Source organism: Marmota monax, unplaced genomic scaffold (genome assembly GCF_021218885.2).
Source record: "Marmota monax isolate L192 unplaced genomic scaffold, Marmota_monax_Labrador192_F-V1.1 WCK01_AAM20220418_F8-fsc00012, whole genome shotgun sequence".
In the NCBI taxonomy this organism is placed as follows: Eukaryota; Metazoa; Chordata; class Mammalia; order Rodentia; family Sciuridae; genus Marmota; species Marmota monax.
In genome coordinates, this window is record NW_026695227.1 from 32707113 (window position 1) to 32839931 (window position 132819).

The following is a 132819-nucleotide window of genomic DNA, read 5'->3' on the forward strand; positions in this document are numbered from 1 at the left end:
GGCTTGGGCACCAGTCTCTCAGGGCTCAGAGGCACACACATCAGAAGGGTCAGTTGGACTGACTGTCAAGAAATTTCTTGATCTGTGACTTTGACAGGTACTTGGACTCTCCTCAGAAGGATAGAGACTGGTAGGATTAGAGGCAAAGACAATTCTTCTCACTTTAAAGCTTGAGCTGTTTGGTGACTTGTCCTTGGTCACAGAAGGTCAGGGCTAGAGTCCCTCTCAGCTCTCCCTCCTGCAGACCCCTAGTCTCAGGGCCTATTTGGTGCGCTCTCTTCCTGTGTACGTGGAAGTAGTCATTATATGCCAGGGCAAAGAGCCTGGGTCCTGGGAATCAAGAGGCCACCCAGCCAGGCTGCCCCACAGCAGCACACTACCCAGAATTCCCAGTCCCTGGCGTCCAGTCCCCCTGGACCTGCCTCATCCCTTCAGGCAGGCGTTTCCTGTTGATAAGAAGCTCAGTCACAAACACTGATAAAGAGATGAAAAAAGGAAATTGACAGGCTTGGTACAATGGGCATTTTGTCTGCCTTTTCTACCCTTCTTCCTTCTCTGGGTACCACCTCTCAAATGGCTTCCCAGAACTGAGCAGAAAACATGCCCCCCACCTCCACTCTGGGCCCTATTTTGGAGTTTCCAGGAATTTATCCTGAAGATTTACGTAGTCTTCAGAGGCAGAGCCTAGCTCCGCCTGAATAGGGATCGGAGTCCAGAGGCAGGAAGCACTGGGTGCCGAGGCCTCTAGGTCCAGGGAAGAGGGCAGTGGCGCAGGAAGGAAGGACTGCCCGGCACAGGTTGCATCTACGGCCTTCTCTCCTCCTTTCCTCTCCTTCCTCCCAAAGGTCTGGATCATCATGGTGAGGTGGTTGGATAGCCTTTAATTAGTGGATTTTCCATCATTTTAGTCTCAGGCTTACTAATGGAAAATCTCATTAATTTGGACGACTAATTTGGAATCTAGGATCCTTTGGGATAAGAAGCAGGATGAATGTTTAGGGAAATAGGCAAAGCAAACAAGTTTTCAAAACATGCCCTACCGCCCTTCTAGGGTTTGGATATTCAAGCTCAACTTGACAAAGGCAGTTTTCCTGAAGCGCTCAGTCTGCAGTTAAGATAACGGGCCACCAGGGGGGTGAGGAGCCTTTGCCTGCCACTGGTGCTTCAGGTTGTCATTACTCAGACCGAAGGTGCTAAAAGATTTTATATTTGATCATTCTTTTTCCCTCCTCTCCTGAGATGCAATCCCTTAATAAAACAGGCAAACATAAAGAAATGGAATAGACAGTTCTGAATGGCCAATGTTTAAAAGAAAACCAACAGCTTGGAGACTTTCTCCTGAGTTCTTAACTATTTCCATTCTCGACCAGGGCCTTATCCTAGCTTCAGGACTGCGTGCCTCTCATTGCATTTCCCCCCAGTACTGAGGATTGAGCCCAGGGACCCTCTACCACTGAGAAACAGTCCCAGACCTTTTTACTTTTTATTTTATTTAAAAAAAATTGTAGTTGTAGATGGGCACAATACCTTTATTTTATTTATTTATTTTTATGGGGTGCTGAGGATCAAACCCAGTGCCTCACATGTGCCAGGCAAGCGCTCTACCACTGAGCCATAATCCCAGCCCTCATTTTTTTTAAATTTTGAAATAGGATTTTACTAAATTATCCAAGCTGGCCTCAAACTTGCAATTACAGGTATGCACCACCATGCCTGGCTCTCTCATTGAATTAATTTTTGTGTGTGTGTGTGGTTGTAGATGGACAGAATGCCTTTATTTTATTTTTTTTAATGTGGTGCTAAGGATTGAACCCAGTGCCACACATGTGCTAAGCAAGCACTGTGTCACTGAGCTACAGCCCCGGTCCCCATTGCATTTTTGTCATGATGGAAGGAGCAGAGAAGTAAGGAGCAAAAGGTTTTATTCTAGTCAAAATTCCAGCTGGCATTTGCTTTGTTTTGTTTTTCAGTTGATTCAATAAATTTATTCCCAATTTTATATGAAAGAATATGTGCATGAAGTTTTCCTTTTTTAGTTTACTTTTCCCCCCTCGTGCTGGGGATAGAACTCCAGGGCTATGCAAGTGCTCTACCTCTGAGATACGTCCCTAGATCCCAGGCTACTTTTGAATAAATTATGGATTAACATGATTCAAAAGCAAATATGTGAAAAGGTAGATGGGTGAAATGTGCCCTTTCCATCCTTTTTGCTCATCTGCCCAGGTTCTCGGATCCCCAAAGAAACCCATAGTCTTAGTTGCTTCTGTTCTGTCTTTCCAAAGTGTTTTTATGTATATACAAGTGAACTTGGATACAGATTTTGTCCCCCTTACCTCTTATACAAAAGTAGTATCTCTTGCCTATAATCCCAGTGACTCAGGAGGCTGAGGCAGGAGGATAGCAAGTTCAAAACCAGCCTCAGCAATTTAGTGAGGTCCTGAGAAACTCAGCGAGACCCTGTCTCAAAATAAAATACAAAGAAAGGGTTGGGGGATGTGGTTCAGTGGTTAAATGCCCCTGGATTCAATCCCCAGGACTCCCCCAATAGTATATTCCACTTTTTTGGAGAACATTATTCTGTATTTTCCTTTTTTCACTAAATAATATTTATCTTGGAGCTCTTTTTTTTTTTTTTTTTGGTGCTGGAGATGGAACCCAGGGTTTTGTGCATATAAGGCAAGCATTCTACCAACTGAGCTATATCCCCAGCCCTGTCTTGGAGATCTTTACATATCAGTATAGAGAGCTTTTGCTTTCTCTATTTTAAACAAAAATTTTAGTTGTAGTTGGACACAATATCTTTATTTTATTTATTTATTTTTATATGGTGCTGAGGATCGAACCCAGTGCCTTCTCACATGTGCTAGGCAAGTACTCTACCGCTGAGGCACAATCCCAGCCTGTGCTTTCTCTATTTTTAACAACAATATAGTATTCCAATGTTTGGATGTACTATTATCAAACCAGTCCCTATTTTGGAAGTTTTAGTTATTTCTGACCTTGGCCATTACAAACCATGCTGCAATGAACAAACTTAAGTAGGCATCAATCTCTTTGATTCATTCAAGTATATCTGTATGATGGACTCTAAAAAGTGAAATTCCTGGATCAAAGGACACATGAATTTGGCCAAGTCAATTTTCAAGAAGTGCAAAGGAGGAGACTTCCCCTGGAAGATTATGAAAACACAAGTCACAGAGTAATAGAGTAATATCAGACAAGTGGATAAGTAGACAAGTGAAACATAATAAAGAACTCAGACACAGTCCACATACATCTGGAAACTGATACCTGCTAATGGTCACATCAAAAATTAGTAAAAATGATGGCTAAAAGTTATAGGATTTTTCAGAGGGTTATGAAAATGTTCTAAAATTGATTGTAATAATGATTGTACAATTCTGTGAATACACTGAAAGTCATTGAATTATGCAACTTAAATGAGTGAATTGTATGGGATGTGAATTCTATCTCAACACAATTGTGAAGATGTTAGTGAAGGGGCTGAGGCGTAACTTGGTGGTAGAGAACTTGCTTATTGCAAGTGGGTTTGACTCCTGGGTTTGATTCCTAGCAGTAGGGGGGGGGGGAAGAATATTAGTGAAGGAAGGCTAGATTGTTTAGATAGTTTTAGGAACCTTGGATCCATGCTTGGACATAAATGCAATTGAGTTAAATATAAAAATGGGCTCTAAATGGATTAAGGAACAAAATATAAAATGCAAGACTCTAAGGCTAACAAAAGAAAATGTGAGAGAGCATTCTCTTTTTAAAACAATTTTATTTTTTAGTTTTAGGTAGATACAATATCTTTATTTTATTTTTATGTGGTGCTGAGGATTGAACCCAGTGCCTCACACGTGCTAGGCAAGCACTCTACCACTTGAGCCACAACCACAGCCCAAGAGCATTCTTTTGTACTAGGGATAGAGAGACTTCAAGAAGACCCATGAAGTACAAATTGTAAAACAAAACTACACACACACACACACACACACATATATATATATGGATATGACTATGTAAGTTCATTCTTAAACTATACACCATGTATAAATTTAACATTAAAGCTAATAAAATTATTAGGTAGATGATGAACTGGAAGCCTTAGCATTAATATCTATATTACCACAAGACACTCCTGAAAATCAACAAGCCCCAATAGAAAAATAGGTAAAAGACATGAAGAGTTAATTCACAAAAGAAAAAGTTGGAATGACTAATATAAAAAAGAATGTTCTAATTCACTAGTAATCAGAGAAATGAACATTTAAATGACATACTAACATCCATCAAAATGGCAAAATTAGAAAAGTGAGTAATGCCTAGTGTTGACAAGGATGTAGAGAAGTAGAAACTCTTGTGCAGTTGTTGTAGAAGTATAAACTGGCAGAGCCTTGTTAGCATTACTTAAAGAATGTGGGTATGCCTTTTCCATTTGATCTTGTGATACCATTACTTGTATATATCTTGGAGAAATTCTCACACAAGTCCACTAGGAGACATGCATCAGGAGGAAGTTCAACACACTGTTGCTTGTGGTAGCTGAGAGTTGGAACAAACCTTGGTATCCACCCCTGGGGGAATAGATGAATAAAATGTGGATGAATCTTTCAGAATATGACATCATCCATTGGAAACAATGAGCCATATATAGAAAGTATTATGTATATTATATATATGTATATACATATATATATACACACACACATGCATACATACATACACCCACAGCAACATAGATCTTAAAAATATAGAACTGATTAGCAAAAAAAAATGAGTTTTATAACACAATGCCTTTTCATATTATTAAGTGCATACATATTCAAAGCAACATTATGTCCTTAACAGGGATATATGTATATAATTCAGGACATGGAAGAAGCTCTCATGGAGCACCTCATGGTGCCTGTGGGGTCAAGAGAGCAAGATAGATGGAGACTGAAAGGAGACTGGAGAAGGAGCTGGAAAGTAATCTCTAAGAGAGGCCTTGTGCCTTGCACAGGATATGGATGATAACATGCTTCTAAGTGGCATGGTTACCTTGAAACCTGCAGAGGGGAAAATAAAAAGAATCAAGACTACAGAGTTGAGTCCAGACTCAGCCCCTCTTGAGCTTGTAAATCTGTTCAGAAAACAGATCAGAAGCTCCAGGGACTCAGTGTCTCATCTCTCAATGGGGATTATACGTAGGTAGTTGTGAGAAATCATGATCGAGTGGGCAAAGGACCTCACCAGAACTGTTGTTCAATAAATAATAATATCAATGGTAGGACCTTGTCCTTGCTAATAGCATTCCCAGCTCCAGTTCTGCAGAGTTGCAGCCAGCCTGGTATCAATACCTTCTGCTTTGCTCCTTGGTTACTGGCTCTCTGATATCCCAGGCCTGCTCATTGGGGCAGCAACTAAGAGAGATTTGCAAGAAAAGGAGAAAACCTAGGATCACATGTATGTATTTATATGTTTCTCAATGTCTATTTATTTATTTGATTCCCAAACAGCTCCTCATCCTGCATTCACTGGCGGCTCCCTTTGGATCAATACTTTAGTTAGGTCTTTTGAGAATGAAATTTATATTCACGCCCCACCGTTCCCTTAGTAACAATCTCCCGCAATCAGATCTGCTCTCTGGTGGAAATGGCCTTTGGAAAGCGCTTGTGTGGTACACAGTTGCACGATCTTACCTTTGCCAGAAATGTTTTCTGATGTAGCCAGTATCTTTTCCAGAAAAAAAAAATTAACTACATTTAAGCAGACTTAACAAGGTCTTAAAATAGATATAAAGTGGTTTCACCCCACAAGGGGAATTCTTAAAATACTAAAGTACTGTTTTTAAGCATAGTCAAGTACTTCAGAAACACTCATTTACATTGCAAACAATTTCTATGCTAATTACAAATGATCCTTTCCCAACCACTAGGTAATATTTTGTGTTACTGTTTGTACCTGAAATGAATACAATTATTTTTCTTTCTTCTGTTTTTTTTTTTTTAACCGACATTCACTTATTCAAAATGGCCTTTTCACACTTCTCCCAGATTTGTACTTTTATTGTATTTCAGGTGTGAATTTGAGAATTTGATAAAAACATAAAAACAGATTTATCACAGTTGTTTTGATAAGAATGTCTCGACTCTTTGCTCTTCCAATAAATCTCTTTCAAACCTTCTATACTTCAACAACTGAAACCCCATATGCCGAGTTTGCTTCTTGTTTCTAGAGAAAGCAGAAGCCCAAGATGCCCTCAAGTGCAGGTGCCAAATCTCTAAAGTTGCCTGCATCTACATCTTTCCCTCCTGCCGCCCAGTTTCCTCACTCTTGATTTTTGATTTTTGTTTTGAGACTGGGACTTCTAGGTTGCCCAAGCTGACCTTGAGCTCCTGGGCTCAAGTGATCATCCTGCCTCAGCCTTCCATGAAGCCGGGACAATAGACCTGCACAACTGGAAGTTTCCTCACTCCCCATAACCCTTGGTCCTTCTGGGTGAATCCTCACCCTACCTTTCTCTAGAGAGTCCTTTCTATCAGCATGTTACTTGCGGAAAAAAGAAACCCTCAAGCCCACACCCCTCCAACCAACCTGTTCTCTCTTCCTTCTCCTGTCCCCTTTATGGCCACATCTATTGGAAAAATGTCTGCTTCCTCGCCTCCCACTCGCTCCTCAGCCCACTGCCTTCTGTCTTTGCCATGGAAACTGATCTCTTGGAGGTTAGACGGGCCTCCTTGTTGCTAAACCTGGTGGACTCTTCTCAGTCCTTCCTTATTTAGCTGACCTCTCAGCAGCACTGTTGACCATGCCTGCCTCTGGCTTTCCCACCACACACTGTGGGTCTCCTACCTCCCCTGGGGGCTCTTCTCTTCCTTCTTGTCTCTCCCCTAAATGCTGGCGCCTCTCATCCTCTGGCCTGGGTCCTCTTGTTTCTCTACTTACCTCCTGGGTGAGCTCATTGCACCTTTGCTTTAATGCTCACAAATGACTTCCAGATCTATGTCTGGGCCCATGCCCCCTCCTGACCTCTAGCCTTCAAGACTTCCTCCAGCCCTCAAGCTCCTTCTGGATGGTTCCTTGGATGGCTCCCAGGCATCTCAAACTCAACATGTCTGACAGAACTGCCCAAACCTGCTCCATCAGGGAATGGTATTAGTAGCCAAACACATGACCTTCATTTGTAACTTTCTACTCTCTAGTGGCTGCCCAGCCCCAAGAGTCAGTTGAACACAAAAGTCTTATCCATCCTGCCTCCTAAATCATCTCACAATTCCATCCATCTCTCTCTATCCCTAACCAGGTCCCAGCTTCCACTGTCCTAGAGCCAGGTTAGACCAACATCTTGGGCCACATCTCCATTCATAGTCCTCCTAAGGATGCTTTGCGGTTCAGTCCCATTGGATTTCTTTTTAGCTCCTTAGACCCACAGTTTCTTTTTGCCTCCAGGCCTTTGCACATATTGTCCTCTCTGTCTGGAATATGCTTAGCTGGGTTGATTTGCATGTATTAGTAAATGTGTGGGTGGTGTGATGGAGTGGACCTTGGAAAGAGGCGGGTGCAAATTTGAATTCCAGTTCTGTTTCCAAGCTGTAACACCCTAAACCTGTCAATCAATGTTGAGCCTTGGGGTTCTCATCTGTAGAAAGGGGCACAATAAAACCTACCATGGGGCTGGGATTGTGGCTCAGCGGTGGAGCGCTTGCCTGGCACAGGGGGACCTGGGTTCGATCCTCAGCACCACATAAAAATAAAGGCATTGTGTTGTGTCCATCTACACCTAAAAAATAAATATTAAAAAAAAAACCCTACCATGTCTAACATGTTGGTTTTACTTTTCAGCAATCTGACCCACCTCCACCCACCCACTCTCAAACAAATATTTTTCTGGGAGCTGCCGTGTTAGGAGCACTACATGACACAGACCACTAGCAACAGATAATTGGGCAAGAGGGTGGCACCTGACCCAAGCTGGACCATAAGTCCCTACCTCCCAAACTAGGAACTGGAATCCAGAGAGTCACACTGGACTCTTTTCCTGTGTGGCTAGACTGACTAGAGACCCAATGGCTGTCAGTAGCCATATGCTTCTTTGTGGCTGGGAAACAGAGAGAGCTGGTCTAAGAAGAAGTACATAGAGACAGATGCAGAAATGAAATAAAGATCCAGAGAGGAAGAGAGAGTGAAACAGAGAAAGGGTCTTGTACATTTGACATCCTGGTTCCAATGACTGATTGAAGCCAGCTGCATCAAGCCCATGAGAAACCCTGTATCCTAAGCCAAAAAAAAAAAAGCATTTCCCCTTAAATTGCTAGACTGGATTTCAATGATTCAAAGCCCTAAGTAAGTAAACAGTCTTGTGAAAAAGTTATTGTAAAAATTAGAAATGAGGTATGCATACCTATGGTAGATATTTAATAAATAAATAACAATTTTAGTGATATGAATTAATAATATGTATTAATATGCCTTTGCAGAGGCACTCATTTAAAACATATTAATTCTCTACAATGTTTTCAGATAAAGGGCCCAGTGCTTAGCACTATATCAACCCACAGGTATATATACACCTATACATATGTGGGCACATGTGCACACACACACATACACACACACATATGTATTATTTTTAATTTTTTTCCTGAGATAAAGTCTCTCTACATTGCCCAGGATGGCCTCAAACTTCTTGGCTCAAGTGATCTGCCTGCATCAGCCTCCTGAGCAGCTGGGACTACTGGCTATGTTTTGTTGTTGTTGTTGTCTTGTTTTTTTGTGGTGTTGGGGATTGAAGACATTCATGGCTTTGTGCATGCGAGGCAAGTATTCTACCATCTGAGCTATATCCCCAGCCCCTGGCTATGTATTTTTAATTGAAAAGGCAAAGTATCATATTTTGGTAATTTTTTAAAAAGGGGGGAATTACATGGAATATCATCACATCAAATTGAAGCAAGTTCTTTCATTGCATACATACTTCACATACTTATAATCAGGGTGCACATTCCATTTTGTCTGGTATTTTTCACTTAACATATCATAAACGTTTAAATATTTCTTCACAGACTTTGGAAGTTTTTGAATGATTTAATATAGTATATAATGTAATTTATAAAGCCATTTCCTATGTAGATGTGCTTTCTTCTTTTTTAAAAAAAATATTTTGTTTTAGTTGTAGTTGGACACAATACCTTTATTTTATTTTGATGTGGTGCTGAGGATTGAACCCAGTGCCCCACACATGCTAGGTGAGCGCTCTACTGCTGAGCCACAACCTCAGCCCCGCTCCCACCCCAGCTTTTTTCTTTTTTCTGTCATAAATCATACTTCAGTTATCTTTGTGGATAAGATCTAAGCTTATAAAATTCTTCAAGGCTCTTGCTATATTGCTGTTTTGCTCTTAAAAAGGTTGAGAGTGGAGATGTTGCTCAAAAACTATTTTAAATTAGCTTTTGCTGGTTTAATTATAAAACTAATATGCAATAATCTTTGAAAATGTTGATACCGATAATCAAAAAGAAAATATTTTAATTTCACCAAGCAGAGAAATCTTGTAAACATTTTGCTATACATCCTTCCAGTTGTCTTTCGTGCATAATTTTTTACAAATGTTACACTATACTGTACATGTTTTTTAAAATTTTTGTTTAGTTGTAGATGGACACAATATCTTTATTTTATTTTATTTATTTTTATGGGGTGCCCAGGATTGAACCCAGTGCCTCACGCATGCGAGGCAAGTACTCTACCACTGAGCTACAACCCCAGCCCTGTACTATGCACATTTTATAACCTGCTTTTACCTACTCTAACTGTATATAGTCAACATTTTTTCATGTCATTAAAAACTTCTTTTTCCTATTCTTTGGTGCTGGGGATTGAACTGAAGGCCTCGTGTATGCTAACCTCACCCTCTCCAGTAAGCTACACCCCAGTCCCCATTGAATACTTTTCTACAATCCTTAATATGTGCGTACTTTATGTGAGCAATTCTTTATTTTTGAACATTTGTTTCCAGCATTTAAGTGTTTCAGGTGACACTGTGATGATATTTTCAAGTCAAATCTTTATGCATGCATCTTTTTATAGTATGTTTTTGGAATAAATTCCTGCAAATGGTCAAGAAGTATATGGAGATCTTTGGGATAATTTTAAGAAGTGGAATTATGAGGTTCAACATTACAAAATTCTTCAAGGTCATGCTATATTGCTGTTTTGCTACAAAAAACAAAAGTGTGTGTGGTGGGGGAGATGGGAGTGGGGATACAGCTCAATGCAAGGCCCTGGGTTTGATACCTAGCATCACAATCTAAAAAAAAAAAATCAGCAGCTGGTCGTGGTAGGCCAGAGACTCAGGAAATTAAGGCAGGAGAATTGCAAGTTCAAGGCCAGCCTAGGCAACTTGGAGAGGTCTTTCCTCAAAATAAAATTAAAATGGCTGAGGATGTAGCTCAGTAGTAGAATACCCATGGATTCAATCCCCAAGGGCTGGGATAGGGGGAGATTGTCAATTTTCAGGAGTAGATTTTTGGTGGGAGGAGAATGAAGTGGCTTTTTGTCCTCTCAGAACCCCCTTCCAAGGTAGAATCAGATTGCATGCATGGGGGTTATGGGGACCAGTTCTTGGCCCCCTCTCTCCCTCTGTCTTCCACATTGCTTCCCTGTAGGCGTTTCAGAGTAATGGCAAAGATCAAAAGCCTTGGTTTCCAGGAGTTGGTTCTATATTTTTACTAGCTAAATGTCTTAGGAAGTCACTTCAGGCATTCTAAGTCTCAGTTTGCCAACCTGTTAAGTGAAGCTAATTGTACCTTGCTCTTGAGATGCCTCATTTGTCTCAAAGGCAAAGGAGTAGCAAATCGATTGTAAAGTCTTTATTCTAAGTCTTGAATCTATTCAGCCCCACAAGGAAACTGGGCCTTGTTTTTTTTTTTTTAAGACCCACAGAAAAATGGTGGCAGAGAGTATTGAATCAGGGGATTTGGTCCACCCTGCTCTTTGTTTAAGGGCCCTCCATAGACAGATTCCCCCAGGCCCACTGGCTGGCTTTATTCTGCAGGACTAGATTATAGGAGCCCACTGTTCTAGAGCTACAATAGCTGTGGTGGGATTCTTTGGCTTTAATCAACAACCCCTTTTCCCCCCAAACCGAGGCAGCCTCTCTAGGTTCCCATGACAACAGCACGCCTGGGAAGGACCAGCTCAGGGGAAAAACCAGATTTTACTGTAAGGAAAAACTGGCCAGAAGCCACAGGCAGGGTAAGCTGGGACAAAGGCTCTGCAGCCAGGCTGGGCCTTGGGGCAAGGACCACACAGGTGCCAGCTTGGTGCTACAACCAGATGCCATTAAATGTGCTGTGTATGTATTGATGATTTGATTTTCATCACAAATCCATAAAGTTGGTGCCATCACTATCCCTGTTTTATAGGTGGTGACATTAAAAACTGGCAGTCTGACTTCAGTTACCAGCATTATTGACCTCTCCTAAGTCATAAGTCTCATCTCTACTGCCTTTGGTAATTGATAAAGGACAGTTTCACTCTATTCGAACACATGTTTTGCAAGACTGAAAATCATTATTCCCATATCACAGCTGACGAATCCAAAGGTCAGAGGGGTTAAGTGATGGGCCCCAAATCACACAGCTAACAAGTAATAGAGTCGGGATTTGAACCCATATCTGTCTAAATCCAAAGGCCATGATCTTTACTAATGTATCTGGAAATAGACCTGGGCCTTCGTAACTTCCCACAGATACATTTTTTCCATAAACCTGGGAGGAGGGTCATGGTTCATTAGAATAGCTTTAGGGGCATGAGTGGGACATGTTTCTGAGCCTTTAGTGCTAAGTAAACCCTTTCCCAACATGTACATGCTCATGCTCATGCACACACAAATGGGTGCACACTCTCACATGGAATGAGTATAAGCCCTCAGAGGCTGACATGGCCCTCCTTCCAGGCAGGATTGTGCCCGCCTATTTACAGAAGGCTTCCAGGCAGGAGCCTGCCCACACCTGCATGTCTTCCTGGGTGAGGCTGCTAGAAGGCATAGCTCCCCACTCCGACTCATTCTGTGTAACTAAGCTGGGGCTTCCCAAAGAAGGGAAAAACTTCCAGGCTGTGAGACCACTTGGACTGTTTTAGTTATATATATATATATATATATATTTTTTTTTTTTTTTAACAAGTGAGGATTCTAAACATCAGAACCTAGAGCCTAGGATGCTCTGGGTAGGGAAGGTTCCGTCATCTCTACAGGATTCATCTCTACATTGTTCTTCCAATGTTCATTTTTTACTTAATGTATTTCATTACCTGTGCTCTGATTTGATTATTTTCTACATGGTGGTCTTTGATTTTTAAAAGCCCCTCATTCCCTGCATTTCAAAGTGCAACGAACCTGTCTAAACTGTCTAACACAACTTTTTTAAAAAAAAATTTTAGTTGTAGATGGACACAATACCTTTATTTTGTTTATTTAGTTTTTTATTGTGGATAGAACCCAGTGCCTAAGGCATGCTGGGCAAGCGCTCTGCCACTGAGCCACAACCCCAGCCCTGTCTAATACATCTCTGACAGACTATTCTATATTTTCAGCTGAGATCTTACCCTTAAAATTCTGGAGTAAAATCTTGACATTTGCATTAGATGGCTATTTAGATGGGGATGTAGCTTAGTGGGTTCCATCCCCAGCACCAAAAAAAAAAAAAGAAACAAACAAACAAACAAAAAGTCATTCTATGGGAATTGGTTGATCCTATGGCTTCATCCTCAAAGGCAGAGCTAAATACACATTTGGACTCACCCCTTTCCACCTCTGCAGTGTTAAGTGAAGCCTCAGAAGCCTCAAGTCCTGCCAGGTTACCTCTCAAATTGTTGGTTAGAGCGAGCCAGTGGCCCGAAGGCAGCAGACAGCTTCTGCACATTTGATTTCTGGAAACAGTCCTTTGATCCCTTTCCCGGGCTTCATCACTCTGACCATTCCCACCTAAGGTCCTAGGGGAGGACTGGAAATCATCATAAGAGGTTTGGACATCAAGCTTCCTCCAGCCGCTGGCAGACCCTACCATGCACGCCAAGGCATAACCTCACTGTGTTCTATGTCAAACTGCCAACATTGGAATAGTACATGGAGCACACTACAGCTCCCCGAATTCTCACTTGGGTAGAAACTAGCCATGAAGGCTTTCTTTGGAGGCCCTGCACATCCATCCACAAGGCAGCATGGACTTTAAGGTGGAGGGGGCAGCCGGGAGAGGCTGCATATTCAGTGAGAAAGAAAGCAAGGAGAGGGGCTGGCAGGACAGGGAGCAGGGAGATCAGAGCTGGGGACCGTGGCCAAAATAAGGTAACACCATGCCTGTTTTTTCTTCTCGAGGAGGCAGGGAGGAGAGGGCATCCCTGCTGTCCTGAGTCCTGAGCCCAAGGGCGTGCCCCAGCCCTCCGCCTGGCACAGGCCCGCAGGGGGCATGTAGTAAGTGCACACTAGAGCCGTGGTTATGTTGATGAGATGACGGCTCAGCACTCAGTCTGCAAAGTCCAGACTTCTGTCTCTCCCACCCCCTGGGAATTTCATAAATAAATCCCTGGACCTGTTCCAAGAAGAATTTCAAGGCTTCTCGGCGTGTGTGTGTGTTTCCAGAAACATAACAATTTTACATGATGCCTAGTATGCAAACTCCTAAGCAACTAGTGGAGAGGAAGGAGGGCTGGGCATGGCAAAGTGGGGGTGGATGGACTGGACTGGGTCAGGCTGGGACCAGGCGGCCAGGAAAGCAGCAGTCAAGGGCGGCGGTGGTTTGAGCCCAGGCTCTGCAGCTGGCGGCTGCTAACCTGGCTCCCCAGACACCCAGTCTGCCCAGGGCTCAGATTGCCCAGCCTCCCCTCCCCCACCCTGGGGTTTTGGCAGGATTCTCCACCAGGTTTTTGCAAAGTGCTGGGGTCTTAAAATAGCATAAACACACACACACACACACACACACACACACACACACTCCTGTACCACAGAATAAGGACCAAAAGAAAGAGAGAGAGAAGTAAAGGGAGGACTGTAGGGCATCTTCCTGAGCAGATAGTAGTCAGAGGCCAGGCAGGAAACAGGTAGCAGTGGGTGTGAGGAAGGGGGTGGAGAAATGGAGCAGAGACGACAAGATAGAGCCTGTGTCTGAGTGTGTGTGACAAGGTGATAGGACTCATCGTCATGTCTGGAGTATGTGTGTGAGTGTGTGTAGGTAGCTGGGATCATAAAACCAGTGTCTGTGTTGTGTGACCAGTTTGGCAAGGGGGATCCGGATTTCCCTCCTGGGCTGTGAACTCCTGGAGGGCAAAGACTAAGAGCTTTCATATACTCATTCCCAGGGCCTAGCCCAGTGCCTGGCACATAGACATCTGATACAGGCTCTGAGAATAAATAAATGAGGGATAAACACATGGATTTATTAGAATATAAGCTGATAGCAATAAGGATAGTCCAGCTTCAAGTGTTAAAATTAAATATGGGCACCCCAAAGTTAGAAGAGTCAATCAATCAAGGAGGAGTGAAATGGTGGGAGGGAAATGGAAGTTACTGCTGCCATGGTTGGTTTATGATCTGCCTGGGGAAGATGAGAACGCAGAGCGGGGGAGGCTTCCTGAGGGAAGCAGGCCCTGAGCCGGTAGATTGCACGAGCTGGTGTTTTAGGCCTGCTCATAGGCTGCAAGGACCAACATGCTCAAACGGTGGAAGTGAAAAGAGGATTTCCTGAGAAGACAGATGGGAATTTCAGAGAACCCAGTAGTGGAAAATACAGTCAGATCTCATGGGATCTGAGAAGACACTGGGCTGGGTGTTGGGTACTATTTGACTGTTTAGTGAAGGTGGAGGGTGTGTGTCCACAGACACACCCACAAGTACAGCTGGGGTAAGCCCAGTTTCTTTCTCTCTGTTTCCCTCATGCCTTTGATCCACTCTTTTCTCTTGGCTCACCCTAGCTCATGGTGGCTTCCAGGTACTGGTTTCCTGTTCCCACCACCATCTAAATAACTCAGTTTCTGCATTTTCTTAGTTCAAATACTCCCAAGAGAGGACTTAAGTGGCTCAGTCAATCTGTTTCTTGCTTTCCCTTGGTTCAGATGTCTAGCCCTGGTGCAACAGCTGTGGCCAGAAGGCAGACCATAAAAACTCCCCTAGAAGAGCCAGTGAGAGCGTTAGACTCCTGGGATCCAAGTAGGAGGAAAATTTTGAGGGGCTTGGTGTGTCATTTGGGTTGGGGATTTGCTTCATGACCTTGAGCTATGCTTCAGTTCCTCATCTCTGCAATGGGATAAATAATATTATGTCTCTCATGGGGCTACTGTGAAGGTAGATAAATAACCAGGGTAAATTTCTTAGGAGTCTGTGGTCAGTCTCTGAATACTATTTTTATGCATAGGAGAACTCAGTATGTAATAGTAAGCTCTCACTGTGTAGAGATCTTGACTGCCAGTTTGGGCTCTGTCTCGGACAGCACATATTTCTTCTCCGGGTCTCAGTTTCTCCATCTATAAAACAACAGGATCAGACTAAATAATTTTGAAAATCCTCTCAAGGTTTAGAATGTCATGACTATAAGCAATAGACAGCTTGTATGTCCTGGAGAAGGCAGCTGACAAATGCAGGAAGCTTTTGGAACATGGGTATGCTGTGGTGTATCTAGGGGACTGCAGGGAGGGTGGCCAGAAGGTAGGGAGGTGCCAGAGATGTGTGCTGTAAGCTTCTGGCCTGGAACATCACCAACGGCCTAAAGGAGAGGGGCACCAGTAAGAAGGTGAAAGCTATGAGATCTATAACAACAGGAGGATGACTGGGAGAACAATCCTGTCTGGCCACTGGGCATGCCCAGATAGAAACTAAAATATGAATCATCAAGGCTGAGGGCACAGGGCCTATTTACCAAGGAGGCAGTGAGGTGGAACAAGGTCAATGTTCAGGTTAGAGGAAAGAAAGAAGGCTTTCCTCAAAAGTCATTTAATAGCCTCTGGGGCAGAAAGAGAGAAGGAGAGCACAGCAGAATTTTCTTCAGTAACACCCCAACTTGGCATCATCCCATGGGACCACTGCAGATGAACTGCATGCTGCTGACTGCATTAGGTCCCTAACAACTGACTGAAGTCTTTGAGCTTCTCAGACCATAGCAGTTGCTCTAGCCAGTGCCCCATCCTCAGCCATGAGGCACATCACACTTAAGTCCCCCACTTTTTATTTTGAGGTATGGGTCTCATCGTGTTGCCCAGGATGTCCTTGAACTCCTAGGCTTAAGCTATCACTCCTACCTCAGCTTCCCAAATAGCTGAGACAGTATATGCCACTGTACCCAGTCTTGATTTTTTTCCCATGGTCTAATTTGCTCTCCTTCTGCTTCCCTCAACACTCTAGCCTAAGTGTCCCTCCACCAGCCCCTAGGCCCTCAGACCCTCACCTCCACCCCTTTCACTTTATCTTCTGCTTCCACCCAAAGCTGCTGAGCATTTCCAGAGAAAACAAGCCCCATAAAGGGGCTTGCTGTGAGCTCAACTTTATGAACTGCAATCCTGGCTGTGTCCCAGTGTCACTCTGACAATCTCTCTCTGCTTTCTATGTCCCTGTATATGCCTCTCATCCTCCACAATGGCTTTTACAAACTCTTACCCCTCTCCTCAAGCACATCTACTATCATATACCACTTTTCCACAAGAGTACATTGTACCAAAACAGAGTCCATGACTTTACCTTTACCAGAACATCAGGATGACCTTCTTGTGCCTGTGAACTTTCTCTTTATGTACTGCCTTCCTCCAGTCTCTGAGAAGGTAGTAATCTCCGCCAGGCCAAGGCTGGCCCCTGTACCTCTGGATCTCGATCCTGTGTTCACCATCTACTCTGGGTTTTGGCTCTATCACTTACTCTTTATTCTTCCTGTATCTTTGGACTCCTCTTGGTTTCTTTATATAGTCTAAGTTGCAGTCTCTTTTTATTTAAGCAAGAAAATAAAGTAGGGTCACTCCCTTGACCTTGTGTACCCTTCTGCAATACTCTTTTCATTCTTTCTCTTGTTCAGTTTGGAAATCTTTATTTTTAAATTGGATTATTTAGTCCATTTACATTTATTGCAATCATGCATATAATTGAATTTATTTTCATCCATATTATTTTGTTATTTCAAATTGCCCTGTTTTTTTTTTCTTTCTCTCTTCCTTGGACTATTTTCTTATTCTATTTCCTTAATCTCTTAACCTAGAATTTGTATACATTTTCTCTTCTATTAGCGAATACCTAACAATTAGTAAAGTATGCTTGAACTTGTGAATAACTTATACATTTTTTAGTTAACCTTATTTTCAAAAGACATTTTCTATGACTATACAAGTTGACTGCTTTTCATTTTTTCTCTTTGGTTAGGTGTTTTTAAATTTTTTACTATGTAGATTGTATTTCTTGAAATATTGTCTATGAAAATTCCTTGTAACTTGGGTTGAAGGTGTGTTCTTCTAGAGGTGATTTGCTTTTCTTTCTTCTAGGTACTACCAGAAAGTTTTATTGGCCCAGGACAACTTGAATCTAAATAGTGAGTAGTTTTTTGAATCATCCAGGTAGAGCGAGTTTGGAATGAAAACAAATCAGAGGCTAGCTTGCAGTTATGAATTCTCAGGGAAGATTTTTTCCCCATTCTCACTCAGTGCCAAAGTTCAAGACAGGCAGCTCTCCTTGTAGTCTCTTAGAGGTGTGAGTTATTTCTAGATGATCCTTAAACTAAATGTGACCTATTGTGGGTCACAGCTTTGTGCAAAAGGTCTCTTACTTGATTCCCCACTTGGGATGGGTCTGGGCTTTGTCTCCTGTGTCCTATTTGCCTTCAAAAACCAAAGTTCAAGTTTACCTGGTATGTAAATATTTTCAAGATGAAAGCCAGCTTTGGTGATCTGCTTTCCTTTCTTGATTCTTAGTTTAATTTTATTTGTTTTTTGAGGTACTGGAGATTGAACCTACGGCCTCACACATGTTAGGAAAGTACTCTACTACTGTGGCCAACCAGTTTTTGTTTTCTTTCTTTTCTTTTTCATTTTTTTTTTTGTGGTGTTGGTAGGGTACCAGAGATTGAACCAAGGGGCACTTAACCACTGAGACACATCCCCAGCCCTTTTTATATTTAATTTTGAGACAGGGTGGCACTAAGTTGCTTAGGGCCTTGTTAAGTTGCTGAGGCTGGCTTTGAGCTTGCATTTGTCCTGCCTCAGCCTCCTGAATCACTGGTATTATGGATGTGTGTCACAGCACTGGACTGTTCTTCATCTTTGGGTTGAGCATTCTTCATTGTCTTGCTAGTTTATTGAGTACTTGAAGTCATAAGCAGGAAGTTTGCTCAAAGTACCTGTTCTGCTATTCTTAAAGAAATACAAATTTCCCCTTTTCATCACTTTCAAGCTTTTTAAAAGAATAGATGACACTCAGTCTTCCTAAGTCTACTTCCATTTATATACAGTCCCTCAAGTTATGCCTCCATTCCATTCTCCTCTGAACCTGCCCAGATAAGCATCGCCAATGGGGGTTAAATTCTCAAATCCTCAGAGACTCTTGTTCCTTGTCTTAATTGACCTCTTTTTGACATTAGACACTAGGGACCTCTTCAAAGCCTCTCCTGCCTTGGTTCCATGATTCTGTCACCTCTAGATTCTCTTTCTACTTCTATAACTTCTCTGTCTCTTCTTTTCTGTGGCTATTGCAGAATTCTTGTGCTTTCTTGAGCTATTTGAGCATCTATGATATGCTGCTGGCTTCCAAAGCCACATTTTCATGACTCAAGGCACAAGATACTTTTCAAACTCAGTGTGTCCAACAAGAAACTCATTTTCTTTCCCCAAACCTGCCTTTCCTATTCTGCTGAATGGAATTCTCAAGCAGCCAATCACCCAAATCAAATTGTCTTGGAATTACATGGGACCATTCCCTTTCCTCAACTCCCACATCCAGTCAGTCTTCTTGTTTCTACCACTTTAAATCCCCTCAGGTGGGTGGCACAGGCCTGCAATGCCAGGGACTTGGGAGAATCCTAAGTTTGAGGCCAGGCTTTACAACTTAGTGAGAACCTGCCTTAAAAAAAAAAGATGGTGGTGGCTTTTCCATCTCCACAATAGCTGCCTGGGGTCAGGTCCTCCTCCCATCTTGTCTGGGCTACTAGAATTGCCAACTCTTTGGTTTCCTTATCACCAATCTTGCCTTCCTCCAACCATCTTCTGCACAAAGTTCAAGTTCACTTGGTTCAGCAAACACAAATATCATCACTTTACCCCACTGGTTAGATCTCCTCCAAGTATACTTCTCTGTCTACCTTTCTCTCCAACATTACCTTTTGGCTGTATCACCAGCCTCTTCAGCATGAACCCTCTGGGTATAATGCCATGCTCCTCACTGTTTCCCTAAATACCAGGCAAAACAGTTTTCTGACATCCCCTGCCTTGCCCCAAACAGGCATGTCTATCTGAAGAGCACTCTTTGATTTTCCAAGCCTTTTCCCTGCAGAGTTGAATCATCCATGCCCTCTGTATTTCCTCACTGAGTTTTAGTGGTTTTTTTTCCACAGCATCTATAACCTGGTTTTTACCCTTTCATGCTTTTCTCGATTAGGTTGCAAGTTCCATGAGGGCAAGGGCCAAGACTTACTCATGTGTATCTGTTGTGCCTGGTACACTGTTGGTACTCAGTAAGTGCTTGTAGAATGGATTAATGATGATGAGCTACTGCCTTCTGGGATTAATGGCCCTGGTGCTCACCAAAGTAAACCCCATGAAATCCCCTAAGTGGTGTGTCTTGTAACCAAGATGGCAGCTGTGACACTGGGTGGTCTAGTCATTGGAGGTTTGAGGAAGGTAGACTTTTTCCTTAGAAAGTAACTCCTGATAGCTCTAAAGAATCTCAGGACAAAGGAACAAAGAGAGGAGATGAAAAGTTCATAGATAGTGATATGGGTCCAGCCATAAGATTAATGGACACTTAAGTGAAAAAATGGTTACTAGAGGCTGGAGAGAGTTGGGGGGAGATGGGGAAAGGCTGATCAGCAGGTACAAAGTCATAGTTACATAAGAGAAGTAAGTTCTGGCTGGGAGTGGTGGTACATGCCCATAATCCTAGAGGCTCAGGAGACTGAGACAGGAAGATTGCAAGTTCAAGGCCAACCTCAGCAATTTAGCAAGACCCTAAGCAGCTTAGTGAGAACTTGTCTCAAAGTTAAAAAAAAAAAAAGAAAAAGAAAAAGAAAGAAAGAAGAAGAAGGAGGAGGAGGAGGGGGAAGAGAAGGAGGAGGAAGAGGAGGATGGCTGGGATGTAGCTCATTGGTAAAGTGCCTCTGGCTTAAATCTCCACGCCCCCCCACCAAAATAGTTTTTTTGTTCTATTGCACAGACGGATAACTATAGATAATGATAATGTACTACATATTTCAAAAAAGCTAGAGGAAAGAACTTGGAGTGTTTTCACTACCAAGAAATGATAAATGTTTGAGAAGATAGATATGCCACTCCTGATTTGAGTATTATACAATGTATACATGTATGGAAACATTACATGGCATCCCATAAATATGTGCATTTTATTATGTGGCCTTCAGGGATATGAAAAGATCTGGGAGGCATCCTTGGGCCAGGCTATGGGAGGGAGCAAAGAGCACAGGTGTGAATTAGCAAGGCGAAGGAAGGACAGCTCTTTCCCACTTAGCCTCAGAAATATGCTCCTGAGTGGTCAGCTTCCCCTTCCCAACTGCAGGGACTGGTGACAGTACTGGGTTGAATATGCCCGCCCCCATTCATGTCCACCTGTAGTCTGTGGATTTCCACTCCTTGACCATCCTCTCTACCCCAAATTGGGCTCTAATCCAATAACTGATGTCTTTATAAGAAGAGAGAAATGTGAATGCAGAGACAGTCAAAGGAAAGCCAGCCTTGTAAGATGGAGGTGGGACTGGAGTGATGCTTCCACTAGCAGAAGAACACCAGGGATTCTGGGAACCACCAGAAGCTACAAGAGGCAAGGAAGCATTCTTCCCTAGAGACCTCAGAGAGAGCATGTCCTGCCAACTCCATGTTTCTTATTTCTAGCTGTCAGAATGTTGAAAGGGAAAAAAATTCTGTTATTTAAAACTAACCAGTTATTATTGGTACTTTGATTTGGTAGCCCTAGGAGACTAATACAGTACTGTGTTGCTGCTGTGTCCACCACTGCTGAGAGATCTAAGAGCATAGTTTGGGAAACTATGAGACTACAGCATAGTTTGGGAAACCAGTTAGATAGCCTTCTGGGGCTACCTCTTGGAGGGATGAGGGAAAGCAGAATAGGAATAAGGTGTTTACTCATGCAGCTACACTGACCTACTCATAGACTGAGCTTTGGCATGCTAGGTGAGCACTCTATCACTGTTACATTTCCAGCCCTGGTCTGCAATATTGTTCTGTGTATGAGGATGGGAATTCTTTGGGTTGGTAACAACTTGTAAGGTGAGGATTCCATTTAAGAAACTTTTTCTCTCACCCCTTAGCCATTGGCTCTACCCCTAGATCTTACATGATGAAACTATGCCCTAGAGAAGTTAAACTCTTGCCGGATTCACAGACAATTAGTAAGAGAAACAGAATTCAGATCCAGAACCCTCTGGCTCCAAAAACCCTGCCCTTTTAACCACCTCAAGTTAAAGAAAGTGAATTCTTCAAAATGATATCTGATGATTTGCTTTGCTTTTTATAACCCCCCCCCAATATCAAAGTAATGTTCATTTGGAAAAATATTTAGAAATTACTGAAATGTTTAAAGAAAAAGTAAAAACAATTATTCATGACGATAACTACTGATAATATCACGTAATATCCTTCTAGTCTTTTTTCTATGCAAATATGAATTATCAACAAAATTTTAACACCACAAATAGTTTTGTTTTGCTTTTTCACCTAGCATTACCTCATGAACATTTTCTCATGTCAATAATTGTTTTCGTAAACATGATTTTTAATTACAAAATATTGTTCCATCATATGGGTGGGTCATTATTTAAGTCTTCTATTAGTGCCTTCCTAGTTTCCAGCTGTTTACAACGATAAGTAAATACGTTAACATTTTGCGTAAATATGTATCCTCACTATTTCCTAAAGACGGGAACAATACCGGATAAATGGGATGAATGTTTTAAGGCATTTGATACATAATGTCATGTTGTTTACCAAGAGGGTTTTACCTGCCAGCAGAATGAGCATGCCTGGGGCAGCACCCTCACTATATTTTGTAAAGAAGCATGCCGTGATCCGATCACACAGGTTGCTGTGCCCAGATTGCTGGGAGAAGACCCAGAGGGAAACTAGTCAGGAGACCGTTGCGTTGATCCCAGGGGGACCTGATGGGGCTTGAGGCTAGGCAGCAGGGATGGAGGAACGGGAACACGCACTGGATTCGTGCTGTTCGGATGGGGGCGGGGCACCGGAGCTGATAAGGTAATTATGCGCGGCGCCGGGAACGGGAGAAGGAGGGGGCGGTGCGTCCGCTCCAGCCTCCTCCGCACCGAACTGCGAGGTTGGCGGAGGCGCGAACCCCTCCCACCCCTTTAACAAGGACACTCCCCTTTAAGGCGGGCGCCCGCGCGCACCCGGCCCCGCCCTTCGGGGGCGCGCGCGGCGGTCGCGGCGCCGGCTCCGCCGGGAGCGCACGTGCCGGCGCGGGGCGGAGGAGAAGGAGGCGGGAGCGGGGCCGCGGGAGGAGGGGAGGCGCCGGGGGCGCGCGCGCGCTGGGCGCTGCTGGGCTGCGGCGGCGGCGGCGGCGGCGGCGGTGGTTACTATGGCGGAGTCGGCCGGAGCCTCCTCCTTCTTTCCTCTTGTTGTCCTTCTGCTCGCCGGCAACGGCGGGTCTGGGCCCCGGGGGATCCAGGGTGAGTCCCGGGGCGGGGGGCGGAGGCCGGGATGGAGAGGGCCGGGCGAGGGCGAGGCCTCGAGCCGCGGCCCCTGAGCTACAGCGCGCCCCCTCCCCACACGCACAATATGGCCGGGCGGGGGGCGCGGAGGAGTCGGGGTGACCCTCAGTCAGCTTGCCCGACCTCCGAGGCGCGGCCGCCCATAGGCCACCCGAGCTCACGCCGGGCCCCTGGGGACCCAAGCCCTCTTCCAGGCGGAACTGAATTCGGGGAGCTCCAGGGGGTTGCGCTCCCCGTACCTCCGTGTTCCATAGAGGGGAGTCCCGGCTTCCTTAAGATTGGGAGAGGTCTCTGGTTTTTGCCCTTAAGCACGCCCAGAAACGGGGGGCTTTATTCCTACCCACCAGATGCTCCTGGGGGCGCCTTTTCTCCCGCCAAGATTGTGGGGTTCGGTAATGGGGTCTTGCTTCTCTTAGGTATCCTGATGAGAGCTCTCGCGCACCCCAGGCTATAGGGGAAGGGGGTCTCTAACCTTCCCTTCAGCCTCTGCACTTGGCGTGTCTCTACCTTTCCTCCCTTGCCTCCCTGATGTTCTGGGAACCGGAGTCACATTTCCCTTTCGCTCAGCCCCCTGCGTTCTGCGGGGCAAACCCCCCACCTCCGATGCACATGCCTCAGGAAGTGGGACGAGCAGGCCCCGCAACCTTTTTGGAGCTTGGCTTTGGAATCTCTCTAACCCTATGAAAACTAGTTCCCGGGCGGTTAATCTGAATCTAGGTGTATTTGCTTTCCTCCCATCTCCCCCATCCCACCCCACCCCACCCCAGGGGGCCCATTTAGTTAATCACTTTGTGGATGCCTTTCAGGTGATATCCTAGAACCTGCGTCCAACCCCCAAGATTATTTAAAGATCCCACCACTGGACCGTCTCCCTGGCCCTTGGTCAGTACTTATTTACCTTCGCACACAAACCCTCTTCCCGGCCCTCCCCCACCCTCACACACCCCTTACCTTCCAACCCCCACAGCCTTCTGCTCGCCTGATCTTCCCCGCCACCCTTCCCATACAGAGGTGGGGACCTTTCTGTGGGACATTCCACTGGATGTGTTGTTTATGAGGCTTTGGGGACTGAAAAGAGCTGATGAAACCCTAAAATATTTCATTTGTGAGAGTCCTCTCAAATGTGTTTTGGCATTAGGTCTGCAGATGAAGGTTATATTTGGCAGTTATATTGAAGTGATTATTGACCCACAGATGGATCTGGGAGAGACTATCAGGATTGTATTTGCTCCCATGTACAAAGCCTGCTGCTTTGACTTAGAAGCCCCTAACCTTCCAGCAATGGGAGATCAAGTGTGTGTTCTTGGGCTCTTCTGGCATCTAAAAACAATTCTCAGGTGGATCCAGGCTTCCTTAATAAAGCAGAACATGAAGAAAGACACTATGCCACTTTGGAGTCTCAAAAACAAGTTTATTATCTTCTGCTTTGATATTTGTTCCCAGTAGTGTAGCCTATGCAGTGAGGTCTTTGTTCACTGGTTAATGCTTCTGTTAGGTACCTTGTGTGTCTTCCTCGGTATTGCTGCGCTGTGGCATAGGTAACTGCTCTGTGAGGTCTGATAAACATGCTGAAGATGTAGGAACAGAGCCTGACATTTGTGGTGAGATAATGATTTTCACAAATAAGGATGTTCATGGGGTCTTATTATGGGCCATGTTTTTGGAATGTGTAATACAATTTTATTTCTCTAGTAGGGTTGTAAAAATAAGGTTCACCCTTCAGGTTTCTTATGTGTATGTGAATAAATCTTTAAGTCCTTCAAATAGGAATTTTTATTCTGCCCTTAATGTAGCCAAGATTTTAAACAGTCATTTCTCTGCCCATTTGGTGTGGTGTTTGTGGGGTTTGTCTTGTGAGCTAAGTTAAGAATGTTTAATTGATAATCCAACTGGTTTTGAATGGTGCAGAGTTCATTTTTTTGTAACCTTCCTAAAAAAGGATGTTTGTTGGGGTGAGTGTGGGTGGTCATAATAGGGAATCGGTTTCTTTTTTTGGTATATGGGAAATTAAGTTGTGTGTCCAACATTCTCAAAGGCCTTTAAACTTCTTGGCCAGACACTACAGTTTTTTCCGGGACACATCTAGTTGCCAATAGTGCATGCTAGAGAGACCACTGTTGCAAAAGGCTTAAAGTAAAACGTCAGTTCTGGGAAAATAGAAGCTATGGGATAACAAGAAGTTGATGTTTTTTTTCCCCTTCCCTGATTTCCTATATAGTGCTCCCCTACATTGGCTAGAGAAGTGATAAGAGCCCAGCAGCTCTAATGCCTGGTACTCGAACATGATGTGAGGACAGTAAGGGATAGGTGTTTCTATTAGTTAATGAATTAATTAGTTAATTTCTATTAGTCTTTTACTGGGAGTAGTAAAAGACCAGTGATAAGGAGAATGAGTTTAAGGCTAGAAACAGTAGCCATTTGATAGGTATACTGTGTTTTAAGACCTAGCTTAGCAATGTTCACGTTGGTATTTAAAAATGTAAAGTTGAGTTGTAGCAGAAGAACATGACATTCATTTCTTAGGATAAAAGCAACAAAAGAGGCATTTGAGGTTATGATAGGAATATTTTTGAGTTTCTGTGACCAAACTAAAATAATTTTTATTTCAAGCCAAGTCTTGTAATTTTGTTGAATGGATATGGATGTGAGGTACTGTGGAAGTGAACTCCTGTAGAGCAAAAGAGAATCTCTGATAAGTTTTGTTGAAACAGCTCCTGGAACAGATGTGATAAAGCAATTAAAATGGCTACTCCTGGTTAAAGGTTAGAACCAGATGCAGGGAGGAGGCTGGTTTTCTGCCCCAGAACTTTGCTTCCTTACAGGTTGTCCTTGAACAAGTAACTTAACCTTTCTGTTACTGCCTCAGTTTTCCTCTGAAAAGTCAGAAAAATATTCTGTGTTGCTCTTATTGGGACATTCGTGAGACTGACTTACTGATAGCCAGTTGGCAGGGAGGTATTTTTAGACACAGTTTCTGACTTCAGTGAATAAGCAATGTTGGGTTACTTTTTATTCTATGGGGCAGAATACATACTCTGTGATTGATAGGTGCACCACATGTCACACTGTTAATTTCTTCTTAATTGTGCTTTTTTTGTAGGCTCCTTTCAGATTTACTCAAGTTAATTTCTGGCTTTGGTAGGCATTTACTTCATAAACCAGGCAGCATACCTGTGCTAATCAAAGACAGTCTGGAGAGAGTGACCTGCTTTAGGCTTTATTGGTTTGGCAATGTTATGCAATTCTGGATATGTTTATGGCACTATGTAAATGTTACATAAGAACATGGAGGCTGAGAGGTGGCCAGAATGGTGACTGTGAACACAGGAAGGTTAGACTGAGGACTTCATCTGAAAGGACCTTGGGAATCTGCAGTCAGTACAGGAAGAAACTGCACTTTATTTTCCTCTAAAAACCTTTTTAGATGATTGTATCTTTCAGGGGGACTGCTGTGTTATAAATAGGTTTATTCTTCACCGGTGAGCTAATTGTAACCTTGCTACCAAAATATGAATCAGTAAACCTGGAGAGGAGGGGACATGCTGCTTCTTTCAGCATGTCCTGTTGAAGCTGCTTGTTGCATTTTGGAACATGAGTTGAATTGCATTGCAGTCTGTTCTCATAATAACTCAGAGGTACAGGGTGTTGAGGTGGAATGGAATTCTCGGTTCACGCGCTTTAGATCATCTTTATTTTTGAAGGTTAAATCAGAATATCAGCTTTTTTGTTTTAATTTTGAATCTTTATTGTTTACTGCTTGATTTTTGCTCAGAGCAGCAGTAAGTATTAATTCTGAATCCCGCCTCTTTGTGTTGAGTTCTTTGGTTATTAATCTGTTATAGTAGGAGTTGATGTAAGAGGATCTTATCTCATTTTCCTCTCTATTTACAAAAAGAAAATCGAGCGTTCTCTTTCTCATCAGCCCTCTGGTGCTGTCTGTGCTGCAGGCATCCATAGTCTGGACTTAAGGCTAGAACCTTTTAAGTAATCAGCTCTTAGACCCTGTGGTTTCAGGCAGTCAAACTTGGATTTCTCTCACTTTGCCTCATTTCCAGGTTTGAGTACCTGCTGTCTGTTTTTGGACTTCTCAGATTCTCTGTCTCATGTCTGGCTACATCAGCTGGGACTTCATAGGCATCAGTTCTGCTCTTGCCTGTTCTGTCTGCCTACTGGCATTCTCCATGGATCATGGATAAATGGGACACCAAGCAAAAATACTGTTTCAGAGTATCTCTCCTTCTCTTGTTCTAGAGTTGCCAAAGTTTGGTCTAGCTGTGAATTTTCCTTCCCAGGTGATCTTATCTACTGTAGATTTCAGAGACAGTGTCACTTCAGGCAGTGCTGCTTGTCTTTTCTGTTTTCTTTCTTTCCACCTAATCTTAAACCTTGTTTTGCTAAATATTTTTAATTTAAAATTATGAAAATAACTTTAAATATCATATCACCTCTAATATTTACTAGCTTACATATAGGACATTTGTTTTTTATATTTGATTGGTCATGTGTCAGGAATGGTTTTTGGCATGAGGAAATAATAGAGAAGATGAACAAGAGTCCCTAAATCTCTACTCTTGTGGAACTTAAAATTGCAGTGGCAATAAATAAATAAATAAATGAAACGAAATAAAATAAATAAAATTGCAGTGGCTTAGACTGAAAATAAAAAGCAAACACTATTATCAGTCATGAGTGTTTAAACAAAAATCAAACAGGATGATATGCTAGAGTATTTCTGGAGCTGCCATTCCATATCTCTCAGTTTCATCTGTAAGATAGGGTTCATACCATCAAATTTTATTATTTTTGATAGTTATGTTCTATAAAGTGGCTATTAACACTGAATTAGAGAATACTGTACACATTGCTCTTAAAGGTAATACAGGGGTAGGTTCCCGCAAGCCTGTGGTCACAACATTTTCATAAAACAATCAATATATAACCTGTTTTTATGTGTTTCTATATAAAGACACCCTATTTAATATACAGTTGATTCATTAACATTGAATTAAAAAACAGTACTGTAACTCATGCCTGAACCAAACTCACTTAACACATACACTTTCTCCTTAAGGCACATCACTATCTTCTTGTGCTTAGGAATACTAGACATTTCAGCACTATACTTGGGAACTATTTTAAATAGCAAAATCATCAACAAAAAGTATGGTACTAAACATACTGCCAAAAGGACATGTGTTTACAGTATGAGAGCTGAAACAAGAAGGCAGAGTGTTGCCTTGTTTGACCTCAGCTGGAAACATGTGTGTTGGGCGGCTCTGTACATGTCCTTGAATGACCAGGAAAGTACCACAAGCATTGATTTTGGGGGTTACAGATAAATTTTAGCAAGTAGGCAAATTCACGTATATGGAGTCTGAATAATATTTTGTTAGAGCTATACATGCAAATGTGGTACAGGTAAAATTGCATCTCACAGAATTCCTAAATGGTTTCACTGAACCAGAATTTTAATACATAGAGTTAGAAGTCCCATTTCCAGACTGTAAATAAACTAAATAGATAGACATGCATAGTGAGCATCTAATATGGTGACCTAAAGATTCCTTTAACATATTTATTGAGCACCTGCCATATGTCAGGCTCCATTGTAGGTGCTAGGGATACACAGCAGTAAGCCAAAAGAGACAGCTGCTTTCCCTCATGAGGCTTACCATCTGCAAGATGATATAAACAATAAACAAATATAAGATTGATTTGTACCTATCACAGTTCACCTTCTGTTCCTTGCTCCTGCAAGATTTCTGGGATTTTGTGTACACATACTTGTTCCCAATTATTCAGTCCAACACTAGGTTAGGTATTACTGCATAGGTGTTTTACAGATGTAATTAGGGTCCCAATTATTTGACTTTCAGGTAGGGACTCTATTATGATGGGCCTGACCTCCTCGAACTAGCTTTCTCTCTCTCTCTCTCTCTCTCTCTCTCTCGTTTTTCCTTGAACTAGCTCTTTAAAAACAAATTTCTTATTGCAGAAGAGGAAGTCAGAGATGCTCCAGCTGGCTTGGAAATTAGCAAACATCCATGTTATGAACTGCCCTTCCCAATAGGCACGTGGCAGAAAATCATGGGCAGATTCTAGGAGCTAAGTGGTCCCTGAAGAAAATAGAGACCTCAGTTCTTGTTTTGCAAGGCTGTTGATTTTTCCAGCAACCAGTAAGCTTGGAAGAAGACTAATCCTAGATAAGAAAGCAGCCCTAGGTGACATTATTCATGCTGCACTTGGACTTCTGACCTATAGAAACTGAATTAGTGAAGAAATATTCTTTTAAAAAAATATGTGTTTGCGGGGGGGGGGGGGTTGTGATGGTGATAAGTAAAACAGGAGAGGGGAGTAATGAGAAATGTCCCAAATCTCAGGACACCTGAGATCTGGTACCCTTTTGCTGGACTTCACAGATGAAAAGAAGTTCTTTGATTATATGTGACTTTCATCTGCCTATAACCTTTTTCTAGAAAATTGTGTGTTTGGAGGGAGAGGAGATTGTACCTGCTTCAGAGATCAGTTTATAGGTTCTTGGAATGTTTGAGTTGAGTTTTATTTTTTAAGTGGATATTTAAATTAGGAGAACCCCTTTTCTCCAAATTCTCGCTCTTTGTCTTGGTATATGTCTGTTACAATTTACAAGATTGAATCACATCCAGTCAGTGTTCTTTTTTTTTTTTTTTAAATATTTTTTTAGTTGTTGATGGAGCTTTATTTTTTATTTATTCATTTATATGTGATGCTGAGAATCGAAGCCAGTGCCTCATGCATGCTGGACAAGCGCTCTACCACTGAGCTACAATCCTAGCCCTTTTTTTTCTTTTTTGTGTGTGAGGGGGTTGAGGGGGTGGTACTGGGGATTTAACCCGGGATACACTACCTCTGAGTTACATCCCTAAGCCTTTTTAATGTATTTTTAATTTTGAAAAAGGGTCTTCTTAAGTTGTGAGGCTGACATTGAACTTTTGATTCTCCTCCCTCAAGCCTCCTGAGTTGCTGGATTACAGGCATGTGCCACTACATCCAGCTTAGTCTGTGTTCATTTCTGATGTCTAGGACATACATAGATAGCCCTAAGCTGAACGTGGAGAGGAATTCTGAGGAAAGAGTGTGTTCTTGCCCTTCTGTGATTTACACATAAATTGACTACTTCTGCTTGTTGGAGTGACTATAAACTATGAAGAGTTCAGACCCTTCTCATTCACTGAAAGCAGTAGTAAAAAACATCTAATTCGCTGAATGTTTACTGTGCTTAAGCATTGTGTTAAGTACTTGTGTTGTTTCATTTATTCTATGCAGCTATTCATTTCTTTTTTCTTTTTTTGTACGAGGAATTGAAACCAGGAGCACTCAATCACTGACCCACATCTCCAGCCCATGTTTTATTTTCATTTTTAAATTTTGAGATAGGTTCTTGCTAAATTGCTGAGGCTGGCTTTGAACTTGTGATCCTCCTGCCTCAGCCTCCTTTGCCTCTGGGATTATAAGAATGTACCACCACTCTGGTTTTATGCAGCTATTCTTTGAGGCACCCTTCTCTCTATTTTACAGATAAGGCAGTTGGAGCACACAGAGATTAAGCAGTGGGCTCAAAGTTGGTCCAATTCCAAAGCATGCACTCTAAATTCTGTGCTCCACTGTAGACTACGGTTACTATGAAAATAGTTTTCTAACCAAGTAGTCCTTCAGTCTTCCATTTGTTTTAACACTTACTGCTGTATTTAACTTGGGAAAACACACAATGTCTGATGGTTCCACTGTTTTTATGTGGCTTCTAGGATCAACTCCAGACGCCTTTGCTTGGCATCACAATCTGATCTGGCCCTAGTTCGTCCTTGTCTCTGGCAGGAACCTTGGCATTGTTGTTGCATCTGTCAGTTTACTGTGGAACCAACACACCCTGTATTTTTCAAGTCCCCTTATCTTTTCTGTTTCTTCTCTCTGGAGTGCTTTCTCTCCCTTTCTCTTCCTAGTTAAATCCAACATCCTCCAGTATGGAACCTTTGTCCTCTTGTGTTCCCCAGTCAATGATTCCAGTGCCCCATCCATATTAGTAGTGGAAGGTCATGTGGTTTATAGTTCTGTTTTCCTTACCTCTACCCACAAAAAGTTGATACTAGGAACCATTTTATTCTTTATATGACTTTGGCCTATCACAGAGCCTTGCACATTTTAAGCAGTTAATACATTTGTTTAGTTAAATTCATTCCTTTCTTTTCCATCCTCTTAGTAAAATCGTAGGTAAAGAGTTCCAAACCCATCTTGTGGTAATTTATTTATTTTATATGTGTGTATGTGTATTTATACATACATATATAATTTATATATATATATATATATATATGGGATAAAAACTATGTGTGTATGTGTGTGTATACACACACACACACACACACATATATATGTAGTTTTTATCCCATTTGTGAGTTACTTGGATCATAACTATCTTCCTATCTCCCCTCCTTCTTTCCTGTTAATCTATCACCTACCCATTTTATTTCAGCCAAATGAACTTGATCTCAGCCTCATTACTTTCTCAGTCTTGGCTAATTTTTTTTCTCCTTCATTGTCCCAGTTGCCAAAACAGTCATTCCTGTCCATTTTCTGACTCAAAACTGTGACATACACTTTTCTCTTTTCTCTCTTCTCATTCATATGATTGTAAATAGGTCAGGAAGAAAATACCAGTGATAAATATTCTCCCCTTCCCTAATAAGCCAGAAGTATATCTACTTGAATGCAGCAAAGAAAGACAACAGTAATTTTACATGTGTATTATAAACTGTAAGTAAAGGACAAAAACCAAGTTACTGGGAGACAGTCTAAATTCAACAACAAATTCTGGACACTTAGGTCACAGGAACATTGGCCACACTTTCTCATAATGATGCCACTCACTCCAATTTTACCTTGACATTCTGAGCAGCAGGTGGGCCTTTGCTCCTATGTTTAGGTATTTATAGTTAGTCATAAATTAAATTGCAATGACAGGTCTCCATAGCATAAACATCAAACGTCTCTTTTGAGTGAGAACAAAGCTTTCATTCTCTAGACCTGAGGCTTAGGGTTGAACTTGTTTAAACAGCTCTCTAGGGTTGGGTTTGTCTCCAAGTAGAATGTCAGAAAGGCAGTTTGTAGAATGGGTATAGTGTGGAGCTGACTTTGCAAACACTTTTCTCTTTTGCAAACTCCCATTTCAGGATCTTTTCCCAGATTGGAATTAAATACCAAACTTATCAAGTGTCTTTTGTTAAATCTGTGAGTTTTGCCCCCCCATACAAATAACTTCCTTTATTAAGTCAGTACATTCTTTTCATAAGTGCTTTTTTAAAAGCCAGTACGTTTTTTCTTCTTCAGGATACCACCAAGTACACGTGTAAAATTTGACTTTATTATAGCTCTTGGGTGTTTGAGAGCCTTTGTTTTGTTTTAATGTATTTTTTTAAATCTAATTTTGATGATTGTGAAAAATAAAAAAAAAAATAACTTTGGCTTTTTATTTGTTTTTAACCAATAGCATGTGATTGTGTTACTGCTGCAAGATTTTTCTCCTTAGACTAGTTAGAACTTTAGTTCTCAGATACTGCCTTCTCACACTTTCCCCCCAAGAGAACCAAACACTACCTCAATTTTGGGTCAGTTTAGTGCCAGACACCTCTATTTTTTAACCCAATTCAGGATTTTCATTAAACATTTTGGCAGTTGTCTAGATCAGCAGCTATTAAACACTTATTTTTTTCTTCTTAAAATAGTGGAGCCCTCTTCTTCCTGCTGCCCCCCTACCCCTGTCCCGTATCAGGGATTGAAGCCAGGAGTGCTCTACCAATGAGCTAAATCCACAGGACTTTTTATTTTTTATTTTGAGACAGTAAGTTGCTCAGACTGGCCTCATACTTGCTATCCTCCTGCCTCAGCCTCCAGAGTAGCTGGGATTACAGGTGTGTGCCACCACACCAGTCGCAAGTGGAGCACTTAAAAATTAAGGTATCCTCTGCAGTGTTCTATATTGCAGAGCCCTCTTCATCTTTTAAGTTATCAGGTGGAGATTTATTAAGCACAGTGCTATTTACCAGGCACTGTGCTACGGACCAGTTCAGAAAAGAGTGAAAAGAACACTGGTTTCCTCCTTGTGGAGTTGAGATTCCTGAGATGTCATGGAGAGCCTAGAGATTTAGGAGGAACATGTTTTTAAAAAACACTGTACTGGGCTGGGGTTGTAGCTCAGTGGTAGAGCTCTGACCTAGAATGTGTGAGGCACTGGGTTCAATTCTCTGTACCGCATAGAAATAAATAAAACATAATGGTCCGTCAACAACTAAACAAACAAAAAACCCCACTTTTCTTTCTTTTTTCTTGCTCATGCATGTGTTATGGATTTTTTTGTTTTTGTAATTGAGATTATATTATACATATATGGTTTTGCAAGTGTGGATTTATGGTAGTTTTTAATTGTGATAAACTACATATAACATAATTTACCATTTTAATAATTTTAAAGTATACAATTCAGTGGCATCAAATACCTTCATAATATGCAAACTGTCAGCATTTTTCATTACTCTGAAAGAGAACCCTATACCCATTAAGTAGTCACTGTCCCCTCTCCCTCACTCCTAACAACCACAAATCTGATTTTTGGATATTTTGTATAAGTGAAATCATATGATATGTGGCTTCTTTCACTTAACATAATGTTTTCAAGGTTCATCTATATTGTAGTGTGTATCAGTAGCTTATTTCTTTTTGTGGCTAAATATATTCCATTTTGTGAATATACCATATATTGTTCATCCATTCATTATTTGATAGACATTTGGGTTTTTTTTTTAAATTTTATTTCTTAAGTTGTAGATGGACACAATACCTTTATTTTGTTTATTTGTTTATGTGGTTCTGGGGATCGAACCCAGTGCCTCTGGCATGCTAGGCAAGTGCTCTACCACTGAGCCACAACCCCAGCCCCTGTTTTCTACTTTTTGGTTTTTGTGAATAGTGCTATTAGAATATTCATGAACAAATTTTTGTTTGAACACTTGTTTTCAGTTCTTTTGGATATATACATAGGAGTAGAATTGCTGAGTTATGTGGCAATTCTATGTTTAACTTATCAAGGAGTCACAAACATTTTTTTTACAATGTATGTTGTGTCTCTGTGTATGTGTATGTGTGTGGTGCTGGAGATTGAACCCAAGGCCTCACGCATGCCAGGCAAGTACTCTAACACTGAGCCACATCCTGTCATGTTGCTTTTTTTTTTTTTTTAAGTCACTACTGGCAATATATGAGTTCCAGTATCTCCATCTCTCGCCAGTTTTCATTTTCTTATGGCCTTCCTTATAGATGTGAGGTAATAGTTTGTGATTTTGATTTGGCATTTAAATTTGAAATGCATTTGAGCTGACATTGAACATTTTTTTTCATATGTTTGTTGGCCATTTGTCTATCATCTTTGGAAAACTGTCAGTTCAAGTCCTTTGCCCAGTTTTTGAATTTGGGGGTGGCATACTGGAGACAGAACCCAGGGGCACTTTACTCCCAAACTATATTGTCAGTCCTTTTTATTTATTATCTTGCTTAAGTCCTTGTTAGTTGCTGAGAATAGTGTCAAATTTGTGATACTTTTGCCTCAGCCTCCTGAGTTGCTGGAGTTACAGGTGTATGCCACCACATTTGATTTAATTGGGTTGTTTTGGTGTTGAGTTGTAAGAGTCCTTTATTCTGATTACTAGAGCATTATCAGATATATAATTTGGAAATACTTTCTCCCATTTGTTGTCTTTTTACTGTCTTGATATTGTCCATTGATGCACAAAAGTTTTTAATTTTGATGAAGTTCAATTTACCTATTCTTTTGTTGCTTGCACTTTAAGTGCCATATCTGAGAGAACATTGCCAAATCCAAGGTCATGAAGATTTACCCCTGTTTTCTTCTAAGAGTTTTAGACGTTTTGCACTGTAAGTCATATATTTATGTCATATATTTATGTCTTTGATCTGTTTTGAGTTAAGTAAGGTATGTAAGGTAAGGGTTTGACTTCTTTTTGCAAGTGGCTATCCAGTTGTTCCCTTAGAATGTTCTAGGCACTTGTGATGAAAATCAATTGATTATAGGTGTATGGCTTTAGTTTTGGACTCTCAATTTTCTTCCATTGATCAATATGTCTGTTCTTAAGCCAGTACAATAGTGGTTTATAACTGTAGTTTTGTAGTTTAAAATTGAGAAGTATGAGTCTCCAACTTTATTGCCCTGCCCTAAGATTGTTTTGACTATTTAGGATCACTTGCAATTCCATATGAATTTTAGGATCAGCATTTTCATTTCTGCAAAAATGACCATTGAGATTTTAATATGGAGAGAGTGAGTCTCTCTCATATATACAGTTATATTTAATATATTATGTATAATTTAATTCGCTGGTAGACAAGTTGAGTTTTTAATTTTCCAGCATCACTCAATTTGGGGGGAAAATTCTTAAAAATACATTAGTATACCTAAGAAACTGGAAATCCTGGAAGAATATACATCAAACCTGATAGTAAATATCTCCGGGGCAGGAATAAAGGGAGTGTTCAACCTCTATATTGTATATTCTGTGGTGTTTGATTTTTTTTTTTTTTGTACCAGGGATTGAACACAGGGGCACCCAACCACTAAGCTATATCCTCAGTCCTTTTTTATATTTTAATTAGAAACAGAGTCTCACTGAGTTACTTAAAGCCTCACTAAGTTGATGAGGCTGACTTTCAACTTGAGATCCTCCTGCCTCACCCCCCTGAGCTGCTGGGATTACAGACGCCACCATGCCTTTTTTGATTTTTTTTTTTTTTTCCTTTTGCTGTTGCCACTCCTGCTCCTGATAGGCTATTCTTCCAGGAGCTGCAGCCTGTTACCACTATTGTTTATACCACACCTTGAACTTTTTTTTTCTTTTTTTAACAAAGGGAATTTATAAGCCAAAAAGTAAAAACAAGAGAACAACCTAGTAAAGTGAAAGTGTATAAAAGAATCAAAATCTAGGGGCTAAGATTGTGGCTCAGCAGTGGAGTGCTCACCTAGCACGTGTGAGGCACTGGGTTCAATCCTCAGCACCACATACAAATAAATAAATAAAATAAAGGTATTATCCAACTACAACTAAAAATACATATATATATGTTTAAAAAAAGAGTCAAAATCTAGTATTCAGTATTCATAATAGCATTAGTAATGTTTATGGTGACTGGACTTTCCTACTAAGTAGAATTCATTTACTTCCTTACCAAGTAAATGAAATATTAGAATCATAAAGCTTAGTATTAAGCAAGGGCTTTGATGTACAATGTTAGATAGGCTTAGTCAGAGACCAGGTAGGAGGACACCCCGTAGTTGGAGAGATTAAGATAGCAGATTTGTGGGGAGAATGGACCTGCATAAAAGTCCATCAGCTTGACTAGATAAAGACAGTATGGCCTGAGATCTCTCAGTGAGATCTTTCCCTTATGTGTTATAGTTGGTCTAGGAGGGATATGATGCAGACCACTTGACCAGGGTAATGAAATTGGAGAAGGCACAGAATTAGGTCAGACATAAATGATTGCAGACTTTAATTATCCAGACATGAACAAGAGAGGAACATAGCCATCTTAAGAACCCATCTTGGGTTGGGGATGTGGCTCAAGCAGTGGCGTGCTTGCCTGGCATGCGTGTGGCCCGGGTTCGATCCTCAGCACCACATACAAAGATGTTGTGACCGCCGATAACTAAAAAATAAATATTAAAATTCATTCTCTCTCTCTCTCTCTCTCTCTCTCTCTCTCTCTCTCTCTCTCTTTCTCTCTCTCTTTAAAAAAAAAAAAAGACTGACTTTCCTTCACACTGTCCTTTCTTTTTTTTTTAAAAAAAAAAAAAAAAAAAAGAACCCATCTTTAGGATAGGCAGTCTTAGAATTACCAAGGAAATACACTGAAGCTGATCTTGATCTTGAGTGTTGAATGAAATTTAGTACAGAAGTAATTGCAGGTAGTCTAGTAGAGGGAGTGCTTAGCTTAGTCTTTCCTAGACAAAGAATGAATATGTGTCAAAGACTGCCTGTTGGAATTGGAGGGGGAGAGTGTTGAGGCAACAGAATACTTACTCAGGGCCTGGAAAAGATAAAGAAAAAAACTTAAAAAAAAAAAAGAAAAAAAAAATGGGCATGAGAGCACACATGGGTTTGAGAGACAGGAGGATTTTAAGTTTGAGGCCTGTGTGTGCAACTTAGACCCTGTTTGAAAATAAGAAATTTTTAAAAAGGATTGGGGATGTAGCTGAGTTGTGGAATGCCGCTACGTTCAATTTCTAGTACCACCAAAAAGAAAGAAAAAAAAGGTGGGAACTAATATTACATTATAAAAGGAGACAGCTGAAAGTTTTCTGCTTTATGGGTATTCTAGTTAAATATTTGAACCTGAATCAAATCAAAACCCAGATCTAGCTCTTAGCTTATAGAAAATACACATTTGTAACAACATATCAAAATAGATTCTACTGTCATGTGTAAATAAAAAGAACAAATAAAAATAAATGTTTTAAAAATAGAAAATACAGAGAAGAGAGCTACTTGTAAAATGGTATCACAGGGAGTCAATCAACAACATCCAGAATGTGGGAAATGCAGACAAATAGTCTGGTTTCTTAACAAACAATTTTTAAGGAAAAATAACAACAGCAGGAACATCTATAGATTAAAAAAGGTTTAACAGACTTTTCAGCCAAGGACAGTGAAAAGATCTATTTGGATCCAAATTTGAACAAACCAACTGTTAAAAAACTTTTTTTTTTTTTTGAGACAATAGAGGATGTTTGAACATTGATTGGATTTTTTAACTTTTTTTTTTTCATTTTGTTGATGCATTATAGTTGTATGCACCGATGGGCTTTGTTGTTACATATGCACAATATAATTTGGCCATATCTCTCCCCAGCATTCCCCCTTCCCTCCCTTCAACCCTTTGTCCCTTTCCTCTACTGATCTCCCTTTGATTTTTAGGAGATCCATCCCCACCTTTGTTTTCTTTTTTTTTTTTCTCTCTAGTTTCCACATGTGAGAGAAAACATCGGACCCTTGACCACCTGAGTTTGACTTATTTCATTTAGCATGATGATCTCTAGTTCCATCCATTTCTTGCAACTGCCATAATTTCATTTTTCTTTATGGCTATGTAAAGTTCCTTTGTGTATACATGCCATGTTTTCTTTATCCATTCATCCATCAATGGACATCTAGGCTAGTTCCATAGTTTGGCTGTTATGAATTGTGCTGCTGTAAACATGGGTATGCAGGTATCGCTGTTGTAAGATGCCTTTAATTCTTCAGGGTAAATACTGAGAGTGGTGTAGCTGGGTAATACAATGGTTGCATGCCTAGTGCATCTAAATCTTCTATTCCATATATATTTGTTGGCCATTTGTATTTCTTCTTTTGAAAAGTGTCTGTTTAATTCATTTGTCCATTTATTAATTGGGTTATTTGATTTTTGGTGTCAAGTTTTTTGAGCTCTTTATGTATTCTAGATATTAATCCTCTGTCAGAAGAGTAACTAGCAAAGATTTTCTCCCATTCTGTGGGTTCTCTCTTCACATTCCTAATTGTTTCCTTTGCTGTGCAGAAGCTTTTTAATTTGATGCTGTCCCATTTATTAACTCTTGGCATTATTTCCCGAGCTTTAGGGGAAAGTCATTGAGAAAGTCATTGCCTGTGCCTAAAAGCTGGAGTCTCGAGCTTACCTTTTCAGCATAGTTTCTGGTCTAATTCTAAGGTCTTTTATCCATTTTGAGTTGATTTTTGTGCAGGGTGAGAGAGATAGGGTCTAATTTCATTCTTCTGCAAATATCCTTGATTGGATATTTGATAATATTAAGGCTGTTGTCATTATTTTATGATACTGTGGGAAACTGAGTAGTTCAAAATATAACTTGCTGAGGATTCCAACATCAATAACAAAAAATTAAAGATATTTTAAAACTTGAACAGTTGGGGTATATCTAGCATTTAATGTGAACTTAATTGTATAGGCACTTTGCTAAGAGCTTTGTTTAATGATTATCTTATTCTCAGAGCCCCCCACCCCGCACCCCCCACCATGAAATAGATTCTGTTGTTATCTCCATTTTATAATTGGATAGATAAAGCCAGCAAGCTTAAGAAACTTGCCCCATATTGCTCGGGTAACAGCGATAAAGTCAGGATTCAAACTGAGACTCTGTGACCTCAGGCCCCAAGTTGTTGATAGGTATGCAATTATGTCTCCCTGAAGGTGCTATCAGTGACACAGAGGAAACAAAAGAATTATATTCCCCATTTTTTATTGAGATGCATGCTATGAAAATATGCATCCCCAAATTCTTTCAAAGTGGATAAGTATAGTTATATACCGCTCGAAGTAGTTTAAAAATTAAATCCAATCTTATAAAGTTCATTGTTGGTTTGTGATAAATGTTACTTTGTTCTGAATTTAAGTAGTCAGACAGGATGTTTTAGACCTAAAGAAGTAGGTCTTTGTGGCAAGTTGCGTCTCCTAAATGACTGCATCTATATCTTCTATTCCACATGTTCTTACAATGTGATTTTAACATTCCCTCCACCAACAGATGGGTCTACCCCTGCCCCCTTGAATTTGGATGGAGGCATGACTATTTCAGCTTCAAGTACATGATGCACACAATGTTCTCTGACTTCTCTTTTGCGGTGCTGGGGATCAAACCAGAACCTCAGTCATGCTAGGCAAGGGCTCTACCACAGAGCTACATCCCCAGCTGTACTCTGTGACTTCTAAGGCTGGGCCATTAAAAGGATACAATTATTGCCTTGCTCACTCCTTTTTGAAACTTGCTTGGTGAAAACTGGCTATCATGCTGTGAGAAGCCTAGGGTAGCCTATGCACAGAAGCTACTTGGAGAGGGCCACATAAAGAGGAGCCAAGACCCCTAGCCAACAACCAGCATCACCTACCTACTAACATGTGGGAGGGGGTGAGCCTTCAGATGATCCCAGCCCCCAGCCTTGGAGTTTTCTATCTGAAACCCGGGACTTTGTAGAGGCAAACCAGTCCCTGCTTTGTTCTGCCCAAATTTTTGGCCCTCAGAATCCATGTTCAGAATAAATAGTGTTTTATGTCATAAATTTTGTGGGTAATTTGTTACACGGCCATAGTAGCTGGAATAATATTCTTTCTTCTTTCAGACCTTAATGGATGAATGGCCATTTTTAAAAAAAAAAAATTTTTTTTAGTTGTTGATGGACCTTTATTTTATTTGTATGTGGTGCTGAGAATCAAACCCAGTGCCTCACATATGCTAGTCAAGCGCTTTTCCACTGAGCCACAGCCCAACCCTGAATGGCTATTTTTTCAGCAAATATTTAGTGTGTGCCTACTCGAATTCAACCTTGTAGACACAAAGGCAAATGTAACAGTCCATTTCATTAAATGGCACCTCAGCCAGAAGACTGTTAGAGTGACCTGTTTTTCCTCTGTAAAGAGTTTTCCAAGGAGGCCCTGGTTGCTATACTTGTGGGTTCCATAATAAAAGTCAGGACCATAGGCTGGGGATGTAGCTTAGTGGTGGAATGCTTGCCTATCGTGCATGAGCCCAATATCCAGCACTGCAAAAAGGGGAAGGGGCATTGAACCCAAGAAAAATTACCCACTGGAGGGGAAGTGGTATTGTGGTTTTCTAAGGCCCATAGTTTGGGACTTTTTAAAAGGAGCTAAGTATACATATGAACAAAGCAAAATTAAGAGACTTAATTTGAATGGGAAAAACTTAATAAGGTCTGTACAAGGTGGTTATTTTGAAATTACCAAGGGAGCAAAGGAACTTCACTCTGTATAAAAAACTGTCTTTTAAAGATAGGGATGGATAGGCATGGTAGCGCATACCTTAGTCCAATATACTTGGGGAGTCTGAGGCCGGAGGATCTCTTGAGTCTAGGAGTTTGCGATCAGCATGGGCAACTTAGCAAGACCCTGTATCAAAAAAAAAAAAAAAAAAAGGTCTGGTGTATGTGTGTGTAGAATGGCACTTCTAGTCATTAATGTGCATTAAGGAATTCACGGTGAAATAAATGCCTCTGCTGTCTTGGACTGTAACATGCCAAATCCCTGGAGGTAAACTGCAGGAAGACTTGGTGAGGCTTTTTGGTCAGAAAACCCTGAGTGGATTTGACATAGTGATGGTAAGAATGCCTTTAGTTGATGTCAGTATTATTTGCAGAATGATGTGTCCTACTTCTGATGATGTTTGTAGTACAGTGATGGCCCTGAAAAGTTAGGGGTGCTGGACATTGCCAGAAGGTAGATTGTAGGATGCTGTGTGGACTTGGGGCCTAGAGACCTGAGTTGGAGTTGTGGCTCCATTGTTTACTTGTTTATCATTTGTGAGTTCCTTATCTTCTTGGCTTTACTACCCATAAAGTGGGACAGCTACACCTACCTCAGCTCTTGTGAACTCCTGTGGGGATCACATGAGAAAATGAAGGTGAAAACTCTTGAAAAGTAATGCAGTCTATGCAGTGTGTTCTTATGGGAAACAAAACTGAAAACATCACACCCTAATATAAAACTAGTATTACTGGGGCTGAAATCAAATTTGTGGTCTTTGTTCTTTCCCAGAGAAGCCAGGGATGGATTTGTAGGTCAATGGTAGAGTACTTGTGAGTGCCTGAAGCCCTGGGATCCATCCCTGGCGCCACAAAAACAAGCCCAGTGCAGTAATCATCAGGTTAAAAAGACTACATGAGACTACTAAAAAGACTACTAAAAGGACTACGCAAGCAAATACATACCTAAAGTTCTCCTTATTCCACAACCAAAGTGTTATGTATGAGAAATGACAGTTTGGAAAACTAAATCACAGAAGAGATTTCTGAATCACTCAGGCCTGTGTGGGGATCCTGAGAGTTCCCAGCTGGGCCAAAGACCTGCCCAGTGCCCTCCTCTCTTTGGAGGCCTGTGCGCAGCTTGATGGAGTTTACCCAAGTTGGGACTTGTCTGCCTTCTCAAAACACAGCCTCTTTCATGAATCAAATTTGCATTTACATCCTACCACAAACCACCTTCTAATCATACTTAGGAACCATGTTCAAATTCTGCCAAGGTGGTTTTGTGTTGAATTCAGGTTTGACTAATAAACTTGCTAATAACAGAAGTCTACCCTACTCTTGTTCTGACCACTTTTTTGTTTACATTTTGAGTGATTTAGTGACACTTCTGTGATTTAGTTTTCTCACATGTAACACTTTGTGGAATAAGGAGAATTTTAGGTATGCACTTGCTTATATACATGCAGACTTTTTAACCTGATGAGTCATTGTGAAACATTGTAAGGGTCTGTTATCATTCGTACATACTTGACTTTTCAAAGGGAATTGGATTTAGGTTTGTGATTTAGTGTACTAAATTTACAGTAAGTTCAGATATGTTTATAATTTTATTACCACTTATTTTGTTTTAGTGAATAATATTAACAGAAGACTGGGCAAAATGTCTGTCTTAAAGACATTTAGGAAAAGGTATATAAAACAGCAGAATTGTTCAGTGTTGGATCAATGATCCAAACAGTGTGAATTAAAAAACAAAACTAAATCTAGATTGAGCTGGAAAGGATTTTGGAGGTCATCTAGTTCAGTTCCTTCTTTCTGGTTAATCATGAGGAAAATGAGGTTCAGAGAGGTTAAATGACTTGCCCAAAGCCACGCGACTAGTTACCCACAGCACATAGACTTGAATAGCTTCTTGCCGAGACCTTGCTGTAACTTTCCACTTCCTAATCAGTGGTTCAAGAGAAACATTTTATTTTGTATGGTTGTTTATTTTTATTTTTTAGGTTTTACATTCAGAAGAGGGATTCATATTTATTGAGTACCTACTATTAAGTGCTTTTATGTTGTTTCATGTAATTCTTACACAGTACTGTGAAGAGTTATTAATAGTCCCACTATACAGATTGAGCACAAAAGAAACTAGTGCAGTAAACTTGCTCAAGGTCATGTGATTAACACAAGTGCTGACATTTGAGCTTTAGGTCTTTATGACCTGTTCTGCTGTGATACCCACTGTGGCTCCTAGTGAGTAAATTCAGACCTTTTCCTGGGTGTGGGCAATAGTGATGGTTATCATAAAAGTTTATCTGTTCAGAGTGTACATAGATGTACATAGATATGTGTAGAGCAAGTGTTTCTCAAGGTACCCACAGCACTTAGCAGACATTTGACTAATCTCCCTACCATCTCTGTAAGAAAAAATGTGTTCTGGTTGGACAGTTGAGATCCAGATAGGCTTAGGGACTCACCCAGTTCCCTTATCATCAGCCCCTGGGGCCCAGCCTCCAGTTCCGTTCTCAGTCCCTGTTAGCATAGATTTCACCACTTTTGCTCTTTCCTGTCTTACACCAAGATTGTTTAAGTACTTCCCAAAAATAATGAGCCACGTGTGGGTGTGTTCATTCTCCAGAATGAATCACTGTGAAAGAGGCCATGAACCAACAAAAGGAGAATAAATATCTGGAATCAGAAAGATTTCTGACTGCTCTGCTACACTAATTGATGGACTCTGAAGTGAGCTCTTTTTAAACAGGCTACTGTGGGTTTGGCCTTGTGTGTCTCACCCTGCTCAGAATAGTCCTCTCTTGAAGTTGTTAATTTTCCCTTTCTTGCCTCCCGAAATAGCTCCAACACTGTTCTCTTTGCTGGACATCACAGCATATATACTGAGAAGCATGCTCCTTACAGGGACCCCTCACTCCTGAATGCACACAGGGGTGTCGGGGGGAGATGAACTTTGTTGGAAGCAGGATTCCAATGGGGTAAAAGAGAGTTGGACCAAGTATTCTGAGAGTTGTAAAAGTTTTAAGTTACCAAAAGAATAAAAGAACAAATAAGGGCATTTGGGAGAAAAAAAATGAGAAGGCCCTTAGTCTTTTTTGTGACTACCAGGGTTTAAATTGAAATTTAGGAGAAATTTGCTTTTAAAATTCTTTTTATGATGTGGATCCTGTTCTCATAAATACCTACTTTAAACTTCATGCCTTTAAGAATCAATACTACCTACGCTCTTTAGCAGGTAGCAACATGTTTTGGAATTTCTCCCAGAAGATAGGGATCTGATCAAAGGTTGTAAAAAAAAAAATACAACAGACTGGGCAGTGAGGTCAACCCTGTCTGTGTACCTGCTGGTGCTGCCTCTCCTCTGTTTCCTCGAGTGGGAACGACAAGGGATTCTCTCATTTATAGAAAGCCTGTGGCAGGAGGGGTTAGACACTAAGACATTTAGAATCTGTCTTTGCATTTGAAAAGACAAGAGATGTCTTCTAGAGTATTGGAGGAAGACACAAAGATAGATTCTTTACAGCCTAAATGGAGAGTTGGGCCAGTGTGGCTTTTTGTGGGACCGGTTGCAAATGTCTCTCCTCCAGAGACCTTGGAGTGCAAGTCTTCCCCCTGGGTACCCAGACAGTGCTTATTGAATGTGCCACCTGGGACTTGATGGGCCTCCCCTCCAAGCACTGATGGATGAGTACCTTTCTCAGCACTGCGCATCCCAGCCTTAGTGTTGTAGTGGCCAAAGCCACATGTCTGCCCATCCCAAGAGGTCAGGGCTAGGTTAGGCTCATGGGAGACAGTGTTGGAAGAACCAACTGCTGCTGTCTGTGCTATTCTTGTTAGTCAGATAAATAAAGAATTGCAGATTCCAGGGCTGCAGAACAGGCTTTCAGAGGCGCCAAATTCATTTACAGTAATTTCCTGTCAGTGGCACACACATAGCATGATACACACCTAGCAAAACTGATTAGTCACAGAGGTGATCATGTACACGGCCTCTCTGGGGGAAAACAACAACAAAAAACTGTAAGTGCTGTCCAGGGGCCTTTCAGAATGGGTTAAATTTATTGAGCACCTTTTAGGCATTATCTCATTTAGTCCTCATAATAACTTTATGAGGTAGGCACTAAAATTCTCCTCTTTGGAAGACATTCTTTTTGGCCCTCATGAGAGGGACACCTGACATAGACTAAAGGGAAGAAACAATGATGGAATGGTCAGGGGAAGCTTTTCAAAGGAAGTGGTGTTTGAGCAGAATTTTGAAGGCTTTTCGAAAACTGGGCAGGAAAAAAGCTTTGCAAGAGAATGTGTAAGAGTGTGCGCACTACATTCAGGAAGCTGTAGGCGTGCCTCATGCCTGAAAGAGGAGATGGCTTGATTCTGGCTCCAAGGAACCCTGAGGTGGTTTTACATGGAAAAAGAGAGAGAGAGAGAGAGAGAGTGTGTGTGTGTGTGTAGGGGGGTGCCTCCTATCTTCTATAGGAGAGATTCCATCCTCTCTGCAGGCCATCTTGGTTTGAATGAGAAGGTGGTTCCTCTGTCTCTCACAGGCATGGAATAGATCATTGAGAGGAATGGTGGGGCCTATCAAGCTTTATCTGTGAGCTGAAAAGGGTTGTGCTCCAGTTGAAGATATCTTTCTGGCCCCATCTCCATAAAAGTTTCTGTTTTGGAGCTTGAAGTATGCTAAGGGATTATATTCTAAGTCTAGAAAAGGACCTGGAAAAGACCTCATTGTTGCTTTCAATGTCTACTCCCAAATCCCCTGCAGCTCTGCTGTGTGCATGCACCAGCTGTCTACAGGCCAACTACACGTGTGAAACAGATGGGGCCTGCATGGTTTCCATCTTCAACCTGGATGGGATGGAGCACCATGTGCGTACCTGCATCCCCAAAGTGGAGCTGGTCCCTGCTGGGAAGCCCTTCTACTGCCTGAGCTCAGAGGATCTGCGCAACACCCACTGTTGCTATACTGACTTCTGCAACAAGATCGACTTGAGGGTGCCCAGTGGTAAGTGCATGTCCTTATCAGACTATTGGCTCATCTTGGAGGTAGCGCACCTCCTCCTTCCATTTTCTGTGCTCTTCCCCACTCCCTTGCCTTTTGAATGCTCCCTGAGGTGACAAGGGATGGCATTCCTCTCAAGTTAGGTTTATAGATTGAGAATGAGAGAGGCAAATTTTCAAGTAAGTCCCAGAAGTGAGATCTGCATTTTGGGTAGTGGCTGAACAGCCATGGGCAGCAGAGCCAGGCAGGAATCCCCACAGAGGATGTGGGACTGATCTGGAAAGAAATGGCACCAGAGCCTTGTGAAGGGGTCTGCTCTAGGAAGGGAGATGGGCAGATGTGAAGAGGGGCTAGAATTAGGAAAGGGTGGTGATCACAAAATCTGCCATTTAGAAGGTATCACCAGGCAGATCCAAGGAGGAGAGATGCTGGAGCAGAGCCTAAAGGAGAGTGGAAACTGGCATTTATCTAAGGTGGGACCCTGACATGCTGTGAAGTTCCAAAGTGGGTTTGGTTTGATCATAGAAGGGACAATTCAACCAAAGAAGTTGGCATGGAGAGAATCTAAGTAGATAGACAAGCCCAGTAAGACCAGAGAGAGATCAAAGGAATTTTAAAAACTTAAAACCTTGAGGGGGAAGGGCCCTTTCTCACTTGGAGGCAGTGTTGGAGATAAGTAAGGCCACAGCGTTCCCTTGTTTTTACTCTGTGTTCCTTCTCTCGTTTGACCCAGGTCACCTCAAGGAGCCTGAGCACCCTTCCGTGTGGGGCCCTGTGGAGCTGGTAGGCATTATTGCTGGCCCAGTCTTCCTTCTGTTTCTCATCATCATCATTGTTTTCCTTGTTATTAACTATCATCAGCGTGTCTATCACAACCGCCAGAGACTGGACATGGAAGATCCCTCATGTGAGATGTGTCTTTCCAAAGACAAGACGCTTCAGGATCTTGTCTACGATCTCTCCACATCAGGGTCTGGCTCAGGTACTGAGTTCTGTAGGCGCTGTGTCTGTTGGCCCTCATGACTGTTTCCCAGCAGGAGAGTGTGTGAGGAAGGCCGGAGCCCTGTGCTTGTTTCTACTAGCATTGAGTCATGTGGTTTCATAATTTCCCTTTTTTTGGAGTCTGACGTGTAATAAGATATGATAATGGGTTCACAGAAAATCTTTTATACCCTGGGATTCCAAAGGTTAAGTGCAAAACTCGTTGGAGAAACCCTGCCTCCCTTCTCCTAGTCTTGTACCCATACATCTATTAAAATTCAGCTGGTTCCACCTGAGCAGTGGAGTGCTCAATTGAAGGGCCCCTTTTGAGAAACAGGAGTGTGCTGGATTTCTGTGAGGTGGTGACAGCTAATCATTGATCTCTGAGCAACCACAAGGGGAGTTTAAGGACATTGAGTAAAGCTAGAGTTGGGATTTGGTGAATCATTGACTTGTACCATTGCCCAAGGGTTTTTTGGAGGGGGTTACCATAAAAGCAGTTTGGGCTTCCAGCATAGCATCAGCTCCATTTCCTGTAGTGCCTGTTGTTGACCAAGTCTTTCTTAGATGGGGACGATGAACCCAACGCTGGACCTTGGCATGAGACCAGAATTTTGGATGGAGGGAATTGAGGTTATTCAGGTCTTGGGGCATAGCTCAGCAATTAGATGTGAACATGACTACAAAAGACTTTTTTTTTTTTTTTTTTTTTGGTAATGAAAATAAACTGTTACTTTAGTCATAATGATATTCCATTCTTCCAGAAAACAACAATAACAACTCAGCCTTGGAGATCAGCGTTGCTGTTCTAGTTAGAACACACAGAATCATATTTGTGAGAATGTTTTTATGTTTCCTTGCCATGGGACAGGCTATTGTTCTGTAGGGAAATTATGCCATCCATCATGGCCAGACATTCCTTCTTGAACACAGGAATACTTTGAGCTGTGACATCTCCTGAATTTCAGTGGTTTCGCTTTTATTAAGCTCGGCAGTAGAGAGCACCAAAATGATGGATATATTTAAAAGCTCCATATTTTTAGAAACAGAGAAAATACATGGCTGTTCTTTGCTAAAAGAGGTGGGGCAGTGGTTAGACCTGCCTGGTTGATTCTGTGACTTGACTTGCTCTTGGAGGACCGTGGCTTGAGTGTTCCAGAGTTTTTCAGATCCAGGACCAGCTGAGGCTAGTGAGGCGTGGTGTTTATTTACTTATCTGGAGTAAAATGGTTAATAACTATATCTCTCTGGGTGGTTTAGTCCTTTCCCAGGACAGAAGGTGAAGAACTTCCAACGTGTTGGATTTTTTATTTATATTTATTTTTTTAGTTATAGGTGGGCACAATATCTTTATTTTATTATTTTATTTTTATGTGGTGCTGAGGATTGAACCCAGTGCCTCATACATGCTAGGCTGAGCCCCAGCCCCAGCCTCATGTTGGATTTTTTAATACTGTGGTTTTTGAAGTCCATGCTGCTTATGTTACTTGCAGTTCATTTTAACAAATGTATGCTCCCCTTCTGGGAACAAAGATTTAAAAAAAAAAGCTGATCCAGGATTGGATAGAAGAGATAGGGATTATGGGTAAAAGTCTTAAAGAGGAGATGTAGTTGAAGGAGTTGGAATTTTTAAGAGAGGGGAGAGAATATTCTGGGCCAAGGAAAACACCTTGAATGAAAGGACAAAAAGACATGAAAGTTTATAGTATGTATGTTTAAGGACTTAGGATAAGAAGGCCAGCATGGTGTGTCCCTGCTAGGTGGCTGAGGAAAGACAGGCTAGCCCAGGTGTGAAGGATCTTAGGAGCCATATTTTATCTTAGAGATAAGAGGCATCTACTGAAAGTTTTCACTTGGGAAAATGTTCATATTTTTTTCCTTTGAAAGGAATTCTGACAGTGATGTGGAGGATGAATTTGTTCATTTACCAACCTCCTGTGAGGAAGGGTGGGGTGAGGCAGGGCTGTGTGTGGGTGTGTAGGGTAAGAGCAGGGTGCGATGAAGGCAGAAAGACCAGTTGGAAGTCTTTTAAATGAAGGGCCAGCTGGGTGTGGTGCTCCACACCTGTAGTTCCAGTGATTCTGAAGGCTGAGGCAAGAGGATGGCAAGTTTGAAGCCAGCCTCAGCCACTTAGTGAGACCCTGTCTCAATATTAACAAAAATAAATAAATAAAGGGAGGGAGAGAGGGGCTGGGGATGAGGCTCCATGGTAAAGCGGCCATGGGTTCGATCCCCAGTATATAAGTAAATGAATGAATGGCTGGAGTAGCACAGGGGATGGAAAGGAAGGAAGGGTCCAATTTGAGAAACATTTTGGTGGTTCTTTATTGTTGTAGTTGAAAGCATGGACTATGTCCTGGATTTTAATCCCTGCTTTGTCACTTTTGCTTGTATGAATTTGAATGAGTTAATAATGTTCCTTTCTGAGTCTTATTCTTCATTTTCTCATCTGCAAAATGGGAATAATAATACTTACTGTACAGGTGGTTGTGAGTAAATGAGACAGTTTATGTAGGTCTTTAGCATAGAGCTTCTTGCATAGTAAGCACAGCAAACAATAGTTCACATGTATCAAACTGGGGATAAATAACAGTTATTATTGATTGTGGGAAGGAGTGAGAGTTTGAGTCAGTTGTGATGGGATGGTGATTGGATAGATAGAGAGATAGTGAATGAATCAAATGAAGCAGTGAAAAATCAGTAAAATTAATCTTAAAATTAGTATGGATAGTCTTCCATCTCTGACTGGAGTTCTACCTATGAGCAGAACGTTGATCTGAGACTGCCTGGGCTTTCATTAGCCACACAGCACTGCCCCCTAGTGGCTGATGAGCAGAGCGGCTCTGGGACCTTAAGTCCTGGCTTTCATCTTTTCCTGGTTCTATCAGAATAAACCAGATCCGTGGGTAGGTTGGCCCACAGGTGGCTGGATACAGAGTTATTAAATCTGGTCAAACACTTACATTCAAATCCATTATCCAGACTAACTAGAGGAGAAATTACTTTGCTAAGGAATAGCTAATCATAGGCATTTCTCTTTTTGTTCACTCACTTCCAATTTCTATCTGGCTCAGCCTGGCAGTAGAGTCACTAGACATGGTGCAGGGGCACATGGAGCTTTCCATGGTTAAAGGATGGGATAGAATGGAGGGCCTTTTCAGGATAGCAGTGATTGTGGAAATTCCAAAGTTTAGCAAATTTGTAATGTCTGATTTCTTTCTGTTCTTTGATTCACAGGGTTACCTCTCTTTGTCCAGCGCACAGTGGCCCGCACCATTGTTTTACAGGAGATTATCGGCAAAGGCCGGTTTGGGGAAGTATGGCGTGGCCGCTGGAGGGGTGGTGATGTAGCTGTAAAAATTTTCTCTTCTCGTGAAGAACGGTCTTGGTTCCGGGAAGCCGAGATATACCAGACAGTCATGTTGCGGCATGAAAACATCCTTGGATTTATTGCTGCTGACAATAAAGGTAAAGGGCTGGGCTGGGGATACAGGTAGGGCATCCCAAAGTCAACAAGATTCTTCAATAAAGGGATGGCTGGAGAAATTGAATTGCTCTTTGCTTCTTAGTTACTGCCCATAAAAGAGAGTCTGAATAAGGTCATAGTTTTCAAATGCTTCAAGATGTAGAGCCTTTTATTCCATGAAAAACTTACATAGAAACCCAAGTTATTGAGCAGATAAACAAAATACACACCCTAGCTAGGTTTCTCTTCTCTGCTAGGTTTCTCTTCTTTGCTTTTTATTGTTTGTTTGATACTGGGGATTGAACCCAGAGGTGCTTAACCACTAAGACACATCGCCAGCCCTTTTTATTTTGAGACAAGGACAGGTCTCTCTAAGTTGCTGAGGCTGGCTTTGAACTTTTAATCCTCCTCTTCAGCCTCCCAAACCACTGGGATTACAAGCATGCACCACTACACCTGGTTTGGTTTCTTTTCTTGACATTCTCTAAAACCCACCTCTAGTGTAGTCTCTGTAGGAGCTCCACTAAGTGTGTGTGTGTGTGTGAAACATGGTGTTTACTTACTTATCTGGAGTTAAATATATATATATATATATATATATATATATATATATATATATATATTTAACCAAGATAGACACAGTACCTTTATTTTATTTATTTTTACGTAATGCTGAGAATTGAACTCAGTGCCTCACCCATGCCAAGCAAGCACTTTACCATTGAGCTACAACTTCAGCCCCACTAAGTCTATTGGAAAATTGCTAGAATGAGGAATTGTGGTCTCACCCCTGCTAGGAAAGGATAACCATAGAAAAGTAATAAATCCATGTTCTGTGACATACTAACATTATATATACTTGTAGTGGAGCAGCCACTAAAGAACAAAGATCTGCCTGTACCCAAAATGTCACCTAGTAGCTTTTTTGGCTTTTGACTTGACCCTTACCTGAGGTCCCTTATTTTCTCCCCCTTTCCTCCTTTCTTGCTTTAGTTTTGAGTGTCATGCATGTGCCCAGGTACATCCCTATTTTTGAGGACCTCACTGACTAGTAAACTTACAATTGATTATAGGACGCAACCCCAGGCTGTGCTAGTGAGCACACATTGGAGGTGAGTCACAATTAAGCTTGATTGAGTGAAAGGTGGCAGGAATTGGCCAGGAAGAAATACCAGTGGGGAGGGCTCTGAAGACATGTGCAAAGATGAAGTGTGTTGGACGCTGCACATAACTTGGAATGGCTATGTTGCTGCAAAAGACTGGTGGAGAAGTAAGCAAAGGCTAGGTTATAATGGACCTTTTTGAGAAGATTCTGTTTTATTGAAAGTTAAGTGTAGTAACTGGAATCTTATTCATTAAAATCAGTAGCATTTATTAACCACTGTGGGCCAGGACCTCTGCCAGCTGCTCAGATCATCACATATAAACACAAGACAGTTTCTGCCCTCACAGAGCTCACAGAAGGAGAGGGGCATTCACCTGGCAGTCGTGCAGCTAGAGCACAGAGAGGGCCATGAGGGGACTCAGTTCACATTTTAAAAGAGTCTCTGGCAATTGTATTCTTGGCATAGTGACTTAGAAGTTAGTGTCTATAAAGCCCAGGGAAGATGCTAAATATTTGTTTTTTCTTCCTAAAACAACAACAGACTGCTTATTCCTTACATTGCTGTGGAGGTTGGTGATAGCCTCAACTACCCCCAAGTTAGAGATTCTTAGGATTGCATATAGGGGAAGAAAGGGAAGGAGAATGTTTTACTCCCTCTGAGTAAGCTGCTCCTCTTTAAAACAGCATCACCTTTTGACAAAATATAAATCTTACATACATTTTTTTAAAAATATTTTTTATTATTGATGGACCTTTATTTATTTATTTGTTTATATGTGGTGCTGAGAATCAAACCCAGTGCCTTACACATCCTAGGCAAGCGCTCTCCCACTGAGCCCCAGCCCCAGCCCCTCTTCCATACATTTGGCAGGACCCAAACATGTCTTTTTCTTAACTTACCAGCAGGATCCTCAGGACTAGGTGTCTGGTAGAGGGTGGGAAGCCATGAGTTAGGTGGGCCCTTGAGTGTGATAAAAGAAGCCAAGGTTTGTAATTTCCAGCAGCCACTCCCTTTATTGATTCTGGCAGTTTGTGTAAGTAGGGATCTGGCTGTCGAAGCCCCTGCTAGGGCCAGGGAAGGAGAAAAATTGGTCTCCTTCATTCTTGCCTTTTTACCATGTGACATATTTAGTATGAAATATAGTGAAACCAGTGCCAGCCTGGAATTTGGGAGCTCTTGATCCAATTTCCAGTCTTCCTTGTGACAGCAGCATGGCTTAATTAGATTATTGGCTTTTGTATTTCTTTTTTCCTTTCTTCCTTCCTCTGCCCTCCTCCATCTCGCAGCCCTATGTAAAAAAGAGAAAATAAAGTGTATGCTAGCCACCTCCACACATTTTCCAAAGGGTAAGATGGTCTTTCTGGGAATACTGGGAAGTGAATAATTCATGCACTGAAAGACATTTTTTGACCCGAAATACTACAGTGCAAAAGGAGATCTTTCCTGTGTTCACAGACAGCTCCTAGCCTGATGAGAGCAACAAACTGAAAAGACACTTTACAGTAAGGCAGGTACTGTGCTAAGGCTATGTTAAGAGGGTCATTGGAGCAGAGAGGAGGACTTGCAAGGCCTTCCTCTGTGTTGGAGATGAGTGCAGGCCACTGCTGTTCATTGTTGATGGGCGAGTCTTGTGAGGAGCAGTGTTGCGATAAAACTGACAAAGCCTGTTACTTTCTTTAAGCATATGCGTTTCCTCTCCTGATGCCTCACATTTTTAATTTGGCAGAAAAGTGGAGTGCTATTCGGAATCCTACAGCCCACCTGAGAGAAATAAGAGAGCAGCCCAGGAGAGGTGTACTGTTCCTCTGGCCTCATTGGAGCTACTGTAGATGAGACTGGCCAGGGGGGCATCAGGAGGTGTGGAGGCAAGAAAAGTGAATTCAGGCCAGTGACTGGATCTCGGGTTGTACACATTCTTCTGTGTTACTGCTAGTAATGCCTTTTCTGGAAATCATCTCTGTTCTCTGCAGATAATGGCACCTGGACACAGCTATGGCTCGTCTCTGACTACCATGAACATGGCTCCTTGTTTGATTATCTTAACCGCTACACAGTAACCATTGAGGGCATGATTAAGTTGGCCCTCTCTGCTGCCAGTGGCTTGGCACACCTACATATGGAGATTGTGGGCACTCAAGGTGAGTGGAGCCAGCTGAGAAATGAGGTGCTCTATAGACTAAAAGCTATCCATACTGATTTTGTTCTTAGAACTCCTTTTACCAAAAGAGTCAAGGCTGGACCTCAGGAACTGTAATTTAGTCTGAAGGACAGAGGTTAGAACTTTGTTTGTATAAAACCAAAGACATACAAGCGTTCTCCCTATACCTAGGGAAATCTGTAACATCAGCATTCAGCTATTAGACAGTGGCGTGACATAGTCATTTGTTAAGGAGTAATCCTCTCAGATGCCCACAGGACACATGTAAAAGAATGGAACTTAAAAGATAAACCAGTGTGACAGAGGCATCAGTTTAGTAATTTCACACATTCGTTGCTGGGAATAGCTGGCTTATAGACTGCGTGGTAGTTAGATCCTGGGCTCTACTGATCTAGAAAGGTTTTCCTGGAGGGAAAAAAACCTGAAGCTTTGCTGCTCGTTGTTTGTCAGCTTCTAGGGATATTCTGGGTAGGCCACGGTGCAGGTGTGATTCCTGGTGCCTGGTTGACTGGGGCAACAGTCCTTGATGAGCACAGTAGGAAACCAGCTATACCAGCTGGATTCTGTTCCTAGCCTCTGCACTGGTATCAGCAGTTACCATCCTCAGGCTTGTGTGGTTTTGAGAACCAGCCAAGACAGGAGCTTCTCTTTTGAATTCCTCAGCAGCTCTATACCTGAGCTGCTTAGGGTAAAAGAGTGGTAATAGTATTATTAATAATGTTACCTAATACTCAATGTGCTTCTGAGGTCTTTACTTACATTCATGAATGCATTTTCTTCACAACATTCCTGTGAAGTAAGTACTGTCATTCTGATTTTCTGGATGAGAAGACTGAGGTACACATGGGATCACTGGGTTAGCAGGAGACAAAGCCAGGACTCAAACCCACACAGTCTGGCTGCTGACTCTATGCTTTTAACATTTATGCTATCTTTCTTTAAAGATCTCTGTTTTTTTCTCTGCCAGGGAAGCCTGGAATTGCTCATCGAGACTTAAAGTCAAAGAACATCCTGGTGAAGAAAAATGGCATGTGTGCCATCGCAGACCTGGGCCTGGCTGTCCGTCATGATGCAGTCACTGACACCATTGACATTGCCCCAAATCAGAGGGTGGGAACCAAACGGTAGGAAGGCCCTGGCCTCAGCCCTGCTCAACGGCTTTTACTACGCATCCCATATGTGCCCTTTCCATATGCACAGGAAGAGGTGTAGAAAAAGGAGGTGTGGTCCTTGCTCTCAGGCAGCTAGAAGTTCAGTTGAACATCCATGTCCCACACTAGAAAGCAACACAATTGCATCGGACAGATACAAGTACCACCACAAGTACAACTCTGTAGAGTCGTATATGTATAGGTGCTGGTGCTGTTGGGGGTGGAAGGACAGTGGAGGAAGAGAAACAGGAGCAGGATTTGGAAGAGGAGCTAGGGAAAGAGGGGAACATTGCAATCCAAAGGGGTGGTTTGTGCAGAGGCCCTGGAGGAAGCAGGGAATGTGTTTTGTCTGGGGTTTGGAGAAGAGGTTTGCCAAACTAGAGAAGAGGTAATCTAGGGTGGAGATTGAAATACCCATAGGGATCGTGGGCCTGCTTCCCACTTTGTTGAGAAATAAAGTAATAAGGAATGTATGTGGTTGACCTTGCAAGTTGGAAGGAAGTGGAACTCCCTCTTTCTACCAAGATAGAAGAGGGAGTCTGCTGAACCTAAGTGAATTTCCTTCAGTTGTGCTGCTGCTTTTTGTCCTTTAGACCTGAATGATTGCAGCTACCCAAGCCCCATAATGTGGGTCCTGAGGTGATGCCTTGATTTATTATGGGGGATGGTGACTCAATTTGAGGCGCTTACTCACTATTACCACTCAGTCAATAAGGGTGACTTTGATCACCTCTAGAATTAATCTGCACCTACCTGCAGTCAGGTATGATAGATAACAAGAGAAGTTTAGAATGAAATTTAAGCTCAACCCATCACTGTGGCTACATTTAATAAAATGAAAGGCTCCACTATGTCCTTTTCCAGCCATGTGTCCCACAGAGCTAGTAACTCTATCAGGAAATCAAAACAGGCTTCAACAAACAAATCTTGATGGTTAAAAAAACAAACAGGACTGGTGATGTAGTTCCGTGGTAAAGGACTTGCCTAAAATGCAGGAGGTCCCAGTACCACATACATACACATATATACACATACATACTAACTGGTATCCTGCTATTCCCAGGTCTGATATTGCTGAAGTATTTAGGTTCAAGTCCAAAACATGAGAGTGTGCAATGAAGAGAAGTGCTTACTTCGGCTCCCCAAGGGTCCCCGATCAGTACTTCGATTTAAAGAAAACAGCCAGGTGTGGTGGTACACATCTGTAATCCCAGCTATATTTGAGTCTGAGGCAAGAGGATTCTAAGTGTAGCCTGGGAAACTCAGAAAAACCCTGTCTCAAAAAAAGGAAGCTGGGGATGTAGCCCTGGTACCATAAAAATCATAATAATAAAGTGCATAATCTTCATGTTCTATGCGTAACTGTGTTTCTTTTGCTGTTGCAGATACATGGCCCCTGAAGTACTTGATGAAACTATTAACATGAAACACTTTGACTCCTTTAAATGTGCTGATATCTATGCCCTTGGGCTTGTATATTGGGAGATTGCTCGAAGGTGCAATTCTGGAGGTACTTTGCTCTTTTACCTGCTTCTGCTCCTGCTTCAAGTTCCAGCATAATGGTTCACCTAAGGGTGGTGATATTTTACTGCCCCCTCCCTTTTCTTGACAGCCTGTTGGGTGCCTGGTGCCAGATCCCAAGTTACACTCAGGGTTCTCATCAAGGGTGCAGAACCCTGGAAGCAATTGTAGTAAGGGTGTGTTGACAGTTCAGACCAGCTTGTTGAATAGTGTTAACCATTCTGGAGGCTCATTTGGCCTCTTTTTTTTTTTTTTTTTAAAGCATTGACTTTATTATTAGAGGTGGGAAATGCCCTTGGCATGAACAGCCCAGGTTTAATGCAGGAATCTCCTTAAATCGGGGGCAATGTGTTCTGACACACTGGCTGAGCCCCAGGAAGTGAACCATGTTCTTGGGAAACCTTGGTGTTCATGACTGCTGAAATAGTAGAAATTTGCAGGAACACATAGAATTTTCTCAAAATGAGTATTTTTCCCCATGATTAAAAAATATTTGGCATTTGCAATGGCTTATTCATGTCAGAATAGATAATATCAGATTTAGCAGAAAACACTTTATTGTCAGCTTATTTATCTCTGATGAAAGAGATCCCAGGGCAGTGGAAATGGTTGAATTAAAAAGAAGTAGTGGGGCTGGGGATGTGGCTCAAGAGGTAGCACGCTCGCCTGGCATGGGTGCGGCCCGGGTTCGATCCTCAGCACCACATACAAACAAAGATGTTGTGTCTGCCAAAAACTAAAATGTAAATAAAATATTAAGAAAATAAATAAAATGTGTTGGAAAGTATTCCCTTTAAAAAAATAAAAAGAACTAGTAAGTCTTCCAACAGAACCCTTTTGTCTGTTATTGCTCTTTTCCATCTATGATATTTTTGGTAAGATTCAGATAATGGAGGAAGTGCCCAGGTATTATTAAATTTTGATTAGTATATATACAGATAAAACAAATTAAGAAAAATCTGAATACATGGGCCTTAAAATGTGAATAAATTCATTTCTTCTTTCTTATGACATCCAGATATTGGGGCTTAGTATGTAAAAATACTAACATGTATTCACCATTTGCTGTATATAAACTCAATTTAATCTTTACCACATACTTATGAAGATAGTTATTATTTATTACCATCATTTTACAGATGAAGAACATAAATCAGAGAGAGGTTAGGTAAATTATCCAAGGTCACATAACAACTAGAATTGAAGCACCAGCAGGCTGAAGCCAAAACTTAAGCTCTTAACTACCCCTCAGATAATTACCAAGTCAAACTTTGTTTAAAAATCTTTTTTATTAGCTCACAACAGCAGGGCTTTTGGGTTTTTGTTTTCTGGAAAAAGATATGAGAAAATTACATTGGTTTTTTTTTTTTTTTGTGTGTGTGTGTGTGGTTTTGGGGATTGAACCCAGGATGCAAGATGTTGGTAGTGGGGGAATCTGTGCATGTGTTGGGATGCATGGCAACTCTGTATACTTTGTGCTCACTTTTGCTATGAGCCCAAAACCATTATACAAAATAAAGTATTTTTTTAAAGTGAATATTAATTCTTAATATCATCTAGTCAGTGTTGAGATTTCCTATTTATCTCCTAATCTTTTTAAATACTTTGTTCAGATCAGGATCCAGATACATTCCACCATTGCAGTCCATTGAGGGACTTGTTAAGTCTATTCTAGTCTCTAATTCCCAGCTCCAATTGTTTTATTCTTCACTTTATTTTATTTTAGAATCCACATAATTTGTCTAGTGAAGTTTCCCAGCTTAGATTTTGCCTATTGCCACCCATGGATTTCACACATTCTTTCTTGTGTTTTCAATGAATTAGTAGTTTAAATCTAGCAGCTGGAATTGTACCTGGGTTTTTGTTTTCTTTTCATTTTCTTTAACATCCTTCATAGATGTTACTCTGAACTTCTGTTACAAGGCACATAATAGCAGTTATTTCTCATTTTGTGAATTTAGCAACCAAGGATGATCATTGTCCAGATCCAAATTCATTAAAGGTTTAAAAGTCTGATTTCATTAATATTCTGTGAATTACCTGGATTTTTTTTTTTTTTTTTTTTTTTTTTTTTTTTTGCTGTGTAGCCATCAGACCCAGGTCCTTAACATGCTAGGCAAGTGTCCTACCAGTGAGCTACGTCCCCAGCCCTTGAAAGTGAAATTTACCCAGTTATCTATTTGGTTATCAAGATGTATAATTTGTTTTGTTTTGTTTTATTGGCACTGGGGATTGATCCCAGGGGTGCTTAACCACTGAGCCACATCCCCAGCCCTTTTATTTATTTATTTATTTTATGTGGTGCTAAGAATCGAACTTGGGTCCCGCATGTGCTAGGTGAGTCTCTACCGCTGAGCCACAATCCCAGCCCTCTTTTATTTTTTTTTATTTAGAGACAGGGTTTTGCTAAGTTGCTTAGGCCCTTGCTAAGTTGCTGAGGCTGATTTTGAACTTTGATCCTCCTGCCTCAGCCTCCCAAGTTGCTAGAATTAAAGGTGTGCACCACTGCACCCTGCAAGATGTGTTAGTTTAGATTAGAAAAAGCAGGAAAAATACTTGACTCTTTCCATTCATTTACATTTTTCAAAACAATAGCATCCTACAAAGGTGACTGAGGTTTCTTTTGTCAGAATTGTTATGAACTAGAGGATTTAAAAATACTTATTTCCATCAAATTTTTTTAATAATAACTTTATTTATTTGTTTATTGTATGTGGTGCTGAGGATCGAACTCAGTCCCTCTCATGTGCTAGGCAACTGCTACCACTAAGCCACAACCAGCCCTCCATCAAATCTATTAGTGTTATTATTAAATGTTTTAATCTTTGGCCAACTAGTGGCAGAGTTGTGAGGTAGGAAACCAGCCCTTGGCACACCAGAATTGTCCAGAGGAACCAGAAGTGTAGCCCCTTTCCCTATCTGGTGGCAGAGCTATAAGGTAGGAGACTTCTTTGTTTCCTGTGACTTTTCCCATTTACCTGACTTTTGCACCTCAGAAAAGAGTTTTTCAAGCTGAGCATGGTGGATGTAATCTCAGTTACCTGAGATGAGAGACTGAGGCAACAGGGTAGTAGTTTTAATCTTTTTATTCTTGATAGTTTCTGTGCTTCGTGGCTTAATGTTGCAGGTTTCTCATGTGTTTGTTGGGGGGTGGTTTTGGAGTTTTTCTGTTTTTGTTGTTTATTTTTGAGACATTGCCTAAACTGGCCTCAAACTCCTAGGCTCTAGCTATCCTCTTGTCTTAGCCTTCAAGTGTTAAGACTACAGGTCAGTACCATGGCACCCAGCTCTACTCTTGTGTATGACTTGTCCCATGCCTGGAATCCACCACCTCCTCCAAGGAGACTTCCTTCATCTTAGTGGGAGATGACATTTACAAATCACAATATTGTCACTGGTTTTGGAATAATCTCTCCTTCTTTCGTTGATAACTCAGGTAGACATTTTCGTTTCTCCCAGGAGTCCATGAAGAATATCAGCTGCCATATTACGACTTAGTGCCCTCCGACCCTTCCATTGAGGAAATGCGAAAGGTTGTCTGTGACCAGAAGCTACGTCCCAATATCCCCAACTGGTGGCAGAGTTACGAGGTAGGAAACTTCCTTGCTTCCTGTGATTTTTCCTATCTACCTGACTTCTATACCTCAGAAAAGAGTTTTTCAAGCTGAGCATGGTGACACCTATTATCTCAGTTACCTGAGATAAGAGACTGAGGCAGCAGGGGAGTAAGTTCTAAGCCAGCTTCGGCAACTTTATGGGATCCTGTCTCAAAAAGGGCTCGGGTTGGAGCTCCATGATAGAGCACTTTTCTAGCATGTGCAAGACCCTGGGTTCAATCTTCAGCCCATAAAATAAGAATATACCACTCCCAGGTACTCCTTGAGTCTAAAATAAAACTTGTTGATCACCATCATGATGCCACAAATGAAAATTCCACACCTAATCTCCATTGACAGGTCAACCTGACCTCATGTGATAGGTTGCAGTCAAAATGCATGTGCTTTTGGGTGTGGTGGTGCACGCCTGTAATTCTAGCTACTCGGGAGGCTGAGGCAGAAGGATCCACAAGTTCAAAGCCAGCCTCAGCAACTTAGGACTTAAGTAACTTAATGAGACCCAGTCTCAAAAAGTAAAAAAGATGGGGATGTGCCTCAGTAGTCAAGTGCCCCCTCCGTTAAATCCCCAGTACCGCCATGCACACCTGTTGTCCCAGCAGCTTGGGAGGCTAAAGCAGGAGGAGTCAAAGTCAGCATCAGTAACTCAGCAAGGCACTTAACAACTCCGTGAGACCCTGTCTCTAAATAAAATATTAAAAAACAGTTGGAGCCAGGTGCAGTGGCGCACTCCTGTAATTCCAGCAGCTTAGGAGGCTGAGGCAGGAAGGTGCTAAGCAACTCAGTGAGACCCTGTCTCTAAATAAAATACAAAATAGACCTGGGGATAGTGGTCGAGTGCCCCCGAATTCAATCCCTGATACTCTCCCCTCCCCCACAAAAAAGAAAAAGAAAACAAAAATGGCTGAGGATGTGACTTGTGGTTAAACACACCTGAGTTCAATCCCTGGTACAGGAAAAAAAAAAAATCCCTGTGCCAAAAATAAAAACAAAACAACATACACATGAGGTACACTAAACATATTGTATAAAATTATATTCAAGCTCTGTGTATAATAAGATACATGTAAAAGATAAATAAATTTTGTGTTCATACTTGGGTTCCATTCCTGAGATACCTCATTATGTATATGCAAATATTTCAAAATCTGAAAGAATCCAAATCCATAACACTTCTGGTCCCAAGCATTTCAGATAAGGGATACTCAACCTTTACTTTTCTATGGTATTATTCACTGAGCCCTCTGAGGCTGTAGTCATTTGTTCTGGTTAGCTGTAGGGTGCCCTTTAGAGGCACCATCCTAGTATAGAAGAAAAAGGTTCCTTCTGATCACAGATAAGGGAGGTAGGTGGTCAACAAGAGACAGAAACAAAAGGTGTTTGGGAGGTGTTAGACCTGTTGTACTAGAAAAACAGCTATAGAACCACAGGCATGGCCACCTATAGAAAAGAGTTAGGGAGAGGCATCTATATGAGAAGGCTGGAGACTGTAGCAGAAGGGAACGACCATGTCTGAGGAAGTGGTCTTTCTAAAAACTCAGAAGAGAAAGTGACAAGTGTGAAGGAGTTGGGGTAAGGAAAGAGAATTACAATTTGGTACCAATGGTAATGAAATGGAGAGGGACAACATTTGGTGGGAATAGTTGAAATGGGGACAAATCTGTTACATCTCTTTCTAACTAGCATGGGGTTCTGAGGTCTTAGAGTCTTCAGGGGAGCAAGATTGGCCCAGCTGAATGCACATGGGCTGCCTTTTCACTTTGTAACCCTGCTGTTCTTTCTACTTATTTATGTATTTCTCCAACTTTATTTGAGAAATAGTTGACATGTGCTAATTTTAATCTGTGTATATTATGAAAGGATTACCACAGTTTAGTTAACATCTGTCAGTTTAGTTAAGATCAGTATTGTTAACTCAGATTGCTGTGCAGTGCACTGGGCTCCTCCCAAAGTGCTAATCTTCCAGTAGAACAGTAGAGGTCATTTCAGCCTTTTATGAGTGTAACCACTAGAGGGCATTTCTGCCTTTAAGAACCAAATTACTCAGCTCACATTTGAGTGGATGCCTTCTCATTACACAATAGAACAGCATTTTCCAAAATATTCTTCAAGTGCCTCAGGTTAGGTTTACTTGAGAGTAAGGCTGAGAATAAAAGAGCCAGCCTTAGCTGGAGCTTTTCCCTTCCACTACACAGCCTATCCCTCAAGGAAGGATAAGTTTGAGAATCATTTCCCTGCTGAAGGGGCTGGAGGCTGGCAGATTATAACAGACTCAGCCTTGTGGGGAAAGCATCAGAGAAACTAGCCAGTGCTTAACTAAGGACCAGAAAGACTTCTCTGGTTGCAGTCAAGTTGACAGCCCTTTGTCTCTGCAGGCATTACGGGTGATGGGGAAGATGATGCGGGAGTGCTGGTACGCCAACGGCGCAGCCCGTCTGACTGCGCTGCGCATAAAGAAGACCCTGTCACAACTCAGCGTGCAGGAAGATGTGAAGATCTAGCCTGTTCTCTCCCCTGCACACAACCCTGGGCAGCGAGAACTATGTGCAGCTGCCATGTTGAGCGTACAGTGGAGGCCTACCTCTCGTTTCTGCCCAGCCCTCTGTGGCCAGAGCCCTGGCCCCACCAGAGGGACAGAGCCCGGGAGACACGCTCACTCCCATGTTGGGTTTGAGACAGACACCTTTTATATTTACCTCCTGATGGCATGGAGACTCTGAGAGCAAATCGTGTGGAGAACTCAATGCCACAACTCAAACTGGTTGCAGTGGGAAGTCCACAAAACCCGGTGCATCTGGCACTTAGCCAGGAATGGTGAAAGGGTGGCCGGGGAGGGGCTAGGAGGAGCCAAGTTGTTGCCCTCCAGGGACCAGCCCGTGGCACACCAAAGTGGTCCAGAAGTGTAGCCCCTCTCCAGGCGGCTCTGAGCCACGTGCTCCCTTCCTCCTTACACAGACATCTTGAGGACTGCCAGTGGAGACGGAACCTGCTGCCTGTCTGTCCAGCCGTGTGTGCATGTGCTGAGGTGCGTCCCCTGTTGTGCCTGGTCTGTGCCACGCCCTTACACGTGTGTGTATGTGTGTGTGTTTAGGTATGCACTTGCTTGAGCTTTCTGTGCATGTGCAGGCCAGGGGTGTGGTGTCATGCTGTCTCTGCGTGCTGGTGCCTCTGTTCATAGTGAGCAGCATCTAGTTTCCCTGGTGCCCTTCCCTGAAGGTCTCTCCTTCCCTTCCCCCAGACCCTGCCCAGTGGCACTCTCTTCCCAGCTGGCTGCTCTGCCTGCCCTGTGTCAGCACAGTTTTCTATTTCAGGCTGAGGAACCGAAGCTGGCCCAGTTGTCCATTGCAAGAGAGGGTTTTGGGTCAAAATGTGATGCTGGGGGTGGGGGACCCAGGGAGGGCAGGGAAAGAATTTCGGTGGAAGTCTTAGGTGTTGTGGTCAGCCTCAACCGTGGGAAATGAGCTGGCCCAGCACATCGTCCTCAGCAGCATCAAGGAAGGGCCAAGGAATCCAAAGCTAGATCTTGGGATTCAAATTGGAATGTCACATCTGTCTATCCCATCCCAGATTCTACGAACAGCAGTGTATATTTTTGGTGGTGGTGGGTTTGGGGTGGGGAAGGGGGGGGGCTGATTTGGGGGGGAGTCTGGGTGGGAGGGAGGCATCTGCATGGGCCGCCTTTTACTGGATTATCTGATCAGAGTGGAGGGAAGATGAGAGATTTGCATCCACTTCAGGGGCCCTACTAAAGGGAATAGCCTGAGCTGAACATGTTATTTAACCTAAGTATAGTATTTAATGAAGTCTAGAAGCACGGTTTTGGGTGGTGATTTGGTCAGCATATCTTAGGTCTATAATAACTTTGAAGCCATAACTTTTAACTGGAGTGGTTTTATTTTTATTTTATTTTATTTTATTGGGAGGGTCTGGATTTTAACTTTTTTTAATAATATTAAGTTTTTGTAAAAGGAAAACCATCTCTATGTGATAATTACCTCTCAACCTATTTGTTTTTAAAGAAATCCCTAAAAAAAAAAAAAAAAAACTCAAGCGCACATAGCTCAATCACACTGGAAGTGTTTGTCCTTGTACCTGAGCCTGTTCCCACTCAGCAGTGATACTTCCTCTCTACCCTGGGGCTCGGTCTTTCTGGCATTCTGCCCCCATCTGTGAGCACCCCCGCCTTGTGCATTGTCTGGTTGGCTGCACCTTCCCCAGGCGTTTACTCAGCAGATGTGTGTGAGTGCCCACTGGGTGCCCAGCGCCAAGCCGGGCCTGGGAAGACCACTGTGAACTTGACAGGCTTGGGTGCTGCTCTTGGAGCACTGGAGAAGGAGCTAAATCCAGTAAGTGGGTGCCTGCTGTGAGACCCCTGCACACCTGCTTTGACTTTTTATGATTGGTTCTGAGAGCCTTTTGAGCCTGGAATTAACTGTTTTTAAATAAGACCACTGAGGAAAGAGGACCGACCCTGCCCCCCCCCCTCCCGCAACATGTCCTTCTTGCAAAGAGACTACTGGTGGGTAGTGAGGCCTGGGGTTTAGAACCACAGGTGAGACCCCAAAGCACTGCATTCATTCTGAGCCCCCTTCCTGCCCCCAGGGAGGCACATAATGTATGTAGGTGTTGAGCATGCCTGCCTCCAACCCAGCAATCCTGCCAAAGCCTGGGGAGGAGGAAAAGCCCTCCCCCTGCCTCCTTGGTCTCCCCATGTTCCTGCTTTTTCTATTTATTTTCCTGATGTATTGCTTCTTTCCTTGCATTAAAGGAGATCTTCCTCTAACCCTTGGGCCAATTTACTGGCCACTAATTAATATCCCTTAAAATACCAGTTGTGTCACTAAGGGGACCTTATTTCCCCACCCCTGCTGACCTCCCACTTACCCGCCCTGCAGCAGAACTGTGGCGGTTACAGGTGATGATGGAACTTAGGCTCCTGTGCCCCAAGTCACAACTAGCCTCTGGGATCTGCCAACACATGTCCATCCAGTGACTCCCAAACCACTAGCCCACTCCCCAGGGGGCCTTTCTACCCTCACCATCCATGCAGTTGAGCTCCGCCACCTCTGGGGAAGACAGCAGTTTTGGGGGAAATTCCCACACCCACCACTGCTAACACCAAGCGAAAGTTGGGGAGAAACTGAAGCTGGGTTTTTGGCTCCCTGAGGCTAACCCTGATCCATAGGGCTACCTGCACCTCTGGATTCTAGATTCACAGACCAAGTCCAAGCCCGTTCTTATGTCGCCATCAAGGCTCCCGAACGGCATTCTCGGTACTTCTGTTTGTTTTGTATATTTTATTAGAAAGGACTGTAAAATAGCCACTTAGACACTTTACCTCTTCAGTATGCAAATGTAAATAAATTGTAATATAGGAAATCTTTTGTTTTAATATAAGAATGAGCCTGTCCAATTTCTGCTGTACATTATTAAAAGTTTTATTCACAGAGCTTTTGTGGTGCCATGTGTCTTCCATATGGAGAATGACCACCCAGTGTTTGCTAGGGAGTTGGGACTCCGAATTATTTCCATCCTTGCTGTCCAGGTCTGATGTGCACACCATGTGCAGTAGATCATGTTCAGAAGAAGTGCACATCTGGACATACTAGGTCTTCCTGAAACTTGCTTTGTTTCATAGAGGGTGGGCCTGGCATATAAGGCAGCAGGAGACACTGAGCATCCTTGTTGGAGGCTTTGTATTTGACTTTATCTTTTAGCATTTTTCTCTGTTTTTTATAAGAGGGTCTCAATCCTGGTTTTCACATACCACTAAGTCTTTTTTTTTTTTTTTTTTTTTAAACATATTTATTTATTTATTTATTTTTTTAGTTATTGGCAGACACAACATCTTTGTTGGTATGTGGTGCTGAGGATCGAACCCAGGCCGCACGCATGCCAGACGAGCGTGCTACCACTTGAGCCACATCCCCAGCCCCAACCACTAAGTCTTAAAGGCAACCTAGAGCCATCCAGTTTTTCTTCCCTTCTCCTAAATTGAAATTGTGAACTCTGCGGTGATTGCATGACTGATATGAGAATCTTCAATAGTTCTGCTGGTATTTTCAAGAGTTTGGGAGATTGTGAATCCTATACCTCTAGGCTGAGAGGATCCAAAATAGCAAGTGCTAGAAGCATAAAGTTTCAAATTTAGATGGTACCCTAAAGGTTATCTCACCCACTCCCGTGTAGTATCCTGCCAGGTGACACGCCTCACTCTTAACACTCTGGGCCGTGACTTCCATCTGCAGACTGCTGCTCGGTAAGAAAGGACTGGGAAACCTCCACGTGCCTTCTACAGGTTTCTCTCTCTCTCTCTCTCTCTCTCTCTCTCTCTCTCTCTCTCTCTCTCTCTCTCTCTCTCTTTTTAAGAGAGAACTTTTTAATATTTATTTTTTAGTTTTCGGCAGACACAACATCTTTGTATGTGGTGCTGAGGATCGAACCGTTTCTCAAAGCAGTTATTCTATGTAAGGTCCTTTAAAATTTGAAGGCAGCTGTCATTCAGTTAATATTAACAAATACTTATTGAAAATGCATGCTAAGCAATGTGCCAAAATTTGCTTTATGTATTTTAACTGCTTTAATCTAAAGAACACCCATATGAGGTTGGCATTATTCTCATTATGGATTAGGAAATGGGGAGATTAAAGGAGTCAAGTAAATTGCCCAAGATTACAAAGTTTAGGGGTGGAAAAGACCTTGGATCCACAAGCTGCAGCCCCTTAGCCAATGCACTATCCTGCTCTGTGGTTCTGTGGTCTTCACCAAGGCCAGTTGCTTTCTCCTGAACCTGGTTAAAGCCTCAGGCCAGGAAGGGAGCATAGCACTAACTGACAACACAGATAGAACAAGAATCTACAGGATGCTTGATACCTACCTGAAGGTCATCCCAGGACGAGTCCCACCTCTTGGGCTGAGTAAAAGTCAGCCACCTTCTCCCTCCATCTGGCATGCAGACAGTATTTTGAACTCAAATTGAGTTCATTTCACGGTTGAACCTGTCCATTGCTACAGCCTATCACTGATTTTAAATCCTGGTTATTACCCAGATTTTTCCATTGTTCTTCCATCTCAAGCGGTCAGATTGGAGAAAAGTAACTTACCTCTGTAAGTTTGCTTCAATTTTGCCACATATTCCAGTAACCCAGACAGTTACTAATTAAATTGTCCTTGTGTCCCGGCCATAATTCTTCTCTTGACAAAGATAACAGCAGAAGCCCAAGGCCCTTGGTGAGGTATAATTGTATCTGCTGCATTTCTTTGATCTATTTACCTGTTCTTTGAAAGGAAAGGCAAAGTGCTTTTGTAGTTAATCTCAACACAATTCAAATGAAGGCCCCTTATGGGCCATCCTTTGAATAATTGGTCACCTTGCCAGGCATAGACATGAAGCACAATAGAGATGGGTTAGACCTTCACCTTTACCATTTCAAAAATCAGGATGACGCCCTTTCTGGCATCTCTTTCTGTGCCCTTGAAAGTTACTTTGTCTCATCTTTGTAAGGTGTGTAATAGGAAATCTGAATTTATTTGGTTTTTGTTTCACACATTTTAAGTCTCTGATCCCCAAGCCATGTGTGTTATGATCCTAACAGTCCCACAAATGTGTTTGTTAAACACAACCAAAATAAAATAAGTAGAGTTCAAGCCATTGACCAGGGAACATGAAAGGGATGCATAATAAAGGTGGGGGGACAGGAAGAACGTGTTGGATCAGGCCAGAAATGGTGTTATTAATCAGGGTTCTCCAGAGCAATAGAACCAATAGGATGTGTATTGATACACATAGATAGATAGGTAGATAATAGAGAATTAATGTTGCATTCTTGTCTGAAGGCAGAATCCTTCCTCAAAGCACCTCAGTCTTTCAAGTCCTTCAACTGATTGGATGGAACCCACCCACATTATAGAGGGGTTATGTTTGAATAAATATCCCCCAAAGCCTCATGGGTTAAAGACTTGGTCCCTAGACATGGAACTGCTGGGGATCTCTTAAGAGGTAGGGGCCTAATGGGAGGTCTTTAAGTCAACGCAGGGTGTACTGCCAAGCTTGGTCCCTTCCTCTCTTTTGCTTTCGGGCTGTGAGATGAGTGCTTTTGCTCTGTTGTGCTCTGCCACCATGATGTGCTGCCTCACCACAGGCCCAGAGCAACTACACCAATTGATCATGGACTGAAACCCCCAAAACCGAACATCAAAACAAAACTTTTCTCTTTATAATTATCTCAGGCTTTCGTTGTAGTAATGGAAGACTGACTAACACAGGATATTCTTCTTTAAGTCTACTGATCGAAATGTCAATCACATCTAAAATATACCTTCTTGGTAATACCCATGCTGCTATTTGACTATACAGCTATAGTCTGTAAATTGTTGGGTGTCCCATGGTCGGAGAGGTTTTAAGGAATAAGCCAGATAGATAGTCCTGGGTCCTGTTTTTTTGGTTTTGTTTGTTTTTGTTTTGGTACTGGGGCTTGAAACCAGGGGCACTTTACCACTAAGCTACATCCCCAGTCCTTTTTATGTTTTTTTTTTGTTTTGTTTTTTTTTTTTGTTATTGTTATTTTGAGGAAGGGTCTCTAAGTTGCTGAGACTGGCCCCGAACTTGTATTCCTTCTACCTCAACCTTCCAAATTGCTGGGATTACAGGCATGTGCCACAGCACATAGTGCCCTTTTGAGAATGCTTGTTGGAAACTCAAGATGGGGGCTAATGGTGTGGGAAGATTTCAGGGAAAATTGGATAGACTATTTTTTGAGCACTATTAATGCATAAATCAGTAGGCAGCACACAAAGATATACAATCTATGTTCCCTGCCCCACTTCAAGGAGTCTAGAGAGATCAGATATACAGAGAGATAATAACAATAAGGCAGATTTTGGCAAGTTGTATTATAAAACAACATGGCAGGTGTCATGGAACCACAGGTGAGGGGTCTCAGGAAGGAAGAGATATGGCCCTGCCCTCCAGGCTTGCATTCCTAGTGCAGGGATATCCACAATGGAGGAAGATAAGCACTCTGATAAGGACAAGGCAGAACACTGGGTGAACACAGGAGCCTCTGGAAGTTGGAATCAAGAGAAGAGACATGTATTTTAGAATAGGCACTGGCCTGCTGGCTGAGAAAAAAAGAAGGGACTTTAATCAAAAAGAGTGTTGCCATTCAAAAGTCACAGGTGCTAGGGGTGGCCATGGAAAAGAACTCAAGGGTCAGGGAGGGAGTCTTTTGGAGGTGTTCACATGTTGAGAAGTCAGGGCTTCATTCTAGGACCAGAAATGGCAATATATAGTCTCAATGCCATCACTTCTCCTGGGACAGTTACCTTGGACTGTACTAATCTATTAGCAATTTTTCCTCTTGAGTTTTATTCAACAGCTAGCATAATTATTGCCCCATAAGTTAAAATCTATCAGCTGGGCATGGTGACTGACACACACCTATAATACCAGCAATTTGGGAGGCTGAGACAGGTGGATTATAAATCCAAGGCCAGCTTAGGCAATTTAGAAAGACCCTGTCTCAAAATAAAAATAAAGAAGGGCTGAGTATGTAGCTCAGTGGTAGAGTGCTTGCCTAGAATGCACTGAGTTCAATCCCCAATACCACAAAAGAAAAATACCCTAAGATGAGATAATTTATAAACAAACTTTACTGCTTACCGTTCTAGAGGCCAAGATCAAGGTGCAATCAGATTTGGTGTCCAGTGAGGAGGGCCTGTTCACACTGATGGTGCCTTACCATGTGGTAGCAGAGAGGCTGACGTAGCCTACCTCTTAACACTGTCACCTTGGGTATTAGGTTTCAATATGAGTGGGGGGCACCATAAATTTTGGGGGGGACACAATCATCAGATATTAGGTTCCAACATGAATTTGGTGTTAGAGGGGGACACACAATATGGTCGTGTTTGTCTTTTGAGAAGATCACAGTACTGACTTTGAGAGGCCATGGCAGCTGGTAGAGCAGGAAGAGCTGGGAGACAGGGAGAGACAGCGGGGAGGACACACAGGTTTGGGCATGATCAGAAGTAAAGCAGGGAGAGTTTGGGCCTGGCAGTCTTGCATGTGAATTTGGGGGTTGGGGAAGTTGGCCTGCATTGTGCTCTTCCCCTGGGAGAGGAAACTAGGGATTAAGCAACTGAGCAGGTGTGTTTGCCAAGAGGAAAGAACCTGGGGCCCTAAGAGCTATCATTTTCTGTCTTCACTAGGTGTCCCTGTGCAAGAAGGTAAGATGATATATACTCCATGACTCAGGAGTGGTGCTGTAAAGAAAACTGTGGTTAGCTTCCCTTTCTTCTGCCTCTAACTTATTCAAGCCAGAGATACCCTGCCCCCCAACATCCAAGAGGCAAGATAGTCCTTGGCTTCTGGGAGAGACTGGACCAAGACGCTATCCATATCAACACAAAGGAACTGCCTCATCCAACTGGCCTCTGCTCCCAACCCCCCTAGAATTGGGTCACTGGACTAGGTCACTCCTGCTCCTGAACTCTCTCCCTAGCGGGGATTCCTCCAGCACCAACACAGTAAATTTTCCCATGGAGAATGTTGGCCAGTAGGAGCCATTAAGAAAAACAACCACTCCTTTCCTGGCCAGCTGCCCACCAACTGTTCCATGCCACCTGCAAGAGGCAATGCTATGCAATTGGGAGCCCAGCCCCTCATTCCTGATGGACCAGCAGCCAGCTGAGTCCCAGAACTTCTCCCTCCTGTCTTCCCAACTCAGAAACAGCAGCAGCACCCAGAGAGGTGTCTTCTGGCCCACTATTCATCTCTGCCAGTTCTGGGTCCTGAAATGACTGCTAGAGCCTCAGACTCCAGAGGGGGTCTGAGCTTCCACAGCTCTAGCCTCAAGTGCTCAGGGATGTCGGAGGGGCCAAAGTCAGCTAGCTGTTTTTATTCACCCTTGGGGGGGGGGCAGGTGACTTGAGGGTGTGTCTGAGCAAGGGCTTGTTCTGAAGAGAAGGGGTGTTATCTAGGCTTTGTCCATTAGCCCCTGTTGTCTAAGCTCCTTTGCCAGATCAAGCCCCATCCCAAGAAGCTGACGGATTAACAACCAGCTGAGTCCAAAAAACCTGGGAACTCAATATGAAAGACAGACTTGCTTTGGAATAAGATATAGTTTGAGCACAGATGTCTGAAGAGCTGAAGTGATGGGGTACTTGCAAGAAGGCTGCAAGTAGGAGGAAAAGGGGGGGAGGCATCCTAGTATATGAAGTCTCAGGCAGTGTGCAGAATGCTTCTCCCACCCCCAAACTTGAAAGGGCTGCAGATAGGATGAGAAGAACAGATGCTAGACAAGAGGCTCTGGCTTAGGAGGAAGTTATGGAAAGTTAGGGAAGGCAAAGCTTTAGGGCTCTCATAGACACTGTAGCAAAGGCTATTGCTGTCTGTGTAATGCTGTGATTTTTTTTCCTTCCCAGTGAATTGCACCTGCAGCTTGGGCAGCAGTAGCTTTTATCACAAAAACATTTCCTCACTGTGATAGGTGTGAAATTCCTGAACTCAGTGACCAGCTATGCACAGATCCTCCTAGGAGGTACAGGGCCATAAGGGATCCTTAAACATGGCTGGGAGTCCAGGTGGAGTCTGGTTTGAAGATTTTTCCACCATAAAGCTCATGACCACCAGAGGGCATCACCACTCCATAGTACGGCATCCCTGGGTCCCGGCTTCTTCCTGGAGAAATGGGGGAGACCGGGAAGAGGAGGCAGGCACGGATCCCTGAGCTCTTGGAGAGCTTCCAGTGGCTGAATGAGCAGTCTGAGTCAGGAGTCCTGGGTTCTAGTGGCTGTTTTGCTACAGTCTCTTCCCACCCCCCACCCCCCGCCTCTGTTAAATAAGGGCTTGGACCACACCAGATCCCTTCCAGACCATAACGGCCTTTCTGTCTCTGAAATTCAAGGATTTGAAGAAATCATGCAATAGCTACCCAGAAATTGCAATTCCTGAGTTCACTCTTACTCTGGGGTTCTCTAGGGCTTTCTTTGTGCCTGGCAGGAGGAAGAAATTAAGATGTGAACTTCAGTTCTCTGATGGTGTTCTCTCACTTGTAAGCAGAGAGACAGCCTGACCTGCATAAATTGAGGGGAGTCTCTGCCTCCACATCAGTCTCAAAGAGGACTGGAGACCAGGCAGCAGGTGCTATTTGGCACCTGCAATGTCCTTGTCTCCAGGTAGAGACAGGGAGGCATCTGTTCAGTTACCTGCTGGGATAGGTGGAGTGGTTTCTTCACAGAAGAGGTTGCACAAGTAGCCCATCTGAGGATCCCTTCAGGGATAAGTACTGAGATGAATACAATAGAAACCATGGAGCCTGCAGCCTTCACACCTCCTCCCTCCTCACCACAGATGCCGTCTGTCAGGAGCAGGCAACAGACGGTCCAGGGGTCCATCTGTGCTAATGCTCACAATACAGTCCCATGTTTCCCCACCGACACCCCCTCGGCCCCTCAGCTGATGGCCACTTGGTGGTCTAAGGCGGGAGAGGGGAGGAGGGAAAGAAAAGCACTAAGGGAGCTAGTTCTTGATTCACAGCCCCCAAGCCACCCCTGCCCAAAAAGCATCCTGCCATCCAGACTTGTGCAATCACTGAGGGCTGGAGTAAAACCCCCTCCCAACATCTCCTGGGAGGCTAAGGGTCCAGGGCATGGGGGTGGGCACAATTAAGGAGAAAAGGTAAAGAAGCAAGTTAAGTGAAGTGGGACAGGCAGAGGCAGAAAGATTTTCCTGGTCTTCCCAAGTGAACATGGCCCTCTATCCCTTTCACCCTTCAGGTCATGGGTCTAACACAGCACCTGTACAATATGCCACTGCTTACCAGACCAAGAGCCTCTGTAACCCCAGCGTGAACCAGTCCTTGGCAAGGAGCAGGACTTAAACATGAGAACTGAGGAAGACAGCAGCACCACAGGGTGGCTAGCTTGCAGCTCTGGAACCAGGTTACCTGGGTTAGTGGTACTAGGGGTTGAACCAGGGGTGCTGTACCACTGAGCTGTATCCCCCAGTCCTTTTTTTTTTTTTTTTTGAGACAGAGTCTTGCTAATTTTCCTAGGCTGACCTTAAACTTCTGATCCTCCTGTCTCAGCCTCCCTAGTCGCTGGGATTACAGGTGTGTGCCCATGCACCGGGCAAGGCTGCCTGGGTTTGAATCAGCTCTGCCACTGAGCAAGCTAGGCCTAGTTACTTACCCCTCTGGGCCTCGGTCCTCTCATCTGTAAGGGATGATAATGGTACCTGTTTCTTAGGGTTGTTAAGAGAACCAAATGGGTTAATACAAGTATGCAAAAGCACACAAAATGGTGGGCAGAGCACATGGTAAATGCTCCGACTAGAGGAGGAGGGGACTGAGAGGGATACGCAGCCCTGGTCTGCGTGTAGTGGCCAATGTCCTGATATGGAGTCTCCAGCTTGTGCTGACGCCCTGTGGTAGCTAGCCACTCTATAGACACCACATAAGGGCCTTCCACTTCCTCCTCTCACTTCTTATTTGGGCACTACTGACGACAGAGACTTAAGCTGGGCCATCCCTGCTCTTCTAGGGCCTGGCAATCATGGTAACAAACAGCCTGGGGGATGGTCCCTAAGGCTGGGACCGAGAATGACAGAGCACCGCTCCATCCAACTCTGAGCCCCCACTCTGCTTGGGCACATTCCCAGCCCCATGAGTCAACATTACGGTAAGGATCTGTCTACTGGGAAAGCGGCACCTGGGCTCCAGCATCCCGAGCTGAGGACAGGTTTATCTAGCAGAGACCACCAAGGAGGGACCTCATAATTAAGTCTCCTGCTTTCAGGTTTTTCATATTTTCCCTTTCGCCTTAAACATGGGAATGGGAGACAGCCTCTTTCAGCACTTCTGAGATAACTTGAAAAGGAGAAATTCTGGGTCCTCTCACTCCTTGAGGGCTTCTGCGCAGTTGGTACAAGGATGTCTACTCCCTCCTTCTCTGGGGACCACGTTACTCCCCATGCACAGCCTCACCGCCTCTCTCCCCTGGCCTAGAAGACCCTGGATTTCGCCAAATCTTCCCCCAAAAGTTCTTACAGAGACCTCCTACTGTGCCATCTCTCCATGAATCATTAAAGCCATCCATTCCCAAATTTCAAATCTCGTGCAATACCTCCTCACAGACCCCACTCAAGGTACTAAGGGCCCCGCCGGGGATGCCCTGGCTCCGCCTCCCCGCGGCTGCTAGTTTTCCCCCAGCGTTGAGCGCTCTGGTCTCCAAGTTTCCCCAGTATCGCCAGCTGTCGGATGCTGTGGGCGGGGCTCCAGGGCAGCGGCCCCCGCCGGGGGAGGAGCCTACCGCACCGGGGGCGAGGCCTCTGAAGGACGCCTCCCTACCTCTCCGAGCCTATAAAGGCAGGCCACACGCGGCTGGTTCGGCTGGCATCCCCCAGCCGCCGCCTGCGCCTCGGAGTGGAGCGACCGCCGCTTCCGAGGGGCGCCCAGCGCCGGAGCCATGACCCTCCGCCGACTCAGAAAGCTGCAGCAGAAAGAGGAGGCAGCGGCCGCCCCGGACCCCGCCGGTGGGACTCCGGACTCGGAAGTCGCTCCCGCCGCTCCGGCCCCGACCCCGGCCTCGGCCCCCCCTGATGCAGCCGCCACCCCTGGACCCACCGGGGACGAGCTGTATGCGGCGCTGGAAGACTATCACCCTGCCGAGCTGTACCGCGCGCTGGCGGTGTCTGGGGGCACACTGCCCCGCCGAAAGGTGCGTCCCCTTCAAACCCTGCGCCCCCAGCCTCATTACCCAGCAGTGTACCTTCCTCAGGGCTCAGCTGATCCCCACACCATTCTCTCCTAGTGGTCCACTGAGTCCTCCACCTTCCACCTCGCTGACCTGGGTCGACTCCCCTTGTTCTCCAGAAAGCTCAACCCCCCCCCCACCAGCGGCCCCCGCTGCTCTGTGGCCCCCGCCTCAGTGCCGCCCCCAGTCTCGCTGGCTCTCAACTCCACTCCCCACGCGCCGCCGCCCCATCTCCTCCTTCTCTCCTGCCCTGATTCCTCCCAAGCATCCCCTTTTTCCGACTACCTCCTTCGGGGTTGCTGCCTCCCCCCACCCTGGGTCCCGCCTCCTGGTGTCCAGGTGTCTCGAAGCCCCCAGGACTCCCTTTGTCCGGGCTTCTCTACTTGCAGACGGAGGGGTGAGGATGGGGTCCCATTGCTCGCCCCAGACAAGTTGAGGGTCCTAGAGCCCTGGAGTAGGAGACTGGGGCGGGGGCCGCGTCGCCTGAGTTCACACGCTGCCCAAGTGCTTGGGGCGTCGTGGACCCCAGAGAGCACACCCTTCCGAGGGGGTGCCGGGGTTCCTGGGCTAAAGCGTCTGGTGTGCGGGGTGCCAGGGCACCGCTCCCTGGACTTCAGGCGGACCGGACGCGGTGGGAGGGGTCGTGGGGCGCCGCGGGGCAGGAAGGATGCGGGCCTCGCCCGCCCTCTGCGTCTCCCCCTCCGTGAGGCCCTTCCTCTGGCTCAAGGGAACCTGAGCGCTCAGAAGCAGAGATCCAAGACCCAGGTTAAGGAGAAGGGACTGGTGGCCTTTCCCCATGCAGTCCCCCTCCTCCTCTCCTACCCCCCATCACCCCCCACACAATGAACAGCTTGTTGAGAATTTGCATTTTATGAAAATCGGGATGAAAGACAAAGGGGTCTCTCTGTGCTGCCCAGTCCTTCTTCCTTGTTGAAAGAAGGGAAGTTTGGGAACTGTCCCCACCCATAAGGCTAATCTTTGGTTCTGAAGAAAGAGAGCCCCCTTCTCTTCCTTGTCTTGGGGCAGCTTGGTGACAGGGTTAACCAGCGCACAGACCCGGAAGGCCCTGGGCTGTTTTGGCACGTGAGGAAAGGGCTGGAACCAGATGGGGCTTTCATCTTCTAAAATTTTAGGGAGGGAGATTGCTTTAATTTATCAGGGACTCTGAAGATGCAGGGATCTTCAACTTTGTCATCTCTTCACCCCAGAACAACCTCTTAAGTATAGTGAGACTTACTGACAAGTTTGACATCTTCAATTTTTGTTTTGTTTTGTTTTTTGTCCCAGAAAGTAAGATACCCAGGTGTAGTTGGGCACACTGGCTACCTGCAACTGAGATCCACAGCTGGTCCCTGGAACAGGCTTTATTCTAGGAGACTTGGCACTTCTGTCCCCCACTCAGCCATGTTCAGGTTAGAATTGCCAGCTCTTCAAGCCTGAGTTTCTTACATGAGCTCTCCTAAGCCACTCACTGTCTGGCTGAAAAATTAGATAGAGACCAGACTGGCCTTGGGTTCCCTGGAGTACTTTGATAGGGGAGCCCTGTATTTCTTAGAATCCCACTGAGGAAGAGCCCCTGCTTCAATTTTTGTGTTCTGAAAGACCTGAACCCCCTCCCCCACAGTGATGGAGACCCTTCTAGAGTCATGACCCCGCCCCAAACTTGGAAACCAGCAGGAGACCTAGGGGTTTATGCATATGAAACCAAGGAGAACAGTTGTGTTAAGGAAACCCTGGGAATGATATTAATAGTTGCAGTAGTGGCAAATAATTATACCAGGAACAAAGCAGGTGTGGATTTGGGAAGAGACAGACAAACAATGAGAAACGGGGTGCGGTGTCCAGAACTAGAGGGACATCCCAGAATGAGGTTCTCAGCATCTGCCCAAGGGCAATCCCCCTCTCACCTGTCTTTACTGTCTTCCCACCTAGGGCTCAGGATTCCGCTGGAAGAATCTCAGCCAGAGTCCTGAACAGCAGCGGTGAGTCACCCCCACCAGCCCTTGCTATGGTCCAAAAGAATGAAGTGCTGGGGTGGTAGGCAGGGGGAAGCAGATACAGCATCTCAGCCCAGCCTGGGGGAGTCATTCTCTTACTCTTCAGCATGGCTCTCCCGCTGGGAGTGAGGGGCAGGTGTGGGTGTGGGCTGGCTGAAGGGGTGGCAGAGAAAGGAGGCAGGGATTTTTGAATCATTAGGTACTCCTCAGCCCACCCCCAGTCCCTGCCAGTTACCCCTCCCTGGAGAGATGTGAGATCTGGATGATGGGTGGGGGAAGTAGGGGTAATGTTCTAAGCCATGACTCCAGGACTTCCGTGAAGCTGCCTGGTCCAGCAAGTCCAGTGGGGTTCCAGCCTGTGACATCCCTTTTAGGAAAGACCTAAGGTGTGGTACTCACCACAGGGCCTGGGAGCCCATAGTTTCCCTTCTCTCTCCATGACCCATCCTTGATTTGAGTCTTGATTTCTCTGAAATGGACCAGCAAATTATGATCTACTGGTCAGATTGGCCTGTTTGGCCCATGACCAATATAAAAATTGTCTATATATATTTTTTATATATATACATATATATATGGAGAGAGAGAGAGAGAGAGAGAGAGAACATGCCACTCACCGTGGTACATGCCTATAATCCCAGAGATTTAGGAGGATGAGGCAGGAAGATTGCAAGTTCAAAGCCAACTTCAGCAATTTAGCAAGGCTCCAAGCAACTTAGCAAGACTCTGTCTCAAAAAATAAAAGGGCTAGGGATATTGCCCATGGGTTCAATCATTGGTACCATAAAACCATTTTTTCCAGGACTAGGAATTGAACCCGGGCTTCATGCATGCTAGGCAAGCACTCTATCACTGTGCTATACCCTCCAGCCCTTTTAATTTTGAGTCAGGGTCTCACTAAGTTGCCCATGTTGGCCTCAAACTTGAGATCCTTCAGCTTCAGCCTCCCAAGTAGCTACAATTACAGGCATGTGCCCAACTCATTTTTCAAAAATTAATCAATTTTTTTTAGGATACTGGAGATTAAATCCAGGGATGCTTTACCACTGAGCTATACCCCCTGCCCTTTCAATTTTTTATTTTGAGACAGGGTCTAAGTTCCCAAGGCTGGCCTTGAACTTGTGGTCCTCCTGCGTCATCCTCCTTAGTCACTGGGATTATAGACGTGCACTAACCAACTAATTTTTATATTTTTAAGGTGTTGTAAAAATAAAAACAACCATATATAACAGAGGCAGTATGGGGTTCACAAAGAAAACCTAAAATATTTAACATCTGGCCCTTTGCAGTTAAGTTCACCAGTCCTTCCAGAAACTCAGAAAGCCTGACACAGAACTTCCACACCCCCTGGGCCTGCCCCAGTACACACATTGGGGGCGGGGGTGGATAACAACGGACCTGCCCTTCAGGGTGAGGGCTCAGATGGGAGCCGGCAGTGCAGTTTTGAGGGAAATATCTAGGTCAGCCTAGAAGTTGAGGGGCCTGCTCTCTAGGTCCTTTCTGAGGTCCTCAGACTTGAAGGGGCCTTAGGAGGCTGCTTTAACTCTGCCTCTGGCTGGCGGGAAGGAAGGGGGTGGGGATGGGCAGAGGAAACTCTGGGCTCCCCCAGCAGGCCAGGACCTGGAGTGGCTCCAGACCATTGTGTCCGGCGGGCAGGCCTTCAGTGCGGGAAGGGGCGGCCTCAGGCTCCCCTCCCCCAGCCCCTCACATCTGGTGGGCTGGCCCCACCGCAGCTGGGAGGAGCAGCTGTGGTCTGTGCTGAGCCTCGTGACTGGCCTCTGGGGGTGGGGCCGTTCTTTCCCCTGAGTTCTGTGGAGCCGGAGGAGGCTCCAGGCTGGGGCCGAATCTGGGGCCTCAGCTTGTCAGTGAGTGATACTTGGAGCTCACCAGAAGACTGGAGCCTTCTAGCATAGTTGGCCCCACTGGGGCCAGCCATTGCCAGTGCCTCCATCCCCCACGCTCCATGGGGACAATTTGCTTTAGGTCTGGAAAGGACATTCCAAAAATCTGTGATGACTGTGAGCTGTCACTGGAGACTGTTGAGTCTTTTCTAGATGTTCTAGGCCAGACTCCTGCCTCCTTGGACACCTGAGGTCTAAGACTGCTACAATCCTTTAAATTTTAACAGTCTTGATTCCTATGTCTCCCACAGGAAAGTTCTGACTCTGGAGAAGGAGGATAACCAGACTTTCGGCTTTGAGATCCAGGTGGGAAAAGCTGTGTACAGAGGGTTGACAGTCAGGAGGCCAGTCTGAGGGATGCATGAACCTATCTGTCTGGCCTTGTTTGTTACAGACTTATGGCCTTCATCACCGAGAGGAGCAGCGTGTGGAGATGGTGACCTTTGTCTGCCGAGTTCATGAGTCCAGCCCTGCCCAGCTGGCTGGACTTACACCAGGTGGGACCTGAGCCCAGGACACTGGGCTCTGGGAGTGGGTATGACCTTTCTCCCAAGGAAAGGGATGAGAAATCGCTCCTGAAATCAGTCTTCCTTCCTCTTCCTATTTTGAGAAGACCAAAAATAGAATCCAGGCTTAGGATCCAGGCAAAATTTACCATTCACTGTGTGATCTTGTTCAGCCCCATCTGCAAAATGGGGTAATAACACGTCTACCCATCACAGTGTGGTGAGGGATTCCCTGGGCACAGAGCCAGGGCCTGGTAAGTGGCGGCTGTTGCTGCAGGGCTACCAGCTGCTTCCTGCTGGCAGCCTGGCAATCCAGCATGGGCAGGAGCTGGGGAGAGGCAGCATTCCACTGAGTCTGCCTGTCATGGGGTCAGGGCCTACCCTGTCCCAACCTGACTCGAGTCTGGGGCACCTAAGCATGTCCTCTAACAAGAAAATGATGCCTCTGGTAGAAGACCCCTGAGATCCAGGCAGAATCCCCAAGTCCCAGAAAGGGGCAGCCTGGGACTCCATGAATTGACTTCACCTGCTCCATTCTGTCAAAATTTTTGTCCCGTACCTCATTGTTTACTTACTAGCAACCCTTGGATAACTTTGCAAAGTAGTTTCCCACCCATTCTTCCTCCTGATCATCCCTGAGGCAGTTCCAGCAGGGTTCCATACTCCTTTTTTACAGATGGGAAAGGAGCTTAGAGATGCTGGCCTGCCCTGCCTGGGGTCAGAACCTCTGCAGTGGCACTGGAGACTCACCTTGGGTCCAGTGTTGGTTTCCAGTGGGGGTGGGGGAGAGAGAGAGAGAAGATGGACAAATACCTTTATTTTGTTTATTTATTTTTATGTGGTGCTGAGGATCAAACCCAGGGCCCCGCACTTGCTTGGCAAGTGCTCTACCGCTAAGCCACAATCTCATCCCCCTGCCTTTACTATTTTTTTAATCTATTTTATTTATTTCTACTTCATTTTTATCTATTTATTCTGGATGCTACTTATTCTTTCCTGTCTTAACTGAGTCTCACATCAGGCTAAACAGAAATAACCAGCTCAAGGGGCAGCCCAGGGCCCTGGAAGGGCTCAGCCTTTGGGCACAGAGTTTCTAAAGGGTGTTGGGTATGTGAGAGTCTAGTCCTTCTGAGGTCGCAGGTACCTAAGCTGGGGTGCTAGATCTGGATAAGCTTGTGGTCACTGCATAGGGAGGAATGGCTGTGGTTTTGTGATTATGTGTTTTGGATGAGGTAGAAAAGACACCCAAGAGGTCTCCCCAAAACAGTGAAGGATTCGGGGGAAGGAGTTCAGGAGTATTCCTCAGGGGTATCGCTCCTCTCCTTTCTGGCCAAGGTAGAGGACTAGAATTCTTCCCTCATGCCCTGTGGAGCAGATGCTGACCACCTCTCTGCCTGGCAGGGGACACCATCGCCAGTGTCAATGGCCTGAATGTGGAAGGCATCCGGCATCGGGAGATTGTTGACATCATCAAGGCTTCTGGTAACATTCTCAGGTATGCACAGGTGGGATGCCTGGTGCCTGGGCTTAACCTCTCATGTTTCCTCAGCCTGTGGGCTCACTCAGACTTTGGTTCTCTAACTCCTCAGACTGGAAACTCTGTATGGGACATCAATTCGGAAGGCAGAACTGGAAGCTCGGTTGCAGTACCTGAAGGTGAGGAACCCAGAGTTTGACCAACCTCCACTGTCCACTTCCCAAGCCCCTGCCCTTCAGGCCCCACCGTTTTACTGGTTCATTCAGCCGCTGACCCTCCTTTAACCTTAAGGTTTCTTCAGTCTACTCCCTGACCCCTGTCTACATCCACGTCCTGCTGGTTTAGTGCTAGCTCCTGACAGCAGGGCTTGGTATGTCTTGCAGCAAACCCTGTATGAGAAGTGGGGAGAATACAGGTCCCTAATGGTTCAGGAACAGCGACTGGTACATGGTAAGTAGACTGGGTATGTGAAGGACCACTTACTGCCTTTCAGACACCCAGGTCTGTGATTCCCCCTCATAACCAGTGAGCTACTGCCCCCTCCAAAGCGAAGAAGGGTTTGTTTAGCCACTACTTTGAGTACCACACTGCCCTGGGCTGATGCACACATATTTTTTAGTTATTTTCAAATCCTTATGACACCAGGGTCACAAACAAGATTTAAATAAGCTCTCTTGTGTTGATATCATCTCCATATTCCACATGAGAACACCCAGGCTCATAGAGCTTATTTAATTGGGAATTGTGGTACGCGCCTGTAATCCCAGTGGCTTGGGAGGTGGAGGCAGGAGAATTGGGAGTTCAAAGCAGTCTGGGCAATTTAGGGAGACCCTGTCTCAAAAATAAAAAAAGGACTGGGGATGCGGCTCAGGGGTGGAGTGCCCCTGGGTTCAATCCCTGGTACAAAAAAAAAAAGAGAGAGAGAGAGCTTATTTAAATCTTGTTTGTGACCCTGGTGTCATAAGGATTTGAATTTATAATTGCTGTTTTACAGATGGGAAGCTGGGGTTCCCAGTGGAGCCTCGCCAGAGTCACATAGATAGTCAATAGGAAGGAACTGGATCTCTTACCTGCTCCCCCGCCCCCATCCCTAGCAAAGTATGCTTTGACCCTAGGCCTTAGGGGCTTCCCTCATTGTCTTCTGTCCTGGCAGGCCTGGTGGTCAAAGACCCAAGCATCTATGACACTTTGGAGTCCGTGCGCTCCTGCCTCTACGGTGCAGGCCTGCTCCCCGGCTCCCTGCCCTTCGGGCCTCTGCTTGCGGCGCCCGGGGGTTCCCGCGGGGGCACCCGTCGGGCCAGGGGCGACGCTGAGGACGCTGTCTACCACACTTGCTTCTTTGGGGGCACCGGCACGGAGTCCCGGGCGCTGCCGTCCCCGCCGCCCCCGACGCGTGGCCCCGGCCCGAGCCCTGCAGAGGCGCCGACCTTGGTGCCCTGCCCCGGGCCGCGGGCCACGCTGAGCCGCAGCGCTAGCGTTCGGTGCGCGGGCCCCAGCGGGGGTGGCGGCGGGGGCGCGCCTGGCGCGCTCTGGACTGAGGCTCGGGAGCAGGCCCTGTGTGGCCCTGGCCTGCGCAAAACCAAGTACCGCAGCTTCCGCAGACGACTGCTCAAGTTCATTCCCGGACTCAACCGCTCCCTGGAGGAGGAGGAGAGCCAGCTGTAGGGGCGGGGGCGGGTGGGGGAGGTATTTATTTATTTATTCATTTGTAAAAGCCAGTGCTCAAAGTGGGGTGGTAGCGCAGGGCCCAAAGGACCCCAGGAGCCCAGAGCAGCGGGAGAGGGTCCTTGCGAGCCCTGGCCAGCCTGATGGTTTCTCTGCTTTCCTCTGCAAAGCAAGGGAGCCCAGGCCTCTTCTCCCGTAAACCACAGTAGGAGTCAGGAAAGGTGGAGAACAAGCATTCAGGGTCGGGAGAGGTTTGGGGACCAAAGATGGATGTGTTATCCTCCAGTCTGGGTCAGTAGTGCCTTGTGGGGTGTCCAGGAAAACTCCTCCACCTAGAAGGGGGTCCCTGCCCCATGAAGCCCTCTCCTCAGCTTTACTTGCTCCCAGCCCCCTTAGCCTTGGGGAGAAGTGGCCCTGGGTGGGTCATTCCTCTACCCTACACACACGCTATTCCAGGGGATCAGAGGGCCCTGAGGGGGCAAGGTGCTGGTCCCTTCCCTCTGGCTTGACCCCTAAGGGCTTGGCCCCTCCCAAGGGCCTATAACTAAGTTGGATCCTGCCAGGAGGGGGTCCTGGGTTCTGTGCCCCTTGGGGAACAGGATTGGGCATGTTCAGGTGGGGTGGGGACTGCTCAGACTGCTCCACCATTTCGCCTATGTTGCTTCTGAAACACAAACTGTATAAAATTGACTGTTTTTTTGCATCTGTGTCAGTGTGGTGACTGCCTGAGGGGGAGGACTGGGCTCGGCAAGCTCTGACTTCATCGCGCACCCCCCTCCAAACACATACACTCACACGCACTATATTTACACCTCATTTTCTTGCAGCCTGAAGCCAGAGAAATAGTCTGGGAGGTTTAACCTACATGTATGGGCCTGAATGGGAGCCCCACACCCTCTTCAGAACAGTGCATCTTAAGCCTCCCTCCCTGAGTACCCACAACAGCCTTGTCTAAAACCCTTCACTATCCCTAAATCCCAATGTGAATGTTTGCTTCCCTTTTTCTTTTCCAGCCCTTCAGGTCTCCCTGTAGGGACAAAAGCCAAATCAGCAGGGCACTTTGCCATATCCACCCAACAGCCTGTCTCTGGCCCAGTTACTGGTCACCCCATTTTTCTAGAGCTCCTCAATGGGAAGCCATACTTCAAAAAGGAGATTCTAACTCCTGTGCTGCAGTGTCCGACCTCTGCCTGCCTCCTTATCTTGTGCCCCCGACTCTTACTCCCTGCTTTGGGACTGGATGCTGGCTGTCCCTGGCTTCAGGCCCCTCCCTCTGCACGGGCTCTTCCCAAGGCTGACTCCTCCAGTTGCAGGCTCTGCCTTCCCACCTCAGCAAACATGCAGTCACCCTCCTCTGACACAGCCCTCTTTTCTTTCCATCACAGTAAGCACTGCCATCCAAACTGCCTGAGTTCTGACAGGTTCTGCATTTTGCCTGCCCTGCCCACCTAATAGGTTGCACGCGTTTACAGCAGGGCCCAGGACTGTTTCTGTCTGAGTCACTGCTTTATTCTTACCCAATCCTAGCACAGTAGGTCCTCAATATAGTGTGCCAAAACATCTCCAGAGGTGATCACCACCTTCTTTGAGGTAATCTAGGGCAAGTGAGATGTCCTAGGGTCACACAGCAAACTAGCAGTAGAACTGGGCCTGGGGCTTAAGACTCCAATTCCAGTGCTCCTCCCTGACAGTAACCAGCAGACAGTTGTGGTTTCAAGAGAGGTCTGAGTGGACCCTCCCCTGGCCAGGCCACCTCCCCACACTCTCCCTCCTGCCCCATAGTGCTGGCCTCCTGAATGGGTTCCTTGCTGCTTCTATTTCCTCTCTATCTTCCATCCTTCACCATATAGTAGTCAGGGCAGTGTTTTAAAAAAAAAAAAAAATCACAACCCTCTGCCTAAAATCCATTATGGCTTCCCCTGAAATAAAAGAATAATCAAACATTTTATCATGGTCTATCCATAACACATCTCTCTGAGCAGATTACAAAAACCATCCTGTTCTCTTGGCTAACAGCAGCCACACAGACCTAACCATTTGACAAATGGCAACCTTTGTGCAGTACCCAGACTCTGCAACTATATTGGGATGCCCTGCATGAGAGTCTCCAGGATCTCGTCTCTGCCTCTTCCTCAATTTCAAATACGTTCTCTTTCCGTATCATTTATTTATTTATTGGGTTTCAGGGATTGAACCCAGGGGTGCCTTAGCACTGAGCCACATCCCTGGCCCTATTTTGTATTTTATTTAGAGACAGGGTCTCACTGAGTTGCTTAGCGCCTTCCTTTTGCTGAGGCTGGCTTTGAACTCATCATAATCCTCCTGCCTCAGCCTCCTGAGCTGCTGGGACTAAAGGCGTGCACTGGCTGCCAGAGCACTCTTCTTTTCAAGATGATTCTTCATCATCAGGTCTCAGCTTAACATTACCTCTTCAGAGAGGTTTCCCTGATTTGATCTGACATCATTCTCTGTCCCCATTATTCATGATCTTGTGTACCCTACTTTTTTCTTTATAGTACTTTCTTTCAATTTGTAATTATACCACATCTTTTGTTATCTGTTTTTTGCCTGGTGAGACAGGACCCCCAGGTTTGTTTAAAGTCCCAGGGCCTAACCCAGAGCTTGTCTACATAAAGCAGGTGCTCAGTAAACGCTACTGAATGAGTGAATGCCTTGAGGCCAACCCTGTTCAGGTGTAACCACCATCTCTCCACCTCAGCCCTGCAAGGGGGTGGCCCCCTGTGCTCCATCTGTAGCTGGCATCTGTGGGTCCCTCCTGTGAAATCCCTCTGGGGCAGGGTGGTGGCTCCAGACAGGCATCTGCACCTGTCTGCCCTATGCTCCCTTGTCCTGAGAAGACAAGACATTTGGTGAAGAAAATGGAGCTTCCCCAAGCTCCATGTTTGCACAGCTGCTCTGCAGTGAGGACAAACACCAGCTCTGGGCTCAGGTCAGGGGAGGGGCCCCACACCTTTGTTCCCAGGGCCCTGGCTGCCAGGAGACCAGCTGCCTGGCACAGCCTTGCACCTTACTTGGAGTGGGGGCTCAGGGGCCTCCCTGGCTTCCTTCTTCCCAGGCGATTGCTAGCCTGTCACCCATAGCCTGTCCCCACCCCTGCTGTGCAGCTGGCCTGGGGAGGGATGTCGGGATCTCTGACCCAGGCTGATGGGGGTTCCTGGCTGCCCATGCACACCTAGGGGAGGGGGAAGTGGTCTAGGGTGGAGCCAGATCCCACCTCTCTGTGGAGGGCATGACGGCACCCGCACAGCAGCCTCCTGCCGTGTAGGTGGATGACAGGGAGTGACTAATGTGCGAGCTGTGATGCTAAAAATTAACCCAGGGATCGTGTTTGGTGGAGGGGTGGGGGTGGAGAGGAAAGGAGCAGGGACTCATAATATTGTGTGGCCGGTATTCCCCCTGCCCTGTCTCCCTCTCTCCCCTCCCACCAGCCTTCTGCTCCCCTCAAGGCCTCAGAGGATTCTGGGGGACCCCTTCCCCCGTCCCAGACAGGGTCCCCAAAAATTCCAGGAGAGAAAAGTGGACTCCACTCCAGGTCTGGTGTGGGGTGAGGACATGGCCCTGTAGATGGGGCTCTGGTCTGAGGTCCCTGCAGAGCCCTGCATCTGCCCCATCTCTCCAGCAGAGTGGCTTTGTGCCCCTGCTTCCCTGGTCCTCTCCCCTCAGCTTGGGCCAAGGGCAGTGGGGAAGCAGATCAGCCAGGGCATAGAGACAAAGGCAGCTTCCCAACAGCAGGCTGGGTCCCCAGGCTGTGGGGACGGCAGCTGCAGAGAGAAGGGATCGGGGGCTGACTCCATGTACCCCTCACTTCACAGTATATCTGACAGCTGTATATCACTGGCCCCATTTTACAGATGAAGAAACAGAATGAGAGAGGTTAAGGTAACAGGTACCTGGCAGAGCCAGGATCCTCTCATGTCTGCTTCAACAGCCCGGAATGGAAAGAAGGAAGGCTTCCTGAAGGAAGGGGCATGAGGACAGGGTCACAGAGATGGCGAGGAAGGAGCTGACCCTGTGAGGTAGGACTTGTAGAAGAGAAGTGGGGGTGTAGGAGGTATGTGAAAGATTGCAAAAGGGGAGAAGGTCGGGTCTAGAAGGATCAAGTTTCCAGGAATGAAAACATTTCCATCAGAGTGAGGGGAGAGGGAAGGCTCTTAGGACTTAGTTCTGAGGGATCATAAATGACTTTGGCTTCAAAAAGCACATTGTAGGCACATGTAAAAAAACATTTAGAAGTGACCACATGAATACAGGTATTTTCCCCTGGAGATCAAACTAGAGAACCTGAACTGGATGGCAGCAGGAGGAGAAGAGGGCTGATAGTAGAAGGTACTTTCTGCTCACCAGTCAGCTGCTCATGAAACTGGGGAAGTGAGGGAGGCTGTGGGATTCCCCAAGGTCAGGAGAGACGTCAAGCTGTCTGCTCAGGAGGCTGCCTGGTCCCGCATTGATGGGTTGATAAAATGACCTTAAGGAGAGAGTGATGGGCTCAGGGAAATGAGAGAGAGGGCCATGGGGCTGTGGAGAGGGCAGAGAGACCAAGGAGGGCTCCTCAACAGAGTATAATACCAGAAGAGATGATATACTCAATAGTAGAGCAGGGGGTGCTGACCCCTGGTGGTGACCTCAGAACGCTGCACCTCTCTGAGCCCTGACCACACAGGATGGAGAGGGGACAGAAGCAGACAGGCTTGAGCTCCAACATCCTCTCTCCCTCCTTAGAGCCGTCCCTTCAGCCCTTCCTCAGCCCTGTTGCATATTTTTACAGAACTGAGCCTTGTCTGACACTCCCCCCACCTTCCCTCAGATCTGGTCCCACTGCCTCTCCTCACCTCCCACTGCGGGTTCCCAAGTGGGGAAACCCTGCCCCCTTCACCTCTATGACATGTGCTGGCATGAGGGCCTGGCACCAAGTAGGCATTCAAACAGCTTTGACTAAAGGCAGGAATGTCTGAGTGAATGAATGAACAATATGTACAAAATATGGAACTTAAGTGATTTCAACCAACATATTTCTCTGGGTAGAATACTGCATGGTTTGAAAGCTTGTGGGCTGGTGTGGGGAGGAGGATGAAGCACACTTGCTAAACTACCAGACACTGGAATTTTTGCTGTAAGGAGACCTAAACCTCAGTGAATATTCCCTTCCTGGGCTTTGGCCTTTCAGGAGAGAACATGCAAATTTATACAAAAGCAAAAATTATGCAAATGATACCCCTGGGTCTCTTTCCCCACTGCTCCCCAGCACAGTCACGTAGGGCTCCCTCATCGCTGGTCTGGTCAGCAGCTTCCCAGAGTGACAGCCCCTCTCAGGTCACAGCACACCTAACTCTCCAAATTTTGCTCTTGATTGAAAGACTTGGTCAATCCTACTTTCTAGCCAGGTGCAATGGCACATGCCTGTAATCCCAGCTACCAGGGAGGCTGGGGTGTAGCTCAGTGGTAGACTGTAACACAACCGAAAAGACTCCAAAGCCAGGTGCTCCTCTATAATCCAGCTACTCAGAAGGCTGGGGCAGGAGGATCCTGCCCAAGACCTTGGGACCCTAGTTTCCATCCTCAGCACTGCAAAAAGAAGAAAGAAGAAAAAAGAGAGAACACAACTACCCTGGATGCTTCAGAGAAGACCCCTCCCAGAAAAAACTTGTGACTCCAAATACTGACAGAACTCAGCCACCCTGAGGTTGGGTCTTCCCAGGGTGTACGGGACTTGAAGACAGGCTGGAATCATTCTCTGTTCCCTAATGTCAGCTTTGTATGGGTAATGGCTTAGACTGGGAGCTTTGGGAGGGTGGGGACACATCTGTGACAGGGGATCTGCGGGCTGCTGGGTGCAGTGAGTGCTCAGAGGTGGGGCAAGGGGAGATGAGGTGCTAAAGCACACAGCTGGCCATGGCTGTCCCTTCAGGATTTAGGTCTAGACCAACATGGTGGTGCTTGGGGTTGGAGTCCAGGAGCGGTTTGGGAGGCTAAAGGGCTGGATTCAGGTGCCACTCCAGTGGAGTTGGCTGGACACTTCCCTCCCCACCATCTCCTACCCTCTTCTACTTCTAGGTTCAAAGGCTGGGGGCTGAACTGCAGAGACCGCGCCCCCAGAAGCTGGATGGGGGTGGACGTGGGGACTCTGAGTTGTGTTTTTCTGGAAGCTGGGAGGGAAGCAGGTGGCAGCGCCTGAGTGAGTAACCGCCTCCCCGGAGTAACAAATCTCTCAGCCTCAGGAAGTCCCACAGACACGGTGCACCCCCTCCCCTCGCCCACGCTGGGACCTTCTCGTGCACGCCCACCAGCTCCTCTCGCACCTCCAGCTCACGCCCCGCACCCCCGCGCGCGCCGGGTCCCATCGCTGGAGCCAGTGCGGTCCCCGCGGCAACCTCACCAGAGGCTCCTCCCATGGTCCCTGTCCCAGCCCACCTGCTGCCCCGCTAACACCTCTCCCCGCAAGCCCCAGTCCCCCGGCTCTGCTCCTGGCTTCCTGGGTTCACCTCTCGCTCCAGGGCCCTGGCCTGCGGGGGGCGTGGCTCGGGCCGGCTCGCCGAGCGGTGGGGCGCCGTCGCCCTCTATTGGCAGCCTTGGGCACTGCCTCCCCGGTCTCCCCGCCCTTGGATGGCTGCCTAGTCCCAGCCCTTCGTTGACCTCTCGGCCTTGCTGCTGCAAGGCTGCAAGGACTGAATGTGTAGATGTAGGTTCTTGTCCCAGTTAGGTCACAGGCTCCCCGCGGGAGAGTCACGGCCTCTCTGGGACTCAGCTTTCTTCTCTGTGAAATGGTATCATGAAGACTAAATGCAAAACAAAGAAGATAAAACTTTATATATCAAAAGGTAGCATCTAAATATGAAACTACTTGTTATAAATGTTAAGAATGGGGCTGGGGTTGTGGCTCAGTGGTAGAACGCTTGCCTAGCACCTGTGAGGCCCTGGGTTCGATCCTCAGCACCACATAAATAAATAAAATAAAGGTATTGTGCTCAGCTACAACTAAAAAATAAATACTAAAAAATAAAAATAAAAAAAATAAATGTTAAGAATGTTCTTCCCTACCTTCTCCGGGTGGAGCGATAAGCTTTTTCTCTGCCCCTGGACCACAGTGGGAGGACAGGCATAGTTCACCCCAGGAGGTCATCACATGATGTATAGCCTTGATCTGTTTTCTATGCATATAAATATTCATGTTTGAATACAATGATGACCATTTGTATTAAATGCTGTTTTGCAGCCTGCCTTTCTTTCTCCTAGTGCATAACTTGAGGTTAAAAGCCCTGATTCTAGAGTCAGGCACTCTGGGATTCAAGTGCTTGCACTGTGAATTTATATTTCCATCTTTGAGCAAATGCATAATCTCTGCCTGTCTCAGCCACAGTTTTCTCATCTGCACCATGGTGGCCATGCCAGGAATACCCACTTCACAGGAGCCCTGCATATGTCAGCACAGTGCATGCCTGCTGATGTCACTGTTCCCAGCAGGACTATTCTTCAGCCACCGGACCCTTGGAGTCTGCATGGTGTTCTTCCTCACGTGTCATAATAGAAAGCAGCTGCTTCTTTAACCTGCCTCCCTTTCCAGCATTGCTCTTCTTTTTGGTTCTTTTTAGATACGCACGATAGTAGAGTGTATTTTGACATATTACACATACATGGAGTATAGCTTTTGATTTTTGTGGCTGTACATGATGTGGATTTACACTGGTCGTGTATTCATATATGAACATAGGGAAGTTATGTCCGAGTCATTCGACTGTCTTTCCTATTCCCATTTCCCCTCCCTTCCCTTCATTCCCCTTTGTCTACTCCATTGAACGAACTTCTATTCCCCCACCCCTTATTGTGTGTTAGCACCCACATATCAGAGAGAACCTTCAGCCATTGGTTTTTGGGAATTGGCTTATTTCACTTAGCATGATAGTCTCTTGTTCCATCCATTTATCAGCAAATGCCATAATTTCATTCTTCTTTATGACTGAGTAATATTCCACTGTGTATATGTACATTTCTTTATCAATTCATTTGTTGAAGGGCACCCAGCACTGCTCTTGACCGCTCGGGCCTCATTATGTTTCCGTATGTTCAACATTTCCCACCTTAGCCCCTTCCAACTCTTCCTGTGTCTCCAAGGCCTTTGCACAGATAGAGGGCTCTTTCCCTCACTTTACCCAGGCCTTGCTATATTGCTGCCTCCTTAGAAGTCTTCTCTGATAAATTGCAGTCTCTAGCCTCAGGCAGTCTCTAGCCACTCAACTTGCTCTATTTTTCTTGGTAGCATTTCTCATTATGTGACATTCTGTTATATATGCTTTTATCTGTATTCTTCTCCTAGAATGTATCTGCATGAAAGACTGGGACCTTTTTGAGATTTTTGATTGACCTCTGTGGTTCCTGCACATAGAAGGCCCTGGGTAGAGTTTTCTGGGAATAATAGATTCATTTTTCTCCCTTGTAAGAGCCAGCAGTGCCACTTATGTCCAGTAGAGGGAACCACCACACAGCACTTGGAGGCTGCTGGGGCTGGTATTAAGATGTGAGATATTTATAAAGTCCACAGGCTTCTCTCCTCCCACTCTGTGGGTGCTCCCAGGGCTGCAACCGGAAACAGAGGCCCCCCTGTGCTAATCTTCCCTGGCAGCCTGGAGCTGGCATGCCTTGGCCACATCGTCTGGTGTGCTTTGGTGCCCGAGATCAGAATATCCTGCTCAGTGGCTTTGGACACACCCCTTAGCAGCTGATGCTTCTAGACAGATCACACCCTGTCCTTGGCTCTGCAAAATGAGGGCAATGACAGGAGTGTGCTTCTTGCTCACGGGTTTCTGGCTGTGAGGTCCAGACAGAAGTGCATGTGAAATGTTTCATGAATGCAAATATCAGACAAATAGCATTTATACACATCTTTACTGGACTGACAAAAAAAGAGAAGATATTAGGATACTTTGCAAGACTAAATGAAAGCTGGTTTATGGGGGAGATTAAGGTAGAGAAGGAAGTTAAAAATAACAAGTATCTTTCACCAAACACTTATTTTGAGCCAAGGCTGAGGAAAGTGATCTGCAAACATTGTCTAATTATAACCAACACTTACAGGGTGCTGACCTTGGGCCAGGAATTCTTTAAGTGCTTTATGCATACAAACACACGCCATCCCAACAACAACTTGGGAAGACAGGCAGTGTCTCTGTCCCATTTCTACACCTGAGGAAATTGAGACACCCCGTGGTGACTCTCTAACTAGTCCAAGGCCACATACACATGGCTGGGACTTAAACTGGAATGACCCACCCCTGGAATGTGCTTTTAGGTCCTGACGGGCACAACTACATCACAACGGAGATATTATGCATTTCCCAGACAAAAAACTGAGGCGCATTAAAATTTGAAAGCTCGTTTGGAACCATGTGGTAAAGAAGTGTATCTAAGCCCAGCTTCACCCCCCACCAAGCTATACCTCCCATGAGGAAGTTAAGGAGGGGCTGTTTGGTGGCCAGGAAGTGGAAAGTGTGCTGACAGGCTGCTCGACTGCTCACAGTGATTCTGTCCAGGGCTGTAGGCTCCCCCAGCACCTTGGAGGGTCTGGCTTAGTAGTAGGGGGTGGGAGTAGCCACAAGTGCCCCTCATCCCAGCCCCTGGCTTCCAGCCTGTTACATAATCTTCTCCCTCCCCAAGACTGGAAATAGCCATGGCTGAACCGGGCTGTGCTAGGGGGCATGATGAATGGTCCCCAGGAGCATCAGCTGACCGCCAGTGCTCCTGAAGTGACCTGAAGGCCCTCAGTAGCTCAGGTTACCCAGCCCTCCCTGGGAGGTGGCCCTGCCTGACTTGCAGGAGATAGTTCCAAAGTGGCTCTGTGTCTGGACATTTATGGTGTGAGCGCCGGAGGGATCATCCTGCTCACAAGGCATAACAGCAAAGGCAGATCCAGCCGAGCTACATCCACCAGGCATCTCCCTGGCTGGCAGCCAGGTCCTGGCCCAGAGCAAGTGCTGTGAGATCTCTGCACCCAGCACCAAGAGAACTAGGAGTTCTGCTCCTCCAGGTGTTCTGCTAAGGGGTTCCAAGGGAAGAGGAAGAGGAGTTCAAGAAGTCAGGTACTGTGACACACTTGTAATCCCAATCTCTTGGGAGGCCGAGGCAGGAGAATTGCAAATTCAAGACTGGTCTGCACACCTGAGTGAGACTCTGTCCCAAAAAAACAAAGAGACTGAGAAACTGGGGGTGGGGTGGGGCGAGGCATGTGCAGAAGTAACTAGGGCTGCAGGCACCATTATTCTAGAACTGCATTCTAGCCCCTCCCCTACCTCACAGACACAGCCCAACAGACCACTGCACTATGGCCCCTGCACCAGAAGGAGGCACCCACATACTCTAATGCTCACCAGAGAGGACTCTTCTTCAGGAACCAGGCACAAGACCCCCGCCCATCAACTTCTGAGAGCCCCCTGGCCAATCTTTCACAGACTACCTAAGACACTGGAGGGTTTGGGAGAGTATGTAGAGCATGTGTTACGGATGATGTTTATTCCAGATCTGTAATCCCAGTTGCTCCGGAGGCTGAGGAGGATGGCAAGTTCAAGACCAGCCTCAACAACTTAGTGAGGCCCTAAACAACTTAGCGAGACCCTGTCTCAAAATTAAAAAAATAAAAAAGGGCTGGGGATGTGGATCAGTGGTTAAGTACCTCTGGGTTCAATCCCTGGTACAAAACAAAGAAAGAAAGAAAGAATGATGATTATAAGTCAGTTGTGCACTTTCAGAGGCTGAACAGGAGGATCACAAGTTTGAGTAATTAAAACAAAGGTTGGGATGTAGTTCAGTGGCAGAATGTTTGCCTAGCATGAATGTTCAAACCATTTCATGAGTTTAACTAACTATTCCTCAAGACATGAACAAAAGACAATCTCTCCTTAAGAATATTAATGCTTTAGAGGGCTGGGGTTGTAGCTCAGTGGTAGAGCGCTTGACTAGCACATGTGAGGCTCTGGGCTCGATTCTCAGCAGCATATAAAAATACATCTTAAAAAAGGTATTATGTCCATCTATAAATAAAAATATTTTTTATTTTTTAAAAATTCATTTAAATTTTTTTTTCTTAGTTGTAGTTGGACACAATACGTTTTTTTAAAAAATATCTTTTTATTTTATTTTATGTGGTGCTGAGGATTGAACCCAGGGCCTCGCATGTGCTAGGCGAGCGCTGTATCACTGAGCCACAACCCCAGCCCCCTTTATTTTATTTATATGTTTTTATGTGGTGCTGAGGATTGAACCCAGCTCCCCACACGTGCTAGGCGAGTGCTCTACTGTTGAGCCACAACCCCAGCCCCTAAAAATGTTTTTTAAAAGAATAGTAATGCTTTAAATAATCTAAGAGTTAACTTGCCTAATTATTCTCTAGAAATCCCTTCTGTGGAGTGACACTGACAGGGAACTGGGATCTGTTAGGCCATGACCTTGGGAACCCTATGACAAGCAGGAAGGTCACAGTTGGAGAAGTGTGGGACATTTTCTAAAAGAACAATGGAAAGCCAGGTGTGGTGGTACACACCTGTAATTCCTGTGATTCAGGAGCCTGAGGCAGGAGGATTGCAAGTTCGAGGCTAGCCTGGGCAACTTAGCAAGACCCTGTCTCAAAATAAAAAATAAAAAGAGCTGGGGATGTAGCCATGTTGAAAAAGCACCTGGGTTCAATCCCCAGTACAAAAAAAAAAAAAAAAAAAGAACAAAATGAAAGGTGAACGGGTTGCCCCATCTTTCTGGCTACAGCTCCCCTGCCCACTGATGAGATGGACACACACACAGTGATGCATGCCCACCACTGCTTGGCTTGATGCTCAGCTGTTGGAGAAGGATTCCTCTCCAAATTCCTGCAGTCCTCTCTGTGCCCAGCTACTGCCTAGGCCTCCACCCCTCCATGTGGGCCTTGCCTTGGGCTCCTGGAGTTCTGAGCACAGGGCCAAGGCATGGGGGACACAGATCACAGTCTTTTTTTTTTTTTTTAATTTTTTAATATTTATTTATTTATTTATTTTTGGCGGACACAACATCTTTGTTTGTATGTGGTGCTGAGGATCGAACCTGGGCCGCACGCATGCCAGGCGGGCGCGCTACCGCTTGAGCCACACCCCAGCCCCCAGATCACAGTCTTAACCCAGAGGGTTAAGGGGTACCAGCCCTCTGCTATTGACCTGGATGGGGAAGGAGTTGTCCTCCTCTGGCACCCTTGTGCCTGCCTGCATGTCTCTCCAGCACTCTCCTCCAGGGCTTGTCACTGGTAACCAGAGCTGGCTCTGCAAGTGAGAATAGGAGGAACAGAATCTCTTGGCAACCGGGACAGCAGAAAGATCCAGCTAATCTGGGTGCCCAGGCAAGCCAGGGCCCCCACAGCCTCCAGGGCGGCCCCTGCTGGCCAGTATCACACCCTCAGCCAGGATGTTTAAAAACTACCTCCTTCTATCAGGGAACTCTAAGTTCTAGCCTGAGCAAGGAAGATCCTTTCTTCCCTCCCCTTCCTTGCTCTTCTCGCCCCTGCTTTCTGAGTGCTGGGGATTGAACCCAGGGCCTCACACATGCTAGGCACAAGCTCTACATTGAGCCCCATTCTTCATCTCACTTCCCTTTTCTTTAATCCTCTCTTTACAGCACAGAGAGACAAGCACAAGGCAAAAATTCATAGACCTCTCTGGGGGTCCCAGTTTTGTGGTAAACCATGAAAGGCAGGAAAAATCATTTTACCTCCCTGAACCTCAGTTTCCTCTCTGGGAGGCAATGGCACAGCAGTTCAATGGATAGTTTTCAAAGCTACACTGGCCTGCTACTTTTTGCATATGACAACCTCTTGGAGCCTCAGTTTCTTCAAACTAAAATAGCACTCACCTTACAGGGCTATTTAAAGAAGAAAGAAGAGACAAGGAAAGTTGTTAACATTTGCATGGCACAGGGCCCTTAACTGCTCTGCCAAGCATTCCTCTCTGGTGGCATCTCCCAACACTCTCTCCCTCAGTCACGGGCTCCACTCAGTCACCTTATTCTGCTGCTCCAAGGAAGCAGGCTCTGTCCTACCTTTGGGCTTTCCCACATACTGTTCTTCCTGGAACTCCCCCTCTGCCCTCTGACTGACAAATCTCCCTCTGTTTATAAAAGACTTCTTTGGAGAACAGAGTCATTCTCTAATATCCCACCTTCAAAATTACATTATTTACTGGTTAAATAGCTCATTGACATCCTGTATTTCATTCTCTTTCACTATGGTTTGTGATGCTTAATTATCTGTCAGCTTGACCAGGCTAAAGGATACTCAGTTAGCTGGTGAAATATTTTGTTGGGGGGGGGTGTATGAGAGGGTTTTGCTGGAAAAGATTAGCATGGAATGATAGACTGAGTAAAGTAGATGGCCTTATGGATATGACCCATTCAATCCATTAACGGCCTGCAGAGAACAAAAACCCTCAGGAAAGGTGAATTCATTCTCTTCTGGAGCTGGGACATTCATCTTCAACATTAGAGCTCCTGATTCTCAGGCCTTCAGACTCAGATGGCATTTACTGGATTAACTGGGGTTCCAGCCCACAGATAACAGATTGTGGGCCATCTTGGCATTATCTCCTGAGCCCATCCCTCATAGTTAATGTCTTTCTCTATATCTATATATACACAGCAGTTCCTTGATATATACTGATGATATATGTATCTTCCCCCAGGATATCAAAATCCTAGGATATTCACATCCCTTATATAAAATGGTGTCATATTTGTGTGTGACCTATTTACCACCCCTTCCCTATACTTTAAATCATCTCTAGATTACTTATAATACCTAATATAATTATGCAATTAGTTGCTACCCTGTATTGTTTAGGAGGAAATAATGGTGGGGAAAGGTCTGTATGTGTTCAGTACAGATGCTTTTTTTTTTTTTTCAAATATTTTCAGCCCAGGATTGGTTGAATTCATGGGTGGTTGGATTTACAGACTCAGAACTGAGGATCTGGAGAGCTGACTGCATATGCTTTTGGTTCTGTTTCTCTGGAGAACTCTGACCCATATAACAACAGGTATTACTGATACCAAGATTGTTCAACTTTTGAGCCACCATACCGGACTGGAACTACCTATCAGACAAGGACTGTGTCTGTTTTTTTCTCTGCTGTGTCCCTTTGGAGAAAGTTTTCCGAGGTGCTTTCCGAGGCACGGTCCAGCTTTCTGTATTGCTTTCTTACTTATTCAAATTGACTCTCTCCAAATTGACAATAATTTTTGCATCATTGCTCATGTTCACTGAATTCCCAAGCAGCGGGGTCTAACTGGACAGACAACCCCATAATTCACCGTCAATCAAACTCCAGTCCTCTTGGGACTGGATGTAAGAGCTTTGGGATAGCAAGTCCCCACAACAGCTCCCTACAAACTTCATTCGGGACGCCTCTCATCCCTCCTCTGGGAACTTCCATCCGGGCGATGACGTCTATTTGCATACAGCAGACCCAAGGATGCGTTGGCTCAACAAGTGATTTGCATACTCTGGTGCTATTGGTTGGTTGGGCGGCACTGTAGCCAATGGTTTGCCACGGCGTTTACAGAACGCCGGCTCCTCGCCCCGGGTGATGTAATGGAATCCTGGCTGGCCCAGCGGGCTCCCTCCAGACCGCCTTGTGACGTAGTGGCTTCCCCGGCCGCACCCGGCCCTGCAGGGACTGGCGCGGGGCAGCACTGGCTCAGGGCAGCATTGCGGCCCCCGGAACGCAGCGTGGGGCTTGGCCAGCCGGGGCCACCCGCATTGGAGTGGCCCGGCCCTGTTCCTTCCTGCCCGGCGTTCCGGTCGCTGGGGAGCGTCCTCAGGCCAGATCCCATGCTCATAGACGTTCAGAAAAATCTGGAAGCAGACACCAGAGAATGACCCAATTCCTACTCCTCTGGGAATGGGATTACGGACTTCGCACTTAATCAGTCATGCAGTTTTGTAATATTTGCATTTGTTTACAATGAGCATGTTTGATTTTGTAATTAAGTTACACAGGATTTTTATTTATTTTTAATAAAGAATCCTGGCTTGGATTTAAGAGAAATGTCATATTAATTCCAGCAGTTATGCCGTTTCCGGCCTGGTGACCTCGATCACTTTCTCATGCTGGCCCAGATGGCCGGCCATGACAATCAGGGACAGCAAATGTGGAGGCACTAAGAAAAGCACCGAGCGGGGCCACCTCTTCCTTATGCAGATCTGAGCATGTGACCCCAATTGGGTGGTGCCCTTGAACGCCCCCATCGCTGGGACAGCCCCAGGAAAGCCCTGTCTCTGTGCCCCACCTTTTTTTCCTGCCCTTGAATTACTCTTAAACCTGAGAGATGGGGGGACCCCAGTCAGGTAGTTCTTGATCCTCAAGATGAGGAAGGAACCTATGAAGGGAATCCCCTCCACAGCCCCTCTGCTTATTCTGGGTTGGCCCTGAGCAGGGGAGCATCTTCAGGCCCAAACAGGCTAGGGAACCCCCTTGACATCAGCCCTGCCCCACCCTTTCGTGGGCTGGGTTTGAGGTGGAGTGGAATGGTGTCTCCCTGGCTGGGTGGAGCTGAATGGAAGCCTTCTAAGACTAGGACCTGGAGAGGTATATGTGGAAGGCCACAAAGAGTCCTGGGTCCTGTGGCTCATCTTGGCTTACTACTTTCCCACCATTAGGACCTCAACTCTGCCCCACCCCATAGCTATGTGCTTTACAGGCAGACTCTCCTCTGTGGGATGCTTTCCTCTACCCACACTAGTCTTGTGTCTCCTTTCATACTGTATCTCACATTCTCTTCCTACAGGGTGGCCTCTGAGATGAACTCTTTATAAAGAGTCCACCAGGGTGCCAGCTTGAGACCTCTTGGAGTCTGCTTCTTAAATGTTTATATTATCATTTTAATAATTATTATTATACTGGTGATTACAGGGGCACTTTACCACTTATCTACAACCCCAACCTTTTTTTTTTTTTTAATTACTTGCAATCTTCCTGCCTCAGCCACAAGAGAGGGAGGGATTATGGTGTACACCACCTCACTGGGCTCATATCTATTCTTGTGTCTTGCTTCCCCATAACACTAGGGAAAACTTTCTGCTGCAGGACTTGTTCTCTTCTCAGGAATTTCCCAGAATGGGACAGCATTGGCCGGGGTGCTTGTGTCCCTGCCCCTGCACACCCCCCATCAGCCATGTGAGTAGTTCATCTTCTCTCACCTCAGCTTTCCTATCTGCAACAGAAGCTGTGAAGTGGTTCCTGGAATTTGTGTTGAAAGAGGATGCTTGGTATGGAGGAGCACAATGGTAGGTAGAAATAGCACTGGTCTGGGAGTCAAAAGAAGGGCTGTGGGGGCTGGGGATGTGGCTCAAGCGGTAGTGCGCTCGCCTGGCATGCGTGCGGTCCAGGTTCGATCCTCAGCACCACATACAAAGATGTTGTGTCTGCCAAAAACTAAAAAATAAATATTAAAAAAAAAAAGAAGAAGGGCTGTGGTTCTGGCTTGGCTGCTGACTAGCTAAGGGACCTGAGTGAAGGCAACAACACTGGGGCTGAGATTTACTGGACATTTGTAATGACACTTAGAAGTGATATTGTTCCCATCTGTACAGCCCCCCAAACTGTTAAACAATCAACTAAGCAAAGCTAGGGTAAACATTTTACATATCCAGCTTCAAGACAAGGTCCTCAGCCCTGGTTCTCCCCTAAATCCTTCTGTATGGAAATGATCTGCCACTATGTTGGAGACTTTTTACTGCATGCTTTATGTCTGTTATCAAAGATGTACTTTTCATTTATGATGACAGTGTTGTGAGATAGATATGTCATTCTGGTGTTTCAGATGAGGAAACTGAAGCCCAGAGAGGGCAAGTAACTTCTCTGGCGTCTGACAGCTGGAAAGACTTGGAACCCCGTGGACTGAGGAAGTTAGTCTCCTAGGCAGGAGCAAAGAGAAATAAGTCTGAGTGCTACAGCTGTTGTGTCCTCCTGATAATATCAACCCAGGGTCTCTGGGGCTTATCTCCTTCTATCCTCTTACCCTGTCTCCGTGAGCCACACGAGTGTGTGTGTTTTAGCATTACACATTTTAATAATATATGTTCTATTTCATTATATGTAGGAGAGTATATAATCAAAGCAAGTTGGATTGAGTATTTATGGAAAGGAGAGACCTCTGTGGGCTGGAAGCCTTCATGGAAAAACTGGTAACTGAACCCTCCCCGCCCCCCTTCCTGTCTAAATAAATCTATTTCTCCTACACAGGCAAATATTTTAAAATGTATTTTCAAAACTTAGACTTCTGGAAAAAGAAAGAAAAAGAGGGGGTGGGGCAGCTGCTTCTTTATGAAATCCATTTGGAAGGAGCTGCTGGGGAAGGAGGGGGGTGAGGGGTGAGTGAGGAGAAGCCTGTCCTCGTTCCTCTGACATCTTGCCATTTTAAAAGCCTCACTTCCTTTATCTGCAAATCCCTAATACTTGGATCTGGGATAGAAACATACAGAGTCAAGTGATTTTGAGACAAAACCACTTGGGATCATTATGAGGGCTGAGTGAGGGAAAGGGGCCTCTGTATTGCACTGGGAGATTAGGATAGGTCCAGAAATCCCTGGGGGTGGACAGGGGGGTGGGGAGAGGAATGTGGCCCCTGGAATGAGGGCTTGAGTGGGGGTGTGGGGCCACTTTTGGGTAGTTTTGAATTCAGAAGGGATTCTTGGCTGCGTGGGGCCTGGCCTGGCACTGGTGATTGAATAGCTTGCTCATAATTTAAGGTGGCTTCAAAAAACAAGTAGGGGCTGGTGGGCTGGTGCAGCAGGGCACAGTACAGAATCTTCCCTAATGGGTGCTCCCCAGTAGCCTTGCTTTCTGGGAAGATGGGTGCAGAGTGGCAGTTTCTAACCCTTTCCCACACCTACACCCATGGCTCCGACCTTGGCCAGGCTTTCCTGACCAGGGGCTTTTTGTGCGCCTGAGTGGGCAACTGCTGGGGGATAAAGATTTGCTTAGAACAGGATGGTTCTCTCATTTCCAAGAGGACTCCAGTAAGTTGGGTGAGAGACCTTTCAAGCAAGCACTCCCCACCCCCCAGGAAGCTTCCCACTGGGATGCTTGTGCATAGAGACTGTGGTCAGAGGCAGGTGGACTTTTCCAGGTCATGTGGTGGGCCTGAGTTCTTCCAACATAAAGCACTCTGTGGGTTGGGGAAGCCAGGCTTCTAGGGGAGAGGAAGAAAAACTCCTTTGGAGTGCCTACTGTGTACAAACCACCTCCAAGCTGTTCAGTCCTCCCCATGACCACAAAAGGTGTATAATATTTTTATCCTTTTTGCAGATGAAGAGGCTGAGGCTCAGAGAGGTTAGATGACTTGCCCTGTGTCACACAAGAGTATGGACGCATACCCAGATCAGTGAATTCATCATCTGGGCATTGCTCCTACCAGCAACCCCTGTTTCTGGAAGGAGATATTCTCGTGAAAAAGAAATCTTATCCTCCCAGGAAGTCCTCTTTTTCTGTAAGCTGTCCATAGTGCGGAAGCCTGGTGCCCAGTTACCTGAGTTTCTTGCCCCTTTGGAGTGGCACGCAGAACCACAGGATCCTGCCACCGTGGGGCATCCACAGGCTCAGAGCCTGGGCCCAGTCCTCTCAAGCAGCTTAACTGCTGTGTGACATTGGGTCGCCGCCGCGCCTCTCTGGGCATTAATTACTTTTTTCCACCTCTCGCTTAGGGGAAGCCCCGAGTGAAGTTTATTTGTAAGTCTGCTGCCTCGGGCTCCGTTAGCAAGGCCTCAGAACCCTCACCTGGAAACAGCTCCCCCAGCCCGGCCTCGGCGAGGCAGGTTATGTAACAGGGTGTGCGGCGGGTGTGTGTTGGGGGGGGCGTGGGGCGGGGCGCCTGCGGCTATTCCGGGCGTCGCTATTTTTAGCCCCATTGATGAGGCTGCGTCGGCCGCCGGCGGCGGGATTCCGGAGACGTCAATGGGCGCGCGTCACTGTCCCCGCCCGCCCGCCTGCCGGGGGAGGCGCGCCGGGACCGGGACGGCGCGGGCGGCCGCGGGCCGCGGGGGCGGGGGGCGCGGCCGGAACTGCGGGGCGGGGGGCTTCCCGGGCCGGGGGCGCGGGGCGGCGCGGCGGCTGGAGCGCGGGTCGCCGGCAGCGGCGGAACTGGAGGGGCTCGGCGCGACGCCCGCGACCCCCGGCCCGCCATGGGCGCCCGGGCAGAGCAGCTCCCCGCCGGCCGGGGCACGACCCGGGATAGCGGGGGTGGACAGGCGAGCCGAGCCCGCCGGGCCAGGTGAGGGCCCCGGGGAGAGGCCGGGGGTCTGGCGGCCTTTGCGGGTGCCCAGGGCGGGCTCGGAGCCACGCTGGGAGTCCTGCTTGGAAACTGGGGAGCGAGGGAGCGGGGCTGGATTCCCAGCGGGACCTGCTGGCTGCGAGTCAGCCCCGAGCGCCACGGCCAGCGCTTTAGCTCCGCAGCCCGCCAAGGGTGGGGTTTGGCCCGCGAGGGGCGCTGGAAGTGGCCAGGCCAGAGAAATTCCTTCCATTTCCCCGCCGGCTGCGGGGAACGGGTTCCAGGAGCTCGGGATCCCCGCTGCCAGCAGACCCAGCCCGGAGGGACCGACCGGCAGTGTGCAGTGCAACCCCTTCGGGGGTCTGAGGGGAGCGTCCGAACCCGGGGAGGGTCCCATGCACTCAGGCGCGCCATTGGGGTTTGGCCTCGGTCCGTGTCTCCCAGGCGTGTATTCTGCCGCAACCCATTCTCTCCTGACAGTGGCTTTACTGGGGAGAGCGGCACTTCCAGAGTATGGTCCTTATTGAGGGCAGGGTGCAACTCCTTCCTTAACTTGGGCACGTTCGGTTTTTATGCCTGTTTTTCATAGATTTCTAGGTGGACGGAGGAGGAAAGCTGCAGAGGTGATTTGAGTGATTTTGAATTTGAGTTGGGGCTAGTATTATGGGCATGTTGGGAAAACGCAGGCCAGGCTATCTATGGTAGGTAGATGCTAAACAAGTATACCCAAAGGGTGTGGATGGGCCTGGACTGAGGCTCTGTGGGGCCCCAAGGCTTGATACTAGATCTACTCCAAGTGAACATGTAGATCAGTGACTGGGATACTACTTAAAAAGGAAGCCAGCTGACTCTAGTGACCCAGAGATGGGAGGAATGACAACTGTACAGTTCGATAAAATCAAGACTCTAGACGATGTCTGGGCAGAAGGATGGGCCAAGACCAACAAGATGAATGTGACTGATGAGAATTGTTGAGGCCAGTACTGGAGGTAAGAAAATCAGCTCAGGGGTTCAAACCCTGTGAGGCCCACCAACTCAGGCCCCAGCTGCCCACCTGCTCATGGGTGGGGACTGTCAGACTTTCTGTGCCATCAGAGGCCTTTCTGCTGTACAGGTCCAAGAAGGGGTAGGAGGGCCCCCTTGCTTTGCCATTTCTAGAAGTGCGACCTTCGGCAAATTTCTGAATATTTCCTGGTCTTAGTTACCTCATAGATGAAATGTGTAGAATAATATAAACCTGGGTTGGGGTTGTGGCTCAGCGGTAGAGCACTCGCCTGGCACGTTCGAGGTGCTGGGTTCGATCCTCAGCACCACATAAAAGTAAATAAATAAAGGTTAAAAAAAAGAATAATATAAACCCTTCCTCATGACGTTGTAAAGCTGAAATGAGAAAATGCATGAAGTGCTTAGTAATTTATCTAGCACATGCTACCCAACAAATATTAGCTGCTGTTGTAATTTTTAATAGTAGTATGTTTATTTCCAGGTGGGGGCATTGGACAATGCAGAACTGGTGCCCATGAGGCCACCAGTTGCAAAAGGTCTTGTTCTCTGTGTCATGTTGCAAGGGGGGAGTTAGGTTAAGAAAAGACTCAAGGGGCTGGGGTAGAGCGCTCGCCTCATACATGCGAGCCTTGGGTTCGATCCTCAGCATCGCATAGATAAATAAAATAAAGATATTGTGTTCAACTACAACTAAAAAATACTTGATAGAAAGAACTAGAAGGATGTTTCCAGTGGATTCATGCAGAAGTGGACCTGGAATCCAGGGCTGGAGGCTCTTCATTCAAGATGAGGAAGAACTAGTCTGTCGAGTCTACTCCAGAATGCAAGGAATAGACCCTTCGATGGCACTGTCTCCCCACCTTGCTGACCTGTCTTCCAACCCAGCTCTCATACTGGCTTGTGTGGGCCTCCCTTCCCCCATTCCACCAACACTGAGCACCTGCTGGTGCTGAGCATGATTGAGACAGAAGGCTGCAGTGTCGAGACAGACAACATGAGCAAATGAACATTAGTCCCATGGAGAGGGTGAAACAGGTTAGTGTGGGGCATGAGACTCTTTTGAGGAGGTGAGATGGGAATGGAGACCTGATTAATGGGTTGGTGCCAAGTAGCCAGACATGGGAAAGTGACTTTCTGGGGGAAGAGGAGCAGGAACTGGCTACTGAAGTTTGGCCTGATGTGCTACTCCTTTGGGGAGGGAACACTTTCTCCTCCTTCCAGCCCACTCATGCCTGGGCTTCCCCTCTGCATGGGGTTGATTGTAACCACCTTGGTTTACTCCCTCAGTTTGAACTCCCAGGGCCCTGGATCTTAGTTTGCTGCTTCTTGGTTCATGGCACACTGCCTGCTTTACAGTAGGTTCTCAGTAACTGCTCGAGCTATGACTGTCGAAGATGGAATTTTGATCTGGGGCAGAAGATGTGATCGGATACCTGTTCTGCGATGTTGAGATTCCTCCCTCTTTCTGGCACTGGCTAGGTGCTGGCTCTGGCCCTGTTCTTAGAGGTGGGGAGGACCTTCAGGTGGTAGTAGTTTATGTTTGGCTACTACTACTCTTCCTGCCCAGCTGGGGAGGTTGGGGAACCTACAGACCTATTTCTGGGGTTTGGGTGTGTGACCCTGTCATCCTGGGAAGCAGGCAGCACATAGGCTGGGGCAGATGTGAAGCCTTGTTTGCTTTCTGTGCGGGAAGTGCTCTTGCTGCTCCAGTCTGCCCTCCCTTCCCTCCTCCTCTTCTGTACCCTTCACTTCCTGCTGCTGTTACACCCACAGGCACATGAGGGGTGCTGGTAGCTTTATAAGGGAGGGCCTGAGTACCATGTGCTGGAGGAGCTTCCCTTAGCCTGTGAACCTGGGGCAGAGGTCATGAGCACAAGGAAGCCCATGATCCTTCTTCCTCCCTGCTCCTTCATCTCCCATTATGGGAACATAGACTTCTCTTTTTCCAGATCTCATTTCAACTCAAAGCATAATTCAGCAGCCAGTGCCTTGGCTGGTCCTGCCCTGACTCTGTGACCCGTGAAGAGAAAGCGCTGAGCAAGGGTGGGAGAAGAGAAGGGGAGGTGCAGGGTGAGGGTGCCCTGGCTGAGGGTGTCTTTGGCACCAGTGGGGTTAGGGGGAGAACTCAGGAGGCTGGAGGGTGGCATACATATTTGGCTTAAGGAAGGAGAGACCGACTGCCCAGAGGTGGCTTGGAATAGGAACCAGGGTTGCGGTTAGCTTTTGTGTATCCTTGTTTAATTTCTCCTCATAATGATACGTAGCACATGTGTATCCGTAACTTTCCAAGTCCCTTAAACATATTAACTCATTTTAAGCCTGATGCCCTGATTGTTAATTTTAGAGAGGTAATTTCAGGTTGTCATTGTTATTGGTGGGAAATGTGTAGCAAAGTTTTTTTTTTTTATTATTTAAAAAAATTTTTTTTTTTGCAGTGCTAGGGATGGAACCCAGGGCTTCATGCATGCCATGCAGAAGTGCTCTACCACTAAGCCCAAGAGATTATGTAATTCTCCTCGGGCAGCAAGTGGAGAGCCAAGATTTGAACCCAGTCTGGGATACAGCATCTGAATTCTTTGTTTTTTTGTTTTTTTTTTTTTTTTGTTGTTGTTGTTTTTTGGTACTGGGGGTTGAACTCAGGGATACTTGACCACTGAGCCACATCCCCAGCTCTATTTTGTATTTTACTTAGAGACAGGGTCTCACTGAGTTGCTTAGTGCCTTGCCATTGCTGAGGCTGGCAATGATCCTCCTGCCTCAGCCTCCCGAGCCGCTGGGATTATAGGTGCATGCCACTGTGCCCAGCTAGCATCTGGACTCTTAACCACTCTACCCTAAGTTGGCCTTCCTGTTTGGGGGCTGGAGTCCCATCTCCTGAGAGTGCCACAGTATGTGGAAAGCTGGGCTGCCTGAGGTGGGGCATAAGACCTTGCCCTTGGGAGGCTTCCAGGGCTGGGCTAGAATCCCTTAAGGAAAGAGGGAAATCTGCGTTGTCCTCACAAACAGCTCCTTTCTCTCTGCCTACCAGGTGCTCTTCTTCGCAACCCAGGAGGGGGGTAGTGCCTGAGGGGCTCAGTGGGCCTGTGGATCTCTGGCTCTGAGATGCCTCAGTGATTTCTGTAGCTCTTTGCCACCCCCACACCACCCTCCTAGAGTTAATTGCCTGGGTGTGGGCTGTCAGGCTACCAGCCTAGGGAGGTCCTGGGCTGGGTCATTCCCCCTCCTGTGTTGCCTGACTGTGTTGATCCAGGGGACGTCTCTGCTGGCTGGTTTGTCTTTGCTCATACTGACTCTCCCTTCATAGGCCTCTACCATGGACAGAGGCTGGCCCCAGCCCCTCCCTGGTAGCCTGGCTCCTTCTGCCAGGCCCTGAAGGCCAAGGAGATGGTGTGAGTGCTACCTGTCCATCCAGAATGGTAAGTGCCTGTTGTCCTTTGTGCACCCCTGAGACCTAGAGCAAGTGGGGTTGGGGGGCAGAGGTGGTTGTGGAGCTGCCCCAAAACAGATGTGGTTTGGGGACTGGAGGGGGAAGCCCTGTAGAGGTAACAGGCGAGGCGCTGCTCAGCATGGGAAGATCTGATTTCCTCAGAGTTGGGGGTGATGTGGGGGTGGGGTTGGGGAAGCCTTATTTTCTTAACAGATGGGCTGGAGGCTCTGGGCCCAGGTGACATGGGCTGGTGAGGCAGGATGAACCTGGTTCCAGGAAGCTGAGGCAGCAGCTCAGGACTGGAGTCTGGGGGTGAGTGTAAACATTGTGGTGGGTGCTGACCTTTATCCAGGTTAAAGACTGTATCAGGAGAGTACCTGAAAGGAAGTCCTGGATCACTTCTTCCTCCCCAAAAGGGAGGTGACCACCCCTTGTCACCATGGCAGACCCATAGGTCCTGTGGAGTCTGTGTATGGAGAAGTAGCCTCTATGAATGAGGAGGAAGGGACAGACCCTCCACTGTTCATCTAATATCATTGAGAAGGAAAATCCTGACTTGTGGCTATGGCCAAGGGGTTTCTTGGCCATCTAACTCACCCCCTGCTTCTATTACCCAGGGGAAAAACGACTTCCTAAGGTTCTGTGATGAGGATATGGAAAGCCAAGCCTAGAGGGCTGTCTTGTGATGGTGGAGGACAACCTTCCTTGTCTGAGGGTACTTCCAGAGAAGGCCCAAGCTGGTTTATAGGTATTTTAGTCAGTTTTTCTGCTGCTTGAGTAAAAGACCTGATCAGAACAATTGTACAGGAAAAAGAGTTTATTTAAGTGCTCCTAGTTTCAGAGGTCTCTGTCCGTAGACAGTAGTCTCCATTTCTTGGGGTTCAAGGTAAGGCTGAACATCATGGCAGGAGAGTGTGACAGAGGAAAGTGGCTCACATGATCATCAGGAAGCAGAGAGAGACTCCACTCACCAGATACAAATATATACCCCAAAGTCATGCCCCCAATGACCCGCCTCCTCCAGCCACACCCTAACCACCTTCAATTAGAACTCAGTTAGAACTAGGGGATTAATTCACTGATTGGATTAAAGTTCTCATAACCAATTGCTGTTCCTCTAAACTTTCTTGCATTGTCTCACAATGAGCTTTTGGGGGACACCTCACATCCAAACTATAATAGTGGGTAAGGGGACGGGATTTCCACCAGGCCCTTCCCTGGGGACCTGAGGTACTAGAAGGGGCACTGGGCACTGTAGAACAGGTTATTATGTCTGAGGGAGTTGGATGTAGGTCCTTGGACTCCCCCCTTCCATGGGGCAAAGAGTCATCTCTGAGCAATAGCCTCCTCAGTGTTGGGTGAACTCAGATGAAGCAGGAGCTGGTCCAGCTCTCCCCCTGGCATCTACCCATAGCACCGTTGCCTTGTGCAAAGCTGGTGTTCAGGGTGAAGAGAGTCCCAGAGAAGTGGCTGTGATGAGAGGACAGGGCGAGTCTGGGTGGAAGGAGGGGACACCCTGGGAAGCAGGGCTTCTGGTGCTGGGAGCTGGGCTGAGTATGCACCTGGCTTCCTGCTGGCAGCAGGCTCCGTGCCACCAACCTTGGGCTGGGAACAACACGGAGAGGAATTACTGTAAGTGGAAGGAGCAGGTGTCCCTGGTCATCCAGAGATCTGGACTTGGGAAGCACGTGAGTCAGGATGACAGCACTGGCCAGTTGCCTCCCTCCACTCGGCTCCCACTGCTACCCCCAGCTCTGACCTGGCTTCCTGAGCAGCCCACCTTGCCTCTGGGTACACAGCAGCCCTGGTGGGCAGAATGTCTTGTGTTTACCCTGTTGTCTGGGTGATGGTGGTGATTGGGTGGAATTCCCATGCTGAATACGCTGCCAAGGCCACCCTGAGGGGCTGCCAACCAGGGCCCCATGAGTGCTAGAGCTGTTAGTCTTGTGACGTGGGCACCTGTCTGCCAGGCCTGGGCATAGGCCCAGGGTCACGCTCACTGGGGCTCCCGTCAGCTGACTATTTTGGGCTCTTGCTGACCTGGGCCAAAGTCAAGCCCTAGCCAAGAGGGCCCCGAGGCGGCTCCCCTCATCCCCAGAGGCCGGCTCTGGTTTCTGCTATATAAACAGAGGAGGACAAGCTGGCTTGGAGACAGTTCCACATCCAGAGCCCGCTCAGCCATTGCACAGCCTCAGTGGGGGAGGACAGGCTGCCCTGGCTACCACAGCTCTCCCCGCAGGCCTCCCTGTGGCTGCTCGCAGAGTCCCCACCATCCCTGGATTCTTCCTCTGTCGTTCAGGATCTCTGAGGGTCGAAGCAGATCCAGAAGAGAAAAACGGGTGAGTCTTGAGAATGGGGACACTGAGGCAGGGTAGCTCGGCAGTTTGGATTTTTTCCATTGTCACTGTCTTGCCAAACCCTTTGGCCTTGAGAAGAGGGAGAAGGGAGGAGGCATGGGTGGCCCACTGCCCCCAGGAGTGAGAGTGCAGCTTGGCCACAGTTGGGTGGTAGCAGTTGGATTTGGGTATACTCTGTGATTGGGAACTAAGAGTTGTGGAAACAGGTGACAGCGCTCTCTCCTTTTTCAGAGATTGTCCCCAGGGATTCAACTGTCTTCTTCAGTCCACCTGTCCTGGTTGAGGCACCAGTCTGCTCAGGCAGGAGAGAGAGGCTGGAGTGAGTGTGGTGACCAGCAGAGTACCTCAGGGAGGGTCTCTGAGCCCCCTGCTTGGGACTGAGTGGCTGGGTTGGGGCTGTGCTCCCTGCTGAACCTCACCAGGCTCATCCTCCTTGTCCATACCTCTTCCTAGCTGCTCTTGGTGCCTGAGAAGCAGGACTAGAGCGAGGCCTGGCAAGTCCCTGAACCAGCCTGCTACAGACATGCTCCCTGGGCCCTGGGCCAGGGGCTTTGGCCCAGCACCGAATCAGCAGCAGCTCCTTACGTGGGAGGCTCTCATGTTCTCCCTCTCAGTTCTCAAAAAAATTCTTTTTCCCCTTTCTGAACGTGAGTCTCTAAACAAATCCAGAGGCTATGACTAAAAATACTTTAACAATAGGAAAGTGCATCAGTCTTTCCGGTTGGAGCTTGTTATCAGAGGGTTTTTATTTTGGAATTTGAAGTTTTGCCCATGGAGGCTTGGGTGGAGACCTTGGGTTGGGGCAGGGAATTTGGTGGGTGTTGATAGTCTGCAGGGTTCTGGGAGACCCTCCAAGGGGTGAGATGCCAGGAGCTGAACAGACTGAGGCATAAAAAGGTTGCCAGTCTGAGGAGTGTCGGGGCATGGGGCAACCTTTCTCAGAGGAACTCTTGTCTATGCTTTCTAGCTCTGAATGGCTGTTTTTCCTAAAGTCTGACCTTATTTCTATGTGCTGTATGTTAAGGAGGTGGGGTAGAGAAATGACTGCTCTGAAGATAGCCTCTGTGGCCATACCCTGACTTCAGCTTTCACCAGAGCATTAATTGAGTACTTGCTGCATACAGAGCCTGGAATTTTCCCAGTACTGGGTAGAAACTCATCTGGGCACACTCTTATTTCCTTTCACTTAGCCGTGAGGGAGAGAAGTGGGGATGAGGTTACTGTTTATCTCTAACTGCTGACTGCCCAGTCTAGCTGAGGTCCTTGGTGTGTTCTGTCCTTCCCTGCCTTCCCTGCCAGTACTGGGATTCTGCTGCAGGTCCCTGGAGTCCAGGACCCTGACAGCACTCCATTTCAATGTTGAGAATCTCCCTTGCATTATTAGTGAATTCACTTCTCCTGCTACCGTGACTTACCATGTTTCTGCACTGGGCAGATGAGGAAAGAGTCTTGGAGGTGGCAAGGGATTGACCTTAGGTCACACAACAGGCTTGCTAGCCTCTGGTATAAGATACTTCTGATAGCTCTTTCACCTTTTGCCCCTGACAAGAGCCGTTGTGTGTGGAGGGAGTAGTGGCTAACCTGCCTGCATCCTTGGGAGCCTGTTTTGTGGGGAGGTGACCACATGTGTGGGCATGGCAGGGCTTGGGAGAGGGCCAGGAGATCAGAGCCAGAGGTCTCGGCCTGACCCTTCACCTCCAGTTCCCACAGCTGCCCATGGGAAGCCCCTGAGGTAGCTCTCAGCTCTTCCCTGCCCACAGCACAAATCTCCCTGCCCACTGCCAGAGCAGGAAGAGGAAGTGGCCAGGTCAGGGCTGGCAATGGGCCCTGGGGCTGAGGAGGGGAAGCTCCCGGGGCTACTTCTTTGGTGGGAGGAAGCAAAGCTTACTCCCTCTGCCCACCCCACAGGAGGGGCGTGGAGGCCCATGGGTGGAGATGTTCTTGGTGAAAGTGGGGCAAGTTCCTGCCCCCTGCTCAGCAGGGCTGGGCCCCAGCTAAATTTGGGTGGGGGCAGCGTGGGAAAGTGCTGTACAGTTCTACTTCCTCCATTCCCTGCTTACTCAATGCCATGCCCACCCTCTGGGCTGAGGAGCCGTGGTGGACACTGACCTGCCCTGACTGCTTACTGCTGAGGGTGCTTCACACTCCTCCTGCCAAGGTGGGGAGTTGGTGTGCTGTCCTCATGTTGTGCACACACTGGTGGGGGCAGGGTGGGTCTGAGCACGTAAGTCTCTGGACCCCAAACATGCTGACCCCTCTCTGATACCACACATCGCGGCACCTCCTAACCCTAGTTGTGCTCCAAGTATCTGTTGATAGACCAAATGTGTAATGGGAAACCAGTCACTCTCATTTCAGAAACACCCGCTTGAATGAATTTGTGCTTAGTAAATTACAGCTGCATCTGCATCCATTTAAATAAATGTGTCTCTCCCATTTAGATGTGGCTATTTTTTTTTAAATATTCTTAGTTGTAAGTGGACACAATACCTTTATTTTATTTATTTATGTGGTGCTGAGGATCGACCCAGTGCCTCACATATGCGAGGCAATTGCTCTACCACTGAGCTACAACCCCAGCCCAAGTGTGGCTATTTTTTTAAATAAGCTTTTTACATGTGGGGGGCATATTTTATACATTCAGAAAAGTGTACATGTTGTAAATGTAAAATTTTGAGTTATAATTTGGTGACCTTTCCAGAGTGAACCCATTAGATAATCATCCTCCAGATCAGGAACTAGAGTGCTTTCAGATCCACCAAAGTCCCTCTCATAGGCCACGTGTGTACACCTGGTTTTTGTAGTGTACTTACAAGAATCAAGGCCTATGGGGCCAGAAGCCACAGCCTCTGGAGTTCAGAGTCAAGGCAATAGGTCAGCAAAAAACTGGGAGTTAAAGGACCTCAGTTTGAACCTGCCCCTGAGCTTCTGTTTCCTTATTTATAAAATGCAGACTATAATTACAAACCTGGAAGGGGTGGGGACAGTGTTCAGCGGAAGAATCCGTGCAAATCATCCTAGCCCAAGGTCTGACCCTTGGTGGTAACCCCCTCTTGCTGCCCACCTTCTCCTCACCCCAGTAAGAAAGTGTTTATTATTAAGGGATGGGCTGGTCTAGGAGGGTGGCAGGAGCATCAATAGAACTCAAGTGGAGGGAAGAAGAGGAGCAGTGTGGCCTGTGGCTGAAAGAGGACATGCAGAAGTAGGGGTGAGAATGATTAGCTTGAGGACCTTATGTGGGGCCGAGGTAGTGAGGCCGATTGGTAGGTTGGGCCATGGCCTGACTGGGTGGGGCTGGCTCTTGTTTCCAATAGGACTTCTCTCTCTGCCCTTCCTATGTGACACTGTCTGGGCTTACCTTCATTCCTAGTCTCTAGTTTTAGATACCTTTCCCATCATTACCTGTCCCCCGACCCCTACCCCAGTGAGCCGTCATTCTGATAACTTGGGTATCGCTGAGGGTTTCTGTTCAGTCTGGAATCAGCTTTTGCTCTAGGTCTCCTAATTTGCATCCTTTGTCTTTCCCTGGAATTCCACATTATCTGGGGCCCCAAGCTAACTCCTGAGGGCCTCTGACCAGCAGAAATGAAGCTAGGGAACTCCAAGCCCTTTTCACCTTTCTCTCCTCTTGTTAGGTTAGGTGCTCCACACTGGTACCCCATGGGTGACCTGTTTTCACAGATGGACTCCACTTTTTTCTCATTATAGTACTTATTTTAGGAGTGTGATATGTTTGGAGCCCCTTGTCAGCATCCCCTGCTTCCAAAAGCATGGCCAGGTAGCAGCTGCAGTTCCTCACCCTCTTCTGCCTTCAGGGTATCAAGACTGCAACCTCCGCAACCTGCAGCAGCCTGGGGAGGTTGACCAGGGCTGCAAAGCGGGTCTGCAGATGAGAGGCGAAGATGCTCAGAGTTAGACTAGTCCCTGAAGAACTCCTTACCACACTTGGGTTCCATGGGGCTTATGTGTGGTCTGCCCCAAAGAATGGTCTCTGCCACTTACTACAAAGGCAAAATGGTGGGCAGGGAGGAGTGTGCTGGAGCTGAAGATGGGCTTAACCCTTAAGACTGAGCTGATAATATACCTGTTTTTGCTGGATGGAGGGAAGAATGTTGACTTGGCTGATTTTGCTGACACATTAAAATTGGTTTTTATTTTCTGAGGAAGACTGTTGGGATGGAGGGAGGCATCCTGACCTGGGTGGGAGGCGAGGTGTGAAGCCAGATGTGGCACAGCTGGGGCTGTTTTCACCAGCACAGACTTGCCGTGTGCTCTGGAGCAAAGATGCCTCCCCTTTTGGAACCTAATCTGTAAACTGGAGGCTTGAATTATAGTAGTGGTTTCCAACCCTTTTAAAAACTGTATTATTTTTAAAATTTACCTTTATTTTCCACAAAAGGATTCCTCAAGAATCCAAGTGAGATCTTGCACAAAAGCCCAAGAAAAGCTGGGGGTGGTGGCACATGCATGTGATCCCAGCAGCTCAGGAGGCTGAGGCAGGTGGATCACAAGTTCAAAGCCAGCCTCAACAAAAGCAAGGCACTAAGCAACTCAGAAATAAAATACAAAATAGGGCTGGGGATATGGTTTAGTGACTGAGTGCCCCTGAGTTCAATACCGTAACACACCCGCAGCCAAAAAAAAAGCCCAAGAGAAAGAAAAACAAAACTTTGGCTGAGGTGGGGTGGGGTCCCTGGTGGTTTCATTTGGCACCATCCTACCCACATTTCACCTTCACACTGGTGGCCTTGAAGGTCTTTGGAAGATGGTTTGGGAAAACCCAGAGTTCTCTGTGGCTTCTTCCAAGTTGAGATTATATGCTGACTTGGGGAGGTTCTGGCAGGTTCTGGCCAGATCCCTGGATGAAATTAGTATCAAATGAAGTCTGCTCCATCTGTGGTGGACAGTAAGAATTTAGAAAGAGGAAACACTTTAAGAGTGGTTTTCTTTTTCTTCCTTTTTTTTTTTTTTAGTACTAGGGATGGAGCTAGGGATTTTCATGCTACGCAGGTGCTCAGCTACTGAGTTTTAATTTTTTTGTGGTACCTAGGGGCACTTACTACTTTACCTTACCTTTTTAAAATTTTTTTTTGTGATAGGGTCTCACTGAACCTTATTGCTTACTTACTAAATTGCCAAAGCTGGCTTTGAACTCCTGAACCTCCTGTCTCAGTCTCCCAGCCCAAGAGTGGTTTTCTTAGTGGATGTGGGCCAGAAGGTCATTGGGTGCACCCGGTCGGTCTGCTGCACCAGTGAGGTGCTGTGGGCTGTAGCTGAAATGAGATTCCATGGATGTTCCAAGAGAATTTAAGGGAAAAAAGAAGTATTGTACATGGGGCATCAGGAGCAGAGACAGGGTGGTGAGCAGGTGGTGCTGAGATGATAAACTGTCTGGAATGGAGGAAGTTTGAGGTGCTTTTGGAATTTTGAGTGGACAGAAGTGGGGACTGGAGACAGATGGGATGGGAGGTGAGAATGGGAATGAGTAGTCCAGGGTGTTCAGGGGCAGAAGAGGTGTCATAGGGTGACCAGAGGAGATGAAGATGGGGTCAATGGAAGCAGGAGGTCTTGCTGGTGAGGACTTACAGTAGAGAAGGGGAATGGGTGTGGGTCCCAGTGAGGTGGGGGCTCTAGTCCTCTTGCCAGTGTTAACCAATCTTCCTTCCCCTCTTTTTTTTTTTAAATTATTTTTTAGTTGTAGTTGGACACATACCTTTATTTATTCATTTTTATGTGGTGCTGAGGATTGAACTCAGGGCCCCGCACGTGCTAGATGAGCTCTACTGCTGAGCCACAACCCCAGCCCTTCTTTCCCCTCTTAACTTGACATGGGGGTGGTGCCCTAAGCTTGGGGCAGGATGGGGATGGAGGGGTAAGAGCTGGACTAGGGAAGGCCTCCAGATGGCCACAGCCTGGCCTGGGCCCTGATACAGTTCTGACAGGCCCTTTCCTACTCTACTCCCTGGGCAGGTGGTTACTGGTCAGAGCTGCTCTCTCCACCAGTGCTGGAGGTGGGGTGGGAGGACAGGTGCTCCCTGATCACGGAGAGAGCTGGCATTGGTAGATGTGAAAAGATAGCCTGGAGATTCAGACCTTGGCCTTGGGGTTCCACCCCAGTATGCCACCACCTTGCTGTGTGACCTTGAGCAAGTGCCATTATTTCTCTGAGTCTGTTTATTTATAAAATGGGGAAGAGTTGGCATAAGTTTGGAAAGATTTCTCAGGCTCCACCCGGTTCTGAAATTCGGTAATTTCCCAACCTGGGTGCATTCACCCTGTAAAGGGAGGACTGGTGAGAAACCAAGTTCAGCTGTGGAGCACAGCCCATTGGCAGAGCTTGGGCATGGCCAACCCCTACCCTAGGGAAGGGATTTTGCTGGTGAGATTGCCGGAGAGAATTAGCAGGGCTCTTAACTATAGTCCCTGGGGCAACAACTCAGCCTGGAACACTGCTGGGGAAGACGCTATGTCTGGAGCTGAGATGGGGGCTTAGTTTCCCCAGTAGGTGTCCCGAGGCTGCCCTGGCCTCCCAGCAGCAGCAGAGGGCGACACCCCAGTCCTGTGCGAAGGGTTGGGAGGGTGCAAAGGCGGGGCGGGACCGGGGTAGCCGGAGGGACCCAGCGCAGCCGGAGGGTGAGGAAGGAGATCCTGGTCCGGGGAAATCCTACTGCCGTGTCTCTAGAGCGCCCTCTCCTCTGGCTCAGACTCTCCCGGCTCGTTATTTTGGACCTGGGGCCCCGAGACTGGGTCCTAGGTCCGGAGACGGGGAGCCCGGTGGGTTTGGAAGTTGCTATTTTTAACCTGCGCAGCGGATTGGGGAGACTATTTATAGATCAAACAATCCGCGCTCCCTGCGTCAATGGAACCCCGCGTGCGTCACGCGCGCAGACATTCCAGGCCCCCCCTCCTCGCCCCGCCCCCTTGGGCTCCCCGTCCCTGCGCCTCCCCCTGGCCGCCAAGTGCCGGAACCGCGCCGCCCCCCGCGCCCTTGTATGGCCAAAGCTCGCCGGGGCCGTGTGCGTCAGTGGCGCCCCCGCCCCTCCCCGTGCGTCACGGAGCGTTTAAGAGGAGGGTCCGGCTTGTTCGGGGAGCCCCAGTGTCGGAGGCTGTGAAAGTTGGGGGAGTGCGTGAGACCAACCAAGGAGCGCACGCGGGACCAGGCTGCGACTTGGGGCGCTGGTCCCGGGCAGGGGGAACAGGAGCCGTCCGGGTAGGTACCCCGGTGGGGAGTATGCATCTGGTTTTAGGGGTGGTGCATGAAGGCGATGGGTGTACACGCGGGCAGAAAGGTTGTTGTAGGGTCGATTTGCAGGAGGGCGGATGTGTAGTGCAGCTCTGGTGTTGAGGGGTAGTGGCTGGAGCGGGGTAAAGACCCAAACTTGAGTGGAATCTACTACTGGAGTGGGGTTGAGGGTGGGGGCGGGGTGAAGTATCTGCAAGGTGGAAGCCGCAGGGGTTGGGGTTGGCGCCGGGAGTGGGGATTTGTCCAGCAAGCAGCTGGCCTTAGTTCAGTCTCCCAGGTTGCCCAAGGAGGCACATGGTGTTCTGGATTCGGGTGCTGATGGGGGTCTTATTAAAGCGGGGGAGAAGATACACAGTAGCGCTTCATGTTTCTGGGACCCATCTGACACCAACTGGAATTGGATTTCCCAAAGGGTTTTCTCCTCAGTCTCCTCGTGCCCCGTTTTTGTTCTTTTTCTTTTTTTCTTTTCAACCACTTCCAGAATCTGTAGCTTAGTTTGCAGGGGTTGGTCACCCCAAACTTTCTGCCTGAATTATATCAGGAGACCTCTGGATTACTGAAGGAAGTGGCTAGGTTGGTGGTTGAACTGTGCACGAGTGCTTGCTGTTGCTGGGATAAATTTTCTTTGGGTCAGGGTATATGGAAGCACAGGGAAGATTGTTTTAACTGTGCCTTGAATGGTGTGTTTGTGTGTGTGTGTTTGTATATGGGCGGGTGATGGGTGTGTGGAAACACTTGTCCTTGGGAATCTGCATATAAATTAAGTTGCTAATGTTGGAGTCTTAGTGTGGCATTACCTAGAGGATACCCTCCCCCATTCTGGCTCCACTTGCTGGTCACCTCTGCCCCTTCCGGCAGTGGTCTCTGTTGGATCTTGCAGGTAGGGTGCAGCCTGAGGCTTGTTCAGCCTAACAGGTGCAAACCACATTGTTGCCAGGACCTGCCTGAAGCGGATTCTCCCACTCCCTCCTCCAACCCCGCCTCTTCCTTCTCCCTGTGGACTGCTCACCCCCCTTCACCTCCTATGAGCCTAGATGTAGGTTTATATCTTGTGTTGTTCAGTACCTGCTTGGTGGAAGGGTTAGGTTGTTGTGGGGGTTGATCCGGATGTGGGCTGTCCAAGTGGAGAAACAGGATTTGAATGAGGCTGGAACAAATGCCCAGTCCTGTGTGGCTGCTACCTTTCTTCCTCCACCCACAACCCATCCCTGCCTGGGCTATCCTAGTGTGGACAGACGTGGCCATCCTTATGTCCCCCCAGGTAGTATATGAGATGGGGCTGGAGCTTCAAGGGCCTCTGTTGTCTGGGTTGGTTGTATGAATGTCTGGCCAGGGATGGAGCTGCCCTGTTTCGGGACCCTGTGGATTGGAGAAGGGCTGGAACCAGAGGACTTTCTGGGCTCTTTTCCAGGAAGTGGTAACAACCTTTGCCCCATCAGTGTACCCCTTGAACGTGGTACTCTGTGCTCCAGCTGGGTTTCTTATTCAGCTTGCCTCCCTGTCTGGGGAGGACAGAATTGTGATCCCAGAAATGGAAGTGGAAAGGGAGACTGGAGACTGTTCTGGAGCTTCCTCTGCATGATTTTGGAGCAGTCCGCAAACTTAAGGATCTCCCCTTAATGACATTGTCTGTGTTCATCTGTGCCTCAGGATTTGGGGGGGGGGTTGTATAATCCCTTTTGCCTGAGCCTCTGGATGCTTCAGGGCAGACACTGCTTAGGTGGAAGGACCCAGGCAGGGGAAGATCACCTTCTATCCACCCACCAAGGGGTGGGTTCGTCCGTTGGTCCTTCCGTCCTTCCTTCCTTCCTTCCTTCCTTCCTTCCTTCCTTCCTTCCCTCCCCTTGTGCTGGGGATTGAACCCAGGTCCTTGTGCTTGCAAGGCAAGCACTCTATTATCTGAGCTATATCCCTAGCCCTCCTTTCTTTATAGCCACCTTAAGTCTTCTGCTGGACTTTGAGAGTTCTCTTGTACAAGTAACTGCGGGTAGCAGACAAATTCCTCTTAGGGACTGTCCATTCTCCTGGATATCTAGAGGGCCATTCTCTGGCCCCACCTCAGATTCCCTTTAGCATAGGCCTTTAAAGGTCTGGAGCCTGGTTACCTGAACCCCGGGGGAGCTGAAAATAGTGAGGAGGCCTGGACTCCCTTTTTATTTGTTTCTGGAAGCATCTAGGAGGTTTGGAGTGGGTGCCCAGCCTCAGATAGCAGATCTGGGATATGTGTTGGATTTGCTGCCCTTGCTCAATATGCCGGTTGGGGGTGGGGATGAGGGACAGGCTTGGATGTTGCCACTTAGATCACCTTAGACAGCTGGGCTGTCAGTCTTAGTGCCTCTTCCATTTCCAGGATGTCCATCTCCCCAGGCACCCTGCTGGAAGGGAGAAGGGGTATCCAGTGGCTGGGGTGTGCCTGGGAATATTCCCAGGAAGTGCCTGGTTGGAGAAAAAAGTCAATCTGCTCCTGGGGGCTGGGTTGAGGCAGGTTGCCTCTCCCACCCGTCCTCTCCCACCCACGCCTTCCCTGGGAGGGGAGGGGCAGGGGCTGGAGGAACACAGCTTCCCCCTGTTCCAGCAGAGAAGTGCTGGCTGGATGCCTTCCCAAGGGTTCCCAGGCCGACTGGGGTGTAGCTGGCCTTCCGACTGAGCCCACTCAGGCTGGGCTACTGCCCAGTGGCTTTGTGGCACATGGATTGAGATAGTGCTTTGGTCAGGGGTCAGGATTCCTGAGTTCTTGGTGCACTGTGGCCCTGGTGCCTCTCCTGTCTCTAGGCTTACCACCTGGCTGTCCTGGGCCTATTCTTTCAGAGCAGGTTCCACGTTCCTCTGACTTATCCCCTCCCCTCCTTTCTGTCTTCTCCCTCTCTAGAGTAATGCCCTGTATCCAAGCCCAATATGGGACACCAGCACCAAGTCCAGGACCCCGTGACCACCTGGCAAGCGACGCCCTGACCCCTGAACTCAGCAAGCCCACCATGGACCTGGCCAGCCCTGAGGCGGCCCCTGCTGCCCCCACTGCCCTGCCCAGCTTCAGCACCTTCATGGATGGCTACACGGGAGAGTTTGATACCTTCCTCTACCAGCTGCCCGGGACAGCCCAGCCGTGCTCCTCGGCTTCCTCCTCCGCCTCCTCCACATCCTCCTCCTCGGCCACCTCCCCTGCCTCTGCTTCTTTCAAATTTGAAGACTTCCAGGTGTACGGCTGCTACCCTGGCACCCTGAGTGGTCCACTGGATGAGACCTTATCCTCCAGTGGCTCTGACTACTATGGCAGCCCCTGCTCTGCCCCATCGCCGTCCACACCCAGCTTCCAGCCACCCCAGCTCTCTCCCTGGGATGGCTCATTTGGCCACTTCTCCCCCAGCCAGACTTACGAAGGCCTGAGGGCATGGACAGAGCAGCTGCCCAAGGCTTCTGGGCCCCCGCAACCACCAACCTTCTTCTCTTTCAGTCCTCCCCCTGGTCCTAGCCCCAGTCTGGCCCAAAGCTCCCTGAAGTTACTCCCCTCACAGGCTGCCCACCAGCTGGGGGAGGGAGAGAGCTATTCCATGCCAGTGACTTTCCCAAGCCTGGCGCCCACTTCCCCACACCTGGACGGCCCAGGAATGCTGGATGTGCCTGTGACCTCAGCCAAGGCCCGGAGCGGGGCTCCAAGTGGAAATGAGGGCCGCTGTGCTGTGTGTGGGGACAATGCTTCATGTCAGCATTATGGTGTACGCACCTGTGAAGGCTGCAAGGGCTTCTTTAAGGTATGCTACTCTGGGCACGGCGTCTGTGGGGAGTGAGTGTGGGCCCGTCTCTCATCCCACTGGGGTCTGTGGTAGGCTCCCTTGGTTTCTCCTCCCAGCTAGTCTTGTCCCATTGAAAGGGGGCAAGCCTGCCAGATAGGCCACTTTCCTGGGGACCCACAGATGCAGGTGCTGGAATCTTTCATTCACCAGGGCACAGAGGGGCCTATGGGATGGCAGAGAGCTGGAACAAGAGGTGTGAGGTGGGCAAAGGGCACTGACTACAGAGTGTTCGGGGAGGGGAAGTTCTAGTGGCCAGCCTCTGGTTCTTCCCTGCACCGCTTCCCCACCCAGGTCCTGCTGGGAAGGGGAGCCTCGGGCACTCGTGTTCCCTGGCATGTGATGAAAGCATCTAGGCAGAGAGTTGGGTTCTTGAGGGCTGGGGGTGCACTTGGGAACAGGCTGCATGTTTGTCCCAGAACTGGGTGCCTGTTTAGCTTCCCGTCCCCACCCCCAACTCCTTGGCCCTCTCCTGTCTGCCCCATGGAATGGGTAGATGGACACAGGCATGTTAAAAAGTACAGGTGTCTGGAGTGCCGGGAGCCCCTCGCTCCTAGTCCTGGGCCCTAGGGTCTTCCTCTTGAGGCAGAAACTACCCCCAGCGACTCCAGGACTTCTCTCCCCTCCCTGCCCCTCCATCTCTCCCTCCCTTGCCACCCAAATGTTAGAAAAATAGCTACGAACAGAGAGTGCTTTTGTCTGCGTCGGCAGCAGGATCTCGACGGTCCCCTCCCCTGTCCTTCCCCTCTCCACCCCACACTCTGACAGCTTGTTCCGTGTTGACCCCCCCCCCCCCCCCAGCGCACAGTGCAGAAAAGCGCCAAGTACATCTGCCTGGCAAACAAGGACTGCCCTGTGGACAAGAGGCGGCGGAACCGCTGCCAGTTCTGCCGCTTCCAGAAGTGCCTGGCTGTGGGCATGGTGAAGGAAGGTGGGTGGCAGGATGGGGCCCAGCAGGGCAGAGGTGGCCTGATAGGGTGGGGCAGGCAGGGTCCCCAGGCCTACAGTGGTGGGCATTTTCTGGGTCTGATTTTCACCCCACCTCTAGGCCATGGGCCTGAGAGGGAAGGTGACGTCCACCTGCCTGGACCGTGATTGTGGTGGTAGGGGAGAGCCTTTTTAGGGTGCTGTGGTCTTAAGAACTGGTTCCTGGGTCCTGTGCTTCTTGGCATTGGAGTGTGTAGCATGGGCCAAAGGGTTCTTCCTCTGGTTCCCTCTTTGCTCATCCCTCCCCATTTCTCTGCAGTTGTCCGAACAGACAGCCTGAAGGGGCGGCGGGGCCGGCTACCTTCAAAACCCAAGCAGCCTCCAGATGCCTCCCCTGCCAATCTCCTCACCTCCCTTGTCCGAGCACACCTGGACTCGGGCCCCAGCATGGCGAAACTGGACTACTCCAAGGTGAAGCCCCACACACTCCGCCCTGCTCCTGCTCTGGGGAAGACCATTGCAAATGCATGCTAGGAAAGGCACACCCTCAGGCAACACATTGGAAAAAGAGGCACCCCCTGACCTGACCAGATGGAGAAATGCACTCCCGGTGGACAGCCACTTAGAATCGTGATCCTGCCAGATGCTGTGGGACATGCATGGAAGGGGAGCCTCGGGCACTCGTGGTGGCTGAGGCAGGAGGATTGCAAGTTCAAGGCCAGTCAGCAAATTAGTGAGACCCTCAACTACTCAGTGACATATAGATTAAAAAGGACTTAGGGGTGTAGCTCAGTGGTGAAGCAACCCCTGAGTTTGGTCCCTAGTGCCAAAAAGAAAAGCAGCCCCAGCCCTGGAATGATGTGTAAGAGTGGGCAGCAAGTGAGTGCATGGGCCCAATCTGGGGCATATTCTCACTCCCAGGTCTGGCATCCAAGCAGCTGACAGGGCTGCCTGTGGTGGCTGGCATGGGCCTGGCCTGCAGTACTTATCCCCCAGATCACCCTGCAGTTCCAGGAGCTGGTGCTGCCCCACTTTGGGAAGGAAGATGCTGGTGATGTGCAGCAGTTCTACGATCTTCTGTCGGGTTCCCTGGAGGTTATCCGCAAGTGGGCCGAGAAGATCCCTGGCTTTACTGAGCTGTCTCCAGGTGACCAGGACCTGCTGCTGGAGTCAGCCTTCTTGGAGCTCTTCATCCTCCGCCTGGCCTACCGGTGAGCTGCCCACCCTCCTCCTGGCACCTTCTCAGCTACTTCTGTTCATGAACCTGACTGTTGGCACCTCTTCCGCCAGGTCTAAGCCAGGTGAGGGGAAGCTCATCTTCTGCTCAGGCCTGGTGCTGCACCGACTCCAGTGTGCCCGCGGCTTTGGTGACTGGATTGACAGTATCCTGGCGTTCTCACGGTCCCTGCATAGCTTGGTAGTCGATGTCCCTGCCTTTGCTTGCCTTTCTGCTCTTGTCCTCATCACTGGTAAGTGGCTGGCACCAAGCTGGGTCCACGGGGGTGGGTATTAGGGGGATGAATGGCCCTCAGGAGGCGCTGCCCCAACATTGGGCAGGATGGCATCTGGCACTTCCTGGGCTTCTACGTTGTCGCGTGCTCATACCCACCTGCCTAGTGGGGACTTCAGGAACTGGAGAGAAGCTTGGCTGCACCTGACTCCAATGCCCAGGACTGCCTTTGAATGACCTCGGATGGCCCAAGATAAGGCCACAGGTGCTGTGTATTTGGCCTAGGGTTTTGGTTTGTTTTAAAAGTCTCCCTGTCAGTGACATAGCACATAGAAAAGTACACATGATAAATTTTCATAAACCACACTTGTATAACCGGCACCTTGAACAAAGAGACAGAACATGGCTAGCACCCCAGAAGCCCTTCTGGTATCCTCTCCAATCAATAATTCCATTGGAGGTGGCCGCTGCTCTGACTTGTGGTGGCACAGCTTGGCTGCACTTGTTGTGGACTTGAGGACGTGTAGTTAGGCAGGATGGGCTCAGGTGTTCAGTGGAGAGGTTTTCAGATCTATTTATTTTACAAAGCATCAGAATCTGCCTCCAGCCCTCTTTTCACTTATATTTCACAGGGGACCTAACTGTATGGAACACGGTCAGAGTTACTGTAGGCTGCAGAGGGAGGCAAGGTCTAAGGCCAGCTCTTCCTGGCGGTGGCCCCAGAACACTTCTGCTTGACTCCAGGGCTTCCCAGAACTGTTGGGGAAGAAAAATCATGACCAGACTACCTGGGTTAAGGTTTCAATCCATTTTTTGTGATCTAAGGCAAGTTATTCTAGCTCCTAGGCCTTGATTTCTTCCTTGGAATAGGAGGATAAGGAGCATCCTTCTGGAGGCTTCTGATGTGCCTTTAAGACAGGCTTCTGGGCTTCTAGGATCACAAGTTTGGGGCCAGCCTGGGCAAATTAGCAAGACCCTGCCTCAAAAAATAAACCAGGCACAATGATGCATGCCTGTGACTTAAGAGGCTTAGGCAGGAGGAGCTCAAGTTCAAGGCAAACCTCAGCAACTTAGCAAGACCCTGTCTCAAAATAAAAAGGGCTGAGGATGTGGCTCAATGGTTAAGTGCCCCTGGGTTCAATATCCAGTGCCAAAAAATAAATGATAAAAAGGGCTGGGAGTATACCTAAGTGGTAATGCACCCTTGAGTTCAATCCCCACTACTGGAGGAAAAAGGATAAGCTCCTGTGGGGACATGCTTTTGCAAAGTGCCAGAGGAGTTTGAGAGGAACAATTGTGGCCACACTTGTGGCCGGCAGGAGGCTGGGAGGCTGGGTCTTCAGGGTATTTGGTCTTCAGCTGGGTGGTTAATCCTGTACCTTCCTTGCAGACCGGCATGGGCTACAGGAGCCACGGCGGGTAGAGGAGCTACAGAACCGCATTGCCAGCTGCCTAAAGGAGCACATGGCAGCCGTAGCCGGTGAGCCCCAGCCAGCCAGCTGCCTGTCACGTCTGCTGGGCAAATTGCCCGAGTTGCGAACCCTGTGCACCCAGGGCCTACAGCGCATCTTCTACCTCAAGCTGGAGGACTTGGTGCCTCCTCCACCCATTGTTGACAAGATTTTTATGGACACACTGCCCTTCTGATTCCAACCCTGAACACGTGTGCACATGCGTGCTCTTATGCCACCCCACGTGCCTTTAGCCCACGGACCCCCTGAGCACCTCCATAGCCTGGGCTGAAGCTGCAGACTGACCACTTCCTCACCTGCTCCAGGAGGTCAGCAGAGAGCTCAAGCCCTGTGGGAGGGGGATGCATTCATGGGGGTGACCCCACTGTCTTATTCCCCAAGCCCAACCCTGGCCTTCATGTTTTTTGTAAGATAAACCGTTTTTAACACATGCCTCTGTGCTGTAAATAAGCTGAACGCTGCTGTAAATACAGGAAGGAAGAGGTTAAGATGGAGGTTGGGGGGAAGGGATGGGGCCCCCCCTCTGCCTGGGCAAGCCTTTCCAACCTCCTTGGACTTGCCCTCTCTTCCCACCCTCCTTCCACATGTACATAAACTGTCACTTGAGGAAGAAGACAAATGACAGATTCTGACATTTATATTTGTGTATTTTTCCTGGATTTATAGTATGTGACTTTTCTGATTAATATATTTAATATATTGAATAAAAAATAGACATGTAGCTGAAATTGAGATGGTCTGTCTCTGACATCCACTACCTACACCCCCATAATTACCTAAGAGATAGGGTTGGCTCTGGATAAATCTAGATAAACTGAGGTCTCAGTTCACTTGTTTTTCAAAGGCAGATTGTATTGGCACCTGCTTTGTTTGGTGGTTATATAAAATACTTGGACTGGTTTCTAGCACAGGGGAGCCTCCACTAATCTCAGCTGGCTGGTTGATGGGCTGCAGCCGAGGCTGCCTAACCCAGGGATTAGAGCAGCAGTTCTAGCAATTGACCTGGCTTTTGGTGTCAGGACTGCCACAGTTCCTGACCTGGGGCAGATTATTCTGTTTTTTTTTTTTTGTTGTTGTTGTTGTTGTGTTTTGTTTTGTTTGTTTTATAGGGCTGGGTTTTAAACCCACGTCCTCCTGCATGTTAGGCAAGTACTGTGCCACTGAGTGACATCCCTAACCCTCTCTGATTCTTGGTTTCTACATCTGTGAAACAGAAAGAATAGACCCAGATGCATAGAGGTTTTAGGGTTAGAGGAGTGTTTGTTTGGTGTCTACATGGGCTGGGTAGAGGTGAGCCCCAAATGGTAATAGCAGTTACTGAATTTAAGCTTTGTTTCATCCTCATTCTCTACATTTCCCTTCTTGACTCCCTGCCACTGCAGCAACAGGATCCACACATCCAGTAGCCTTGGCCTTCTTGGCCCAAGTGCCCCCATGTAGGTTCTCCAGCCCCGCTCAGCTCCCAGTTGCTTTGTCTGCTGGCTTAAATGGCAGATGCCTGGGCTCTTTCCTCGGAGACTCAGGTTTGGTGATGGGCAGGACCTGTGAATCTACTTTTTAGCTATCACCCAGGTGGTTGTGATACAGGTAGTTGGTGTCACCTTTTTGAGAAACATGGACCTCATTGATAGCAACCTAAGGCCTAAGGTAGCTAGTCACCAGGCAGGACCCAGCTCCCTTCTCTGTGCTCAGCATCATCATTTCCTTCTTGGACCTGGTAGGATCCCCAAAGGCAGTGCTCTCACTCCATTCTTCACCACCCTTGTCCCAGGATCTGAGTCTCTACCTCCAGGGCCCCTGGGAACTGACTGGATGAGGGGCTGCTCCCACTATGTGGCAATTGGACAAAATAGGGCATTATTCTGGAGCAGGGGAGATGTGAGGGCCTTCCTCAGCTATCCAAGGACCCCCCCAACCACACGCCTCCTTGGCTTCTGGAAACACAGTCTAACCTCAGACCTTTTGAAGCATCCATGTGTGGCTGGAGTAGAGAAGCCAGTCCCTGAGGGGGTGGCTGTGACCCTCACCAGATGTGAACTTCCAAGCATGTGTCCCTGGCTCCTGAGTGAGCTTTATCTGCAGAACAAGCACCTGCCAAGAGGTCATCAGGAAATGCGCCCCTTGGCCTGCCTCTACCTCCTCACTGCTGTCAGAGAAGCCCCTTCCTCAACCAAGGTCTGTTTCCCCATCTGTTTAGTAGGGAAGTGAGCCTGGCGTCAGCACTGTGATTAGGAGCAGAGTTTGCCGGAAAACCTCCCACAGCTGTGGCAGGACGGAGTCCCTCTCACCTCAGGTCTCTCTCCATGTGTGAGGACAGGCTATGGCCTGGGAGGGACAAGGGAGAATCTTGGTCCCTGTAGTTTTCTAAGCCCCATTGTGATAATAGCTATCATGTATAATATCCACTACCAGCTGGGTCCTTTTCATGGAATATTTGTTATTTCTAGCCCTCACGACCACCTAGTGAGAAAAGCTTGTGTTCCCATCTCACAGGTGGGAACACAGTAGTGTGGTCAAAAGCAAAGACTCTGGAGTTAGACCACCAGGGTTTAAATCTTGGCTCTGGGGCTGGGTGTGTGGCTCAGTGGTAGAGTACTTGCTTAGCAGGCACCTGCACTCGGCCTTGAGTTCAGTCCCCAGCACAGCAAAAACAAAAACAATCAATTCTGGTTCCAGCTCTCACAAGCTGTAATATTAGGCAAGTTAATTAAAGTTACTTAACTTTTTTGTGCCTCAGTTATTTTTATCTATAAATCAGGGAAAAAAAAAAACCTTTCATAAAGTTGCCATAAAGTGAGTACACTTTAAAGTATTTCCAGTCAGGGATGGTGGTGCACACCCATAATCCCAGCAGCTTGGAAAGCTGAGGCAGGAGGATCCCAAGTTCAAAGCCGGCCTGAGCAATTTAGTGAGGCCCTAAGCAACTTTGTGAGACCAGATCTTAGTATGAAAAATAAAAAAGGCTGGGATGTAGCTCAGTGGTAAAGTGCCCCTGGGTTCAATCCTCAGTACCAAAAAAAAAGTGTTTCAAATTGTGCCTGGCACATGATAAACACCAATAAATATTAGCTGTTGTTTTTTTTCCAAAAGAGTAATCTACTTTTGAGAAATGAAATGACTTTCCCAATTTCCCAAGGCAACTTGGCTTGTAAGTATCCAAGCTGGGTATACCAGCTACATGACCTCTTGGCCTTCTAGTCCAGGGCCACGCCAAGGAAAGAACCTCCAAGCTGGGTGTTTTGGTGCACACCTGTAATTCCAGGTACTAGGGAGGCTGAGGCAGGAGAACCTCACGTTTAGCAAGACCCTGTCTCAAAAGTAAAATAAGAGTAAGGGTGTAGCTCAGTGGTAGAGTCCCCATTACCACAAAAGAATCTCCTAGTGATGATGATTCTTTTCTAGGACTATGACATTTGGGGTGTAGGGCGTGTGGGGTGGGTTGGCTGATTCTCTAGTCCCACCCTGCCTCGCCTGCCCTGCCCAGGGCTGGACCCTGGAGGCAGCCCTTTCTTTCTCTCAGCAACTTCCAAGACCTGGCCTCCACATCTTGCTAGGGGCGAGGAGGGTGAACAAGGGGGCATTGAGGCTGGTGGGGCCTCACAATGGCCGCTCTGTCCCTGCTGGCCGGGGGCTGGGCCTGTTTCCGATGGGGACAATAGTCAAAAGGCAGTGACGCGACAGGGCCTGGAATCCCGGGCGGGATTTTCCAAGGCCTCAAAGCCTGCTGTTTGTCCTCACATGGAGACCCAGGAAGCCTGCCTCCCTGTCTTCCCCCACCCCACCCACCCATACTGGGCCCAGTGCCCAGAGGCCTTGACCTCCTCCCCAGCCCTGAGGTGCCACTGTGACTTGGGAAGGATGGTCTGAGGTCTAGGTTCTGAGGGGAGCTCTACACCTTAGGAGCTGTGCCCCATGGCCCTTCCCTGGGGCCTAGGGTAGAAAACACCTCATGCCTGGCTGAGCCACAGGCCTTGGTTATGGAGGGAAGTGGTAAAGGTTCACCTCCAGGAGGCAAGAAACTTCTGAAGGCCATAAGCAACCACACGACAGTCGAACTGTGCTGTCCACATGGTCCACTCTGTACCAGGCATGTTCAGCTGTTGGACAGCCGCCTCTATGGCTGCAGAGGGAAGCCCAAGAGACCTGTCAGAAGTGGGAGGCTGCCACCTGTTAACAGGACAGTGATCAATGAAGGCCTCCACAGCCATGAGGCAGTTGTGTTAGGATGTCAGAGTTCTGTCCTGGTGGAGGGCAATGCTGGGTGCACACGTATGAAGGCTGGGCCTGGGCCTCCCAGGGAGTTTGAACTTAGAAATCTGGGTGGGCCCCCTTCTCTCCCTCACTAGCCCCTGACTGCAGCAGAGACCCCAGAACCGTTGGATTCCTTGGAATATGAGGCTGAAGGGGTGAACCTCTGTCCATCCTGCTTCTAGTCCTGTCAGGACCTAACCTTGCAGCCCCACAGCTCAAATAGCAGCTGTTCTGAGCTAGTGCTCAAACCCAGGCTATGGGCTCTGCCTCCAGCCCTTCTCCACTCTCAGACTCTCAGGTGAAACTCTGCCCAGGTGCTTCCCTGGGCCCAGGCTAGGGGACTGCTGGGTGAAGGCCTAGGCTGGCTAGTGGGATTTAGAAAACTTCAGCCCCTGTGGTGGGTACAGGAAGGAGTCAGTGCCAGGCCAAGTAAAAGCCCTCCTTACTACCCAGTGTTCGCTGCCCCCTCTGAGGGGAGAAGGCCCGTTCCAAGGTCCCCAGCTGGACTCAGAAGTGGCCTAAGAGCTGTGGGGCCCTGGAGGCTCTGGCCCAGGCCTCCCACCTGCCACCTCTAGCCCTTTTTGCTCCTCCTCCCCCCCACCCTGGCTTCCTCTTGCTGGGCCCTCATCCTGCCAGGCTGGGGGGCCACTTCAGGTCTCCTCAAGGTCTGACCCAGGCACTGGCATTGCCCAGCCTCAACTCAGGACCATAAATCAGACTCCATGTGGCTGCGGGGGCTGGGGGTAGCAGCTGGACCAGGGAGGGGAGCGTGGCGGGGGGGGGGGGCTGTCCTGGTACATGCTGCATTAGCAGGGAGCAGTGCCCAGTGGCCGGCCAGACAGGCAGGGTGCTGACTGGCGTTGCCCTCCTAGCTTGGGGCCCCCACCAGGGAGCCCAGCCTTGGGGTGACCAAGCAGGAAAACTGGCCCCTCATCCCAGGGACCCAGGTAGCTGGGATACCTTGAGGTTAGACAGAGATGCCCCCTGCATGGCATGAAATCAGAGTCAGAAAAAAGTCTCCCAGGGGATAAATTCAGACCTGCCCCCAACAGGGTGGATAAATAGCTCTTCCCTTTTGCAAGGATAGTCACACAGAATCCCTTTCCCCAAGAATGAGAGATACACACATGCCTCCCAAAGGAACAGATACTCAGCCCTTGAAGGGAGAAGAGATGATCCCTCACTCCCCCCCGCCCCAGGGACAGATACACAGAAATTAAGCACAACCCCCACCCCAATTTGGCAAGACAAACACATAGACCTTCCAGGAGAACAAGAAATGCAACTCTTCCCAGCATAGGACAGATCCCCAGCTCTCAGAACAGACAGTAGACACACACCCTGGCTGGTCCAGGACCAGAGGCTGCCTGATGAGGTTGGCAGGTCGGGGCTGGGAGGGGCCTCTTTCTCACGCTCTCTGCCACTTTCTCCACTTTCCCATCTGCCCAGGCATTTCCTCTGCCACGGAGAGTGGGGGCTGGGAGTGACATCCCAGAAAGGGTGGGTGGTAGAGAAGCCTTGCCTAGGATCCCAGGGGGCAGAGGTTAGAAGGAGACAGCCGGTCCTCCTCACCCCCACGGCCTGCCCTGAATGGAGGGTCAGCAGGCCGGGTGCCGGCTATCCAGGCAGGCTGGCCACCGTCAAGAGCCCCCCGCCTGACGTCAGTCTCACTCATTGTTGTTGCTGAGGCTTGAGTCACTCCCTATGACGCCACTGGGGTCAGCTCTGGAGCGGCTGGGGTGGCCTTCAGGGCCAGCTTCTTAGGGGCTCAGCTCTCCTCTGGGCACATCCCAGGATGAGGTGGGGCCATCCGAGGCCGTACTCACCAGGCAACGCCAGCTGCCTACTCCCAAGGTCTTGGGTTGGTCTTCAAGGTCCCTCCGCAGGCCTCTGCAGCAGGCATGGCTAAGAGCCCTGCTCAGTGGCCTGTCTGTCTAGCCGGCCGGGGGCCCAGGCTCTGACTGAGAAGTTGGCTCCCTCTCTTCTTGCCTTTTCTGCCTCAGAACCCCATGTCTCCCTCAGCCCTCAGCAAGATCTCTACTACAGCCTGGCTTTTCTCTTTCTCCAGAAGGACTTCCCAGAATAACCCCCTGCAGCTCCACTTCTTCCTGGAACCACCAACCCCCCTTCTCTGCCCATCTCCTCAGGTTGCCATCCTGTGTTCTCTGCAGTCGTCCTGGTTTTCTTTTGGTGCCTGGTTGCTTCCTAACTTGCACAGAGCAGGGCTTGGGACTCCTTCACTCCAACTATGCCATTTTCTCTTTCAGGTCACTGGTACCTCTGGGATGACACTAGCGATCCCCATAGAACCTCCTACCATTTTTCTCCCTACTTGTTAGCTTTTTTTGCCCAGTTGTACCTCCTGCTCCATCTCTCCTTTGTAAGACTAGGAGCTCTCAGAGGGCAAGAATTGTGACTTGTTAGTCGGTACAGTGGTGCACACCTGTAATCCCAGCAGCTTGGGAGACTGAGGCAAGAGGATTGTGAGTTCAAAGCCAGCTTTAGCAATTTAGTGAGGCCCTAAACAACTTAGCAAGATCCTGTTTCTAAATAAAAAGGGCTGGGGATGTGGCTCAGTGGCTAAGCACCCTTGGGTTCGATTGCTGGTACAGGAAAAAAAACCAAAAAACATTGTGACTTGTTCCCTTTGGCATGTGGACAGTTACATACATGAGGCATGAATGAATGAGTGAACAATTACACCTCAATCCTTATAGGTAAAGGTGTAGGAAGGGAGAATTCATGCTATGCCATCCCACTTTTTTGGTTAAGACCCTTTCCCTACTGGATTACTCAAATGACTATGGGACTGTAGATCTGAGTTGCATTGAGAATTTCCCTGGAAGAATTCAGAGTGGTAAGAGGAGGCAAGGCTAACTGGGAGATCAGAGAGGTGAGGGAACTTAGCCTCACCCTAGGGCAGGAAAGAAGGCTTCATGGGGAGGATGAGTTTTGGTGTAGAGGCAAGAGTGGTAAAGGCTGGTGGAATGAGGAAAGAGCAGCTGTGTGCCCTTGGTGAGTGTATTAGTCAGGGTTTAGAGACACCGAACCAATAGGACACATGGACACACCACAGGCACACACCAGAGTGGGGAGATAGAGGGATTTATTACAAGGAATTAGTTCATGCTGTTATGGAGGCTGATGAGTTCCAAGATCTAAAGTCAGCAACTGGAGAGCCAGAAGAGGTGAGGTAGTTTCAGTTTTAATGCCATCCGTCTTGAGACCCAGGTAGAGCCAGAAAGGACTGATGTCCCAGCCTGAAAGCAGTCAAGCAGACGTTTTCCTTATGCATGAGAAGAGTGGAGGGTTTGTTCCATCAGGCCTTCGTCTGATTGGATGAGGTGGAGGCCACTTGCTTTACTTCGTCTGCCAATTCAAATGTTATCTCATAAGAAACACCCAGAATAATGTGTGACCAAATTGTGTGTTCCTGTCGCAGTCACATTGACACAAAAAATTAATCCTTGCAGCAAACTACTGTATATCACTGAACTCTAGTTTCATTATCTATGAACAGGGATTGGGGGTAGAATTGCATTTTTTTTTTTTTTTGGTACCGGGGATTGAACCCAGGGAGCTTACGCTGAGATACATCCCCAGCCCTTTTTATTTTTTATTTTGAGACAGAGTCTCACTAAGTTGCTTAGGGTCTTGCTAACTTGCTGAGACTGAACTTGTGATCTTCCTCCCACAGCCTCCCGAGTCCCCAGGATTGCAGGCGTGTGCTACTGCACCTGACTATCTGTCTTGAATGGTTTGGAGAAATCCACACAGTTGTGCCTGTGTTATGCTGTCGTGATGCCTAATAGGGCTCCATGATAATGATGATGATGACGCCAGTATACTGGTAGCAAAGGCCTTGAGATGGTGTGTGTGCGTGGGGTAGACGGAGGTCAGTTATCGCCATCTCTATTTGAGCTGGGGACCTACTCTGGGTTCACAAAATCTGATTATTCCAATGATTTAAGAAAATGGTGAAGAAAGCATGCAAACACACAGACATACCTTTTCAAAATCCGGGGATGGCTCTGTGACCTTAAGGGTCCATGGAAAGAGAGACAGCCACAGGAATTCTTTATTCTTATATAAGGGACATGCAAGGGGAGGTTCCATGGAACATTCTATCCCCCAAAAGACAAAGCGGTAGGATTACAAAGGAGCAGGTGAGTGTAACTCAACCCCACCGGGTGATACCCACGCCTGGAGCCACACCTCATTATCTCAGCAGGCGTAAAAGTCCAATGTATTGCAGGGTGCAATAACTGTTCAGTACCCCTTTACTCAAACTTAAAGTTTATGTACATAGCTCATGTCCAGAGCGGCTCCCGACAGTCAGTCACTCCCCTCATTCACTGGCAGGCTCTGGAGGTTAGGCCCTTGTTCCACCTCCACATCAGGGCTGGTTCCAACCCTCCTGGGTCCCCCTACTCCTTCACCTTTCTCAAGTGTTCTGTCCTGTCAACATTCTCTACTGATGACCTGTGGTTTTGTGCAGGCTCTAGAAGAGGTTGTTGGTCTTGTAGAGCAGGCAACCTTTTTCTTTCCCCAGGTTCTAAGAAGACTCCCAGACTGCCCAGGGAGTCATCCACACCTGGGATGTAGGCAAGGGCTGAACAAAAGCAGAATCATGGTGAAGAAGAAAAGGAAATATTGAACAGAGGAGAGGAAAAGAGGGAGTCAGAGACACAGGCAGGAGGAGAGCATCTAAATTCGGAAGAACAGGTGGGAAGGGGAGCCTAAAGGGTAGGGTAGGTGACAGTAGTGTGTTGAAGCTGATACTGGCTCTCAGGAGCCTATACTATCCCTGCTGATCAAGAGCTAATTATCCATTCATTCCAGACTCTGAATTCAGTGATGTCCTGTAGCTTAAAGTTGTCTTGGTAGGAAACTGGAAAAAAATGCTACAAATCAAGGCAGTTCCATACCAGAGAGTCAAGTTAGACATTTACCAGCACACTACTGGTGGTGGTAGTGGGGTGTATTGGAGAATGTAGTGCACCAAGAGGGTCCTGCTGGAGAAAGCTCTGAGGTGGTAAAGAGCACTGGATTTGTACTTCTTGCTCTGCCACTTACAGAGTGACCTTTGTCAAGTTGCTTAACCACTCCCAGAATTAATTCCTTATCCATATAGATTGATAGGTATCAGGTAAGAATCATGCCTTTTTTTTTTTTTCCTTAATGATACAGGGACTTGTGAGGTTGCCCAGGCTGGCCTCCTTCCTCATTCTCCTAAGTGGCTGAGATTACAGGCGTGTGCCTCTGTGCATGGCTTAGAATCATGTCGTTTTCTTGCCACTCAATAAATGTTATCTATTACTGTTTGAGGTGATAAAATGTGTTAGGAAAAAGAGCACCTTAATCCTCAAGTAAACTCAGGAGTGCCCCCTGTTGGAGGTGAGGGCCTGACAGATTCTCCTGGTATTAACCGAGCAGCTGACACCTCTGACTTGAGTTTATAATCTGCATACAGAAGAAAACATGTTCCCAGGCAGTTACACAGCACTAAAAATACACTCATGTTCATAGAACACTTTATAGGTCACAAAAG

General features: G+C 46.8%; 3 protein-coding genes across 8 annotated transcripts; all 3 read left to right on the forward strand.

Annotated features, from left to right (window-relative positions):
- The first annotated feature begins 22732 nt into the window (after positions 1-22732).
- On the forward strand, positions 22733-63373 carry Acvr1b (activin A receptor type 1B). 3 transcript variants are annotated; one of them, XM_058576174.1, is made up of 10 exons: positions 22733-22877; positions 45534-45773; positions 46504-46752; positions 49989-50219; positions 51864-51969; positions 53280-53461; positions 54449-54605; positions 56018-56142; positions 59613-59743; positions 62143-63373. In XM_058576174.1, exons 1-10 carry the CDS (start codon positions 22787-22789, stop codon positions 62266-62268), a joined length of 1638 nt encoding a protein of 545 aa, XP_058432157.1. In that variant the 5' UTR covers positions 22733-22786; the 3' UTR covers positions 62269-63373. The 3 variants fall into 3 exon arrangements, with proteins under 3 accessions (XP_058432157.1, XP_046291945.1, XP_046291946.1); XM_046435990.2 differs by lacking the exon at positions 51864-51969 and adding an exon at positions 23726-23801 and having other exon boundaries at positions 22768-22877; positions 53294-53461; XM_046435989.2 differs by lacking the exon at positions 51864-51969 and having other exon boundaries at positions 53294-53461.
- A 10774-nt stretch (positions 63374-74147) lies between these two features.
- On the forward strand, positions 74148-82770 carry Tamalin (trafficking regulator and scaffold protein tamalin). The gene is made up of 8 exons (XM_046436361.2): positions 74148-74485; positions 76454-76503; positions 78671-78725; positions 78814-78916; positions 80327-80420; positions 80515-80581; positions 80786-80852; positions 81556-82770. Exons 1-8 carry the CDS (start codon positions 74234-74236, stop codon positions 82065-82067), a joined length of 1200 nt encoding a protein of 399 aa, XP_046292317.1. The 5' UTR covers positions 74148-74233; the 3' UTR covers positions 82068-82770.
- A 22887-nt stretch (positions 82771-105657) lies between these two features.
- Positions 105658-123745, forward strand: Nr4a1 (nuclear receptor subfamily 4 group A member 1). Of its 4 annotated transcripts, none has more exons than XM_046435565.2 (9): positions 105658-105769; positions 105977-106092; positions 108020-108119; positions 118250-119129; positions 119970-120099; positions 120415-120566; positions 121104-121306; positions 121386-121564; positions 122936-123745. In XM_046435565.2, the coding sequence occupies exons 4-9, from the start codon at positions 118254-118256 to the stop codon at positions 123190-123192; spliced, it is 1797 nt and encodes a 598-aa protein (XP_046291521.1). In that variant the 5' UTR covers positions 105658-105769; positions 105977-106092; positions 108020-108119; positions 118250-118253; the 3' UTR covers positions 123193-123745. The 4 variants fall into 4 exon arrangements, with proteins under 4 accessions (XP_046291521.1, XP_046291518.1, XP_046291519.1 ...); XM_046435562.2 differs by lacking the exon at positions 105977-106092 and adding an exon at positions 108369-108456; XM_046435563.2 differs by lacking the exon at positions 105977-106092.
- Positions 123746-132819: the final 9074 nt, after the last annotated feature.

Bases quoted from the DNA above. Each gene is read 5' to 3' on its own strand.
- Nr4a1 (XM_046435565.2), top strand. From the start codon at position 118,254: ATGCCCTGTATCCAAGCCCAATATGGGACACCAGCACCAAGTCCAGGA. The intron at 119,130-119,969 runs GTATGCTACTCT...CCCCCCCCCCAG, and splicing joins GCTGCAAGGGCTTCTTTAAG to CGCACAGTGCAGAAAAGCGC. The intron at 120,567-121,103 runs GTGAAGCCCCAC...ATCACCCTGCAG, and splicing joins CGAAACTGGACTACTCCAAG to TTCCAGGAGCTGGTGCTGCC.
- Acvr1b (XM_058576174.1), top strand. From the start codon at position 22,787: ATGGCGGAGTCGGCCGGAGCCTCCTCCTTCTTTCCTCTTGTTGTCCTT. The intron at 22,878-45,533 runs GTGAGTCCCGGG...AATCCCCTGCAG, and splicing joins TGGGCCCCGGGGGATCCAGG to CTCTGCTGTGTGCATGCACC. The intron at 56,143-59,612 runs GTACTTTGCTCT...CGTTTCTCCCAG, and splicing joins TCGAAGGTGCAATTCTGGAG to GAGTCCATGAAGAATATCAG.
- Tamalin (XM_046436361.2), top strand. From the start codon at position 74,234: ATGACCCTCCGCCGACTCAGAAAGCTGCAGCAGAAAGAGGAGGCAGCG. The intron at 78,726-78,813 runs GTGGGAAAAGCT...TGTTTGTTACAG, and splicing joins CTTTCGGCTTTGAGATCCAG to ACTTATGGCCTTCATCACCG. The intron at 80,582-80,785 runs GTGAGGAACCCA...TATGTCTTGCAG, and splicing joins CTCGGTTGCAGTACCTGAAG to CAAACCCTGTATGAGAAGTG.